The 142,954-nt window shown below is 43.7% G+C and overlaps 5 protein-coding genes across 13 annotated transcripts; all 5 read right to left on the reverse strand.

Moving 5' to 3' along the window:
• Positions 1–17,838: 17,838 nt before the first annotated feature.
• ZNF621 (zinc finger protein 621) lies at positions 17,839–38,197 on the reverse strand. Of its 3 annotated transcripts, none has more exons than XM_029242606.1 (5): positions 38,179–38,197; positions 34,628–34,713; positions 23,608–23,734; positions 22,921–23,028; positions 17,839–21,142 (listed from the first exon to the last, which is right to left on the reverse strand). In XM_029242606.1, exons 2-5 carry the CDS (start codon positions 34,649–34,651, stop codon positions 20,082–20,084), a joined length of 1,320 nt encoding a protein of 439 aa, XP_029098439.1. In that variant the 5' UTR covers positions 34,652–34,713; positions 38,179–38,197; the 3' UTR covers positions 17,839–20,081. The 3 variants fall into 3 exon arrangements, with proteins under 3 accessions (XP_029098439.1, XP_029098437.1, XP_029098438.1); XM_029242604.1 differs by lacking the exon at positions 38,179–38,197 and adding an exon at positions 36,438–36,469 and having other exon boundaries at positions 34,628–35,558; XM_029242605.1 differs by lacking the exon at positions 38,179–38,197 and having other exon boundaries at positions 22,921–23,025; positions 34,628–35,529.
• ZNF620 (zinc finger protein 620) lies at positions 38,194–48,972 on the reverse strand. Its single transcript, XM_029242607.1, is given in 7 exon segments — positions 38,194–40,739; positions 40,741–41,113; positions 41,115–41,427; positions 43,648–43,761; positions 44,234–44,360; positions 45,752–45,964; positions 48,180–48,972. Coding segments are annotated over 6 exon segments (1,320 nt in total). The 5' UTR covers positions 45,833–45,964; positions 48,180–48,972; the 3' UTR covers positions 38,194–40,427.
• A 2,704-nt stretch (positions 48,973–51,676) lies between these two features.
• On the reverse strand, positions 51,677–65,210 carry ZNF619 (zinc finger protein 619). Of its 5 annotated transcripts, none has more exons than XM_029241570.1 (6): positions 65,023–65,210; positions 64,389–64,471; positions 61,813–62,114; positions 60,397–60,523; positions 59,327–59,440; positions 51,677–55,756 (listed from the first exon to the last, which is right to left on the reverse strand). In XM_029241570.1, exons 4-6 carry the CDS (start codon positions 60,428–60,430, stop codon positions 54,312–54,314), a joined length of 1,593 nt encoding a protein of 530 aa, XP_029097403.1. In that variant the 5' UTR covers positions 60,431–60,523; positions 61,813–62,114; positions 64,389–64,471; positions 65,023–65,210; the 3' UTR covers positions 51,677–54,311. The 5 variants fall into 5 exon arrangements, with proteins under 5 accessions (XP_029097403.1, XP_029097404.1, XP_029097401.1 ...); XM_029241571.1 differs by lacking the exon at positions 65,023–65,210 and adding an exon at positions 64,561–64,635; XM_029241568.1 differs by lacking the exon at positions 61,813–62,114 and having other exon boundaries at positions 65,032–65,210.
• A 2,475-nt stretch (positions 65,211–67,685) lies between these two features.
• Positions 67,686–71,115, reverse strand: RPL14 (ribosomal protein L14). The gene is made up of 6 exons (XM_029244256.1): positions 71,044–71,115; positions 70,436–70,537; positions 69,747–69,841; positions 68,375–68,474; positions 68,227–68,280; positions 67,686–68,014 (listed from the first exon to the last, which is right to left on the reverse strand). The coding sequence occupies exons 1-6, from the start codon at positions 71,044–71,046 to the stop codon at positions 67,733–67,735; spliced, it is 636 nt and encodes a 211-aa protein (XP_029100089.1). The 5' UTR covers positions 71,047–71,115; the 3' UTR covers positions 67,686–67,732.
• A 32,607-nt stretch (positions 71,116–103,722) lies between these two features.
• Positions 103,723–138,918, reverse strand: ENTPD3 (ectonucleoside triphosphate diphosphohydrolase 3). 3 transcript variants are annotated; one of them, XM_029241813.1, is made up of 11 exons: positions 138,854–138,918; positions 137,998–138,049; positions 134,504–134,631; positions 126,529–126,646; positions 119,031–119,181; positions 116,531–116,690; positions 115,370–115,603; positions 110,004–110,276; positions 109,696–109,806; positions 108,573–108,710; positions 103,723–105,724 (listed from the first exon to the last, which is right to left on the reverse strand). In XM_029241813.1, exons 2-11 carry the CDS (start codon positions 138,035–138,037, stop codon positions 105,488–105,490), a joined length of 1,590 nt encoding a protein of 529 aa, XP_029097646.1. In that variant the 5' UTR covers positions 138,038–138,049; positions 138,854–138,918; the 3' UTR covers positions 103,723–105,487. The 3 variants fall into 3 exon arrangements, with proteins under 3 accessions (XP_029097646.1, XP_029097647.1, XP_029097648.1); XM_029241814.1 differs by lacking the exon at positions 103,723–105,724 and adding an exon at positions 107,641–107,876; XM_029241815.1 differs by lacking the exons at positions 103,723–105,724; positions 108,573–108,710; positions 138,854–138,918 and adding an exon at positions 109,218–109,403 and having other exon boundaries at positions 137,998–138,043.
• Between the last annotated feature and the right edge of the window lie 4,036 nt (positions 138,919–142,954).

The following is a 142,954-nucleotide window of genomic DNA, read 5'->3' on the forward strand; positions in this document are numbered from 1 at the left end:
CCAGGCATCACCTAAAATCCATGACAAGAGCCGAGGGAATGTGTGCACCGCCTGGGGCCGAGTCCACTGGTACCTGCTGCTATGGCATCTGGCTTTCGGCCCTGCAGGCACCTTTTAGGAAGGCTCCCCTACAGAGTAGCTCAGGGCATCAAGAGGCTTCTGATAGCTGGGGCTGGGAAGGCTGCTGAGAATCAGGGAGGGGAGGATATTGAGAAAGGCCCCAGTTCCTCTTTGACTTCACTTGGGAATCTCAAATGAGTGAAGAGGCTGAGGGGAGGGGAGGGGAGGGGAAGGGATCTAATAGCAGGGCACTTGGCCTTCCTAAAGTAGCGGTGCTGCCACAGCGGAATGGGGCCCAGAGTTGCCAGCTCTTCCAGTTTTCCAAGAGAAGCTGAAAATCCAAACTTGCACGCCAGATTTTTAACTATTGGCAGCTAATTATTTTTAATTGTAAACACCATGAGCGACATAAAACACACCTGCAGGCCATATTTGATCGTATCTGATTGGTATCTGATTGGTTTCTTTGAAATCAATAGAGGAAGAAACAGGTTATTTTATCCTTGAGTCCTGGGTATTGTTCAGATATCAGGAGAGTGTGGAGGTGGTGTCCCCTACACACTGAGAAAATTTATTGGGAAAATAAGAAAAATAAATAAATAAATGTGCCCCCCCCGCTGTGTTACTTTTCCAAGTATAATTGCATTTTAATAATCTGGGGCTAATTTTGAAAGTAATAATTGTTTGATTCTCACTTTGGGTTTGTGTTGATTATTTTAGAAAATGTGTTGAAGCATATTTAATTTTCCAGTCTTGTACCACTTCAATGAAAATTCGTTATCAACAGAGCCTTCTGAACTGAAAAGGAAGAAATCAAACTGTAGGTAAATAAAGTAAACAGGCATGCTAAATAAATAAATTCTTTGTACATGAGGTATCTGGCCCATACTGATGAAATACAAATAAGGGACTATTTCAGCCTTAGAAATAGAACAAAAAACTATGGAAAGAATAAGTAAATGAGATGATACTATGTCAAGGATCATTTGGGACAGCTATGGTGCAGGAGAGAAAGCATTAGAATCATAAGATCTGGTTTAAGTCCAGACTCTGCCCTTCTGGATAAATTACTTAACTTCTGGGTGATAAGATTATATATTCCTGCCCTGTTGGAGTCATTCCTCTGGCCAGTAAAAAGAGCAGAATCGAGTATATTTACACGTAGGTGAAGCTTCAAGAGCTTGTGAAAGCTTTTCTGTGCTTTTCTGTGCTTTTCTTTCCTTTTGATACAGTGATCAGCAACATTCCAGGTGGTGGATACTCTGTCACCAGAGTTCTATCATGAAAACAATGATGCAGAAGAGGGTCTCAGAGCAACCCACCATGGACTTGAATATGAGCAAGAAATAAACCTTTATTGTCTTAAGCCATTGAAATGGGGGGGGCTACTTGTTACTGCAGCACATTGTACCCCATCTCCACCCCAGTCTGTAAACAGAATCCTTATCTTTCAAGGAAATTTTTAAATACCTACCTTAGAGCATAGTGATGCATGTTACCTCACCCAGCAATGAGTACCCTGAATTACTCATTTTTCTAAGTATACCACATACCTCATGTCCTCTACTCCCCATTATATATTTTACATATAATTATATGTTGATATTTTTGTTATATTGTGTTTCCTGAAGACAGGAATCCTGTCTTTTCATCTATAGATCTCAAATAACAACAACAAAAATCAAGCCATTTCAAGTCGGGCTTTTGCACCCAAAGCAAAATACATCATTCAAGGCACCATAAGAAAGACATCCTAAGCTCATCTTCCTGCTACAGAAAGAGACGGCATTTGGTGGGGGCCGGAAAGAGTCCAAACGCTGAACCGCCCAACCGCAGTGCAGAACTGCAGCCCAGCTTGAAGGGCCAGATGCGAAGGGGAGACCAAAATGAAAGCTATCAACAGAATAAAAGAACACACAGGCAGGAAAACAGCAGGAGGGCTGCAGAGAGAGAGAGAGAGAGAGAGAGAGAGAGAGAGAGAGAGAGAGAGGCAGGCACAGGGAAACAGACCAAGAACATGAAATGTGCTATCACTGATTTGCATGTTGGACTGGGCCGATACACACCATTTTTGGAGTAGAAAATGAGAAAGCATGTTTTTTAATGAACAAGAGAAGAGAGTGTGCCGGCAGATTCACGGTAACCTGGGAAAGGGGCCAATCTCTTCCAGCCAAAATTAAATCCCCACAAAAAGAGGGGTGGGTATGTGAATAAAGGCCCATTTTATTTCTTTATAATTTTATTTTTGGCTGCGTTGGGTGTTCGTTGCTACGCACAGGCTTTCTCTAGTTGCGGCAAGCAGGGGCTACTCTTTGTTGTGGGGCACAGGCTTCTCACTGCAGTGGCTTCTCTTGTTGTGGAGCACGGGCTCTAGGCGCAGGGGGCGTGGGCTCAGTAGTTGTGGCTTGCGGGCTCTAGAGCATGTGGGCTTCTGTAGTTGAAGTGCACGGGCTTAGTAGTTGTGGCGCACAAGCTTTGTTGCTCCACGGCATGCATGTAGGATCTCCCTGGGCCAGGGATCGAACCCGTGTCCCGTGCATTGACAGGCGGATTCTTAAACACTGCGCCACCAGGGAAGTCCTAAGGACCCATCTTAAACAAAGAGAAGAAAAGGTATTTGGGGTTCAGAGATACCGTGTGTCCTAAGGCAGGCTCGTTGAATCTTTAAGCGTAATAAACACACATAAGGAGAATAAATGCTTCTTAACATATATGGTTCAGCGGCTGGAAGCCCAAGAACAAAAGGCAGAAGGAGTAGAAAACAGGGCATTTTTGCCATCCCAGGTCACTGATGTTGTCACTCATTTATTCCATGTACATTTAGCAAGCCCCAGGCCCCTGGCATTCATGACCCAACTTGGACCACGGGATGATGTCACCCTCCCTACCTCATTCGTTGTGCCTTTTCTTCCGCAGCACCTCACTAAGGGTTCATAAATGCTTTCCTTCCACTCTGTACCCCTCTGCCTTGGGCAAACGCCCAACCCCCTGTGTTCCTGACCCAGCCTGAACCACAACCCCCAACATGCCCCCCAAGACAGAGGATCAGAAGTATGTCAGGGCATTTGTGTTGATTTCTTTTAGAAGTGATAATATAGGGTCTTTTAAAACTACTTATCTTTTAGAGTTCCCTACTGAAATATTTATTAATGGAATGATATATTTGGAATTTGCTTCAAAATAATATTGGATAATATTACATAGCAATTTTTAAAAACAAACAAACAAATGGATGAATTTCACAATGTTGAGTCAAGAAACTACACCCCAAAAGAGTATGATTACCTTTAGATGAAGATCAAAAACAGGCAAAACCAACCTTTTGAGAAACAAGTTAGAATAGTGGTTAGAATGCCTTGCAGGGGATGGGAATAAAGACACAGACCTACTAGAGCATGGACTTGAGGATATGGGGAGGGGGAAGGATAAGCTGTGACAAAGTGAGAGAGTGGCATGGACATATATACACTACCAAATGTAAAATAGATAGCTGGTGGGAAGCAGCCGCATAGCACAGGGAGATCAGCTCGGTGCTTTGTGACCACCTAGAGGGGTGGGATAGGGTGGGTGGGAGGGAGGGAGACGCAAGAGGGAAGAGATATGGGAACATATCTATATGTGTAACTGATTCACTTTGTTATAAAGCAGAAATTAACACACCATTGTAAAGCAATTCTACTCCAATAAAGATGTTAAAAAAAAATGCCTTTCAGGGAGTGATGGTGATAGAAATCAGAATAGTACCTACTTCTGGGTGGTGGGTATTGACTGGAAGGGGACAGGAGGGAACTTTCTGGGATGATTGAAATGTTCTACATCTTGTCTTGCTGATGGTACACAGGTGTAGATAATTGTCAAAATTCATCAAGTGCTCAAGATATGTGCTTTTCATTATATACTAATTATATTTCAATAAAAGTAGGTTTTAGTCTCTTGCTATCATAATAGTTATTTTTTAGCTTAAAGAATACTTACTCTAGCCATCGGTTTTCTTCATGACTAACGCTATGGACATTCTCTTTGTACATAAATCTCTGTGCAAGCACACAGGCATTAATTTTCCTTACCACTGAAGAAATGAATGAAAATAACTGTACTGTTATTTAGCTATGAGAATAATTCTCTCCAAGAGCCAGAGAAACTTAGAAAAACCCAGCAGGAGTTTGTCACTAACAAATCACCCAATTAGGGATCTTCATTCTGAATTACCACTTTTTCTTATGAGGTATGTCAGTGATCCATACCACACAGGACCAATGAATATAAAATGAATGTTCTCATTTGAGAGGCCAAAATGCACCATATGCAGTGAGCTAGAGAAAGCCCAAACCCAGCTGTCTAGGTGAAGCCAGGGACCTCTCTGCCCTTCACTGTCAGGCACTGGAGGGCATTAGGGTGGAGGTGACCCACACATACCCCTCACAAGTCTAAGGGTTCTTCATGAAGAAGTGAAGCTGTTCCACAGGAAAGAACTTGAGCCTTGGAAGCTAAGCACATTTTGAAAATAAACATTCAGTAACTCAACAGAGAGAAGGAGGATCTTCCCAGTCCTAAGAATAATGTTGGATCACCTAGAGGGTCACCTTAGTCAAGGTTAGCCTGGCTCTGAGTAGGAGACTGAAGACCTAGAAGCTCCGGTCTCAGACTGAATTTATTCCTTCTTCCCCTGGTGTTGTTTATAGTTTTAAAATATATGGCAGTTGGGACTTCTGGTGGCGCAGTGGTTGAGAATCCACTTACTAATGCAGGGGACACGGGTTCGAGCCCTGGTCCAGGAAGATCCCACATGCCGTGGAGCAGCAGAGCCTGTGCTCCACAACTACTGAGCCTGTGCTCTAGACCCCGTGAGCCACAACTACTGAGCCCACGTGCCACAACTACTGAAGCCCACATGCCTAGAGCCCGTGCTCCGCAACAAGAGAAGGCACCACAGTGAGAAGACTGTGCACCGCAATGAAGAGTAGCCCCTGCTCGCCGCAACTAAAGGAAGCCCACGCGCAGCAACAAAGACCCAACACAGCCAAAAATAAGTAAATAAATAAATAAATTTAGTTTAAAAAAATATCTGGCAGCTTTCACCTGATTGGCGTTTTTGTCAGTCTACTGAATTAATTCAGTCTACTGAAGTTTGCTGGCATTCTGCAGCCATTTCACCTGCTGAGAATAATTCAGTAGAATTATAAAACTTGATTCACATTCTGTCTTGTGCTCCACAGATTATACATAGAGAGAGAGATTAAAGATTAGGGAGACGATTCAGGCAAGAAGGGAACAGCATATTTACATAAACCCAAAATATCTCCCACAAAAGTACATATTAACTACATAAGGAAAAACAGGAATTTAATGGTGGAAAAATCTGATGGACACCACCTTAACCAAATGATCAACATTCATAGCATCAATAATGAAATCAACCCACAATGTATGCCTCATAAGATACACTGAGAAGGACACAATATCACTTCTGGGATATTCTTGGCCAAAATGCATAATCTGAATCTAGTAGCGAGGAAACGTCATAGAAACCCAAGTTATATAATGTCAAAGTCATGAAAGACAAAGAAAGGCTGAGGAAGTGTTCCAAATTAAAGGACCCCTGAGAGACATGAAAACTAAATGCAATGTGTGATCCTGGGTTAGAATAAAAATAGCTATAAACAACATTAATGGGATAATTGGTGATACTGGAATGTAGACCATAAATTGGAAAATAGTATTGGATCAATGTTAAATTTCTTGAATTTGACAACTATGTTGAGGTTACATAAGAAAATATTCTTGCTCTTGGATATTCCCATGGAAGTGTTTAAGGGCCAGGAGGCCTTCAATTTACTCACAAATGGTTCAGAAAAAAAAAAGTGTGTGTACACATGTATGTATATACACACACATACACACACACACACACACAAATACATATGGAGAGAGAGGATGATAAACCAAATATGGAAACTGTTAATACAAAATTGGTGAATCTGTGTGAATCTTTTTTCAAATGGGGTAAAAATGAGGGTGGAGATCTGAACAAGGCTCATCCCCTCTCTGGATCACTCTCATACCAGAAAAAGTCAGAAGAATTCTCAGTTGATCCCAATAGCAACAAATTGAACTGATTTTTGGGTCTATGTGTGTCCAGTTAGAGGACCTAAAATGACTCAGATCACCTTTGTTTTTTTCCCTTTGTTTCCATGGTTAATGTCCTCTCTCACATAACAGTACCACTTTTTTCTTAGAAATGTCACATGCTTAAAATCTAGGCACAAGTAAAATAAAGTTGTAAACAATGCCAAATTTTGCTCCCTTCCGCATCAATAAGGACAGATTAAATGTGCTGCTTCTCACGTTGTTCATTTCCCTTTTGCTTATAACAAGCACTCATCTACTAATATACATTTGCTTTTTTTTTGGCTGCATTGGGTCTTCATTGCTGCACACAGGATCTCTAGTTGCGGTGAGCAGAGGCTACTCTTCGTTGCGGTGTGCAGGCATCTCATTGCTGTGGCTTCTCTTGGTGCAGAGCACAGGCTGTGGGCGCGCGGGCTTCAGTAGCTGTGGTGCACGGGCTTAGTTCTTCTGCAGCATGTGGGATCTTCCTGGACCAGGGCTCTCAAACCCATGTCCCCTGCATTGGCAGGCGGATTCTTAACGACTGAGCCACCAGGGAAGTCCCTGCTTAATGTTTTAAGATAATCTTTTCTGCATGTCCTTATAGTAATCCTATCATTGTGGGAGCAGTTTGTTCAATATGTAAACAAACTAGGATCTGTAGATATTATTTGTATTTTAATACGTAGTGAGGGCTGTTTTACAATTTATAGCTCATGAATCTCTATATATTTACTGCTTGGTCTTCTGGTGACATTAAGTTACAGCTTGAACTAGGATAAGGGTAATAACTACTTATACAAAGATGCTTTGGTAATTTATTTCTTCATAAAGCACTTATAGAGGGACTTCCCTGGTGGTGCAGTGGTTAAGAATCCGCCTGCCAATGCAGGGGACACGGGTTCGATCACTGGTCCAGGAAGATCCCACATGCTGCGGAGCAACTAAGCCCATGCGCCACAACTACTAAGCCTGCACTCTAGAGCCCGCGAGCCACAACTACTGAGCCCTCATGCCACAACTACTGAAGCCCGTGCGCCTAGAGCCCGTGCTGTGCAACAAGAGAAGCCCGCACACCGCAATGAAGAGTAGCTCCCACTCACCACAACTAGAGAAAGTCCGCGTGCAGCAATGAAGACCCAACGCAGCCAAAAATAAATTAATTAATTACTTTTAAAAAATCCTTTATCTAAAAAAAAAAAAGCACCTATTGAAAGCCTTCAACATGTCAGGCACTCTGTCAGATATGTGGAATGAGATAGCTGTATGAGTTAGACATGTCAGCCAATCATGGATTATTTACTTTTCTTATACTAAAAACAAAACAAAACAAAACAAAAAACCACCACAATGGCTGCAAGTTCAAATGAGAAACAACAATTGTTGCCTCCTGATCACCATCTTTCAGCACCAGGTTCACAGAGATCTACTTATCATTCAGTTTGGGTTTCCATGTGAAGAGTGAGTTGGAAAGCCAGAAAAAAGTCCAACAGCCCCACAGCCAAGAACTAGACTAAATATATCAAATCCCAGCCTTGGACAATTCATGGTCAAGCTAACACAGTAGCTCCCAGCTCTCAGTTTCTAAATAATCTTCCCCAAACCAGGGCTCCTTGGAGAAATGGTTGATTTCAGGGCTGGGGATGGGAATTATCAGCCAGAAAACACAAAAATGATCAAAGACTAATTAGGACATGGCCAGAGGACACAAAAGCCAGATTGAAAGGGCTCCCAGTGGCCAAATGCGGGATAATTTAAGAATAATAAGAGGAAGAACTATAATTGATTATAATACATTGAATGATAATTTTGTAAAAAAGCATGAGTTCACAGTGATACTTAGAGTAAAAGGGGATAAAAAGATCTCTTTTTTTTGGCCACACTGCGTGGCTTGCAGGATCTTAGTTCCCCTACCAAGGAATGAACCTCGGCCATGGCAGTGAAAGCGTGGAGTCCTAAGTACTGGACTGCCAGGGAATTCCCTAAAAAGATTTTCCTAACAGAGGAATACTGGCTAATAAACGTAGAAGAAATGATAGAACTGGAAAAGTACTCTCTTGAAATCCCCAGTGACCAATTCAGGAAAAAAATCATTAATGGATTCTAAAACGATTATACAAAAGGTTATTGGGGAATAAGAAATTAGCACGATGCTGAAGTAGCATGCCATAAATTATATAGTGATTTCAACAAGAAAGGTACTTTTACAATGGAAAGATCTAGTGGTCACCACCTTAATCAAATGGTCAAACTTAGGGTCATTAATAGTAGGGAGTCTTGGCATTTAGTGCCTCCTGAAATGCAGTATGAAAGACACAACATCACCATCACAAGTTTTTGCCAGAAATGTTTGCCAGAACCTAATCAAACCTCTAGACAAACTTCCGGGATACAGGAAACAGAGAAGAGAGGAACAAGTCAATCCCCAGAGGAAGTAACCATACAAATCAAGACTGGGGGACATTTTACAAGACAATGTTTTTTAAAATTAACTACCCTTGTATTAGCACAAAACAAACCAACCCAGCAGCCCCAGGGCCCAAGAATAAGTTAAGACACAGACAGGCAAGGAGTGATTTTCCCAGGCCCAGGTATGGCGCCCCAGGCCTGCGTGGCACAAACTTCCTGAGCAAACTCCCAAGGGGACTGGGAGTTCGAGGATACTGGAGGGGCTTTTCCTTTGAGATGAGGGAAATGGAGCAAGGTGTGGGTCCAAAAAGGGCCCGCTGTGAACATGAGGACACTGGATCCTGTCTGGCGGCCTTGCCCGGCCATGCCGCCAGTGGCTTACCTCCACAAGTAGGGCCCTTGATGGCACAGTAGATGAAGCTCACATTAGATTCCTGGGACCAACAACAGGAATCCAGGCAGGAAGAAGGTGGTGCTGGAGACACCTGGAGATGGGCCGCCTCCAGGCCCACAGCAGTCAGGATCAGCACTCTTACTTGTGATCTCACAAGGAGGAGAAAATAAACCTGCCCTGGACCTGCTTAAAGCAGACACGGAATAAATGGAAGCTGTTCCTCTCCTGCTCCCCAGCCCCAAGAGCAGGAGCAGGAAGGAGGCCAGCACCACCTGGGGGCTCTTCTGCATCAAAGAGTGTTGAGGTTTCTCTCTAAGAAACAGCTAGCGTTTTAGGTTCGGGTCAGTTGATGTTCCCTGGAGGTCTCTGCCAGCTTGTTTCTCAATGTCTCCATAACAGACCTAGGCTTGGGGGTAGGTAGAAAAATCAAATAGAATGAGCATGTCATCTTTCTGGGGGGATATATGTTGTAAAGAACAGGGTAAATCAGTCAAGGACAAGGCGGAAAACATGATGCAAAGGCTCATCCAATGACTTATCAGAGCTTACTGCGGCATCTTGTGGATGTGAGAGGGTGATTAAGAAAGTGGCTTGTGATTTGCGGTTTTTTTTAGTTTTGTTGTTCTGCTGCTGTCAATCATCAAGAAGTGATGATAATTGTTTTTCCTCTCCCAGGAGAGTAGCCAGGTATCTCACAAACTAAAATCTGGATTTTTCTCTCCTTATGGGTGCAGTTAATAAGTGTTTTTCTTAAAAAAAAAAAAAAAAAAAGGAAAGAAAAAAAAGAACTGCAAATCGGGAGTTTAGCATGAAAACAATATCTAAAAAATAGGCATTTGCTGTTTAAAGCATAAATTTGTTAAGGGCATTAACTAGACTGGGGAGAGGATGCAATGCAGGCTTTGTGCTTTTCTGGTTGGAAGGGAAATCTAGAATGAAGATAATTGTTCCCCCAGGATTGGAAAGAGAAATGGTAGGCATGGGGAAATGAGTCGTGCATATTCAGAGGGTCTGAGGTGGCAGGACTGCAGGTGAGTTTGTCCACTGGTCCTTGGGAGGACTGAGCCGTAAGCCCTGCAGTGTGGCAATCTCTGGGGATGGCACAAGGTAATGTGTTTACGAAGTCCTCTGGATCTTTTTTTTTTTTTTTTTTTTTTTGCGGTACGTGGGCCTCTCACTGTTGTGGTCTCTCCCGTTGTGGAGCATAGGCTCCAGACGCGCAGGCTCAGCGGCCATGGCTCACGGGCCTAGCCACTCCGTGGCATGTGGGATCTTCCCGGACCGGGGCACGAACCCGTGTCCCCTGCATCGGCAGGCGGACTCTCAACCACTGCGCCACCAGGGAAGCCTCCTCTGGATCATTTTTAACACGTTCAAGTTTGAGAAGAACTGGTCTATAGTATAATTCCATTGGGGGTTTAAAAAACTGTGAGCAAGTACGTGTATACACACTCATACATACGTACGTATATTAAAAAATCATCAGCTAGAATTACAGCACATTGTCACGCCCTGGCTGGTAAAAAAAAAAAAAAAAAAAGGGGGGTATGGGCCCAGCATGATCAACTTGTACCAAGCAGCGTTTACTCCTTGGAGATGCCCCCTGCTACATGTGGCCAGTGGAAGTAGGGAATGCTGAACAAAATCTGGGTAGAAGGAAGAAAGGGATTGGCTGTTTTGTAGGCACCCAACAGTAGCTGCCACATATGTTTATACTGCTCTTCACAGAGTTATTAATTTTAGATAGAATCTATTGAGTTCTATCTGGTTGTGTTCATTGAGGACGTAATTTTTTACATCTCATTATACTCCCTCATTCTCCCAATATAATTATAACACAAATTTTGGTTATAAAAAACTGTAGTATTTATCATGACTGTAAATATTGTTACTTGATAAGCCAAGGTGTGTTTTATGATTTATGACTACATTTTCTTACTCAACTTTTTGCTTTTCCTGTACTTCACAGTTGCCTGGATTTTTTTTTCTTTTGTAATTTGCTTTGTTTTGTATTACCCCTTATTATTTTTTTCCAAATTCTCTCACAGATCTGTGAAACAATATTTTTTCTGAACACTCAAACACTTCAAGTAATCTATTAGCTCCTTTTTTTTTTTCCTGGCCATGCCATGCCTCATGTGGCATCTTAGTTCCCGGAGCACGGAATGAACCCGTGCCCCCTGCAGTGGAAGCACAGAGTCTTAGCCACTAGACTGCCAGGGAAGTCCCTATCAGTTCCTTTTTTGTTTGTTTGTTGTTTGTTTGTTTTTCACCTCTCTCTCCCACAATGCTTTATCCTTCTATTCCAGTCTGGACTGGTTACTGTTGCCTTCTTGGGGCTTCCTTTCTCCTTCTCCTGTGCTGGATTTCCAATTTCCTAGATCTTCTGTACTTTTTCTACATTACTTTCTCATTTTTCTGAAGCACACATATTCTTGTAACATGATGGTTAAATTATTTAGTCCTTGAATATCCAAAAATACATTTATATTACTTTTTTTATATTTCAAATTTATAGAATGGTTGTAAGAATAAGAATAGTACATGAAACCTGTTACCTTTTACCTACATTCACCTATTAACATTTTGCTCCATTTTCTTTAGTATTTGCTTTTTCTTTCTCTCCCTCCTTCTCTCTCTCTCTCTCTCTCTCTCTCTCTCTCTCGTGGGTGGGTGGGTGGATGGATGGATGGACAGAGATAGATAGATGATCATTTTTTTCTGAAATATTTAAGAGTAATTTGCATACATTGTGGCCCTTTATCCATAAATACTTCAGTGGGTATACTTCCTCAGAATATTCTCTTACATAATAACAATACTGTTATCTTTAGTAAATTTAAAATTTTTTAAATTTACTTATTTATTTATTTATTTATTTATTTTTGGCTGCGTTGGGTCTTTGTTACTGTGCACAGGCTTTCTCTAGTTGCGGCGAGCGGGGGCTACTCTTCGTTGCGGTGTTGCTGAAAAACGGGATAGACTAATAACCCACAGAGACGAAGAGAGAATTAGCGTACGTGATTGCACACGGCATAACTGTCTCCTGCATCTCTGGGACAACAGCACAGACGTCAACTTTTTCAAATGTGAAAAGCAGTGCCATTTACTATTTATAGATTAGCTCTGGAAAAATAATAAAACAGCAAAATAGAACAAAAGGTATAATAGGGGCAGGGTGGGCACATGGCTGTTAGTGCAGGGCCGTTAGCGAGCATCCGTTAGCGGTCCCGCTCGGCCATTGGTTGGCATCGCAGGGGCCCCCTCCCCCTCCTCTGTGTAAAAGGAGCCCGAATTCTGACTGAAGGAAGATGGTTCTTTGTCACACTAGTCTGCCATCTTCCCGGTCTGCTACCTTTCCCATTACAGCCATTATTCCTTGCATCAACAACTCGTCTCCCGATTTATTGGCCTGTTGTGCAGCAAGCTGGACGAGCTTGGACTCGGTATCAAAGGAACCCTTAATTTATGAGGAATGTTCTACTTCTTTTATTTAAAAAAACTGTAGACATCAGCTAAAAAATAATAAATCATGACTGTGTCAACCATGTATGTACTAGGTGTTCATCAAAGTATTTAAAGCGATTCAAAATGGAAATATCCTAAATGTTCATTAATAAGAGACTGGTTCCATGAAGAAATCCATGCAGTGCAATATTATGTAGCTATTAAACATGACATTATAGATCATTTGTCGACTAGGACATGTGCATGGTATTCTGCTAACTGAAAAAAGGAGTCTATGATACAATATGCATATTACAGAATGCACATTCATTGTGTGTGCGTGTGTGTTTGTGTGTTCACCAAAGTATTAAAAGTGGTGAAATTCAGGCCTAGATACTCTTCTAGGCTAGATTTTTGCTCAAAACATGTATTTCTAATTAGAAAAAAAACTTAAAAAAATTTAAAAGCCATTTTATATGATCAAGAGATTAAAAGTGGAAATAATGTAGACACCTCTTCTCAACCGCTTATAAAATAATCAGACGTCTTGTTTATGGGAAATGAGAGAGCTGAGAAGGTACAAGAAAACTGCCCTGTCCCAGCACAGCAGTGGCTATAAAGAGAACCTCCTTCTCAGGAACGGACACAATTTGGCTTCACATTTCTGCTACCTATACATTTGAGACTCAATATTTGCACTTTTGCAATCTAATGGACATCACTCCTTCCATAATTAACCAATTTGCTACTAGTCACTGAAGAACAAATTGCAACTAAGCTGCTAAGACTGCCTGCAAAACAACAGCAAGAAAAAAATAATCTATCCCATGTAAGTAATTACTTGATACACTGAAAACTCCTGCTATACTTGAGACTGTTTTTCTTAGAAAGTTAAAATCAGAGCTGAAAGGGGGCATCGAAATGCTTCAGTTCTGTCTCTAGCCACTGTGTCCCTTAAGCAAGATCATTTACCATCTCTGGAGTTTCTTTTTATACAAACCTGAGATAGAAAATCTAACTTGGGGACTTCCCTGGTGGTGCAGTGGTTCAGAATCCGCCTGCCAATGCAGGGGACATGGGTTCGATCCCTGGTCCAGGAAGATCCCACATGCCGTGGAGCAACTAAGCCCGTGCGTCACAACTACTGAAGTCCGTGTGCATAGAGCCCGTGCTCTGCAACAAGCCACCGCAATGAGAAGCCTGCGCACCACAATGAAGAGTGGCAACTAGAGAAACACGCGCACAGCAACAAAGACCCAACACGGCCAAAAATAAATAAGTTTTACAAAAAGAAAATCTAACTTGCAGTGCATTGTGCTTTAATATTGCATGGTAAACAGCATGGGGAAAGTATATATTTTTATCATTAGTAAAATCCAAGGTGTCCTTGGGTAGGTGGCAAAGGTGTAAATTGAAAATTCTGACCAACCGAAATTTCCTATAACACCACACATCTACTGTAACTAGTAGGTAGGTTGGTAGAAATGAAATAACATTCATTACTGATTCATTTATGAGAAATATATGAGCCAGCCTTATAATTGGGCTTCATGTAATAAAAGTTTCAAAATGTTTTCTTTAAGCAATATATTCGTTTCTATATTATCTAGCTTTTAAAACAATGTACTGAGGTTACAGCAAATCACATCATTTCTTTCTGGACAGCCATAAAATATTTGTACTCATCTACTTATACGGGTGTTAAGAGAACACATTTTGTAAAGTACTTTGAGAATCATTAATTCAAGATATTTTAGAAACAAAATATCTACTATTGTTTTCAGCAAAGAGATAGGGCAAAGGCAGGGGTGCTGGACCACTGGGGGGCAGCATTTAGGACTGAGTTCCTGGAATCTGGGACAGAATGAGAGAAGCAGTAAGAGGAGAATAAAGGAGGAAGGAGGGGAGAGGAATAGAAGTATATTTTCTCAGCCTGTGCCACTGATGCTTGATCACACTTCACTTTATTTCTCTATAATTCTGTATTTTGTATAAATGTGTATAATTTTGCATAAAATGTGTATATTTCTAAACAGTATATTGTTGCTTTAATTCATATAAATCATATTACAGTGTATCTTAGGTTCTGGAGGATTTTGCTTTGTTTTTGTTTTGTTGTTTTGAAGATCAATATATTTAATATCTGGTAGCACAAAATCTCCCACCTTCTTCAAAATTGTCTTAGCTACTGCCCTTTACTCTTCTGTATAAATTTTAGAATCAATTTGTAAGGTTGCATGTGTGTGCGCACACGCACGCGCACACACACACACACACACACACACACACACAAACCCCCTAGTAATTTTGACTGGAACTTATTTTTTTTTGCGATACCAGGGCCTCTCACTGTTGTAGCCTCTCCCGTTGCGGAGCACAGCCTCCGGACGCGCAGGCCCAGCGGCCATGGCTCACGGGCCCAGCCGCTCTGCAGCATGTGGGATCTTCCTGGACCGAGGCACGAACCCGTGTCCCCTGCATAGGCAGGCGGACTCTCAACCACTGCGCCACCAGGGAAGCCTGGAACTGCTTTTAACGTATAAATTCACTTGGCAAAAATTGTAATCTTGATATTGACCTTCTCTACCCATGAATATAGTGCATTCTTCAGAGATTTCGGTCCTTTTCTATGCCTGTGATGACTATCTGCTATTTTATAGCTGCCCAAAATATTTTGAAAATCCTTTCCCCATTTTAGGACTTCTCCACATTATAAATCTCACTTTCCCAGGTAGAATCCAAAAACTATTTCCCAGAAGCCCTTGCTACTTAGATGTACACATACAACCAATTTCCACTGAGCAGGTACAGCTTCTCAGAAGATGGAAATAAAGGTCATGACACCATACAGTCAGTATCCTACCAAAATAGTTGTGGGTGTACTTGCTTTTTCTCAGAATATGTAGCAAACCTCCTGGAGGTCTAGCCCCTCTCTTCAGTGGGGTGGGGTGGCAGTCTAGTAGCAGGCACCAGCAGCTGCTGGGTTTCCACTGGAGCCTCTTGGTACTGACCCTGGTCATTTTTCTTGGCATCTATGTGGCATCCCAGCTTGTTTCCTTTTTGGAAATTCTGTAAGCTACCTAGTGGTAGGCAGGAAATCCCTTTCTGCTTAAACGTGTTAAAATGGATTTTGGGGAATTCCCTGGTGGTCCAGTGGATAGGACTCCGTGCTTTCACTGCTATGCGGCTGAGTTCAATCCCTGGTCAGGGAAACTAAGATCCCACAAACCACATGGTAAGGCCAAAAAAAAAAAAGAAAAAGATTAATGTTGAACAGAGTGACAGCAGGCCACAAGCTAACATCTTCAAGGAACGAGGGCATGTGACCCAGAGGTTCCAGCCTAATGACATAAGATTCAAAGGTGGAGGTTTTGGTGAAAAGGGAGAGGTGGAGAATGGCCTGAACCTGGCACAGAGAAAGAGGAGGACCCAAGCTATGTGACATTAGGAATGTGGAAGAAATATAACCACCATTTCAGAGGGTGCCTGGGAAGAAACAGCACCCTCAAGGGATGAGGTTTTGATTACAGCGAGAAGGTAAAGGCAATGTTCAGGGATGCTGAGCACGAAGGGACTTTCACTACCAATGGGCCCGCCAGCTTCAGAGAGTGGAGTGAAGTTTTCAGGAGTTGGAGAAAGGTAACACACGAAGACAAAAAGGGGAACTGCAGAGATGTAGATGATTACATTTCCAAGAGGTGGAGGTTACCCTTGGGTTCCGGGTTCCTTGTGGCGACTGAGATAAACACATAGTACGTGCTGAGAATGTTCTGACAGTCTCAGGACTGCTAACAATGGGAAGGCTGAGACTGCAGGATGGTGGTGGGGTCTGGACCCCTAGTGAGCGAGGCTCTTACTTCATTCCTGCTGCCTGAGGCCTGATGACAGGGTAGTCTTACTCCAATACTTGGGGCCTCCTCTTAATACGTGCTGATGAAGGCACAAAGCCCTAGACTTCGGTTCTGGGAAATCTCCTTGAAGTACTGACATTTCTTTTATGACTTCCTCCTCTCCCATGTCTCTATTCCTCTCTTTACTGCCTACTTAACTATTAGGTCACCTATCCTGGACCTCTTTTTACCACTTTCACCTCTTCTTGTTATACTTTCTGGGTGATTCCCTTGACTTTATTTTCCAATGCTGACACTGAGTGTCTCATTTCTGATATCAACTTTGTTTTCAAGAGTTCTTTTTTGTTCTCTGAATTTTCCTTTTTTTCAGCAATCTATTGTCTCAGGGTTAGTTGCAAACATCTTCTGTAACCTTAGGATGCTAAATTTTCTTCTTACTGCATAGTCTGTTTCAATAGCGCTTTTTCCCCCCGTTTCAGCCTTTTTCACATCCTTGGCTTTTTTTTTTTTATTTAAAAATGGAGCATCAAAAAGCTGGTGAGAAGTTCTGCGTGCACAGTTGGCACTTCTGTGTGGAGCTATTTTACTGAGGAATCACTGGTCTCTTCACCTGACTTGATCAGATCTCCCAAAGAAAGTTCTGATTTCCAGCCTAGAAGGTGCACAAGTCTATTAGCAGGTTCTGGATAGAACCAGGAGTAGGTGAGGGGGTGACAGAGAAGGACCTAACATTCAGTGTGGTTCCCCAACATTCAAAATTCCTGCTACACTGCTCCAGAGAAGAGAGAGGTGGGGAAGTGACCAGGAATCTAAGTTCTTCTTAAAGACTTTAAGCCAATTTTCCTGTTCTTCACCCCACCAGCATCCCCTTCTTCCAGAGGTTTCTGAATCTTCAGTTCCTAAGCCTTTCTGGGAATTCTGCCACATGGGGGTGCTGCTCAGCTTCCTGCAATGTGGCTTAGGATTTACCTTTCTCAGCTCTGCTAAAAGTCACAACCCTTTCACCTGATTTTGAGCTTCCAAAATGTTGTCATCAGCTTATTTTCATTGTTCTTCTGAGTTTATGCTTTTTAATTTTTAAACTCTTTACTATCTTAGTGGAGGTTCAGGAGGGTGTAAATGCTAACATGTTCAACTGCCATCTTTGCCAAACCCTGGGGACTTCCCTGGTGGTCCAGTGGGAAAGAATCCGCCTTACAATGCAGGGGATGCAGGTTCAATCCCTGGTCAGGGAACTAAGATCCCACATGCTGTGGGGCAACTAAGCCCGTGCGCCACAACTATTGAGCTCGTGCGCCTCAACTAGAGAGCCTGCGTGCTGCAAACTACAGAGCCCACGCGCTCTGGACCCTGCGCACCACAACTACAGAGCTCACGCGCCCTGGAGCCTGCACACCGCAACTAGAGAAGAGAAAACCCACATGCCACAACTAGAGAGAAGCCCGTGCCACAACGAAAGATCCCGCCTGCCTCAATGAAGATCCTGTATGCCACAACTAAGACCCAATGCAGCCAAAAATAAATTAAGTAAGTAAATAAATAAATAAACAAACACCAAACTCTGCTGTGTATCTTATTTCTAAGTTTATTGGGAAGGGGGCTGGTGGTCTGTTTGCTTGGTTTTTAGTTTTTGGTTAATTTTTTTTGTTTCCCACCACCATCCCGCCGCCCACCCCAACCTTCTGAATTGCAAGCCTTCAAACTCATTTTCTAAAGAATGCATCCAAGACTGTAAACACTGCTCCAAGTACCACCTTTCGCCACATCCCCTAGACCCTGCTATGATCTATTCTTACTGTTGTTCAGTTCTAAATCATCTGCAGCTTTCACTTTGTGCTCTCTTTAAACCCAAGAGCTAGTTTGAAGTGTACTAACTTTATACAAGAAAAAAACTTTCCTCATTCTTTCATCCAACATGCAAATAAACCACAAAAACAGCAAAAGGTAACCAATGTCAACCCCACGAACCTTCTGGCAGTGGAGACCTCAAGAACTCTTCATAAGCTACATCAGTTCTCTTTGCCCCTTTTTTTCCCTACAGAACAAATTTCACTTACTTTTCTCTTTTCTTCTAAAACTCTTACCACCTAAACTACTTTTAGAGGTTTCTCTCCTGAAGATCACTGTGAAATAGGGCAAGCCCTTTATCAAGGTACACCCCCCCCCAGGCATTTGCTGCTCAAGGTACCTCTCTCAAAGTGTGGTCCACACTAAAGGTCTGGGCATCACCATGGATATCCAAAATCAGAATCTCTGAGAGTTTGGCCAGAAAATTACTCTTTTTACACCAGCTTATTCGGACATATGGTAAAGTTTAAGAACCACTACTGTAAAGGTTTTTCTGTTAACTGCAATGGAGACACATGTAGACAGCAAAAGCAACTTTAAAAAAATGTTATGGCCCCTTCCATCAACATTTAAGGATTTACTTTATATTAGTGCTAATACAGGCAGACCTCAGAGATACTTCTGGTTCAGTTCCAGACCACCACCATAAAGCAAATATAGCAAGAAAGCAAGCCACACGAATATTTTGGTTTCCCAGTGCATATAAAAGCTGTTTACACTATAGTCTATGAAGTATGTAATAGCATTGTCTAAAAAAAGAACATACCTTAATTAAAAAATACTTTATTGCTAAAAACTCTTAACCATTATCCAACAATGCAGTTTTGTCACAAACCTTCAATTTGTAAAAAACAAGTTATCTGCGAAATGGATAAAGTGAAGCGCAATAAAACAAGGTGTGCCTGTAATGCATAACTCAAGTTCTTTTTCCAGGAATTACTTCACACAGTCCTTTGCACAGTTATAAAAGATTCTCACCTAAGGTCAAAAGCAAGAGCAATCCAAAATTCCACTTCACTAACCTGTCACATAAGCTTAACCACTGACCCGTTACATAGCCCTCTTTATTCCTAAAATACAATTCTGCAGACATATTCAGATTTCCCCCAAATCGGTTGCTCCTATTTCTTTAGTAATTTGCCAAAGTTCATGTCTACAATTTGGAGAAAAGTCAATGTAGAAACCAGTGCTTGCCAACAGGAAACCAGAATGCACACCAAGAAAAATTTATGCAACAGATGGAACAAAGATGAATGCCTTGGTGTATGTTTACTTAGGAAACCAAAGTTACAAGGAAACATCTAGATATCAAGAGCAAAACTAAAGATTAAAAAAAACAACTTCATGTTTAAAGACATGATTGCTATTCATCATATAAATGATTATCACTGTATGTTTTCTTTTTTTTTAAACTGGTTATTTCAAATGATCTTTTGCAGAGACGTACAAGATCCTCAATGATCTGTGTCAATAGCAACCCAACTTCAACTGCATGAATACACCACACCTTCACCCAGTGAACAATCTGCATTCATTTCTAAAGGCCATGGTTGGAAGCTCATTGCAATTCTCAACTCTGACAGGTCTTAAATGCCTCCTCTGTTTCTCCCAGGCTGCTTCTCTCTAATCACAGGGGCCTAATACGGGGATGTCCTCTCTCTCAAACGTCCCTAATTCACCAAAGCGTCCTATTAGCACTTCGACCACCAGCAGCCCCACAATGCAGACACGGCCGTTACTGTTCAAGTCTGAAAGGGACCAAAATGAAGGTCAAGTATTTCCATTTTCTACCCAGAAATAAAGAGAAAACATCATACAAGCACAGTCTTTAAATATATCTCGATTACAATGGCGCTTATGCCGAAACAGCCGTAACACATGTACGGTGTAAAAGCCACAAATCAAGCTTAAGTTAGGTTGGAGATCTGCTGTGTGTAACAGCCAGAGAAGTGCCAAGACAGAGCTCACGAGGGGTGAAGAGAAGGGGTCAGAATAACTGGGGAAGGCTTCACAGTGGGAGGAAGACCCTGGAAGACTCGTACTATTTGGACAGGAGAAGAAGGGACTCCAGAGGCGGGCAGCAGCATTAACACGGGCCTGGAGGCAGGAATGAGGACGGCATGTGGCAAGGCCAGTGAAGGCATGGCCACAGCCGGAGCAGAGCAGGGGCCCTGGAAAGGCATGTTAGCTAAGGCTGAAGAGGGGCCCTGGGGACACAGCAGGGACGGCCCGAGAGCCTTGCCAGGCTTCTTCTCCACGGGGTGCAATTTCTGATGCTGAACAAAGCTGCCGTACCACTTGAAGGCTTTCCCACATGCCTGACACTCATAAGGCTTCTCTCCGGTGTGAACTCTCTGATGTTGAATGGAAGCAATCTTCTGGGTGAACGCCTTGCCACACTCCTTACACTGGTAGGGTTTCTCCCCGGTGTGAATTCTCTGGTGGGCGATAAAGAGTGACCTACACCCAAAAGCTTTCCAACATTCCTTACATTTATAGAGTTTCTCCCCAGTGTGTAGCCTGTGATGCTGAAGGTAGGCTGCGCTCCGACGGAAGGCCTTGCCGCACTCCTTACACTCATACGGCTTCTCGCCCGTGTGGATCCGCTGATGCTGGGTCAAGGCTGTGTTGGAGCTCAGACCTTTGCCACACTCCTTACATTCATAGGGTCCTGCGCCAATGTGATTTTTCTCGTGTACGATACAGTCATAGCTGGACTTGAAAGCTTTGCCACATTCCTTACATTTGAAGGGCTTCTCCCCAGTGTGGCTCATCTGATGCCGAATGAGCTTTGAGTTATATCTGAAGATCTTCCCACATTCTTTACACTCGTAGAACTTCATTCCACCTCGAAGTATTAGATTGGGATTCAGACTGAAAGTCTGCCATGGTGCCTTGCTTTTAAAATCAAAGTGCTGAGACACGTTTCTGAAAAGCCCTCCCACTGGCATGCTGTGCACCTCTGTTTCTTCAGGGGCTTCCTGCTTTACCACTGGCTCTTCTGTCTTAGTCCAGGACTCACCACCTGACCAAAGAAACCACAAGTGTTCCTCGTTACTGAACTGGAAGGGAAACAGGATCCAGTGGTCCTGATTTTCTCTCGTAGGAAGTGATTTTTTAAAAATTACCGATAAGATGGCTACAAGCATCCATAAAGGAGGATGAGAGAGAAAAAGAAAAACAGTAACATATAACTGGAGAATTGATGACACTGGAACCAGTCCAGGAAGTGCCTCTTATAAGGAAGGGCTGGGGAATGAACCAGGGCAGGTGAAATGTGCAGAATGAGAATGGGGAGGGGACTTCCCTGGCTGTCCAGTGGTTAGGACGCCATGCTTCCACTGCAGGGGGCTCAGGTTCAATCCCTGGTTGGGGAACTAAGGTCCCGCAAGCGACGCGGCACAGCCAGTTAAAAAAGGGGATGGGGGTAAGGAAAAGAGGCAGGAGGGGAAAAAAAGAAAAAAGAGTGGGAGAGGTGAGAGGAAATCAGCAAGAAATGGAAACAGGTTTTAAAAGAGAGAGAGGGAGATCTCGAAGAAGGGAAAAGACACCCGTTAGATGAGCGGCTGAGCAGTGCGGTAACACACACAGAGAAACAATGGATCCCAATGCCCCACCTGGAAGCCAGGAAACCACCCATATTCTGAATTCTAAATAATGGCCTGATAATTCTACTTTTTTTTTTTTTTTTTTTTTTTTTGCAGTACGTGGGCCTCTTACTGTTGTGGCCTCTCCCGTTGCAGAGCATAGGCTCCGGACGCGCAGGCTCAGCGGCCAGGGCTCACGGGCCCAGCCGCTCCACAACATGTGGGATCTTCCCGGACCGGGACACGAACCCATGTCCCCTGCATCGGCAGGCAGACTCTCAACCACTGCGCCACCAGGGAAGCCCTGATAATTTTACTTCTAAATATTCCACATAGGTGTTCCAGTGGTTAGGACTCTGTGTTCTCACTGCTGAGGGCCAAGGTTCAATCCCTGGTCGGGGAACTAAGATCCCACAAGCCACACAGCACGGCCAAAAAAAAAAAAAAAAAAAAATCCACATAATATTCTGGGATAAAACATTAGTTCTTTCAGAAAGTCAGCCAGAACACAAGTTGATCGAAGAGCTGTAGGCTACTGTGGTATTACTGCTAAAGGAACCACTATTTACAACGTTGCAGTATGTGTGAGAAATGAGGCTTGGAAACTTTCTTCCTAAAAGAAAGAAAACCCAAGTAAACAAAAGCTCCCAGGACTGGTAAGCAGTCTCTGGGAAATTTTAGGGTGGGTGGGTGTATTGGGTGTGGTATTGGGGGAATATTCTTGCCCTTTCCTCTATAGCCCTATAGAAAACAAATACATCGTAAACCTCACGATTATGACATCAGGAACTTTTAAATACTAAACATGATTTAAACACTAAAGAGGCAAATAAAATCATAGCTATGGCACAGATAAATCAGTTTGACCCACAGAATAATATTTTCCTTAAAAGTATGGCTGAAACCCTACTTCTTTGCCATGAAAATTGGCATAAAATTAAATATTTTCCCTGGTAAAGTGAGAAAAGAGGTGGTTTCAGAGGTAGTGGGTCACAGCTTTTCCATGGGAGGATAGCCATGTGGATGTGGACAGCGTGCAGCTATGCACTCCTAGCGACTGGTCCTTCCAGGCTCAGCGCGGGATCTCAACAGAGGTCAGAGAGTGTACTGAGTACTACCTTATAAAAACTACAGGGAGCTTTGTTCTCTGCTGCAGGAGAAATATTTCGAGTAAACCAGGAAGGCAAACCAGAAAGCACTAGGTCCTCTTACTCACCTGGACAGATGCCTCTCAAAATCTCTGCTTCCCAGGGATCTGGGCGCCATGGTGCTTCCCCTCTCTCCAGCTGGGAGATCAGAACAGGTGTAGGGAATGGAAGTGCTTCTCCAGCAAGAAAGAGAGAGAGACAAGTTGAGGGGAGACATCCAGAGCTGTTCCTGAGATCTCTCTGCCCATCCCATCGTGGGCTAGTTGGGGAGGGGAGAAGTGGACTGCCCAGGGGACCAATGGGCCACCAGGGGTTCTGAGGAAGGGGTCCAAACTGTGCTCCAAGGTATGGCCAGGGAGACAGTGATTCTCCTCAGGGAGAAAGTGCAAGCTCACCCTGACTCAGAAGAAAGGAAATCCCTCCAGGAAGGATGTATGTACTGATATCCTAGGAGGCTCCTCCACACAGGAGAGGGCCCACATCCCACAACACTGGAAGGATGGAGGAACAGAGGTCTCCCGGGGGTACCCGGGAGAATCCTCTCCCTCAGGGTCCAGAACCACGCTGTTCCCTGGGAAGTAATGAAGTCCAATTTCAAAGCCAAAGGGAACCTGAGATTTCCCCACTCAGCATCTCCAAAGGCTGATAAGTGCAGAACTCCCCTCTGGAGCCATCAAACCTAAGGACTACTAGAATCCCCAAGATATCTGAGAAGACGTGAAACTATCACAGAAGGCCAATGAGAGAGACCTTACCCAGGGAAGCCACATTTGCATAATTCTCCAGCATCACCTCCCTGTACAGGGCCTTCTGCACAGGCTCCAGGCTGGCCCACTGGTTCTGGGTAAAGTACACGGCCACATCCTCAAAGGTCACTGGCTCCTGAAACAACAGGTTCCTGCTGAAGCCTTGAGCAAGGGCCAGAAGGGGGCAGTCTGAGCTGCAGGGAAGAGATGGACCTGCCAGGGTCTGTGACTCTGAGCCCCATGGAAGGTTTGCTCTATGGACAAGAGCATTCAGCACCCCAGCCAGAGGCCAGCCAGAGGCCAGTGTTCCCACCTCCAAACTCAGAACACCAATGCTCTCCCACCTACTCAGCTCTGGGGCTCCAAACTGTCATCCTAACCTCGTAACTTGGCATCTGGGGCTCTCCTGCCTGGTAACTGCATCAACCCCTATGTTCATTTCTCCATGGATCTGTCCCTCTAGCACCTGCTGCCCTCATGTACTCTTAACCTGTCACCTAATTTTCTGTACACCAACCACTCTCTCTGTCTTCCCTCAGCTGAAGTACATATGCATGGCCACATGTACTCCCTGCCCCAGCTTCTCCTGGCCTTCCCCAACAGCTTCCACTATGCGCAGAGGAGCCACTCCTTAGGAATAGTCCCAGTGCAGCTACATGTAAAAAAGTGAAGTTAGAACATTCTTTAACACCATACACTAAAATAAACTCAAAATGGATTAAAGACCTAAATGTAAGACCAGATACTATAAAACTCTTAGAGGAAAACATAGGCAGAACACTCTCTGACATAAATCACAGCAAGATCTTTTCTGATCGTCTCCTGAAGTAATGGAAATAAAAACAAAAATAAACAAATGAGACCTAACTAAACTCAAAAGCTTTTGCACAGCAAAGGAAACCATAAACAAAACAAAAAGACAACCCACAGAATGGGAGAAAATATTTGCAAACGATGTGACCAACAAGGGATTAATCTCCAAAATTTACAAAAAGCTCATGAAACTCAATGTTAAAAAAACAAACAACCCAATCCAAAAATGGGCAAAAGACCTAAATAGACATTTCTCCAAAGAAGACATACAGATGGCCAAGAGGCACATGAAAAGATGCTCAGCACCTCTGATTATTAGAGAAACGCAAATCAATACTACAATGAGATTCACCTCACACCAATCAGAATGGCCATTAACAAAAAATCTACTAACAATAAATGCTGAAGAGGGTGTGGACAGAAAGGAACCCACTACACTGCTGGTGGGAATGTAAATTTGTAACAGCCACTATGGAGAACAGTATGGAGGTTCCTTAAAAAACTAAAAATAGAGCTACCATATGATCCAGCAATCCCACTCCTGGGCATATATCTGGAGAAAAACATGGTTCGAAAGGACACATGCACCCCAATGTTCACTGCAGCACTGTTTACAATAGCCAAGACATGGAAGCAACCTAAATGTCTATTGAGAGAAGAATGAATAAAGAAGATGTGGTACATATATACAATGGAATATTACTCAGCCATTAAAAAGAATGAAATAGTGCCATTTGCAGCAATATGGATGGACCTGGAGATGATCATACTAAGTGAAGTAAGTTAGACAGAGAAAGCCAAATACCATATGATATCACTTAAATGCAGAACCAAAAAAAAAAAAAAAGATACAAATTAACTTATTTACAAAACAGAAACTGACTCACAGACTTAGAGAATGAACTTATGGTTACCAGGGGACTGGCGGTGGGGGGAAGGGACGGATTGGGAGTTTGGGATTGACAGGTACACACTGCTATATTTAAAACAGATCTCCAACAAGGACCCAATGTATAGCACAGGGAACTCTGCTCAATATTCTGTAATAACCTAAATGGGAAAAGAATTTGAAAAGGAAAAGATACTTGTATATGTATAACAGAATCACTTTGCTGTACACCTGAAACTAACACAACACCGTTAATCAACTATACTCCATAATAAAATAAAAATTAGGAAGCATCAGGAAGATGGTGGTGTGGGAAGATGCAGAGTTTGCCTCTCCCCACAACTAGGGCGCCTGCCAGACGCTGGTGGGGGACCCTGATGCCCAAGGAGATGGGAATAAGCCCCAAGTGAACCGGTAGGACGTGGGGGTACTGAGCGGGGAGGAGAGGTGGAGGCTAGATAGGACTGGCAGCCCTGAAGGGTGGCTGAGAGGCGGGAGGGGGTCCCATGACTAGTGGGACCCTCAGGGGCTCGGATCATGGGGAGCACACCCAGCGTTTCCCCTGCCCAATCTCCAGGACCAGAGGAGCAAGAGACGGGCGGAGGGCGTTTGCACCACCCACTCGGGCCCATGGAGACTGCTAAGTTCCCAGGCTGATTCCCCAGCCCTCCAAAGCCCACTCCAGGCCGCATCGGTCCTGGGGAGGGAGACCGGGGAGAACAGGAGAGGCAGGCGGGAGGGGCCCTCTGGGACTGGAGGAGCAGGAGAGGAGCAAGGGCATTTGCCCTGCCCACTCGGGCCCAGGATGCCTGCTGAGCTCCCAAGCGGGGTTACCCACCCTCTGAAACCAGAGGTGGGGGGTACACCTGGGCCCCTTCTGTTCTGTTGAGCCTAAGCCCCACCCCCCACCCCCGTCAGGGCCTTTTTCAGCCCTGTGGGTCCTAAGCATAGGCCCTGCCCACCACCCAAACCTCGCCCCTGCTTAGGCCATGCCTTCCAGAGCCAAGGCCTTTTCCATCTTTTTTTTTTCCTACTCCTTGTTTTTACTATTATGGTTCTGTTTTACCTTCTGGTTGTTGTTTCATCTATATTTTTATATTTTTTCTAACATATCTGTTAGCTTCCTAGTTTAATTTTATTTTTTACTTTGTTACTGTTCTCCTTTTTCTTTTTTCTTTTTTTTTTTTGCACCACCCTGCACGGCTTGCGGGGTCTTGCTTCACGAGCTGGGGGTCGGGCTGAAGCTCCTGCGGTGGGAGCTCTGAGTCTGAACCACTGAGCTAACAGAGAACCTCAGGCCCCAGGGAATAGTCATCGCAGTGAGGTCTCCCAGAGGTCCTCATCTTGGCACCAAGACCCAGCTCTACCTAACAGCCTACAAACTCCAGTGTTGGAAGCCTCAGGCCAAACAATCAGCAGGACAGGAACACAATTCCACTGACAAAAAAAAGGAAAAAAAAAAAAGGAGATGGCAGAAAAATATGTCACACATGAAGGAACAAGGTAAAAACCTACAAGACCAAATAAATGAAGAGGAAATAGGCAATCTACCTGAAAAAGAATTCAGAGTAATGATAGTAAAGATGATCCAGAATATCGGAAATAGAATGGAGGCAAGGACTGAGAAAATACAAGAACTGTTTAACAAAGGTCTAGAACAACTAAAGAACAAACAAACAGAGGTGAACAACACAATAACTGAAATTAAAAATACACTAAAAGGAATCAATAACAGAATAACTGAGGCAGAAGAATGAATAAGTGAGCTGGAAGACAAAATGGTGGAAATAAACTGCCAAGGAGCACAATAAAGAAAAAAGAATGAAAAGAATTGAAGACAATCTCAGAGACCTCTAGGACAACACTAAACACACCAACATTCGAATTATAGAGGTCCCAGAAGAAGAAGAGAAAAAGAAAGGGTCTGAGAAAATATTTGAAGAGATTATAGTCAAAAACTTCCCTAACATGGGAAAGGAAATAGTCACCCAAGTCCTGGAAGCAGAGAGTCCCATACAGGATAAACCCTAGGAAAAATACACCAAGACACATATTAATCAAGCTAACAAAAATTAAATTCAAAGAAAAAAAATTAAAAGCAGCAAGGGAAAAGCAACAAATAACATACAAGGGAATCCCCATAAGGTTATCAACTGATTTTTCAGCAGAAACTCTGCAGACCAGAAGAGAGTGGCACGATAAACTTAAAGTGATGAAAGAGAAAAATCTACAACCAAGATTACTCTACTCAGCAAGGAACTCATTCAGATTCCACAGAGAAATCAAAAGCTTTTCAGACAAGCAAAAGCTAAGAGAATTCAGTACCACCAAACCAGCTTTACAACAAATGCTAAAGAAACTTCTCTAGGCGGGAAACACAAGAGAAGAAAAAGACCCACAGGATAGAAAGCCCAGAGTTAAGCCCACGCACATATGGTCACTTAATTTATGACAAAGGAGGCAAGAACATACAATGGAGAAAAGACACCCTCTTCAATAAGTGGTGCTGGGAAAACTGGACAGCTACATGTAAAAGAATGAAATTAGGACACTCCCTAACACCATACACAACAATAAACTCCAAATGGATTAAAGACCTAAATGCAAGACCGGACACTATAAAACTCTTAGAGGAAAACATAGGAAAAACACTCTGACATAAACCACAGCAAGATCTTTTTTGACCCACCTCCTAGAGTAATGGAAAGAAAAACAAAAATAAACAAAATGGGACCTAATTAAACTTAAAAGGTTTGGCACAGGGCTTCCCTGGTGGCGCAGTGGTTGAGAGTCCACCTGCCGATGTAGGGGACACAGGTTCGTACCCCGGTCCGGGAAGATCCCACATGCCACGGAGCGGCTGGGCCCGTGAGCCATGGCCGCTGAGCCTGCGCGTCCGGACCCTGTGCTCCGCAACGGAAGAGGCCACAACAGTGAGAGGCCCATGTACCGCAAAAAAAAAAAAGTTTTGCACAGCAAAGGAACCCATAAACAAGATGAAAAGACAACCCTCCAAATGGGAGAAAGTATTTGCAAATGAAACAATGGACAAAGGATTAATCTCCAAAATATACAAACAGCTCATGGAGCTCAATATCAAAAAAACAAACAATTCAATTAAAAAATGGGCAGAATACCTAAGTAGATATTTCTCCAAAGAAGACATACAGATGGCCTAGAGACACATGAAAAGATGCTCAACATCACTAATTATTAGAGAAATGCAAATCAAAACTCCAATGAGGTATCACCTCACACTGGTCAGAATGGCCATTATCAAAAACTCTAGAAACAATAAATGCTGGAAAGTGGCTTCTCTTGTTGTGGAACACAGGCTCTAGGCACATGGGCTTCAGTAGTTGTGGCACGTGGGCTCAGGAGTTGTGGCTTGCAGGCTCTAGAGTGCAGGCTCAGTAGTTGTGGCGCATGGGCTTAGGTACTCTGCGGCATGTGGGATCTTCCCGGACCAGGGCTCGAACCCGTGTCCCCTGCACTGGCAGGCGGATTCTTAATCACTGCACCACCAGGAAGCCCCATTGGGTGGGTACTTTTAAATCTTATCTTTGGGACTTCCCTGGTGGTCTAGTGGTTAAGACTTCGCCTTCCAATGCAGTGAGTGCAGATTCAATCCCTGGTCAGGGAGCTAAAATCCAACAAGCCTCGTGGCCAAAAAACCAAAAACATAAAACAGAAGCAATATTGTAACAAATTCAATAAAGACTTTAAAAATGGTCCACATCAAAAAAATCTTGTCTTTCATTTACTCTTTACAACATATATATGAAGGCAGAGTTGTTACTCCCATTTTTCAAAGGATGAAACTAAGATTCAGAAAAATTCATTACTTTGCCCAAGATCACACAGCCAGGAAGTGACACAGCTGGGACTTCAACCCAAACCTGTCAAACAGCAAACCTGGGCTCTTCCCACATAGCATGCTGCCTCCGACACGGGGCTCATGAACTTCTCCTAACACATAGCTAACCCCTGAACCTCATCATAACCTGGTGTTGCCCCATCTTTGGAGAACATCTTTTCAAACCCAACTTCCAAAATTACCTATCAAGCCATCTTTACTGTGCTCCCTCCAGGCCACGTGGGGCCCCTCCCCCAATCTACACTGAGCGATCAGCTAGCTATTTCAAAACCGCACACACCATCCTAGGAGCCAGAGCCTCTGCATCTTCCATGAGATGTAGGAGCAGTTTCTAACGGTGTCCACTGGCTACCTTCTCTGCTTCTATAGACAGCACAGTGCAGACCACAGAGACTGGGCTCAGCCTGGAGGGGTTTCCTGCCTTCTGCACCTTCTCACCTTCATGACCCCGCAGATGATTCCGTCTCCTAGGAGATTCTCACCACCCTATGCAGTCCAATGAAAAGGAAGACACCTACCCACAGGGGCTCAGCTAAGCCCCTTACTCTTTGAGTGTCCCAGTCTCTCCTGGCAGCCTGTGCACTGGAGTCAGCAGAGGGGACAGGGAGAAGGGAATGCTCTCACAACTGCTCCTGGGGGAAGCAGGGAAGAAACAAACCCCAAGCATAAATGCTGGCAACTTAAACTGCTCCCAGCCACTCTACTGGCACTACACTCAGGTCTTTCTTAGGGGGTCCTTTGCAAACAAGAACTAAGGAACTCAGTTCAAAAGGAAACGTTGAGAGAAGAACAAATTTAGAAACTTCTCAAAGGGAGAGTTGACCCTTAAGCTGGGCAATGACGAGGCTCAAAGGGCCCCCCAAATAGCTTGAGCCCCAAATCCAAACATCAGACAGAACCATGATGTCCTGTGAGTAATCACTGCTTCAACAACAAGGCATTAAAGGGCTTCTGATGACAGCGACCACAGGCTCACAGGTAAACCAAAGTTCACCTCTGCGTGCAGCAAGTCAAACCTCACTCCCTCACATCTTCAGAGCTGTTCTCACAACTTTCTCCACCCAGTACCATCTTCCTCCCCAAATTGTTCTTCCCATCTGCTGTCAAATAACCCCAGGTATCATGAGTCCAAAAAAATGCCTATTATTAAAGGAGAACTTACTTTTTCAAGACAGTTAGGTTGTTGATACATTCTTCTTCCTCCTATGGATGGCCCCTATGTACCTCAACTTATTTTAATTTTCTCCACAGTATTTTTCATCATCTGACAAATTATACTTTTATTGTCTATCTCCCCCCACCAGGTTGTAAGTCATGAGGCAAGGATTCTGTTTTGTTCATTATTGGTTTACTAGCACACAGTACATTTGCCTGGCAGATGCAAGATGATTAATATGAATTTGCTGAAAGAATTAATTTCAAAAATGGTTTGATCACCAATAAAAATTTTTATACTTATGAAGAAGGTCAGAAAACAACAGCAAATACCACCTTAACAGTGAAGTGCCAGAGCACATCCATTAAAGTTGATGGTTGATAATTTACCAGGCACTGAGGTTCTACTTTCTGTGAAAGACTGGAGGAGGAGCATAAATATAGGAAAGAAACATAAACATCTTTGCTTGCAGATGAAATAGCTATCTGCCTAAAAAATATCCAAGACGCAGGAGAATAAACAAAAAACATTTAAAACTGACAAAATAATTCATTAAGTTAGCTAGATATAGGATAAGTGAAAAAGATTACCTTTCCTAAATACCACCATAAACAATTAGAAGACAAAAAAAGAGAAAATTCATAAAATTTTCATAAAATTCATAAAATTCAAAAAAGAGCTATTCATATGAAAATAGCTAAGAACCGACCTAACAAAAACCTGCAAAACCAAGACAAGAAAACTAAATGTTTATTAAAATAAATAAAAGAGGAACTGAATAAATTGAAACATACAGTGTTTCTGAATGGGAAGAATCAAACTTGTAAAGAAGTCAATTACCCCAATTTTGCCTAGGAATTCAAAACAATCCACTCCCCCACCAAAAAATCAATGAGATTTATACAGGGGTAGGGGATCATTTTGAGTAATCTGAAAAAATTAAGTGTGAAAGACTAGCTGAGAAGGTTTTGAAGGAAATACATTTTTGAAAGAAATGATGAGGGGTAATTAAACCCTACCTTAAAAAGACAATACTTCAAGAAAACGAGACTACAAGCCATAGATAGTGAGAAAATATTTTAAAAGACATAATAAAGGACTATTATCCCAAGTATATAGAAAACTCTTAAAACTCAATAAGAAAATGAACAACCCGATTCAAAAAATGGGCAAAAGACCTGAACAGGTACCTCACCAAAGAAGTTATACAGATGGCAAACAGGTATATGAAAAGATGCTATACAACAGCGGTCCCTAACCAAGGACCAGTTTCGTGGAAGACAATTTTTCCACGGACTGGACAGGGGTGTTGGGGGTGGTTCAGGCAGTAATGTGAGCGATGGGGAGCGGCCGATGAAGCTTCGCTTGATCGCCGCTTACCTTCTGCTGTGCAGCCTGGTTCCTAACAGGACCAGTCCAGTACCGGTCCTTGGCCTTGGGGTTGGGGACCCCTGCTCTACAACATATGTCTTCAGGCAAATGCAAATTAAATCAATGAGATCTACACATCTATTAGAATTGCCAAAATCCAAAACACTGACAATACCAAATGCTGGCAAGGATGTGGAGCAACACAAACACTCATTCATTGCTGGCAGGAATACAAACTGGTGTGGCCACTCTGGAAGACATTTAACAGCTTCTTACAAAACTAAACATACTCTTACCATATGATCCAGCAATCATGCTCCTCGGTAGCTTCCCAATGAGTTGAAAACTTACGTCCACACAAAAACCTGCACAAGGATGTTTATAGCAGCTTTATTCATAATTGCCAAAACTTGGAAGCAACCAAGATGTCCTTCAGTAGGTGAATGGAGAAATAAACTGTGGTATAATCAGTCAATGGAATATTACTCAGCACTAAAACGAAATAAGCTATCAAGCCATGAAAAGTCACACAAGACCTTAAATGAATACTGCTAAATGAATAAAACCAAAATGAAAAGGTATGATACCAACTACACAACATCCTGGAAAAGGCAAAAAGATCAACAGTTGCCAGCAAGGGAGGGCAGAACACAGAGAATTTTTAGAGCCTTTGAAGAGGCTCTGTATGATACTACAATAATAGATACATACCATTACACATTTGTAACCCATAGAATGTACAACACCAAGAGTGAACCCTGGGCTTCCCAGGTAGCACAGTGGTTAAGAATCCACCTGCCAATGTAGGGGACATGGGTTCGAGCCCTGGCCAGGAAGATCTCGCATGCCGTGGAGCAACTAAGCCCGTGCGCCACAACCACTGAGCCTGCGCTCTAGAGCCCACGAGCCACAACTACTGAAGGCCGTGTGCCACAACTACTGAAGCTTGTGCTCCTACAGCCTGTGCTCCAAAACAAGAGAAGCCACTGCAATGAGAAGGCCTCGCACTGCAACAAAGAGTAGCCCCCGCTCGCTACAACTAGAGAAAGCCCGCGTGCAGCAATGAAGACCCAACGCAGCCAAAGAATAAATTAAATAAATAAACTAAATCTACTAAAAAAAAGAGTGAACGCTAATGAAAGCTACGGACTTTATGTGACTATGATGTGTCAATGTAGGATCATCAATTGTAACTAATGTACCACTCTGATAACGATGGAGGCTCTGCATGTGTGGAGCCAGGAAGCATATGGGGACTCTGTGCTTTTTGCTCAATTTTGCTATGAACCTAAAACTTCTCTAAAAAAATAAAGTCTACTAAAAAAGAAAGGGAAAGGGGCAGGGAGAGCAATACTTAATCTCTTACCTGGACTGCAATATCATCCTGACTCACACTCTTCTGCAACCAATGCACCACTACAGGCTGAAAACCTTTTTAATATATAAATCCATCCCTTTCAACTCCCCTGCTTAAAATCCGTTAGTGTCTTCCTACTGAACCCAGAATAGAAACCAAAATCTTCACAGTGACCTCCAAGCCATGTGCCCAGCTGTCCCACCTCACAATGAACTACTTCCTCTGACCTCTCCCTGTCTCCAGAGTACACACCCAGCTTTCTCTCCCAGCCCAGGGCCGATGCATTTGCTGTCCTCTCTGGAAAGTTCTTCTTTACTTCTTTCTCCAGTAGTTTCCAAGACTATTTCTACCTCATCCTTGAGGTCTCAACGTCATGTGACCACTTCCATGAGGGCTTCCCTGACCACTACCTTCAAAGGTAGCTTCTTTGGGGCTTCTCAAATTTGAGAAGGTGCATAAGAATCACCTGGAGAGCTTGTTACAACAGATTCCTGACCCCACTTACCCTACCCTCCTCACCAATCTGACTCCAAGTCTAGAGTGGGACTAACAATTTGCAATTCTAATGAGCACCCAGGTGATCCTGATGCTGCCCACCTATGGACCACACTTTTACAAAGCACTGAACTTTAGCAACAGGTAATTATGGTAACTTATTTGTTTTTGGTAAAAGTACCCTCCATGAGAAAAGGGAACCTGTCTGCATTATTCAGTACTATGCACCTAGCATTTAGAAAGCACATATGGAAAAAACAATGCTGGTCTCTCTGGGATACATCTACTACTTGTGGAGCAATCTCTTCGATAAAGAATTTCTCTGGGGCTTCCCTGGTGGCACAGTGGTTAAGAATCTGCCTGCCAATGCAGGGGACACGGGTTCGAGCCCTGATCCGGGAAGATCCCACATGTCGCGGAGCAGCTGAGCCCGTGCGCCACAACTACTGAGCCTGCGCTCTAGAGCCTGTGAGCCACAACTACTGAGCCCACGTGCCACAACTACTGAAGCCCGCGCACTTAGAGCCCACCCTTCGCAACAAGAGAAGCCACCGCAATGAGAAGCCCGCGCACCACAACGAAGAGTAGCCCCCACTCGACGCGCCTAAAGAAAGCCCGCACACAGCAACGATGACCCAACGCGGCCAAAAATAAATTATTTATTTATTAATAAAAAAAAAAAGAATTTCTCTGATCTCGGCAGGCAAACTTTTTTTTTTTAAATCCCACATTCCTAATTTATCCACCACCCCCAACTCATTTCCCCTTTGGCAAGGCTGTTTCCTGTATCTGTGCTGGCAACTTTTATTTGTAGAACATGATCTGGATTTCCACATTCAGGGGGAATTTCTTGGCTTGGGTCCCCCTTTTTCCACTTAAACCTATTCATCCAAACTCATCACTCTGTACACACGAGACTCTTATTTCCTCCACCACGTATTTACAACCATAGCCCTTGGGATGGACTCAAGAGGGAAACCATAGCCTGGCCAAGTTAGGCCTTCTTGGTCCTTTCCTGATTACCTGATAGCTAATGTGATTTTTAAAAGACTGAAAAAAAGCTCAGCTCACCTGAGGCCAAGTGGTTTGGAGCATGGCTGATGTTCCCTGGCTCCGTGCACTGTCTTCTGGGTTTGGAAGAGCAAGAACCTTAAAAGCTAAAAGAAGAGCCATGAGTGCAATAGTCCCTGTGCTACGTCACCCACAGCCGCCTACAGTCTTCCGTCTTTTCCTTTCGAGCACTGGCAGGAGGCTCTATCAGCCCTGCTCTGGCTGATCGCCCCAAACCCTCATAAATTGCACTGCCTGGTCCTCGGGACAATTCACCACCTGCCTGCTCTGCCCAAGAGCGTTCTGGGGCCCATTCACATTGAGCGGACCTAGTGATCCAAGACGAATCCCGTCCCTACAGTGCTGGGTCTGAACAAACAAAAACCTAAAAAAGCGCTTAGAGGGACCATGACATTGACGCCAAAAAGGGTGCCTTTGGAGAAGGGAGACAGGGGTAGCTGGATCTGGATTGAGCTAAAATACTTAAGTGTTCCAGTGGGTGATGATGACAGGAGACCCCAACGGGTTCTCCACCCAAGGAAGCAGGAGACCCCAAATATCAGAAACTTCGGTACCGGGCACGGGAGGCAGTTGGGCCAACTTCTTTAGGACAAAAAAGAGGATCACGCCTCGGTGGGCAAGGGACTGGACCAGGGCTCTAGGAGGCCCCGCAGCCACCTCGGCGGCTTCTGCGAGGCCCAGACACCCGAGCACCGGGTCAGAGAGGCGAGTTCAGGGGCGGGGTGCTGACGAATCGCTAAGGAAAGCGAGGAAGCTGGCGCCGGACGAGACTAGCAGGAAGAACTCGCCTGAACCAAGCCTGTTCCCCTCAGAACCCCAAAAGGTGAGTCTCCGAAAGCCGATACGGAACCGAGCACGGGCGTCGAACGCCCCTCTAGGCCGTCCGGAAGCGGCCCATCTCGGTGGTCCCCGCAGCGCGGCCTCACGTGACCTGAGGGGGCGGGAATAAGGGCGGGCTCTTGCCCGTGACGTCGTTTGCGGGCGCCGCACCGCTGTGTTAGCGGCGGGTGCCTGCGCCCCTGTGCTTCAACCGCTGAGCCGACTGAGGGCGGGCTGTGAGGGCGCTGATGCCACCTTACTCTACTCAGATCTCGGCCTCTAGACTTAGGTGGGCCCCAGTTAACCGACTGCCCCATCAGCGGTCGGCCGCCTTTATTCCCTGGGTCACCTGGAGCCTGAGCTGTGCAGGTGTGGGGAGAATGGCTTCTGTTGTGTCATCTCCTAGAGGCCCACGCCAGGCATCCCGCTTGGGTTCTAGGCTGGGCAGCCGTTAGGAGAACCATGGTTCCCATCTACCATTTTTTTTTTTTTTTTTTTTTTTTTTTTCGGTACGCGGGCCTCTCACTGTTGTGGCCTTTCCCGTTGCGGAGCACAGGCTCCGGACGCGTAGGCTCAGCGGCCATGGCTCACGGGCCCAGCCGCTCCGCGGCATGTGGGATCTTCCCGCACCGGGGCATGAACCCGTGTCCCCTGCATCGGCAGGCGGACTCTCAACCACTGCGCCACCAGGGAAGCCCCCATCTACCTTTTTAAGGCCCTCTCCCTTCCTAGGACCTAGGCGTGTGGGGGACCTTTTAGGGCAGATTCATTTAACAACCAAAATAACAGTGACTAAGGTTGCCAGGCATCCTGTATATACAAGTCCTATATTAAATGATTTTGTCCTGTATTGACTTTGGCAGGATGCCCTAAATGTCCTGTGTTTAGCTTTTTTCAATAGGGTACAAAAATTCTGTAGTTGACAGCTATTCCGCCTAGTTAACTGGCAAGTAACTTAAATTTCAACACTGGCTGAAAAAAACAATCATACCTCCACAAATGAAGATCTGGATAATCCCTTACAGTCTCTCCGGCAGGTTTGTCTGAGGCAAGGAAGTTGCGGGGGGGGGGGGGGGGGGAGCGGCGGCTGAGAAGTGAAACATTAAAAGGACTGTTTTTCAGATTCAAGAAACGAAAAGGCTGTTCTTTGACCAAAGTTCCAAGCCACGAACGAGTAATTGCCCTTAAGACAGCCAATGACAGTGACAGTCTCACTTTGGTGACCCCTGCAACTATGCTTCTGAGAGTTATCAAATCAATGGCAGCCCCAATCTTCAGAACATGAGCCAATCAGTGACAAATGCCCTTGAAAGCTAGCCAATCAATGACAGTCCTACCCACTGGACAACAGCTAATTAGCAAATGCCTCACTACCATGACGATGCTTCTGAAAATCAATGGGTCAACAGTAGCCTTACTTTAGTGACCACTTCTTGCCAGTGTGGTTGCCAACATGAACAGACTTTTTCTTTGACCACTGATAGGTCTACTGAACACAGTTCCATATATATGGTTCCTACTCACCAAGTACTTCAGAGATAAAAGGGGAAATTGGCCTCCCACTGCTAGAAGACAGAATGACCCTCGATATCTGTATATATGACTCTATCCCAGGAGTTACCTACTATACAGTAAAAATTACAAGATATTGCTAAAATTAATAAAAATCTAAATAAATGGAGAGATTTACCATGTTCACAAATCAAAAGAGTCTATATAATTAAGATGTCAATTATACCAAAATTGATGTACAGATTCAATACAATCTCAATCAAAATCCCAGGACATATTTTGTAGAAATTGACAAACTGATTCTAACATTCATATGGAAATGTAAAGGACCTGGAAATGCCAAAACAACAGAAAACAAAGTAGGAGGACTAACAATATATGACTTTGATACTTAGAAAAACTATAGTAATTAATGCAGTGTGTTAATGGCAACAAGATGGACAAACAGATCAACAAACAGGAACAAAACAGAATCTAGAACTAGACCCACACATATATGGACAATGGTGCTACAACAAGTTACCCATTTGGAAAGGAAGGGAGTGTGAGAGAGAGGGAGGAAGGAACTTGTATCCATACCTCATGCCCTATACAAAGTTTAATTGAAAATAGATGACAGAACTAAATGTAAAATCTAAAACTATAAAACTCCTAGAAGGAAAAATAGGAAAAAGCCTTTGTAAAATTGGGCAAGGCAAAGATTTCTTAAAAATGCCACTAAAAGCACAATCCATAAAGGAACAAACTGATAAATTAGACCTCATCAATATCAAAAGCTTCTGCTCTTCAAAAGATTTTGTTAAGAGAATGAAAAGACAGACCACAGGCTGGGAGAAAATGTTTGGAAATCACATATATGAAAAAGGAACTGTATCTATAATATATAAAAACCTCTCAAAGATCAATAAAAAGAAAAGCCAGTAAAAACATAGGCAAAAGATATAAACAGAGACTTTACCAAAGAAGACATAATGGAAGGCAAGTAAGCACATGAAAACATTCTCAACATCAATAGTCATTAGGGAAAGCAAATTAAAACCTTAATGAGATAGCATTACACACTTATTATAATAGCTAAAATTAAAAATGCTAACAATCTCAAGTGTAGGCAAAGATGTATTAGAAATGGAACTCTCACACAATGCTGGTAGGAAGGTAAAGTGGCACAACTTCTTGGTAGAACAATCTGAAGATACTTAAAAAGTTAAATATACACATACCTTATGACTCAGCCGTTCCACTTCTTTATTTACCTAAGAGAAATAAAAGTGTACATCCTTACAAAGACTTGAACACAAATGTTCACAGCAGCTTTATCTGTAAAAGCCAAAAACTGGAAATAACCCAAACGCCCATCAAGAGGTGAACGGACAAACAGATGGTGGTATATCAATAGTAGAATACTACTCAGCAATAGAAAGGAATGAACCACTGATATTATGCAACATGGATGAATCTCAAAATAATTATACTGAGTGGAGTTCCCTTAAGGTCTAGTGGTTAGGATTTGGCAAAAAAAAAAAAAAAAAAAATTATGCTGAGAAAGACACCAGACCAAAAAGAATACATACAAGGTGTTAACATTTGTATAAAATCCTAGAAAAGGAAAGCTAATCCAAAGTGACAGAAGGAATTCCCTGGATGTCTGGTGGTTAGGACTCCATGCTTTCACTGCCAAGGGCCCAAGTTCAATCCCTGGTCGTGGAACTAAGATCCCACAAGCCGCGAGGCACAGACAGAACAAAAAACAAGAACAAAAAACCCCCACAGTGACAGAAAGCAGATCAGTGTTTGCTTGGGGAGAGCCAAGAGGGAGGGATTACAAAGGGGCATAAGAGAAGTTTCGGGTGTTATGGCTATGTTTATTATCTTGATTGTGGTGATTGTTTCACTGGTATATACATAAGTCAAAACTTATCAACGACATTATGATAATAACACTTTAGTTTATTATGCTCCAGTCACTGTTCTAACTACTTCTATGTGTATTAATGCAGTTAATCCTCAGCACAATCCTGTGAGGTAGACGGTCACACGCCTGGGTTCATACCAAAGTTGGCCTGGCTCCGAATGATTAACCACTACCCTCTGCTTCCTGCAGTGGCAAAGTCAAGCTGTCTGCACGAGTGGATGCTACGACAGAACATATTTACTTCTCTTGCAACCGCAGGTAACAGAAAATAATGGTGGCTTCTTCCAGATCATAAAAAATAACCAGATGAAATTGCAAGGGAATGTTTGCTGATGGGAGGTCACTTGGAACAGTAATGAGATGGACAAATTTAAGACAAATAGGGCCTTGCATCTCATTCAAAGGGTACAAACACCCCATTTTTGCAAAGGCATAGACTGCAACTGAGTAGCAAAGAGTCACTGCAGAGTCAGAAGTAGTGAGGGTGGGCACTGTACCCAAGGTAGGTCTCTGGAAGTCTGCACCCTATTAGGACTGTCCTTCCAAGATGCAGATGGCTCCACACAGATAGGGCCCCTCTGTTTTTGTGTTTAAGAGACTTCCAATATACAGATTTTAATAGAGGGTCTACATACCTTGCCTTTTCTTAACCCTTGTTTAGGGTTGCACATCTGAGAAAGGATGCAGGGGAGATAAAATTTTAACAGGTACAAGGTCTGAAATGTCTTTATTCTATACCCACACTTGAGGGTATAAAATTCTGGCGGAAATCATTTCCCTTAGAATGTCAAAGGCATACACCATTGTCATCTAACTGTCAAGGTTGCTGTTGAGAAATCCAATGCTATTCTTATTCCTGATCTTTTGTTTTCCCTCTCTAGAAACGTTTTAACATCTTCTCTTTAAACCTTGTCCTTTGATCATTCACAGTGATGGTCTTTGATGTAGGTTTCCCCCCAATCCATCTTGCTGGGCACTTGGTGTATCCTTTCAATCTGGAAACCTTCCTTTGATGTTTTTAAGTTTGGGGGTCTGTTTCTTGTCTTTTCTAACTGTAAAGAGAGTTCATCTTGGGGAAACAAGGGTTAAGAGAACCTGAGGAAAGTTTCATGATGGAAGCTGAGAGTCTGAATTAAACATCTTAGTGGGACAGGCCAGAGGAGCACGCGTTGCAGTTATACAGAGAGAAGCAGCAGATGTTTAAGAATTAGCACAGTTAGGGACTTCCCTGGTGGTCCAGTGGCTAGGAATCCACCTTCCAACGCAGGGGAAGCGGGTTCGATCCCTGGTCAGGGAACAAAGATCCCACATGCCACAGGGCAACTAAGCCTGCGAGCTACAACTAATGAGCCCGCACACTCTGGAGCCCATGCCACAACTAGAGAGAAGCTGGTGCGACACAACGAAAGATCCCGCATGCTGCAATTAAGACCCCATGCAGCCATAAATAAATAAATAGAATTAGCACAGTTCAGAAAATGCAGTGATGACACTGATCAAAAGCATGAAGATGGGGAGAAACAAGAAGAGGCACTGTGAGCCTAGCTGTGGAGAGTGCTACTCTTGGACACATGTCTTCTGCACGTGGAGTTTCTGATGCAGGATGAACCTTCCACACCAGCTAAAGGTTTTCCCACACACCTTACACTCATAAGGTTTCTCACCAGTGTGGCCACGCTCATGCTGAACCAGGGTGATTTTCTGATTGAATGCCTTCCCACACTCCTTACATTCAAAAGGTTTCTCCCCAGTGTGGATCCACTGATGCTGAGTCAGGGCTGTGTTGGAGCTTAATCATTTCCCACACTCCTTACATTCACAGGGTTTCTCCCCAGTGTGCATTCGCTGATGGAGGATGAAACTTGAGCTAACAGCTGGAAGTTTTCCAACATTCGTCGCACTCATGGAGCTTCTCTCCAGTGTGGAACCTCTGGTGCTGGAGGAAGACGGGGCTGCAGCTGAAGGCCTTGCCGCACTCCCGACACTCATAAGGCTTTTCTCCAGTGTGGATTCTCTGATGCTGAATCAAGGCCATGTCTGAACTGAGACCTTTCCCACATTCTTTGCATTTAAATGGTTTCTTCCCAATGTGGATTACCTGATGCCGGATAAGTAAGGAATTATATCTGAAGTATTTTCCGCATTCTTTGCATTCAAAAGACTTTTCACCAGTGTGACATCTCTGATGTCTGTGGAAGTCTGCCATCCGAATGAAGCATCTGTCACATTTTCCACACTTATAGCTGACCGCTAGAAATTGTCTGATTTGTAGTGAGTTGTGTGCTAACACTAATGTATTTTCCCAGTTTCTCACACTTCTCCCTGCTCTCCACAGCACAGGCCTCCTGATACCTGGTTGACCCATCTGTGAAATCTCTCCTCTTTGATCTTGTCCTCTTAACCATCCCGTGGCTGTGCTGTTCTAGGTGGCTCCTGAAGCCAAGGTGCTGGGGAACATTCCCTGGCAGCCCTCCTAATGTCAGTCCGTGGGACTCTGCTTCTTTGGAAATGTGTTCTTTTGGCGTTGATTCTTCCTTGTCAGTTCTGGTCTCCCCGCCTGATATCATAAAAAGAAAATACAAGTGTCAGCCCCTAATATCACAAAAAGAAAATACTTATGCTAAAGAGGGAATAGGTTCAAGTGGTTCTGATTTGCCCTGAGTAAGGGGATATTTTCCAATATGTACACCAAATGATCAAAGACCACCACGCAGCAGAACCCCACAAGTGGAACTCTGTGAAAGAGGCCAGGGAGGCCAGCAAGGCCAGGAGCATTCCTGTAAAGAGCGTGAAGACTGGAAAACAGCACAGTCTGTTCACTAGGGCAGAAGGACCAATTGCTGTCTCCCAAGTGGATCGGATGGATCAGTGCAGATGTAAAGAAGTGATGAATGGAGAGCCCGAGGTGAGAGACGGCTGAGAGTGGAGAAGAAGGGGCAGTCGAGCAGCTCAAGTCCCACAAAAGGTCCCACGGGCTGAAATTCCTTAAGAGCTGCTTATTTTTTTAAATGTTATCCATGTCATAATCTTTGAGAGAGACCCAACCTCTGTCATCAAGTTGGCTCTAGTAAAGCAGCAGGCTCCTACGCAGTGGCTGAAGGGACCACGCAGGACAAACACCACAGCATCCAGAAGGAAGGGGAAGACGTGCAGGCTTGCCTCTAAAAGAAAAGAGCACTGGACATGTGAAGAACCCTTCCAAGAATGGACATCAGTCCTAGAGACAACCATGTAACGATGGTTGTCCTTTTTCCTAAAACTCTATACAGGATGCACATACAGTCTAACACAACAATATGGAATGTGAAATCCTAAACTAACTAAAAAAGAAAAACTAATATAATCATCAGCACTGGGTCAGAGAAAACCCTCATGTGTTTACAAGCAAACTGTTTAGAAAATATTTTTTAACCCAGACAACCTGAAGTCTTGGGGTCATATCCAGGAAAGCACACAAGGTTGGAGCGGGGAGGCGGTGGGGAGCGATGTGCATTATTTTTTTTTAATATTTATTTATTTGGCAGCACCGGGTCTTAGTTGTGGCACGCGGGATCTTGGTTGTGGCGTGCGAGATCTTTTAGTTGCAGCATGCGGGATGTTTAGTTGTGGCATGTAAACTCTTAGTTGCGGCATGTGGGATCTAGTTCCCTGAGCAGGGATCAAACCCAGGCCCCCTGCATCGGGAGCACGGAGTCTTAGCCACTGGACCACGAGGGAAGTCCTGCGATGTGCATTATTAATGGACATTCTCTGTAAAGAGTCTGAAGAGCACAGGAAATTTTAACAGGCAGAGAATGGGTGAAGCAGAGTAACAAAGGCAAAAAAAATATATATATATATATACATATATATATATACTATGTTGTTATTTCTAATTCTCATATCAATACCTCTCAAAATGAGGAAGCCATTCACCTTTCATTTACAAGTTTTGCTTCAAAAGTTCATCTATTAAAAAATACATATATATATATATATTTTTTTAATATTTATTTATTCAGGCAGCACTGGGTCTTAGTTGCGGCACGGGGGATCTTCATTGCGTCATGCAGACTTCTTAGTTGCGGCATGCGGACTCTTAATTGCGGCATGCATGTGGGATCTAGTTCCCCGACCAGGGGTCTAACCGAGGCCCCCTGCATTGGGAGTGCGGAGTCTTACCCACTGGATCACCAGGGAGGTATCCATATATTTTTAAGTGTCCATGGAGGGAAGATGAAACAAGAACGGCAGGATATAGGTGGACTGTTGAGGTGAGGGGTACACTGGGTGCATGTGGCTGGTGTCTGCATATGTGTGAAAATTTCCATTATAAAAATAAATTTTTAATATTTGTTAAGTTAGTGTTTGGGAACACATACTTCAATTTCCCATACAAATAATGTACCCTATGCATACGTAGATTGCCAGACAGGCCCCCAGAAGTCTATCTTCCTCATAAGGTGGCTGACATCCTCATCTTTGCAAAAACAAACTGATGGAAAAATAAAATGTTTCTACATGACAGGGATGATAAGAGCTGCTCAGACAGTGTCCCTTGGCGGGTGGTGAGGTGGAGAGGCAAATGTGAACACGCAAAGAAATCTTGCAGCCACACCCTTCTTGGAAGAGAAGGGCCCTTCCTCACTTGAGGGAGGCAACCACTATAAATGCAGAACATCACATGTAACGATTCCAGAGGAATGAAAACAGTCTCACAAGAGAAGAAACACTGTGCATATTGAAATGTGAAAACAAGAAAGCAGGCTAAGCAAAAACGGTAGGGTCTCATACTCACCTGGACAGACTCTTCTGAGGGCCTCCCTGCCCACGGGTTCCCAGGGATCGAGGCCCCATGGCAGTTCCCCTCACTCCAGCTGAGAGACCAGAACAGGTCTGGTGAACGAAAAAGCTGCCCAGGGAGAAAGAAACAGGAAAACAAAGGTAGAGGGAATCATGAAGCAAGGTCACCTCTCAGCCCTCTTTTTCTCCAGTGAGCCAGGTGGGGAGAAACAAAGTGAAGTCAGCCTGTGCATCTTAGATGACAGAAAATTCCCACAAAGCAGGGCAGAGTCTTGGAATAATCCTCTACTCAAGTTCCAAATATTCAGAGAACTTGAAGACGGAGGCAAAGGCTCTGGTGAGCTCCTGACAGCTCTTCATTTCCCTCCATGCATGGGGCAGAGTCCCTCCCAGGGTTAGAGGATAGTGATTTCAAAACCTGGGAACCCAGGGCTCTCCCAACCCAGTAGCCTCTGGGGAGCTCAGCCTCCAGAGCAACTGCCCACAAGGGTTATTAGAGACCCCATAAAGTCAAAGGAAGAAAGAAGGCAGGATGCTCAAAGGGCAGAGGCAGAGAAGAGCAGGGAGAAAAGATATCTCACCCAGGGAAGCCACATTTGCATAATTCTCCAGCATCACCTCCCTGTACAAGGCCCTCTGCACAGGATCCAGGATGACCCATTCATTCTGGGTGAAGTACACAGTCACATCCTCAAAGGTCACTGGCTCCTGAAACAAGAGGTTCTTGCTCCAGCCCTGTGTGAGGGCAGAGGAGCCTAAGTAAAGGGAGAGACTCACTGGGGCTGGTGTTATTGCCGAGGACAGCTGTCCAGTGCTCAAGCCCCCTACACCCCTCTCTGCAGGGGCCAGCCCTCAGCCAGCATTGCCCTCATCAATAGGGGAGCCCTAGACTCACTGCATCCCTTGTGGTCATCCCCAGCGAACAGCCCTTCCTTCACCTGCTGATCTCTGTGTCGACTCTGCTGTGTCCTGCTCCGTGTGCCTATGGGTCCCTCTGGCTCCTCTCCCCTACGTGGGTTTTGTGTGAACATGTACAGGGGAAATCTGTATAAACACAGCCCACAGAACTTTTGTACTGATCTCTACTCCCTCCCTAATCCTGCTAAGGTCACTGGAACACAAAGGCCCAACAGGAGAAGAGTCAAATCTGACTAGAGGTATTAACAGAATTTTGAAAGGCAGAGAAAGGATAAATGGTAACTGACACAGAAGAGAAGGGAAAGCTGAATCTTAACTGCTGGTGCAGGAGGAAGCAAACAAAAAAGAGCCTGATTCACACCACAGAACAAAGGATGAGCTCTGGATATTTTTAAAGTGTGAACTGCTTTTTTGTAACTTGGTAAAATATTCTTTTTTCTTTGAGTTTTTATTTATTTAAAAGGAAGTTTGTTTTTTGTTTTGGGTTTTTTTTTTTTGTTTTCTGATTGAAGTATAGTTGATTTATAACTTGGTAACACATTCTGTTTCAAAGCACCAGGGAGGAGAGAGGACCCCCAGAGTATATAGGGAATGAATGAAAAATACCTACACAAAAGCACATCACTGAGAAGCCTCAGAAAGAGACTTAAAAAAAAGATCCTAAAGGCTTTCAGAGAAGGAAAACAACACACACATGAAGACCTGGGAGTCGAGATGGCAAAGTAAAAGGAGTCATGTTTTTTAAATGCTGAGGAAAAACTTGCACTTCTTATCTAGATGGAGTCAAAGGGAACAGATTTATCCTCCTGCCTGAACCAAAATAAGACAAGTTACATAAAACAATGGTTTTCAAGATACTGGGTATGAGGCAATGAAGGACACCAATTCCTGAGAGATGGGAAGCAGAGAGGTGAGCCCTGGGATTCTACAAAAACACTACTAGAAGTGCTTTATCCAAGCAAAGACTTTTTCAATCCTGTGGACAGAAGTGAAAAGGGTCTTCCTTGTATGCTGTGATGCAGATTTCCACTTTTTAGTGCATTTCCATTTTTCAGCCCAAACTGCCAAATCTATCCCAATCAATCCCCCACACTCACTTGTTTTTTCCATCTTGATTATGTCTTAGTTTGGGAATTCTCATTTCTCCACTCCCCTTAACTCCTCCCCTTCCCCAAACACACCCGACAATGACAGATGCACAACGGAAGCCACAGGCCTGGACCTGGATCTGGATGCAGAGCTGACACCTGCTCTCTTGACATCAAAAGGGTGAGAGGACAGGGAAGGGGAGCCACAGAGGCTGAAAGGATGCTCGCTCACTGGGCGCCAGGTGATCTGGAGCATGGCAGGCGTCTCTGCTTCGCACACTGCCCTTCAGGTCCTGAGATGTGACACTGAAAGGAAAATACAGAGGCACGGGTAAGAGTGATGCTGCCTCGCACCCTGCAAATACCTTCTGTCCGCCTCGGCCCCTTTCCATTCCGCTACCCCCTCACCACAAAGGCAAAGAAAGGGTTTGGAGAACCCGGTACTACACCCGGGGAAAGCGAATCTGTTACCCGGACACTGGCACCCGCATCCCAGGAAGCCACTAACCCCGCACAGTGCAAGCGAAGAGAAAGCATGGGACTGCAGCCAACCTCTGGGAAAGCTTCCAACAGGTTCAGTGGCAAGTGCGGTAACCGTCTCCCCTCCTCTCTAGGAACCTGGGAAGTTTCCCATCTCTGTGGTTCCCTATCCCAGCCGCAGCCGTCCAGTCCCTACTTTGGGAGATGGCAAAGGACAGAGCTGCTGGCCGGAGGCTCGGGTCCCGCAGCGCCCCCATTCGGTAGCTCCTCCGGGGAATGTAGGCCGGCTGGCTCAAGCCACAGAATGGTTTCAATCCTGGGAATTACCCAGGGTTCTCTGGCGTTCACTACTTCTGGTTGCCCTTCCAGGTACTGAGGGGACCATTGCTCCACATGTGCCCAAGAGGCCTGGGTTCTGTGGCTACACCAATGTGGGAGGATTGGAAATTGGAAGAGTGGAGCCCATCACTTCAACCGCCAGATGTGTATGGGTTGAGAGCATAGAGCACCTGGTCCAAAAACCTGGCCGCTGTACCACTTACTAGCTGTGGGACCAGCAGCAAGTTGCTTTGCCTGTTTCATTGTTAAATGGGTATGATGGTGGTACCAACCACAAAGGGCTGTTGAAGGATAATAATTAAATGAATTCATGGATTGACAAAGTGTTTACAGTAGTGCCTGGCATGTAATAAGTGCTTACAAGTTTGTGTTGTTTATAGAGATACAAGTGCTGCTTGGGCTCCAATGTGTGACACAGTGTAGGGAAACAGCTATTAACATTTAGCCTTAGAGCCCTTTCCCACCATATACCCGGATGTGTGTTCCAGGCCCAACCTGGAGAAATTCAGTGCTTCTACCCAGAAAGGTTTTAATTACAAAGGCATCTTCAATTAGTTCAACTACATGACAGAGGGCCTGCACAGTAACAGGAATGGCTTCTCTTCTGTGACCACAGGTGCTACAGTATCCAGAGACTTTCCTCTGCTGTTTCAAATGCCCAATGATGGGGGCCTTTCACGCACCGTGTAACCAGTCTCCTGCACTTAGGCATCTGCTGCACATTGCTCCAGCCCAGCTCTCTTTTGTAACTACACATATAAATAGATATTGAAACCAAATAGAATCATCTAGACAGTAACCGCAATCCAAAAGGAAGAACTAATATTTTTTAAATACATTAAACAAATGTATTACCTTGTTGCAATCAATTCATATTCATTAATTAAACTTCCTTGCACTAGTCACTTAAATGGTCTTTATATAATAGCTAAGATTTATGGGAGCTTAATAGGTGCTAGAAACTGTGCTACGGCTTTATAAGCATCATCGCTTTTCATTTTCACTTCTGAGATTGGTACTGTTACGTTCCTCATTTTACAACTGAGGAAACTGAAGCCAAAGAGGTTTAGAAGTAATCCGAGGCCACACAGCTAGAAAAGCCCATTAACCAATACCCGTGCAGTTTCTCCTGGGAGCTGGGAAGCATTTTAAACACCATGGAAACATGACACGGAATTCTCTGGCTCCACACCCCACAGCCTCTGATGCACTACTCAGTCCTCCTTTATTTCCCCAATAATTGTCGGAACTGCCTAATGTCACTGGTTTTGCAGTCCTCCTCCTGCCCCTCCTAGATTCATGCTCTACTCATCTAGCATCCCCAGGGTGTCTTCCAAATTCTTCTAAGTTCCATGGCCTCCAAGGACAGTTGCAAACTACTGGCACAGGAGACCTGCCTCTTGGTAGACTTCATCTGTAGAAACTGATGTGGATTTGTAGCTCCCAGGAAATTTTACTGGCAGTGCTTCCAACTCATGCAATTAAATGGATCTTCTGAAAATCATGTCCTCTCTGTAGACAAAGGTATCTCCCACTGGGGATAATCTCATCTCACCTCAAAACACTTTTCCCCAAACACACCCTCACCCGCACAGACACACATCCACAGCTGCCTGGCAAAGGGGAACCCAAGTCAGGCCCGAGTCTGGCATAGACTTCTCTGAGAGCTGATCTAAGAAAAGCTGTCAGGAAGCCGTCTCACCTGGGACCACGCTGTCTGAAGCATGGCTGCCGTCCCCTGGTTTCCTGCACTGCTCTCTGATTTGGGAAGAGGAAGAGTCTCAGATCTAAGGAGAAAAGAGCTCCAAGGGAAACTGCCCCTCTCTCGCAGCCCGTACGTGCATTACTCCCCTTTACATCTCTCACCACCATCCCTGGGCTCCCTTAACTCTTAGGACAATGACTGCCCTACCACTCCATGGCAGTCCGGCCCCTCCCCTCACCCACAGAGCTATAACTGCTCCATCCACTTGCTGGCAAGCCACAAGGCTTCTCAAAATATGCCACAACACTACATTATCCAGAACTGAGTCTCGGCTAGAGGAGAATCCTGGCCTCAGTGACTGCTTGGGTTGGAACAGAAAATTTTTACTGAATATGTCCTGTGACCCTGACCGGTGACAAAGATTCTGTCCTTGACCAGACTCTTGGCAGGCTCCCCTGAGCCCCTTCTCCGCTAGGCCTTCAAACCCTAGCCTATGAAGACATGAACAAGACATTAACATCATCTCTAACAGTTCAAGGCCACATCCCTAGGATGACCCTACCCCCTCTTAGAGGGTCTGCTTGAGAAAATTCAAGGTTGTCTAAAGAATATAGTGCTTGTTCCACCCAACTCCTGAAGATAGGGCCTCTGTCTCCCAGTCTCTGTGGGAGGGGGTAGGAGCCTAACTTCCATAAGCGCCAGTTAGCAAACCCAGACGGGTTTCACTTGACTTCCCTGCTTTACTGAGTCTCCACTCGCCCCCTCTCTACTCTCTCATTCTCCCTTTCAAAGACCGGGTCACCTCTGTACAAGTCGAAGCTGAGTTCAGTTCACCCTGGACACTTTGACACGATGACCAAGAGAGGTCTCCTCTGGAGAGAAAGGGGGCGCCTGGACCGAGAGGGGCTACAGCACAAAATGCTGGTGGAGGCTTGGCAGCGGGTCAAAACAGGAAAAAGAGATGCTCAAGTGGACCGGTGGGTGATGCTGGGCGCACGCCCGCTCGGAGCGGCGGGAAGCAGGCGACGCCGACATCTCCAGCCGCCAACGAAGAAGGCGGGCACAGAAAGCCCTTCGGAGGAAGACGAACGAACCCGCCACCGCAGGCAGGGGCGCGGGCCTCTTCGGCCAGGCTCTTCCAGGTCAAGGCTCTCAAGCCAGCCAAGACAACGAATGCGCCGAGCCACCTCGCCTCCGAGGCCGGGATCACCCCGGCGGACGGTTAGCACAACGGTCCACTCTCCCGCCGGAGAGCGGGCTCCCCCAGCCAGCGCCGAGGCGGAAGGACGGCGGGAGCCCACCGTCCGCTCTAGGAAGCCCGGAGGTTTCCTCTCGGTGGTGCCGGTCCAGGGCGCTTACGTGACCCTCCCGCTTCGCCGGGCCCTATCTCCGCAAGTTGGAGATGGCCATTGGCGGCAGCGACGGTCTTGTGGCAAACCTGCCTGCCTAGATCTCAGCGGCTGGCTGCAGATGGGGCCGCAGCAGGGCTGGTGCAACTGTGATCGAAAAGCGGGGATTCTTGGCCTCCAGGATGTGACATCATATATGGAAACAAATGTTTGTATCTCTTCTTAATCCCCCCCTATTCCTGGGACACAGTCCAAGGGTGGACTGGTAAAGATTAACCTAACAGTCTGAAGTTGGCTCAATCGCTGTTCCTTCTAACTTGTTAACAAGGCAAAATTTCACATACTAAGTGCTAACTTTCCCGGATTAGGCTCGAAACTAGAGAATTAGCTCGATTTCACACTATAAATGCTGAGGACTGTCAGCGGAGCGCATTACAATTTAAACTGAACCGTAGGAGCAGACAGAAGTTTGCCTCACAGCTTGCCTAATCTCTGTTATGTGTAGGGTACAGGGAGTGCACAGAATGAGATCTCCCTGAAGATGCTGCTTAGAAGTCTCAGCTTGGCGGGATGAGGGCAGGGGCGGGGGCAGTTAAGGGAGATGCAGGGAATACCCTGCTGGAGGCTTATTCCTTCAGGAGGTGTGGCAGTGGTAGCTAGATTAAGGGAGAAATCACGCAGCCATATTGTTTTTCTGATCAACAACCCAGCTTCCACTTTGGAGTGACTGTGAACAGAGAAGGAAAAGTGGGAGAACTATAACCAGAAATGAACTAGATGGAGAGCTATAACCAGGGAGCCAGCCTTGCCACTGCTGGGTCAACTACACACATACACCCCAAAGGAAAAGGCCCAAGAAACACCCTCACTCAACCCATGGCCAGAAGTACCTGTCTACCCCCAACACAGAGCACAGAGGAAATCAGAGGGGTTATCACTTCACATAACCCCACCAGCAAATCCACCCCCAAACCAGCCAGTCACAAGCCAACAACAAATGAAAGTCTGAATGCACAGACCGAGCTTACTGTGAGCCAGGAAACGTTAATGGAGGATGATCAACACATCCAATGGAAGACTATCAAAGATAAATTGCCCAGGGCTTCCCTGGTGGCCCAGTGGTTGAGAGTCCGCCTGCCGATGCAGGGGACACGGGTTCGTGCCCTGGTCCGGGAAGATCCCACATGCTGCGGAGCGGCTGGGCCCGTGAGCCGTGGCCGCTGAGCCTGCGCGTCCGGAGCCTGTGCTCCGCAATGGGAGAGGCTACAGCAGTGAGAGGCCCGCGTACCGCAAAAAAAATTAAAAAAATAAAAAAAAAATAAAAATAAATAAATTGCCCAAAGATTCCAGGCTGTAGGGAAAAAAATATCCTTAAGTTATCTTCGTTGCCAGGAGACATAGAGCAATAGAAATGAGGGAAAAGATTGTAATCGAAGTCAGCAACAGATACCTTTTGGATATTTGCCCCCTTACCACAGGGTGGGGCCCCAGCAGCCTCATTACACTGTATGAACCACCCCCCCAACCCCCCACCAGAGGAGAGTAGGCCAGAAGTGAACACTGAAACTGGGCAATTCAGACTCTCCTAGGAATTTGGAATTAAGTCTGGGAGAGTCTCAATTCGGGCTGGTCCCTGGAGTGGAGTTGTAAACTGTGGGACCTGTGGCAACTTCTGCCTTGTGCCTGGGGATGAAGAAAATAGGAATTCCAAGAGGGGAGAGGAGATGGGAAGCGAGGAGCCTGCTGACACTCAGCCCAACTGTGCCGCCTGTGGTTCTGATTGCTTGGGTTTCCAGCCCCCGGACCTCCTGGCTGCAATCTTGCCCTTGGATGTCAGGATGCACACAGGAGTCCTTATAATAAATTAAGTATATTTTAGTTAATTCAAGTAGGTCTCTGCTATTCTGAAACAGAGTCCTACATAACGTACTAAGCCAAGTCACTGGTAAAGGTAAAAGTCTCAAAACTGAATTAACTCAGGTAAAATGACACCCACATACCTTTCCAGAGGGAAGCAGGCAGTCCTCATGCAAATTGGGGGGCGTGGGGCAGTCAGCTGGTTATAATGTTATTTCACTTTCAGAGAAAATAGAAACTCCTGAAAGAATACTAAGTTTTTTATATTTATTTAATTTACTTTTGGCTGCATTGGGTCTTCATTGCTGTGCATGGGCTTTCTCTAGTTGCGGTGAGGTCTACTCTTCGTTGCGCTGTGCGGGTTTCTCAGTGTGGTGACTTCTGTTGTTGTGGAGCACAGGCTCTAGGCATGCAGCCTCAGTAGTTGTGGTGCACGGGCTTAGTTGCTCTGTGGCATGTGGGATCTTCCCGGACCAGGGCTCGAACCTGTGTCCCCTGCATTGGCAGACAGATTCTTAACCACTACACCACCAGGGAAGCCCCAGAACACTAAGTTATGTGTGAGTTTATTTTTACACGTGTCCTTTCTGTGAGCTACATTATGGCCCTTTTCAAAAAAACTCCTGAGTGTCTAATTAAGTGCCAGACACCTGGCAATGCTGCTCCCTGCATCAGAAAGGACAGCACGTCGCTCACCTTTCAGCTCCTAGTAGGTGCTGTGGAGGCTGTGTAATAACATTCAATTAACAACAGGAAAAAGCTCTAAATGCCTGTTGAATTAATGAATAAAGGAATAAATAAATGAGAAAATAAAAGTCACCAAAGTCAGAAACCCATAAATCTCTTTGTTGTGAGCACTCAAAAGCCACTTTCAGCCCAGAGCAGATGTTTACTTTTCCCTCACTCCTTGCTTTCTTCTCATGGTATAATCTGCTCCCTTCCAAACTATATTTAGAAGTTCCCCTTTTCTGAAGTCTGGCTAGTTTAGAGTCTCTCACCCCCACCCTTCCTTGCTATAATCCTCCCAGGTGCCCTTCCTTGCTATAATCCTCCCAGGAGCCCCTTCCTGTTTAATGGTGTTTTAGGAAAATAAATAGGACAAAATTTACATAGTTACACACATATATATACACACACATACATATAGATACACACATATTACATATAAATATATATTATGTTTTTGACACACACACACACATATATATGTGTGCATGTGTCAGAAATATGTATGATAAAGAAACCACAGTTATTGTCATTTTCCTATATTTTGATTGCTTTTCTTAACAATGATTCTGGATGAGGCATCTTTGCATATTCTGGAAGCTCTGACCACAGCTGGGTAAGTAAGTTTGGTTTCTGCCTTTTAGTCCCCTGAATTCTATGTATTGCACAAACTTTATCAAGGAATGAAAATAAAGAAAATATCCTTAACATCCTGCCAACCTTTTAACTTTCTCCCTGTGCTGAGGGAGCTTTTTGGGGTAATAGAACTTTTCTGTATCTTGGTTACACAAATGTATTCAGTTGTCAAAACTCACCAAACTGTATACTTTAAAAGGGTGAATTTTACTGTCTATAAAGTATATCTCAATAAGCCTGACCAAAACCAAAACCAAAACCATCTTTCTTTGCCCACCCTTAGAGACAATTTTATGGTGTTATAATGACAATGTATGTATCCTTTTCTTAGTACTTATCCCCATGTAATTATTTAAAGTACCCTTCCACGTCACTACACTGTCCTGAAGCAGTGATTCTGAGAAAGGTCAGGGCCTCTAACCACTGGATGGACAGTGTGGCCAAGCCAGTGAGATCATAACATCTGGTAAGATTAGCGTCCTTTAAACTCTTCTTTTTGGTGTTACCAAAGTCGTTCATTAGGAAATTAATTCAAAAGCACCACCCCTCACAAATGAATGATAGGGGACATGGAGTAGGTGTGATAACAGGCTGAGGCACATATGGTAACTGATCAGGAATGAGCTCTCTTCTAAGGCAGGAGCTACAGCAAGTCACTGTTGGGTTTCTCTTCTCCTTCCCTCTGGTGTTCCCCAGAGTGATGCCAACAGCATCACCCCATGTATAATTTAGATATACACCCAGGCACCTGCCCTCAATTGCACAAGCCCAAGTCACTTTTTGTACCTACATAGTTGAGTGGGCACTAAAAGTAAACAATGATATGGATGGGAACAGCAAAGAAACCCAAACAGAAAAAGCACATCCCCTTTCAATCATATTCTTGTCACTGATTATTTCCTTGCACTATAGCTTAGTTACACAAGATCCTCATAATGGTCATTATCAAGGTAATAGAAAATCCAAGGCTCAGATTCCCCACAATGAAATTTGCTACTGGCCCCACCATATGGTGCTCCTTAAATACTGAAGGTAATCATTGGATACTTTTTCTGATTACTTCCTCCCACAGACTCTGCGTTTTCCCTACTTGTTGAATTACTATGGCTCATCTCATTGTAATGACATCCCCCTAAAGCCCAAAATGTTCTGCCAACTCTTCCAACTCTAGTAGCCCCAGAAGGCAGGAGCAGACTGATGGTAGGCCAAAACTGGGCATGATAAAGAGCAAATACTACAGGGAGTTCCCTGGTGGGCTAGGGGTTAGGATTCCCGGCTTTCACTGCTGTGGCCCGGGTTCAATCCCTGGTCAGGGAACTGAGATCCTGCAACCTGTGAGGCATGCCCCCCCCCCAAAATATATATATATACTACCGTTTGCTACCCGGGGGATAGAAGAGGGTAATCAAACACGGTCCTTAAGCATGAAACTTAAATGGAGCTGGGAAAACAATAATGATTTACTTATGGAAGACCAGAAGAGTATCATTAAAGACATGACTAGGAGACCAGAGGAAAGTCTGCTACCCTAGGGAAAATAGAGTTGAGAACACGAGGGAGCTCAGGGGGAATGAGATAAAGGGTTCAGGCTATGAGGGGATGACTTCCCAGGAGAAGCAAGATCCTGAAAGAAATGCATGATTTGGACAGGTGAAGACTTGGCCATTTCAGATGAGGGGAGCAGAATGAAGAGAGGCACAGAGGGAGGAAGCAGCACTGCACGTGGAGAAGACGGGGGAGACCCTGGCATGGCTGGGGCAGGGCTCGCATGTTGGGGAGGCGGAGGGGAGAGCACTGAAGTGGGGCAGTGGGGCTTAACCAGGGACCGCTCTGTAACTTGGGCAGGTTTCTTCCTAGTATGCAGTTTCTGATGCTGAATGAAACTTGCGCTCCATTTGAAAGATTTCCCGCACACCTTACACTCGTAAGGTTTCTCCCCAGTGTGAACTCGCTGGTGCTGAACCAGGGTGATTTTCTGATTGAACGCCTTCCCACACTCCTGGCATTCATAAGGTTTCTGCCCAGTGTGGATTCTCTGATGTATTATAAAGCGTGAGCTACAACTGAAAGTTTTCCAACATTCATGACACTTATAGAGTTTTTCCCCAGTGTGGAACCTCTGGTGTTGGAGAAATACCGAACTCCGGCGGAAAGCCTTGCCGCACTCTTTACATTCGTAAGGTTTCTCCCCAGTGTGGATTCTCTGATGCTGAATCAGGACTGAATTCGAGCTGAAGCTTTTCCCACACTCCTTACATTCGTATGGCTTCTCCCCAGTGTGGATTCGCTCATGGATGACGCAGTCATAGATACACTGAAAGGCCTTCCCACATTCCTTACATTTAAAGGGTTTCTCCCCAGTGTGGATTCGATGATGCCGGATAAGTTTTGAGTTGTAGCTGAAGGTTTTCCCACAGTCCCTACATTCATAGGGTTTCTCTCCCCCATGGAGTTTCTGATGCTGAAGGAGGTGGGAGTTTTGACTGAAGGCTTGTCCACATTCCTGGCACGGGTACGGTTTCTCCCCAGTGTGGATTTTCTGGTGCCGTGACAGTTTTGAGTTATATCTGAAGGCTTTCCCACATTCTTTGCATTTGTAGGGCTTCTCATTCGTGTGAATTCTCTGATGCTGGTGAAGGTCTGAACGTTGGTTGAAATATCTGCCACACTCACCACATTTATAAAATACCTGTTCTCTAGGGAGGCCCTGCTTTGCAATGAGATGTGTGTGGACACCACATCTTCCTTCCAGTTGTCTGGCTATCTCTTCTCTTTCAACAGTGGAAGATGTATGATCCTGGACTGGCAAATCTGTGAAATCGCCATTCTTTGAGTTTGTTTTCTTCCCCGTGTCATACAGTTTCAGCTTCTCTAAGCTGTTCTCAAAGTGAGGGTGCTGGGGAACATCCACCAGCAGTACCTCCATTATCGGTCTGTGTGACTCTGGTCCTTTAGAAATGCTCAGCTCTGGAGTTTGCCCTCCATTCTCAGTCTTGGTTTTACAACCTAGCATGATAAAAAGAAAACATAATATAATTGAATCACATTGCTGTACACCTGAAACTAACACAACATTGTTAATCAACTATACTCCAATATAAAGTAAAAATTAAAATAAATAAATACACACACACACACAGATAAAGTGAAGGGACGGAAAAAGATATTCCATGCAAGTGGAAACAAAAAGAAAGCTGGAGTAGCAATACTCATACCAGCTGGAGTAGCAATACTCATACCAGAGAGAATATAGTTTAAAACAAAGACTGTGACAAAAAAACAAAGATAAAGGTATCAAAGAAAAAAAAAAGGAAAAGAAAAAAGAAAACATAACAGTCACTTATTTATGCTAGAAGGAGAAAGGGATTAAGCAGTACTAGCTTTCCCACGACATATATACTTTTTGGAGGGAGACATAGCCTCCTGATGGTGCCCTGAAGGAACAGTTAAAAACACTGGAGGTGGGGCTTCCCTGGTGGTGCAGTGGTTGAGAGTCCGCCTGCCGATGCAGGGGACACGGGTTCGTGCCCTGGTCCGGGAAGATCCCACATGCCGCGGAGCAGCTGGGCCCGTGAGCCATGGCCGCTGAGCCTGTGCGTCCGGAGCCTGTGCTCCACAACGGGAGAGGCTACAACAGTGAGAGGCCCACGTACAGAAAAAAAAAAAAAAATACTGGAGGTGGAGAAGGAAAGCAATGGCATTAAGACAACAAAACCAGTGCAGACAGCAGAAACTGTTAATGGAGACGAATGGAAGAAGAAAAATGGGAATGGGGTGGAGAAATTGCTGGAATAGAAAGGAATTAAGAAAAGTAGAGGGAGGGAATCCCCTGGTGGTTCAGTAGTTAGGACTCAGTGCTTTCACTGCTGTGGGCCTGGGTTCAATCCCTGGTTGGGGAACTAAGATCCTGCAAGCCACACAGAGCAGCCAAAAAAAAAAAAAGGGAAAGCAGAGGGAGCTGAGGTAGAGGAAGGAGATCTCTGAATTACAGTAAAGAGAGCTGGGTAAGCAGCTCTCATGCCACACAGCGTCCAGAGGGCTGGGAGATGCTGTCCACAACAGTGGATCTCAAGGCCCTGTCAAGGCAAGAAACTCTAAATGCTTTAGAGTATTCTGTAATCTTTAAGGAGATGTGCTTTATAGCAAGTCTGACTGGGGCAAAAACGGTTTGTACCACTGCCGGTTGTGAGGGCTTCATAAAAGGACCGTAATTTCAAAACCTATGTGCTGTCCCCTGGGAGAGAGACTTACCCATGAAAGGAAAAAAGACATGGCTAGTCAAGACCCTTCTAGGACTGGAGAAGGCAACTGGCGGGCAAGGGGGACCCACACTCTCACTGGTGGCACTACAACAGGGAAGCCGTTTTTGCCTTTTCAGGCACCAAAAGTGAAACTTCTAGCTTAGTGTTTCTTGAGTTATTTTGACCATGACTCACTCAGTACACACATGCTTCCACACAAAAACGTATACACTCGTACAAAACTGAAACAGAAACAAAAGTTTCGCAGAATGATACCCTTAATAAGAGTAATGAACGTATGACAGATTTTATACAAGTTTGGTCTATTTTATTTAAGCCTAGCACAGTCTAGCCTAATTTTTAAATGCTGAGCACAACTCATTGAGGAGTTGCAACCCAGAATTTTAAAAACACAGTTCAAGATTCTCAAGAACAGTGGTCCTCAAAGTGTGGTTCCAGGACCATCATTATCTGGGAGCTTGTTAGAAATTCAGGTTCTCAGGCCCTACCCCAATCTGCCAAATTAGGCTCTCTGGAGGTGGTGTCCAGCAGTCTGTGTTTTAACAAGCCCTGCAAGTAATTCTGATGCACACTAGGGTTTGAAACCCACTGATCTAGAAACTAAAAGAGGCAGTTGGAGGCTGTTTTTTCATGGTTTTAGGCTGTACTGTCTGATTAGGTGGTCACTAGCCACATGTGGCTACCTAAATTTAAATTAATTAAAATGGAACGAAATTAAAAATTCAGTTCCTCAGCTGCATTAGCCATATTTCAGGTGCTCATGTGGCTAACGGCTACCATATTGGAGAGTGCAGATATGTAACACTTGCATCACTGTAGAAAGCTTTACTGGACAATGCTGGTTTAAAGCTGCTGGCAGGCTAACTAAATAATGTGTAGCTGTGGCAAAGGGAGACACTGACAATTGCAGGTGGGTCCCTGGGAAAGGGTTTCATCAAGGTCACCTGAAGTGCTGGAGTCAACCTAAAGGTACTGATGAAAACAGAGTGTGGGTGAATAATAAAGGGGCATTTGGTTTACAGAGGTTCTGAATAGCATTAGCGATTGAGAGAGTAGAAGAACAGGGCCAATTGAATGAGAAAGGCTATACACCAAATCTCTGGATGGTTCTTTACATTTACTTCAATTCAATATCTTTCAAGAAAGGAAGCCACTCATTCCCAATCATGCTTTCTGCAAACCAACCAATACTTCACATTAATAGAATGAAAGAAGAGAATCGTATGATCATCTCAATAGATATAGAAAAAGCATTTCGCAAAATTCAACATCCATACACGATAAAAACTCTTAACAAATTAGGCATAGAAAGAACATATCTCAACATAATAAATGACATGCCCACAGCTAACATCATACTCAAGGGTGAAACGTTGAAAGCTTTTCCTCTAAGATCAGGAATAAGACAAGGGTGCCCACTCTCACCACTCCTATTTAATACAATACTGGAAATCCTAGCTAGAGAAAACAGGCAAGAAAAAGAAATAAAAGGTACCAGAAATGGAAAGGAAGAAACAAAATTGTCTCTATTTGCAGATAACATGATTTTATATATAGAAAATTCTAAAGACTCAACAAAAAACTGTTTGATCTAATCAATGAATTCAGTAAAGTTGCAGGATATAAAATTAACATACAAAAATCTGAATAATTTCTATACACTAACAATGAGTTTTCTGAGAAATAACGAAATTGATCCCATTTACAACATCATCAAAAACAATAAAATACTTAGGAACAAATTTAACCAAGGGAGTGAAAGATATCTACTCAGAAAACTACAAGGTATTGAGGGAAAAAAAAAATCAAAAGACACAAATAAATGGAAAGATATCCTGTGTTCATGAATTGGAAGAACTAATATTGTTAAAATATCAATACTACCAAAAGTCATCTATAGACTCAATGCAATCCCTATCAAGATGCCAAGAGCATTTTTTACAGAAGTAGAAAAAACACTCCCCAAAATAAACAGGCTTTCTTCCAAAAGCTAATTTATAACTTAGTGTTCAGGAATTCATAAACATTCCATTCTCCTGTACAGTTTCACACACACCCATATAAAATATTCTTACAGAAACAAGTTCTTACTCTGTTCTGTTTATATTCTTAAGTTGACCAACAGAAACCTATTTTCACTACAAAAGGTTTGAAATCCTTTAGTTTTACAAAGAAAAATGACAGAAAATGAAATGTTTGGACTCGTCTTTTCCAGTTTGGGTCTGAAACTCCAGCAAGGGAACCTTTTTCATGTTAAATCATTAAAAGACCGAAGGAGGCAAAGCTGAAGAGGAACATGGTAGGTTCTGCTTACCTGTGCAGACACCTCTCACCTCTCTCCTGATGGGTGTCCAGGGATCCAGGCCCCCTGGTGCTTTCCCTCGCTCCAGCTGGAATATCAGATCTGGTTTGGGGAACGGAAATGCTGCTGAAGGAGAAAGAAAAGGAACAGGAAGCTGAGGAGAGTCTCCTCTGACCCCTCTCAGCCCACCCTCTGCTTTACCAAGTGGAAAAAGAAGTGATGTCCTAGGAGATGAAGTGAGGCCAGTATGGAGAGATTCTGGGGTGTAAGGAGGGGTCAAACTGTTTTGCTCAGGAGGAAGTTTATTCTGGCTCTGAGAACAAAGGAAGTTCCCACTGTCATTGGAAGTGTGTATGGGGGAGCCCCAGGAGACTCTCACACAGAGGAGATGGGGCCAGAGTCTCCTCCAGGGAACTGAAAGAGTGAAGGAACAAACATGGAACCTTCTCAGTGCTCTGTGCCCAGAGCAAAGCCCCTCCCAGGAGAGTTCCCACAGGGAAAGAGGGGAAGTCTTTTTTCGGCCACACCTTGCAGCTTGTGGGAATCTTAGTTTCCCGACCAGGGGCTGAACCCGTGCCCTCGGCAGTAAAAGCATGGAGTCCTAACCACTGGACCGCCAGGGAATTCCCAAGAAGTCTCGTTTAAAACCAAAGTGACGACTTCCCTGGTGGTCCAGTAGCTAGGACTCCACGGTCCCAATGCCGGGGGCCTGGGTTCGGTCCCTGCTCAGGGAACTAGATCCCACATGCTGCAACTAAGAGTTCACATGCCACAACTAAAGATTTCACATGCAACTAAAGATCACGCATGCTGCAACTAAAGATCCTGCATGCCACAACTGAAGATCTCACATGCCGCAACTAAGACCTGGCACAGACAAATAAATAATAATTTTAAAAAAACACAAAAAAACCAAAGTAAACCCAGATCTTTCTCCAGCAGCTACTCCTACAACTGGGGATTGGGGAGCTCAGCTCATGGAGCATCAATCCTGGTAGTATTAGAGATCCCAGATCCATTAAGGAGGAAACCAGGAGCCCACAATGGCAAAAGCTGAGTTTTAGGAAGGAAGGAGGACTCACCCAAGGAAGTTACGTTTGCATAATTCTCCAGCATCACCTCCCTATACAGGGTCCTCTGCGCATAGTCCAGGCTGGCCCATTGGTTCCGGGTGAAGTACACGGCCACGTCCTCAAAGCTCACTGATTCCTGAAACAACAGGTTCCTGCTCAAGCCCTGGATGGGACAGAGGGAGCGGCCTGAACTCCAGGGAAGAATCTCCTGGAGTCCATGGCTCTGAGCCCTAGGGAGGGTGTGTACTGGGAAGAAGAGCCACACAGCACCCCAGTCAGGCACAGCCCTCAGCCAGCATCCGCATTTTCAATGTGCTTGCCTCTGGGGTCCCACTACTGTCATCCCAAGCACACAGTGCAGCACCTACTGCTGTCTGCCTGGTGATCACAGCAACCCTGCGTCTGCTTCCATGGGCTGGGTCCATCGTTCTGGCATGTTTTCTAAAATGACCACAGCAGGTATCTTTTGCCCAGGCTCCACCCATTCTGAAGCCCCCATCAGGGCCTCCCACTCAGTTCCTCTCTGGACGGCCCCCTCCATATCTTTTAGTATAGACAGAGGGGCGATTCTTCCTCTTCCCAACATCTTGCCTTATTAGGAAGCTGTTTGTCCTATGAAGGCAATGTCACCTTCTCCTTTCCTAACACATCTGACTCCAGGGACAGAAAGGCAGTCTCCATTCTTCAACATGGACCTGTCCCTGATCACCTAAGCTCTGCCCGACCTGCCAACACTGTCCTCTTCACCAGGTGTGTCTCTTCCTGCCTCTCACTGGGGCCGTTTCCACCTTCCCAAGGGAGAAGGAAAGTCATAGCTTGTTTAGGCCATTGTGCCTTGTCCCGTGTCAGTTACTTTCACATCAATTAGCTCAATCCTTAGAACACATCTGTGAAGTCAGAATTATTATTCCCATTTCTAGATGATGGGGATCAGTGATAGTAAGCACTTTCAAATAGACAAAAGTGAGACCTCTTTATCTGAGTATTTACTACAAGGTTGAATAAGGAGCAAAAATTTCAAAATGAACTGACCACTTACATAAATTAGTCCTACTATAATATCTCTCCCTGAACCACACTGTCACCTATCCCAGTCTGTCATGACAACAACCGTCTCTTTGTTCTTAGTCCCTTATGGGTGGAAGAAATAACCAAAGAAGTATCGGAGCCATCCGATACTTTACAAGCCATCATTATAAAGATTGGTTCAGACAAGAACCATTGCTGGATGCTAAATCTAGGCGGAAATTTTGATGAGAAACAGGATATGTGCATGCTCTTAAATGTTTCCCAACGGATTTATCAGTTGCAAGGGGAAAATAATAACTGTACAGTGAAGAAATCAGATAACACCTTGACCAGGAAATCTAAACATGGCTAGTGTGACTGATGAACTGGATTTCTAATTTTAATTTAAATAGGCACCTGTAGCTAGTGGCTCCCTCACTGAACAGTGGAGAGAACAGACACTTTGCTGATCCTGAATGTAATATTCTGTCTTTACTTCCTTGAGAGTCAACAGCTGAGACCATGGTCCTGATCTTCTTCCTTCACATTATGGCTTCCACCCTCCTCTCCTCTCTAATTATCGACGCGTCCTTCGTTCTTTGTTCTCTGCAACATTCAGCTTCTCAACATCCGGCTCCATCTCTCATCACTCTGCTTTGGTCCTTTGCTAGTACTTCCTCCTTCTCCATTATTAAATCAACAGCGTTGCAGATTCCTCTCTGTGGGAAGCAGATAACAGAGCAGCACAGCATGACGGCTAACAGCACAGACTTTAGAGCTGTGGTTCTCAATGGGGGGCGGGGTGGGGGTGATACTGTGCTCAACAGGGAATATGTGGCAATGCCTGGAGATGGTTTTAGTTGTCACAACTGTCGGGTGGTGGTGATGCTACTGGCACCTAGTGGGTAGAGGCCAGGGATGGATGTTACTGTGGGGGACACAGGAGGGTCCCCCACAGCAAAGGGTTACCTGGCCCAAAATGTCAACAGCGCTGAGGTTGACAAACCCTGCTCTAGAGCCAGACTCCCTAGGTTCAAATCCCATCCCTATAGCCATTAGCTGTATGAACTTGGATGAGACACTTAATTTTCGTGCCTCAGTTTCTTCATTTGGAAAACTGGGATAATAGCAGTACCTAGCTTATGGGGCTCTTGTAAGGATGGAATGAATTAATATGTGTAAAGCAAACATCACCTGGCACATGATGTTATATAAATCTCAGCACTTATTACAACCACAGATGAGATTAGGGGAACTTCCTAAAAGATTCCAAATAACAAATGTTTCTCATAGAGACTGGAGCAAAGGCTGACAGTCATATCTATCTATATATCTATCTATCTATCTCACCTCTAAGAGGTCCTAAAAGAGAGCAACTCAGCTGAGAGGTTTGAGTTTTTAGCATCTCTTCTAGCTGGAATGCATATGACAGCTGGAAATCAAGCAGCCACCTTGGATCATGAAGTAACCTTTGGCATGAGAGCCAGTGCTAGGACAGTGGAGCAGAAGGACGGAAAGAACATGGAGGACTTCCTGGTGGTGCAGTGGTTAAGAATCTGCCTGCCAATGCAGAGGACACGGGTTCGAGCCCTGGTCTGGGAAGATCCCACCTGCTGTGGAGCAACTAAGCCCGTGGCCCACAACTACTGAGCCTGCGCTCTAGAGCCTGCAAGCCAGAACTACTGAGCCTACATGCCACAAGTACTGAAGCCCGTGTGCCTAGAGCCCGTGCTCTGCAACAAGAGAAGCCACCGCAACGAGAAGCCCGCACACCACAACGAAGAGTAGTCCCCACTCGCTGCAACTAGAGAAAGCCCGCACGCAGCAACGAGGATCCAACACAACCGAAAATAAATAATTAATTTTAAAAACGAAAGTAATTTATTAAAAAAATAAAGGACCTGGATGTGTGATGACAGTGGAGCTGCCACACTAGCCCTAGGCTGCCTCTCCCAGACTTCTTTGCTGTGAGAGAGAAGCTTCTATCTTGTTTAAGCGACTGTCGCTTGGGGTTCTCTTAGTGGAACATAATCCCCCATGACTACTATAGTCCAGACAAAGCACTTGGAGAGAACAGACTGTCCCCAAAGTTGTTTAAACATTTCCTGGCACAGAACGAATGTTGGCTTAAGTGCTGAAACAGAAGTGGATGGTCCAGTGTCCAGAAAAATGAACCAAGTACACATTGCTCTTAAGTTTCTGGGATGGACCTTTCTCATTATATGATACATCCATTACATGATATACCCAGCTTTCTCATTACGTGATGTAGCACTCTGGAGAAAAATTTACTGAAATTATCCTGTACCACTAAGAAAACTCTGGAGGGAAAACTTCCTCCAATGCTGCATGAATTTGTGCCAACAATGGATACAGCCTCTTACGCAGGTTAAGCTGCAGTCTTTGCAATGGGCTAGAGGCACTGGCTTCAGCTCCAAACTCAGCATTCCTCCAAGAATTCACCTCCTTCATCAATCGACATCCTCCAATGCTCCCTGTTTGGGCTTCATTGCACCCTGACTCCGTGGTCTGCAGAGTAAACTCCTCTTATGGGCGTGCCTGTTTAATCTTAGGAGGCAGCCTTCCTCTGTGTATTGTCACGCAGACTGGCACTCCCCAAATTTTAACTTGCCCATTAATTCCCCAGATATTGTACAAATGTATCTTCTGACTCAGGAGATCTGAGGTTCTGCCTTTCTAATGAGCCCCCCAGTAAGACCAAAGCTGCTCATCTGTGCACCGTACTTGCAGTTTGCATGGACGTAGATTCTCAGTTTCTAGGAGAATTTCTTGGCCGGTGCTCCCCTCTTTCCCAACCTGATCCTCCCAAGTTTATCCTACTCTCCCTCATCAACTCCCCTAACACACTCCTTTGCCACACTCTTTGATGGATGCAAAGCTAAGCACAGGACTGTCCAAGGCAGGCTATGGGTCCTGTAAAGCCCTTTCATATCTGTTTTGAATATGGAAAGCTGGAAGAAAGCTCAGCTCACCTGGGACCATTTCTGGAGCATGGCTGATGACCCCTGGCTTCGTGCGGTGCCCTCTCTGTTTGGAAAAGCAAGAACCTGCAGAGCTAAGAGGAGAAAGAACCACAATGAGACTGACCCTGTGTTGTTTCCCACACTTGCCACCTCTTCCTCCCTCAGTCTCCTCGCCACTAACCTTGGAAACATACTCTTAGGACACTGTGGATGGCCTCACTGCACCCTCGCTAGGGATTCATGGTGTGCTGCAACTGCTCCTTTGTACACTCTACAAATTTGCCTGGTGAGGATGTAAATTCCTAGAAAGAATCTCTGAAGCAAGAGTCAAGGACTGCAGTGTATTCATGGTTTTTAAGAAAATCCCTGACCCACTGTGAATGCATTACTAAGTAGTCTGCACTGAATGCTTCTACTGATCATGAATGGCAGACTCTAAACAAGCTTCTGGAGAGAAAGTAGGGTAAAAGGGGTCCGTGGACCTCTGCACCGGCTGCGGAAAAAAATGCAAGGGGTGTTCTGACCCCGGGAGGAAAAGCTAAGACGCTCAACGTCCCAGTGGGCGATGCGGACCGGAGACCACATCCACATCTGGACACTCCACCCTGGGAAGCAGGCGACCCCAAACGTCACCTGACCCCACCTTGAGTACCGCGAATCAGAGGAGATCCGGGCGGCTCTTCGAGGCAGGAAGGTCTATCGCGCCTCTCCGGCAGAAGGCTGGGACCAGGCTCGTGGCGCCCCGAGGGCCCCTCCGCAGCGAGTGCCAGGTCCTGACGCCCGAGCTCCGGATGGGGAGGGCTGGGCCACTGGGGAGCAGGGTCGCGTAATCCCCAGCCGCTCGCTGAGTGCCGGCAGCCCAGCCGAACAGAGCCAAGGCGGAAGCGCTCCGGGCCGGCGCCCTGGGCGCCTCTCTAGGAAGCCGGGAGGCTGGCCCTTCTCCATGGTTCCCCCAAGCCAGACCTCAGACTACTGCTCCCGCACCGGCTCTTTCCTATGGCTGCTCACCCCAAGTTGACGATCACTTCCTCAAGGACAGTTACCACTTGTGATGACGTTATACTTCTTGTGATGCTTCGAGTTCTGGCGCTAAGATTTGCTAGCAGCAACTTAACCTAATGCATGTAAAGCCCCATTCTCCCACTTTAGTGGCTGATGGCCTGGACTGTGACCTAAAATCATGAAGTCAGGGGTCTGACTATCCAGGTTCAAATCCTGTCTCCACCATTTATTCACTGTATGGCCTTGTGCGAATTACTAACCTTTTCCTCAGTTTTTCAGTTGAGAATGGTAATAGTTCCAAACTCATAAATTCAATGGATTAACTGACAGTCAATTCATGCAAAGCACTTATAACAACTTCTGGTTCTAAACTATCACACAGATACAGGCTGTAATACTGTGATTTAACAAATACATATTTGGGGAATTCCCTGGTGGTCCAGTGGTTACGACTCCTCGCTTCCACTGCAGGGGGCGCAGGTTCATCCCTCATTGGGGAACTAAGATACCACATGCCACGCGGCCAAAAAATTTAAAAATTAAACAAATTTTAAAAAAATGTTTGGTCTTCACTTCTTTCTGACACAAGAAGTTTCTAAAATCCTTGGAGTCTCCGGAGTAGTGAGACTGCCTTTGTGTTTCCTGGTAAGTCAGCAGCTGGGGGCTCCTAACTTCGGGGGTGACAGTTGGGGGGTCCTCGTCACCAGAGGAATCCACCAGGGGACTGGGACCACGTGGCTTGAATGCTAACCCCCACCGCCTGGAGCAGAGAGGGGCTGGAGATCTAGCTAATCACCAATGGCCAATATTTTAACAAACGTGCCTACCTAATGAAACTCCACAAAAACTCTCAAGGGATGGGGGGCTCAGAGAGCTTCCAGGATGAATACATGAAGGTGCTGGCAGGGTGGTAAGCTAGTGAGGGCAGGGAAGCTGTATGCCCCTTCCCCCCACACCTTGACCCATGCACTTCCACTTGGCTCTTCCCTAGTTTTATCTTTTGTGACAAACTGGTAACGTATTTCCCAGTTCTGCAATGAGCCTTAGCTGTAATAAACTGTTAAACCTAAGGAAGGAGTCATGGGAACTCCAATTTTCAGCTGCACAGTGAGAAGTACAGGAGGCCTGGGACTTGCAATTGACGTCTGAAGTTGGGGCAGACCCCTTAACCTGAGGCTCACCTGGGTAGTTAAGGGTCAGAATTTAACTGAAGTGTGAATTACAGAAATGGTGTGGGGGAAAAAGCAAAACAAAAAAACCCATACATTCGCTATCAGATGTGCTGTAAAAACTCATAAGCACACAATAAAAATACTTTGACAAGCAAGCATTCAAAAGTTTATTACTCATGAATGCTACCTGGAATACTAGAAAATGCAGTTCATGAAACTTAAAAAAAAAAAAATTAATCCAAGAAGAAAAGGTGGGACAGAAGCACTAGTGGTAAACCAAGAGACTAGTAGAAGACATCACTTACTTACATTAACATCAAGACTACCAAATGGCATCACCATTGCCACTTTATTTTGGACTCTTGTCAAGGTAAGGAATACGGCCAAGCTTGACACCGTCTGACCTTCCCACTCTTGTTGCCTGGTTTCATTCAGTTCAACAGCACACGATCTGAATCTCAGGTATCACTCCATTTAAAAACACCCTATGGCTTCTTAAACCCCACCTGCCCAACACAGACCCAACAACTGGCTTCCGGGTCCAGTGGTCTCTGGCCAGTCCTCTATATTCCTGAGGTTCATACCACCCTTCCCCTTACACCATCTTTCTTTTGGGTGGAAGCTGAAGATTCCACTTTAGACAACCCCCTCAGACAAGGACAGGTAACCCAAAATTGCCTGTATTTCCTCTATCACAGAAACTATTACACTGTATCACCTGCCTATTAATACCACCAAGCAAAAATGAGCTGTCCTCCTTGTTCCAGTGAGGCTCAGAAGCCAGCTTTTGATTAGAAATGATTGGGAACCAGAAACTTTAAGGAACCAATGTATAATGTATTTGTTTTCCTAGTTCATTTTTATAAGAAAATTTACTAAACTCGAGCATCAAAAGCAGCTGGGATTTTACTTATTTATGGGAAATATATTTGTACAAGGGAAAAAAAATTAACCCAGTGGTCTAATTATCACGATTTCCCATGAGAACATTACTTATGACTGTGTGATGACTGAGTCTGGGCAGAGTGGGACTAAGGAACTGATTCTCCAATGACAACATTAACAACCCTACCACCAATCTGCCTCATAACCCCGGCCCCAGTAACAGACTTTAATCCATACATTAAACAGATTTGCCAGCATGTCAAAAAGAACCTTTATTCTGTTTATAACAGCCTCTTATGCTTTCTTGCCACATGCCTTTGAAGCAGGTGCTTTCTGGGCTGGAGCTTTCTGACACTTCTGAGCCTTTGGAGGAGGTGCTGCCTTCTGGCCTGCAGCTTTCTGGGCAGGAACCTTCTGGGCTGGAGCCTTCTTACCCGCAGCAGTCATCTTTTTTGCTGGAACCTTTGCAGCAGCTGCTGTAGCTGCCCCCTTAGCAGCAAGTGCTTTCTTGGGAGAAGCCTTCAGGAGAGCTGCCTTTTGAAGTTTCTTAACTTCAAGCTTGATTAGTCTGTTCCTCTGAAAAATTTCAATAGAAATGTTTATCATATATGCATACAAAACACATATCCATCTTATATGTATGGAATATGTATGTATAGAAGACAACCCTTATGATGTGTAAGAGTCCTATAAGTCAACTTTGGTCTGTAAGCTTAGGCAAGCAGAATTAACCAGACAAACAAGTTTAGCGTTAGAATACAACAATCCGGAATTAATTAAAAACTTACCATTTTCCTTGCCTTCATGACTTTATAACGATCAAAATCTGTCATCTTGGCTTTCTGTTAAAAAAAAAAAGAAAAAAAAAATCTCTGTCATACCACCTTCTAATCTTCCCCAGAAAAGGTCCAAATTCAAATGACTCTAAATCATTACCTTTTCTCTGGCTTCAATCTTCTTGGCCCACCTTGTGGCTGCCCACTTTGCATTGATATCTGCCTTCTCCCAGGCTTCTCGGACATACTTCTGGCGGGCACTAGAAAGAGCCAATACCATAGATTAAGAAATCATCTTTGGGACATTCCTGGTGGCCCAGTGGCTAAGACTCCGTGCTCCCAATGCAGGGGGCCCAGGTTCGATTCCTGCTCGGGGAACTAGATCCCACACGCATGCCGCAGCTAACACCTAGCGTAGCCAAAAAATAAAATAAACAAACAGATAGATATCATCTTTGAAGCCACACAGATCCAAGGACAGCTTTTCATCCTCTGAAAAAGCACAATTTATACCCCTCAAATTAAAAAAGCACAAGGAAAATGCCAAAAGAACCCTTCTCATTTTTTCTACTTCCAGCTCTAGTTGTCTCCATAGAAAACACACCACCTGGCACAATGTATCAATCTTTTACTTGTTTGAACGGTGTTCACTAAGCCAGGATGTCTTAAAATCTCAAACACAATTTTAGTAAAAATATGCAAACCATTCCACTTTGTGGGTTTAAAAATCACCTGATCATGTATATAATATCACTCAAATAGTGAATGTGTAGAAAGCATTTTCCTTTTCATAAAGAATGATGTAAAGTAAATCGTCATCCCTTATGCTTTTTGTACAATAACGCTTATAAAGATTTGTGTTCAAACACCATAAAATGGAATTATAATCATTTTGAAATTCCTTTCAAATATCAAAACCCAGTATGCTTAGAAAATAAACTAGTAATATGTCACAGCACATATTCCATTGCAAACAACTGTCATTGCACAGCAACACACCATAGTGTTTAACTTCTATAACCTAAATCATGTCAAGAATCACAGAATGCCTTAATCCCTTACAAACAACTGGGAATAGAACCTCTTTGTGGCTGTCATAAGGAGATGATGTATGTTAAATACTTAATAGCTGACACATACAAAAAGCTCAACTAATGATAGAGTTGCAAGACACAATCGGTAGTTTTGTTCTGAAGCTAAAATGGACTAACATATGTTGGGGGAGCCACATATATAGGGAGGCTTTTGTTGTGTAAAACCTGAAAGAAAGGGGAACAAGAGAAAAAGGATGGGAAATCTGGAAAAAGGGAAAACCAGAGAGCTACCGGACCGCAGGGAATTTTAGAAGTAAATAATGCCTGTCCACTTCTACGATGTAAATCCCTCTTCTAAACTGCTCTCACTTTCACACTGCTTACTATGTTCTCAACAGAAAAACAACAAAATAGCAAAAACATTTCTAAATTAAAATAAGCAAGCTTTTGCTAGCATTAACAAAACTAGGGGAGGGGTGACGGTTGGTGGATAGTTACCTGTGTGGGAACTTGAGGATGAAGTCAGTGAGCTGCATGCATTTGAAAGGCATAGCCTGTCTCCTTACTTGAGTGCAAGGTCCATCCACCAAAGCCTAGAAGACGTAAAATCAAGGATCTCAGTGTAAAAAGGTAACAGCATCCAAAATGCAAATATTCTATACATTATTCCTTTCAGAATCATCAAATCCTTATATTTAAATTCTTTTCTTTAAAGGTTAAAAAGACTTAGCAACAGTAGCACAGCATAAAACCCAACTACATATAATTTAAAATTTTTAACCCTTGCATTCCCAACAAATAACTTTATGATTATTCACAGCCTTTGGTCAATCCCTCAGTTGTGGTGCTCTAATAGTGACAATAGCAAATAATGGCTTTCTGTGTGCTTGGCTTTGTTCTAAACTTGCTTTAAACATAATAACTGATTTAAACCTCACCTATGTTTTAGACCATAATTAGTTAAAAACTCTGCCTAGCTGAAGGAGCATAAGTATTACTCAAACCCAGCAGTACCCACCAATTCAAGTCTGTACTCCTAACCCCTATCTGCGTTGGGTTTCCTAAAATAAAGCTACCACCCGTAGTACTCCTATCCTAAGAGGGCTGTTGGGACAATTACCATTATCATCTACACTGCATACCATCCACTGCCATGTGAAGCTGTGACACTCTTCCTTTGCACTTACCCTGTTCTGATCAATAACATCTACAATCGCGACCAGCCTCCCGGCATGAGGCCCAAAGGAGACGTAAGCCACCCGGCCAACCTCCACGAAGCGCCTGAACACCTAAAATTGAGAGGTGGGGGAGAGAAAATGATTAAGCATACTCCCTAGTTTGCAAGGCTTTGCAGCTTAAAGGCAGCGTGGCTAACAACAGGGAAAAAGAATGTTGAGGGTAACACGCCCAGGTGCCATGAACTTAGACGAAATCCGCAGAGGCGGCGGCAAAAGCCAAGTTCCCGCTGGCCTACGGGGCCTGCACGGCCGGATCACCAGCCCCATCCCGGCTTGGCCCCAGTGGCCGGGCCAAGCGACTGGCCACACCACCGGTCCGACGCAGGCGGCCGAAGCGCGCACGCGTGGCCCAGGCAGCGCCAGGCCTACCGGGCCCCACACGCGCTCGTCGGGCGCGCATCCGGAAAGCTGCCAACTCCATGTCCTGCCCACCCGAGGACCCTCACCGCGCGCTACCTAAGACCCACTGGGCGCCATTCCGCGCCTCCACTCCCCAACCCAAGTAGAGATGGAACAGCATGGCAGGCAGACCCGGAGCCCACAACCGGGACACTCACCATATTGGCGGCGTTCGGCGAAAAGGAAGAAAGCCCACCCTACTGTGCGCATGTGTAGAAGGCCGCCCCGCCCCTGCGATGCACGAGACGCCGACGTGGGTACCGATTGGTTGGGACGTTCGCCCGTACGCGCACGCATGCTCACTGGGAAAACAAGCCGGAGCTCGCTGGAGCTTGCGGAGGTCGCGCTCCTTTTCCCGGACTGGAATTGCTGGATTGGCTTAGTTGACACCGCGGGTAATTTGTAGGGAGGTTGTCTCTTAAGACTTAAGGGTGAAGGCACAGAAGCTGTGCTTTCCGTTGTGACTCTGTCCTCATTCCTTTTGACTTCCTATTTTAACGTTCTTGCATCTTTCCTTCCGCTACTGAGTACGTTCTCTCCCGAATTTTGTCTAAATGTTACCGATGGCTTAATACTAGATTTTTTCTTTCCGTAAGTGACTCCAGTAATTTTATTAACCTTTCATCTTAAAATAATTCAGACTTTACAGAAAAGTTACAAAACTGGTACAAATAATTCCCATAAACGTTTCACTTACATTCCCCAAGTGGTAACATTTTACCATTGCTTTATCTTTTATTTTTTGAACCATTTGAGAGGAAATTGCAGACATGATGTTCCTTTATCTCTACACACTTAAATGTGATATTTCCTAAAAACAAGGACATTATTCTACATAATCAGTTCAGTGGTCGAACTCATTAAATTAATAATAACATAGTGTTCGGGTGTTTTTTTGGCCACGGCACAGCTTGCGGGATCTTATTCCACGACCAGTGATCGAACCCGGCCCGGCAGTGAAATCCCAGAATCATCAGCCAGGGAATTCCTACATAGTCTATTATTTAATCTGCACTCCTTATTCAAATATTATCAGTTGTTCCATTTATGTCATTTCCAGCAAATGAAAAAAAATCTTTCTGGTCTATGATCTCATGAAGCGTTACAGTTTGTATTTAGTTATCACGTCTAGTCTTTTAAAATCTGTAGTAAATCTTTTCTTGTCTTTCATAGTACTGACATTTAAAAATACAGGCTAGTTGTTTTGTAGACGTTCTCTCAATGTGGATTTGTTGTAGTTTTCATCATGATTAGATTCAGATTATGCATTTTTTGGTAGAAATGACGTGCCCTTGATGCATCACATCAGAACACCCGCAGGATGTATCTTTGTCCCAATATGGCAATGTTAACTTTCATCCTTAAGGTGTTGATCATTGTGCTGACAATTCCCAGATGTATTTCAGTCCTTTCCTCTAAGCTCTCTGCCAGTGTATATTCCCAGGACTGTTCTAGCAGCTTTCTAAGTGACCTGCCTTCTCCATTGCTCCCTTTACTCTGTTCTCTGCTCACCAGTTAGAGGGATCTTTTTAAAAAGTAAATCGGATCACATCACTTTCTTTGTGTGTGTGTGTGTGTGTGTGTGTGTGTGTGTTTGTTTTAACATCTTTATTGGGGTATAATTGCTTTACAATGGTGTGTAGTTTCTGCTTTATAACAAAGTGAATCAGTTATACATATACATATGTTTCCTATCTCTTCCCTCTTACATCACTTTCTTTTTAAAGTACTTCAGGGAATTCCCTGGTGGTCCAGTGGTTAGGGCTCCACACTTCCACTGCAGGGGGCACAGGTTTGATCCCTGGTGGGGGAACTAAGATCCTGCAAGCCACGCTGCGCAGCCAAAACAGAGAAAAATGAAAAGACAACCCACAGAATAGGAGAAAATATTTGCACATCAAATATCTGATAAGGGACTCGTGTCCAGAATATGTATAAATAAATAAATAAGTAAATACATAAAATATTTTAGTGGCTTTCTACAGTATTTACAATAAAATCTAAACTCCTTACTCTGGCCTACAAGGCCGTGCATCATGTGTTCCTATATCCAAACACATCTTATGCCATCCCTCCTTCACCATTGTGCTTCTTCAGCCACACTGATCTTGACCAGGCCACCAAGAACTGTCTTGTGCTGTGACTTTTGTACATGGTGTCTCCCCTGCCAGGAATGCCCTTCCCTCTTCATACTCATTGAATAGCAGTAGCAACTTTCGTCTTGTATTTTTTTCTAGATACCTCTTCTGAGACTTAACCTGACTACCTCATAAAAAAATTGCAGTTGTTCTACTTCTCCCTTTTCTAGCTCAGCTTTTTGTTTTCCTTAGAGCTATCATCATAATGGCAATTGTTCAACTGATTTTTCCATTCGTTTAGGTTGTAGTTTTGTGCCAGTTGACATAAGTTCCATAAAAGCAGAACCTTGAAATCTTTTCTTGGTACAGTACCTGAATAGGGAGGGGCTCAGAAATTGGGTAGTCTTTATGCCTTGGTATCCTGCTTTATAATTTATAAAGCAGAAGGCGTGAATAAAAATATTCATAGCAGCACTTTCTTGGTAACAGCCCCAAACTAGAAACTACCCAAAGGCCATAAACAAGAGAATGGATAAATTGTGGAAGTTTGCAGTGATGGAGTCAACAGCAACTACATGGGAACAGCATGGATGAATTTATACCCAATACTGGGGAAAATAAACCAGACAGAGTATATACTCTGTGATTTCATTTATAGAAAATTCAAAACAGGCAAACTAATCTATGATATTAGAAGTAGTCACTTTTACCCCTGGTGCAGTCAGCAATGGCTGGAGGGGGAAGGGGGGTTTCTGAGCTGCTGGAGAGTTTCTTTGTCTGGGTGTTAGTCACACGCAGTGTGTTCAGCTTGTGAACTTTCAAATCTCTACCTTTATGATTTGCGCATTTCTTTCCCCCAAATATGTTTCCTGGCTGTACAACCAGAGAATCTTGATTTGCAGGTCTGCGGAGGGGCAAGGATCTGCATGTAATAAACAAGCTCTCCAAGTGGTTCATTGAACACACTTTGGGAAAGACTGGGATTCTCCAGTTACAGAATTATTTTTCTAGAGTTCACTAAATGGTTATGTCACACTGGTTTAAAGTCCTCCAAAAGTCCATTTTTATCACCTAATCTACAGGATAAAGTCCAAACTCCTTAGCCATTCAAGGCCTTGCATAATCTCACCCCAACCCCCATTCCTAGCTTCTTCTCTCTGGCCGTTCTGCGCCCCTCACCCCTAATCCCGCTATAGCTACGTTTCATGGCTTTTCATGCAGTCAGCCCCCCTCTTCCTAGAATGTGCTCCCCATCTTTCTCCCTGAAAAATGACAGTGCATCCTTGAAGAAGCATCTTTTTTTTTTAAAGGAAACCAGGATTTTCTTTTCTTTTTTTTGGTACGCGGGCCTCTCACTGTTGTGGCCTCTCCCGTTGCGGAGTACAGGCTCCGGACGCGCAGGCCCAGCGGCCATGGTTCATGGGCCTAGTCGCTCCGTGGCATGTGGAATCTTCCCGGACCGGGGCACGAACCCATGTCCCCTGCATCGGCAGGTGGACTCTCAACCACTGCGCCACCAGGGAAGCCCTTCTTTTCTTTTAAAATTTATTTTATTTTTTAATTTTATTTTTGGCTGCATTAGGTCTTTGTTGCTGTGCACAGGCTATCTCCAGTTGTGGTGAGCGGGGATACTCTTCGTTGCAGTGCACGGGCTTCTCATTGGGTGACCTCTTTGTTGCGGAGCACAGGCTCTAGGCGCGCGGGCTTCAGTAGTTGTGGCACGCGAGTTCAGTAGTTGTGGCTCTCGGGCTCTAGAGCACAGGCTCAGTAGTTGTGGCGCATGGGCTTAGTTGCTCCGCGGCATGTGGGATTTTCCTGGACCACGGCTTGAACTCATGTCCCCTGCACTGGCAGGCCGATTCTTAACCACTGCGCCACCCGGGAAGCCCATCCTTGAAGAAGCATCTTTTTTTTTTTAAAAAAAAGGGCACACGGGTTCGAGCCCTGGTCCGGGAAGATCCCACATGCCACGGAGCAACTAAGCCCGTGTGCTACAACTGAGCCTGCGCTCCAGAGCCTGTGAGCCACAACTACGGAAGCCCACGCCCCTAGAGCCCGTGCTCCACAATAAGAGAAGCCACCGCGATGAGAAGCCCGCGCACCGCAACGAAGAGTAGCCCCCCGCTCGTCGCAACTAGAGAAAGCCCTCACACAGCAACAAAGACCCAACGTAGCCAAAAATAAAAATAAATAAATTTAAAAATATATATTTATTTATTTGGCTGCACCAGGTCTTAGTTGTGGCATGCAGGATCTTCATTGCTGCATGCAGGATCTTTAGTTGCAGCATGCTAACTCTTAGTTGCAGCATGTGGGATCTAGATTCCTGACCAGGGATGGAACCCGGGCCTCCTGCATTGGGACTGCGGAGTTTTAGCCACTGGACCACCAGGGAAGTCCCTGAAGAAGCATCTTAAGACACCTTTCAAAGCAGCCCCAGGCGGTTTTCAGAGTTCTTCAAAGCTTCATTATAATGGCAAGATAATTCTCCAAGCAAGCCTTCTCTACCTCGCTACATCGCCGGCGTCCAGTAATAAGCAAGAACATCTTAAGCATCTATACGGTTCAAACGCAAGAGAACCAGACAAAGCACACGCCCAGGTCTGGTTGGCTACGCCCCTTCCAGGACACCCAACCGGCTCGTCCAATCACCGGGAGGAAGGGCAAGTCGGGGACGGCGCCAGGATCCAAGATGGCGTCCTGGCCCCACCCGTTATTTCGCGGGGCCTCTCCCTGCGGAGCCACGCCCCTGCCGTACGCCGTCCCTACGTGTCCAATCACTGAGAGGGAAGGCGGGTCAAGGTCCGTGCCTGGTACAAACATGGCGACAGCAGAACGCTCTAGAGCTCCGGTCTTTCGTCAGCTGTTGGCGTGAGCTGTGTTGGAAATTATGTTCCCCTGAAGCCGCGCGCCGCAGCGCCTGTCTGTGGCAAGAAGTGGACGTGAAGGGCAGGGCGGACGTCCTGCTTCGGGTTTCAGCGTTGAGGCTCCGAGCAGAGGGGTAGCGCTGATGTCGGCTCCAGGCCGGGCGATGCGGGGGAGGGCAGCAGCTCGCGCCCTTCCCCGCTGTTTCCAGAATCCCTGCGGGTGTCAGCGTGGCCAGAGCTGTCCACCTGTACACACTGGACCCCAGTATACCTGTCAGCTTCAACTGAGTAGATGTATCTCGGGTTTTTTTTTTTTTCCCCTCAGTCATGAGGGATGGAGGCTTCAGTTTAGCAGACAAACTGTTTGTCTGGGGCCCAAAAGAGAAAAAAGTCTCAGCCTGTTCAAGAAATGAAGCAAAAGCTACGCAGAACCCTGACATCCTTGTTCCTGTAACCTTTCTGAGTTATGAACCAATCCCGGTTATGATGGAACTGGCATGGCCGTCATATGTATGCCTACCTGGCACGATATATTTAGGAATGAAAAATGCACGTTACTTCTGTGAAGTGAAAAAACTGCACAACCTAAAAGTTGAGAATTATTTTTTATTTGGTGGCTTTTCTGAGGACCTAAGCCAGGAAGACAGCCTCTCAGATCGCTTTGGGGGACTGCTCCAAAGAGGCAAGGGAGGAGCCAGGATATATACGAGTTTTCCAGCAAAAACCAGGTAGTGGAACATCAAAAGATTACTGTTAATAAAACCAAAAACAACTATACCCCAATTGGAAAAAAAAAAAAAAAAAACAGACATTGCAAGTTAGTGAATTTAGGGCTTTTCTGTGTATGGGAAGTTGCAAGAGTCGGCTCATTGAAATTATTCCTTTGATATGCACCTTAGCTATCTAGGACCAATATACTGTTCTTTTTTCCATCCTGAATCCCCTCAGAGTGCACAGTTGGGATGGCTTTAGTGGTTGATGGGTTGATGGCCGCAATAGCCTTTGTTTACTGATATGTCAGGCAACATTTTTCATTCACACATCTATTTTCAAAATTTTCATCTTAGGAGCCTGGAAGCTGAACGTGACAGGGTCCAAGCCCAATCAACCTAAGACCACTAAGAAGAGAGAGGGTTATAGGATTGTGGGGAGATGTGAAGTTTAGATGAAATTTAAATGAAACACTGTTTTGATAGACTCAAAGGAAAGCAGGACTTTCTAAAGTGGTCAACATCAGCCCTAGACAGCAAAATGAACCCATGGTCCTGTTTCTTTGAAAATGTTGTCCAGAAACCCCTTTTCTGAAGCTTTGCCCCTGGGTTGTAAATTGAAACTTTCATTCATACTGATAAACTGTAAAACATCAAAGTTTCTGAGAATCTTTGATTTTAGAGAGCAAAGTTTCTCAATAAGTAAGAAATCAGTAGTCACTCAAAGAAGAGGGTTATTATGACCCTTCATAGATGTAGCATTCATTGGCAGAAATATTGTTTCCTGTTAACTTTACAGTTGTCTTTATTTGTATCTGTTTTTCCTGCCCAGTGACTAGCCATGCAGGTTTTACTTTCTCAGTCAGAGCTAACTTTTAAAAAATATATATATTTATTTATTTATTTATTTTGGCTGTGCCGGATATTAGTTGCACCACGTGGACTTAGTTGCAGCATGCGGGATCTAGTTCCCCCACTAGGGGTTGAACCCAGGCCCCCTGCGTTGGGAGCTCAGAGTCTTACCCACTGGACCACCAGGGAAGTCCCCAGAGCTAATTTTTACTTAAGAAATGTTGACGATATAGCAGGAAGGTACCCTGAGGGTTTCATCAACGGGGAAATTTTAGATCTTTTCTGTTGCAAAGCAGGAGGTAAACTCACCACAGGTGATGACATAAACTTGGATGAGCAAGATGTCCATCATGAGGAGGACATTGGCCTATTAAATCACAGGAACCTGAGTGAGATCAAATGAAGCTTACTTAGCAAGCTAGTGGTTGCTCACTTCCAACTTCAAGTTCCCAAAGAGGTTGATGGACCCTGAAATGGGTCAGGACTCTTGGGATGCAGTGCCCAGTTTCTTTCAGTAGTGCAAGTTTGTCTAATACTCCAAATGCCTGGATGGGGTATTTTGTGGTTTGTCTTTTCTGTTTAATAACCAAGGAGTTAGTGTTGGTTTCTGTGCCAATACAAATTGATCCAGTGTCAAGAAAAGATTTCAGGAAATACGGTGATAGAACAAGGGGATTAGCAGATGCTAACTATTATACATAGAATGGATAAGCAACAAGGTCCTATTGTATAGCACAGGGAACTATCACTTTGCTGTACAGCAGAAGTTAACAACACTGTAAATCAACTATACTTCAATAAAATAATTTTAAAAAATACTTGGGAAACATATCAGATCTAAGGAACATGGTGAGGCCACAGCAAAGTTGGTGGCTTTTGTTGCCTTTGAGTATTAGAAGCTGTTGACAAACAGTTGTCATGCTCTAAAATAGATCATTAAACTCCTCATTTTCTGTGGAACACAGAATATTCTGTTGCATAGAAGCCTCACTAACACCAAGGTTATATATGCATTCTCACATTATATTACAGAACTGGAGCCAGTTTTGAAAGAGAAAATTAGCTACGTACCACATGGTGCTCGAAATAGCTGAAGAAATGCAGAATGAACTAACAGGCTAACAGGCCTCCAAACCCAGAACAAGTTCCCGGAGCTGGTAAAAGCAGCCGAATTCTTGAGTGTGATCATAGATGGGAACACTGGCATCTCTTCCAAAGAAAATCTCTCCCTCTTTGTGTGCTGTTTTCACCAGACTGAAGAAGGTAAGTGGAGTTTTATTTAATATCTGATTGATTTCGTAGAGGCTGTTGACATGACTGAGAATCTCCCGACAGAATGCTTCTTGCAGAGAATAGCAGTCTGCGGTTTACCAAAGGAATTACTGCAGGGTTTCTGTGATCAGAGGGTGATTCCATGAATGGCCAGCTGGAATGATTTGTTCTTGGCTTCTGAGATGCAGGAGCTGGACTCAGCTATTATTTGGTCCTGTGCAGTGGAGCCAGTCGCCAAACTTCTAGATGCTGTGGGCAAAGTCATGGTACGCTAAAGGCATTCTCAGAGCACTTCACAGCTCAGCTGGGTTTGCTGCAGGCATTCCTGAGTGAAGGGGGTGAACACTGGGAGGAGGAAGAGGAGTGGGATGTTGTGATTTATAAGGAAAATATATATTTGGTCACCCAGATGGCCAGAACCCTTGGAATTTCCTAAATGTTTGGAGTGGTGAAGGTGTCTCTTGTTGTGTTAATGAGGTGACTTTTAGAAGTAGGCTGGGAGTGGGTTGCCAGGAGAGAACCAACTCTGTGATTAGAGGGTAGGAACTTTCAGTCCCACCCCCTGATTTTCAGGAAGAGGGGAGAGGAGCCTGAGATTGACTCAGTTGCCATTGGCCAGTGATTTAGTCAATTGTAGGTATGTAATGAAGCCTCTATGAAAACCCAGAAGGACAGCTTTTGGTTCCATTTTTGGAGTGCTTCCACCTGGAGAGTAACAGTGCTTCCTCATGCTCACGTGAGGGCCCCATGCTCTAAGAGGCCAGAAGTGCCTTTGTTCGGTACCTCGCCGTATGTCTTTTCATCTGGCTGTTAATTTGTATCCTTTAATATCCTTTTATAATAAATCAGTCATCTGATGAGTACATGGGTTTTCCTGAGTTCTGTGAGTCGTTTTAGCAGGTCATTTGGACCTGAGGAGGATGTCCTGGGAACCTCTGATTTGTAGCCAGTTGGTCAGAAGCACAGGTAAGGACCTGGGCTTGCGACTGGCGTCTGAAGTGAAGGGTGGTCTTGTGAGACTGAGCCCTTTACCTGGGTAGCTAGTGTCAGAACTGAGTTGATTTCTCAGACACCTGCCGGTGTCTAAGAATTTCTTGTTGGTGTGGGGAAGCCTCCACACACACACATGTTGGAATTGATGCTGGGAACCCTTTTCAAGGAGGAACAGAGTACTATCAGAGAAAATACCAGGTGGACAGCATCTCAGTGTCTGTGTCTTCTAAAGGCTAAGTGTACAGTCATCCTCAAAGTTTTGCAGGAAATAGGCACACACAAGGGTGCTGAAAGACCTTTTTTTTATTCCATCACCAAGTTTGACTTCCTAGTGATGATGGTGTGTTGAATAAACCCTTTCACACACCAACTCCTTGCCTCAGGACATGCAGCAGGCTGATACTGACCTCATTGACTTGTTTAATGAAGCCACCTTGTAATCCAGAGGTTCCTATAATCCAGAGGTTCCTGAAAATGAAGGACAGTGAGACCCAGGCTTGATGTCCTTGTACAATGAAGTAAAGCATGGGAATAGAAGAATTTCCTCCTACTCTGCCCATGTTGTGTGGCCAAAAATTTCCCCACAGTGTCTTCACAGCCACGGGCCTCCAGGAGAGCCCCAGAAAGGCCTTGTTCGTTCCCCTTCTGAACCATGTCATTTTTGAAGTGCAGGAACAGCAAAGTTCTTGCTGTGATTAATTTCTTAGTCCCTCATTCCAAGCAATCTGTGTTTGCTGGAGAATTGTGAGGCCGAGGTGTCACTGTATGAGGCTTTCAAGGGAGATATACTCCCTACATGGCCAGGTGTAAAGCACAGCTGCAGCGGTAGATGGCTGGGTAGATGGATGTTCCCAGGCAAGAACAACCAAATAATAGCCTTGCTGCACTGTAACACTTGAACCTCATCTCCTACCCCAGCATTAATGCAGCCCTCTCCATTCTGGCCACTGTTTTGGCCGCTATACCTGTCTATGTCCCGCCTGGAGGGTGGAGAGTATCAGAATCTGAAAGAAGCACTCTGGAAGGAAGCAAGAGCTTGCCTGGGCTGCCCCTGACATGTATTCCTCAGGACAGCTGATATGCATGAGGTCTTGGATGACTTTGACCCATATTCACACTGACTGTGGTTGGAATGTTTTCTGAGTTGCTGAATATACGGGTACTTGGAACTTGCCCCAGGGCAAACGTGTCAGCTGAACATGTTTTTGGGATTTGCTGTCTGTTTTATAAGATTGTTTTAGGGAATTCCCTGGTGGTCCAGTGGTTAGGACTGCATGCTTTCACTGCTGTGGCCGGGGTTCAATCCCTGGTCGGGGAACTAAGATCCCACAAGCTGTGCAGTGCGGTCAAAAAAAAAAACGTTTTAAAAAGGCTTTCCAGTAAATGGAGTTTGTACTTGTACTAGGGGAAGTAGTTTTACCAAGGAAATGGCAATTCCTCGGTTCTTGTCCTCCCGAAGAAAAGAATGCAATCGAGAGATGTAGAGCAGTTTTTAAGCAGCACGAGTTTTATTAAGCAAAATGAAAGTATGTTCCCGGGAAAGGAGAGCAGGCTGTCTGGAAACCAGAAGCAGCCTCGCAATGGGAATAGGGTTGGGTTTTTTAGGGTGGTGGTCCCTCCCTGTGTCCTGTGTTATTTGACAAGTTGATTGACTGACAGCTTTAGCTTATATAACTTTTCTCCTGTGCGCAGGCGCTTACCCATGGGGTTGGGGGTGTGTGCAAAACTGCAATGTTAATTTATTACAAATATGGCATCATGAACCCCAGGTTACTTTGTGCTACTTTTTAGTTTTTGGTGCACCTGCACCAACCTGTGCTGCTGGTTTTATCTTGCTTGATCCTGATGAGGCTGGAAACTTAGCGGTCCTTGACCACAAAATGGAGGATCTCTGGGTGTGTTCTGATCACCAGTGTCCAGGTGGGGGGAGGGAACGATGACCCTGTCCAGGACGGGGTGGGGACCTGCTCATGTCTGACTAACTTAACAGTAGATCCTGCAAACCTTTAGTGCAGTTAGGTTGAGAGAAAATAGCATAAGAGGCAGGCAGGGATGTTCAATACATTTGAAATCCAATCACTGTGGTTCAGTAAAGAAAACAGAGTTGTGTACAGATCTCTTAAATGCAAGTGGCCTTTTAAATTTTCTTTACCTTCTGTTATTAGAACATGAAACTTTGCAGAGAAACCTTGGGTAGAAACTCAGTCACACTTGTTAAAAAGGCAACAGTATCTAGTATAGAATCATTAGTACAGTCAAGGAATCCTTTTTTTGGAACCTGAGACAGGGGAGAGGGAGGAAAAGTGAGACCTTTAGGGAGAAGGGAAGAGATAGAGAAAAAAGAAGGGCATGGCTGTGGCATGGCAAGGAGCGGGCAGACACATTCAGTCATTGCTTCTGGTTCTCTGGCAGAAACACAGGCTGTTGAGTCCTCTCTGGGTTCACCCCTGCCCCCGGCAGTGTGATGTTGGTCTGAGTTACTTAATCTCTTAATCTCCTTTCCTCTGTGAAATGGGGTTTAAAAGCTTTCTCTATTTCCCTAAACATTGTTGGTAGGGTGAATTTAGATAGGGGATATGAAAAATAATTTGTAAATTATAAGACTGTATATTTGTAAATTATAAGACTGTATATGGTGCTGAAAGGTTTGTAATGAGACCATGTTTTTTGATTAATTTATTTAGCAAACACTTATGAACACATAACGATCATAGCTCTTATTTTTTGGACATATTTTTTTGTGCCAAACCCTGTGCTAAGTAGGCCCTGTGGGCAATAAGACATGCCCTGCCCTCAAAAAAACTCTATTCTGGGACAACTCTTTGCTCTAGCCTCTGGTAGCTCAGTGCTGCAGCCTGGGATGAATTCACCTGACTGGATCCTGTATCCTAGCTTCGGACTGCCTTTCCCTCTGGAGAATTGGATCTGGTTTACTCTCGCCTCTGTGCTCATTTGAGGCTGGGAATGAGGGCTTTTCCTCAGTGTGGGCTGGCAGAACTCTGGCAGAGACGGACAAGAGTGTCCTTTATGATGGCTGTGTTGAACCAACTGTAGAATGAATTTACCTCAGAAGGTCAGGCTTTCTGCTGGACGAAGGGGTGATAGAGATGTAGGGGTAATTTGTGGGAAGGAGTAGAGTGTTGGTTGGGATCCCAGAACAAGGTTGGTGCTCCTGCACCAGTGGACAGGGTCACTTCTGAAAAAGTAAAGGGACAAAGATACATGGGATGACCTTTAGCTCCAGTGAGAGTACTCATGATATCTTGGCTGGCTCAATACTTAAATACCTTGGAATTCTATGACCTACTGTGTCCTCTCATTGATTCCTTACAAGACAAAGTTCCCATGAGGTGGGGAAATGACTCTAACAGGAGACCATATGTTATTGTCAAAAGACAGTTTTATCATGTTCCCAATACTTAATGTCTGTGAATCTGGGCAAGTCATTTGCCTTCTCTAAACCTCAGTTTCCCTTGTGGTAAAATAAGGGTGAAAAATGTCAACTTCCAAGGGCTGTTAGGACTAAAAGGAATAATCTATATCAGGAATCAGCAAACTTTCCTTGTAAAGGGCGTCATAGTGAATATGTTAGACTTTTTGGCCATAGAATCTCAGCCACAACTATTCATCTCATTCGTTTTAGTGCAAAAGCCGCCATAGATAACACAAAAATGAATGGGTGTGGCTCTGCTCCTATAAGCTATTTACCAAAACAGGCAGTGGCTGGAATTGATCCATGGGCCATGGTCTGCCAACCCCTGGTCTAGATGAGGTCCTTAACCTATCACAGAATCCATCTTCAATTAGTCTCTGTAATAATGTATTGAATAATTAAGAGCTCTAATTAAGAGCTTTTTAAAAAAATGTGTTCTAAGAGCTTTTTAAAAAAATAATTAATTAATAATTAATTAATTTTTGGCTGTGTTGGGTCTTCATTGCTGCACTCAGGCTTTCTCTAGTTGCAGCAAGCTGGGGCTACTCTTCGTTGTGGTGTGTGGGATTCTCATTGTGGTGGCTTCTCTTGTTGCGGAGCACGGGCTCTAGGTGCATGGGCTTCAGTAGTTGTGGAACATGGGCTCTAGAGCGCAGGCTCAGTAGTTGTGGCACATAGGCTTAGTTGCTCTGCAGCATGTGGGATCTTTCCAGACCAGGGCTCGAACCCGTGTACCCTGCATTGGCAGGCGGATTCTTAACCACTGCACCACCAGGGAAGCCCTGAAGACTGGTTTTAGAATTCTTTTGTCTTTTCGCTCCTTTTCCCCATTCCTTTCTCTCCCCTTCTTTTTTTAACTTGAGGTATAGTTGATTTACAATGTTGTGCTAATTTCTGCTGTACAGCAAAGTGATTCAGTTATACATATATATATACATTCTTTTTAAAATAAATATATATTTATTTATTTGTTTGTTTATTTTATTTTTGGCTGCGTTGGGTCTTCATTGACGCGCTCGGGCTTTCTCTAGTTGCGGCAAGCAGGGGCTATTCTTTGTTGCGGTGCACGGGCTTCTCATTGCGGTGGCTTCTCTTGTTGCAGAGCATGGGTTCTAGGTGCATGGGCTTCACTAGTTACAGCACACGGGCTCAGTAGTTGTGGCTCGCGGGCTCTAGAGTGCAGGCTCAATAGTTGTGGTGCATGGGCTTAGTTGCTCTGCAGCACGTGGGATCTTCCCGGACCAGGGCTTGAACCTGTGTCTCCTGCATTGGCAGGTGGATTCTTAACCACTGTGCCACCAGAGAAGTCCCTATATATACATTCATTTCTTTAATATTCTTTTCCAGCATTGTTTATCATAGGATACTGAATATAATTCTCTCTGCTATACAGTAGGACTTTGTTGTTTATCTATTACATATATAATAGCTTACATCTGCTAACCCCAACCTCCGACTCCATTTCCCCCCCAACTCCTCCGCCTTGGCGACCACAAGTCTGTTCTCTACATCCGTGAGTCTGTTTCTGTTTTGTAAATATGTTCCTTTGTGTCATAGTTTAGATTCCACATATAAGCGGTATCATATGGTATTTGTCTTTCTCTTTCTGACTTACTTCACTTAGTATGGTACTCTCTAGGTCCATCCATGTTGCTGCAAATGGCATTATTTCATTCTTCTTTATGGCTGAGTAGTATTCCATTGTATATATGTACCACATCTTCTTTATGCATTCATCTGTCGATGGACATTTAGGTTGTTTCCATGTCTTCACTATTGTGAATAGTGCCGCTATGAACATAGGGGTGCATGTATCTTTTTTTTTAAAGAGATCTTTATTGGAGTATAATTGCGTCACAATACTGTGTTAGTTTCTGTTGCACAACAAAGCGAATCAGCCATATGCATACACATGTCCCCATATTCCCTCCCTCTTGAGCCTCCCTCCCATCCCTCCATCCCACCCTTCTAGGTCATCACAAAGCACCGAGCCAACCTCCCTGTGCTATGCTGCTGCTTCCCACTAGCCAAATACTTGGCATTCAGTAGTGTATATATGTCAATGCTACTCTCACTTTGCCCCACCTTCACCCTCCCATCCCATGTCCTCAAGACCATTTTCTATGTCTACCTCTTTATTCCTGCCCGGCGACTAGGTTCATCAGTACCTTTTTTTTTTTTTTTAGATTCCATATATATGTGTTAGGATATGGTATTTGTTTTTCTCTTTCTGACTTACTTCACTCTGTATGACAGAATCTAGGTTCATCCACTTCACTACAAATAATTCAATTTCGTTTCTTTTTATGGCTGAGTAATATTCCATTTTATATATGTGCCACATCTTCTTTAGCCATTCATCTGTCTTTGGACATTTAGGTTGCTGCCATGTCCTGGCTATTGTAAATAGTGCTGCAATGAACATTGTGGTACATGTCTCCTTTTGAATTATGGTTTTCTCAGGGTATATGCCTGGTAGTGGGATTGCTGGGTCATATGGTAGTTATATTTTTAGTTTTTTAAGGAACGTCCATACTGTTCTCCATAGTGGCTGTATCAATTTACATTCCCACTAACAGTGCAGGAGGGTTCCCTTTTCACCACACCCTTTTCAGCATTTATTGTTTGTAGATTTTTTGATAATGGCCATTCTGACCAGTGTGAGGTGATACCTCATTGTAGTTTTGATTTGCATTTCTCTAATAATTAGTAATGTTGAGCATCTTTTCATGTGCCTCTTGGCCATCTGTATGTCTTCCTTGGTGAAATGTCTATTTAGGTCTTCCGCCCATTTTTTAACTGGATTGTTTGTTTTTTTGATATTGAGCTCCATCAGCCATTTGTATATTTTGCAGATTAGTCCTTTGTCTGTTGTTTCATTTGCAAATATTTTCTCCAGTTCTGAGGGTTGTCTTTTGGTCTTATTTATGGATTCCTTTGCTGTGCAAAAGCTTTTAAGTTTATTTAAGTCCCATTTGTTTATCTTTGTTTTTATTTCCATTACTCTAGGAAGTGGGTCATAAAAGATTTTGCTGTGGTTTATGTCAAAGAGTGTTTTTCCTCTAAGAGTTTTATAGTGTCTGGTCTTACATTTAAGTCTTTAATCCATTTGGAGTTTATTTTTGTGTATGGTGTTAGGGAGTGTTCTAATTTCATTCTTTTACATGTAGCTGTCCAGTTTTCCCAGCACCAGTTATCGAAGAGACTGTCTTTTCTCCATTGTATGTTCTTGCCTCCTTTGTTATAAATTAGGTGCCCATATGTGTGTGGGTTTATCTCTGGGCATTCTGTCCTGTACCGTTGATCTATGTTTCTGTTTTTGTGCCAGTACCATACTGTGTTGATTACTGTAGGTTTATGGTATAGTTTGAATTCGGGGAGCCTGATTCCTCCAACTCCATTTTTCTTTCTCAAAATTGCTTTGGCCGTTCGGGGTCTTTTGTTTTTCCATACGAATTGTAAAATTTTTTGTTCCAATTCTGTAAAGAATGCCATTGGTCGTTTGATAGGGATTGCATTGAATCTGTAGATTGCTTTGAGTAGTATGGTCATTTTCACAATATTGATTCTTCCAATCAAACAACATGGTATATTTCTCCATCTGTTTATGTCATGTTTGATTTCTTTCATCAGTGTTTTATAGTTTTCTCAGTACAAGTCTTTTGCCTCCTTAGGCAGGTTTATTCCTAGATATTTTATTCTTTTTGTTGCAATGGTAAATGGGAGTGTTTTCTTGATTTCACTTTCAGATTTTTCATCATTAGTGTATAGGAATGCCAGAGATTTCTGTGCATTAATTTTGTATTCTGCAACATTACCAAATTCATTGATTAGCTCTAGTAGTTTTCTGGTGGCATCTTTAGGATTCTCTATGTATAGTATCATGTCATCTGCAAACAGTGACAGCTTTACTTCTTCTTTTCCGATTTGGATTCCTTTTATTTCCTTTTCTTCTCTGATTGCTGTGGCTCAAACTTCCAAAACTATGTTGAATAAGAGTGGTGAGAGTGGGCAACCTTGTCTTGTTCCTGATCTTAGTGGAAATGGTTTCAGTTTTTCACCATTGAGGACGATGTTGGCTGTGGATTTGTCATATATGGTCTTTATTATGTTGAGGAAAGTTCCCTCTGTGCCTACTTTCTGCAGGATTTTTATCATAAATGGGTGTTGAATTTTGTCAAAAGCTTTCTCTGCATCTATTGAGATGATCATATGGTTTTTCTCCTTCGCTTTGTTAATATGGTGTATCATGTTGATTGATTTGCGTATATTGAAGAATCCTTGCATTGTGGAATAAATCCCACTTGATCATGGTGTATGATCCTTTTAATGTGCTGTTGGATTCTGTTTGCTAGTATTTTGTTGAGGATTTTTGCATCTATGTTCATCAGTGATATTGGCCTGTAGTTTTCTTTCTTTGTGACATCCTTGTCTGGTTTTGGTATCAAGGTGATGGTGGCCTCGTAGAATGAGTTTGGGAGTGTTCCTCCCTCTGCTATATTTTGGAAGAGTCTGAGAAGGATAGGTGTTAGCTCTTCTCTAAATGTTTGATAGAATTCGCCTGTGAAGCCATCTGGTCCTGGGCTTTTGTTTGTTGGAAGATTTTTAATCACAGTTTCAGTTTCAGTGCTTGTGATTGGTCTGTTCATATTTTCTGTTTCTTCCTGATTCAGTCTTGGCAGGTTGTGCATTTCTAAGAATTTGTCTATTTCCTCCAGGTTGTCCATTTTATTGGCATAGAGTTGCTTGTAGTAATCTCTCATGATCTTTTGTATTTCTGCAGTGTCAGTTGTTACTTCTTTTTCATTTCTAATTCTATTGATTTGAGTCTTCTCCCTGTTTTTCTTGATGAGTCTGGCTAATGGTTTATCAATTTTGTTTATCTTCTCAAAGAACCAGCTTTTAGTTCTATTGATCTTTGCTATCATTTCCTTCATTTCTTTTTTATTTATTTCTGATCTGATTTTTATGATTTCTTTCCTTCTGCTAACTTTGGGGGGTTTTTTTGTTCTTCTTACTCTAATTGCTTTAGGTGAAAGGTTAGGTTGTTTACTCGAGATGTTTCCTGTTTTTTAAGGTAGGATTGTATTGCTATAAACTTCCCTCTTAGAACTGCTTTTGCTGCATCCCGTAGGTTTTGGGTCATCATGTCTCCATTGTCATTTGTTTCTCGGTATTTTTTTATTTCCTCTTTGATTTCTTCAGTGATCACTTTGTTATTAAGTAGTGAATTGTTTAGCCTCCATGTGTTTGTATTTTTTACAGATCTTTTCCTGTAATTGATATCTAGTCTCATAGCGTTATGGTCGGAAAAGATACTTGATACAATTTCAATTTTCTTAAATTTACCAAGGCTTGATTTGTGACCCAAGATATGATCTATCCTGGAAAATGTTCCATGAGCACTTGAGAAAAATGCGTATTCTGTAGTTTTTGGATGGAATGTCCTATAAATGTCAATTAAGTCCATCTTGTTTAATGTATCATTTAAAGCTTGTGTTTCCTTATTTATTTTCATTTTGGATGATCTGTCCATTGGTGAATGTGGGGTGTTAAAGTCCCCTACTATGAATGTGTTGCTGTCGATTTCCCCTTTTATGGCTGTTAGTATTTGCCTTATGTATTGAGGTGCTCCTATGTTGGGTGCATAAATATTTACAACTGGTATATCTTCTTCTTAGATTGATCCCTTGATCATTATGTAGTGTCCTTCTTTGTCTCTTCTAATAGTCTTTATTTTAAAGTTTATTTTGTCTGATATGAGAATTGATACTCCAGCTTTCTTTTGGTTTCCATTTGCATGGAATACCTTTTTCTATCCCCTTACTTTCAGTCTGTATGTGTCTCTAGGTCTGAAGTGGGTCTCTTGTAGACAGCAAATATATGGGTCTTGTTTTTGTATCCATTCAGCCAATCTGTGTCTTTTGGTGGGAGCATTTAGTCCATTTACATTTAAGGTAATTATCAATATGTATGTTCCTATTCCCATTTTCTTAATTGTTTTGGGTGTGTTATTATAGGTCTTTTCCTTCTCTTGTGTTTCTTGCCTAGAGAAGTTCCTTTAGCAGTTGTTGTAGAGCTGGTTTGGTGGTGCTGAACTCTCTCAGCTTTTGCTTGTCTGTAAAGGTTTTAATTTCTCTGTCGAATCTGAATGAGATGCTTGCTGGGTAGAGTAATCTTGGTTGCAGGTTTTTCTCCTTCATCACTTTAAATATGTCCTGCCAGTCCCTTCTGGCTTGCAGAGTTTCTGCTCAAAGATCAGCTGTTAACCTTATGGGGATTCCCTTGTGTTATTTGTTGTTTTTCCCTTGCTGCTTTTAATATGTTTTCTTTGTATTTAATTGTTGACAGTTTGATTAATATGTGTCTTGGCGTATTTCTCCTTGGATTTATCCTGTATGGGACTCTCTGTGCTTCCTGGACTTGATTAACTATTTCCTTTCCCATATTAGGGAAGTTTTCAACTATAATCTCTTCAAATATTTTCTCAGTCCCTTTCTTTTTCTCTTCTTCTTCTGGAACCCCTATAATTCGAATGTTGGTGTGTTTAATGTTGTCCCAGAGGTCTCTGAGACTGTCCTCAGTTCTTTTCATTCTTTTTTCTTTATTCTGCTCTGCAGTAGTTATTTCCACTATTTTATCTTCCAGGTCACTTATCCGTTCTTCTGCCTCAGTTATTCTGCTATTGATCCCATCTAGAGTATTTTTTTTTTTTTTTTTTTTTTTGCGGTACGCGGGCCTCTCACTGTTGCGGAGCACAGGCTCTGGACGCGCAGGCTCAGCCGCTCCGCGGCATGTGGGATCCTCCCAGACCGGGGCACGAACCCGTGTCCCCTGCATCAGCAGGCAGACTCTCAACCACTGCGCCACCAGGGAAGCCCGCATCTAGAGTATTTTTAATTTCATTTATTGTGTTGTTCATCATTGCTTGTTTCATCTTTAGTTCTTCTAGGTCCTTGTTAAATGTTTCTTGCATTTTGTCTATTCTATTTCCAAGATTTTGGATTATCTTTACTATCATTATTCTGAATTCTTTTCAGGTAGACTGCCTATTTCCTCTTCATTTGTTAGGTCTGGTGGGTTTTTATCTTGCTCCTTCAACTGCTGTGTGTTTTTCTGTCTTCTCATTTTGCTTATCTTACTGTGTTTGGGGTCTCCTTTTTGCAGGCTGCAGGTTCGTAGTTCCCATTGTTTTTGGTGTCTGTCCCCAGTGGCTAAGGTTGGTTCAGTGGGTTGTGTAGGCTTCCTGGTGGAGGAGACTAGTGCCTGTGTTCTGGTGGATGAGGCTGGATCTTGTCTTTCTGGTGGGCAAGTCCACATCTGTTGGTGTGTTTTGGGGTGTCTGTGGACTTATGATTTTAGGCAGCCTCTCTGCTAATGGGTGGGGTTGTGTTCCTGTCTTGCTAGTTGTTTGGCATAGGGTGTCCAGCACTGTAGCTTGCTGGTCGTTGAGTGAAGCTGGCTGCTGGTGTTGAGATGGAGATCTCTGGGAGAGTTTCACCATTTGATATTATGTGGAGCTGGTAAGTCTCTTGTGGACCAGTGTCCTGAAGTTGGCTCTCCTACCTCAGAGGCACAGCACTGACTCCTGGCTGCAGCACCAAGAGCCTTTCATCCACACGGCTCAGAATAAAAGGGAGAAAAAGTAGAAAGAAAGAATTAGTAGAAGAAAGAAAGAAAGAAAGGAAGAAAGGAAGGAAGGAAGGAGGGAGGAAAGAGGGAAGGAAGGAAAAAAGAAAGAAAGAAAGAAGATAAAGTAAAATAAAATAAAGTAAGATAAAATAAAATAAAGTTATTAAAATAAAAAATAATTATTAAGAAAACAAATTTTAAAAAAATCGGACAGATAGAGCCCTAGGACAAATGGTGGAAGCAAAGCTATACAGACAAAATCTCACACAGAAGCATACACATACACACTCAAAAAAAGAGGAAAAGGGGAAAAAAATCATAAATCTTGCTCTCAAAGTCCATCTCCTCAATTTGGGATGATTCGTTGTCTATTCATGTATTCCACAGATGCAGGGTACATCAAGTTGATTGTGGAGCTTTAATCCGCTGCTTCTGAGGCTGCTGGGAGAGATTTACCTTTCTCTTATTTGTTCTCACAGCTCCCAGGGGCTCAGCTTTGGATTTGGCCCCGCCTCTGAGTTTAGGTCGCCGGAGGGCGTCTGTTCTTCGTGCAGACAGGACGTGGTTAAAGGAGTAGCTGCTTTGGGGACTCTGGCTCACTCAGGCCGTGGGGAGGGAGCGGTACGGAGTGCGGGGCGAGCCTGCGGCGGCAGAGGCCGGCGTGACGTTGCACCAGCCTGAGGCGCGCCGTGCGTTCTCTCGGGGAAGTTGTCCCTGGATCCTGGGACCCCGGCAGTGGCGGGCTGCACAGGCTCCCCGGAAGCGGCGTGTGGATAGTGACCTGTGCTTGTACACAGGCTTCTTGGTGGCGGCAGCAACAGCCTTAGCGTCTCATGCCCGTCTCTGGGGTCCGCGCTTTTAGCCGTGGGTCGCGCCCGTCTCTGGAGCTCCTTTAAGCAGCGCTCTTAATCCCCTCGCCTTGCGTGCCAGGAAACAGGGAAGAAAAAGTCTCTTGTCTCTTCGGCAGGTCCAGACTTTTCCCTGGACTCCCTCCCGGCTAGCCATGGTGCACTAACCCCTTCAGGTTGAGTTCACGCTGACAACCCCAGTCCTCTCCCGGCGCTCCCGCTCTGACCGAAGCCCGAGCCTCCAGCTCCCAGACCCGCCCGCGCCGGCGGGTGAGCAGACAAGCCTCTCGGGCTGGTGAGTGCCGGTCGGCACCGATCCTCTGTGCGGGAATCTCTCTGCTTTGCCGGCCGCACCCCTGTTTCTGTGCTGTCTTCTGCGTCTCTGAAGCTTTCCCCCTGCGCCACCCGCAGTCTCCGCCCGCGAAGGGGCTTCTTAGTGTGTGGAAACCTTTTCTCCTTTACAGCTCTGTCCCACTGGTGCAGGTCCCATCCCTATCCTTTTGTCTCTGTTTATTCTTTTTTCTTTTGCCCTACCGAGGTACATGGGGAGTTTCTTGCCTTTTGGGAGGTCTGAGGTTTTCTGCCAGCGTTCACTAGGTGTTCTGTAGGAGTTGTTCCACGTGTAGATGTATTTCTGGTTTATCTGTGGGGAGGAAGGTGATCTCCACGTCTTACTCTTCCACCATCTTAACAACGCCTCCCGCCCCCCCAGTGGTTTTAAGTGTAGGGTTAGATTGTTTATTTGAGATTTTTCTTGTTTCTTGAGATGAGATTGTATTGCCATAAACTTCCCTCTTAGAACTGCTTTTGCTACATCCCATAGGTTTTGGGTTGTCGTGTTTTCATTGTCATTTGTTTCTATGTAGTTTTAAATTTCTTCTTTGATTTCTTCAGTGATCTGGTTATTTAGTAGTGCACTGTTTAGCCCCCATGTATTTGTGTTTTATACAGTTTTTTTTTTCCTGTAATTGATTTCCAATCTCATAATGTTGTGGTCAGAAAAGATGCTTGATACAATTTCAATTTTCTTAAATTTTCTGAGGCTTTGTGACCCAAGATGTGATCTATCCTGAGGAATGTTCCATGTGCACTTGAGAAGAAAGTGTATTCTGCCACTTTTGGGTGGAATGTTCTGTAAGTATCAATTAGATGTATCTGGTCTATTGCGTCATTTAAAGCTTGTGTTTCCTTAATTTTTTTCTGTTTGGATGATCTGTCCATTGGTGTGAGTGGGGTGTTAAAAGTCGTCTACCATTATTGTGTTAACTGTCGATTTCTACTTTCATGGTTGTTAACATTTGCCTTATGTATTGAGGTGCTCCTATATTGGGTGCATAAACATTTTTAACTGTTATATCTTTTTCTTGGATTGATTCCCTTGATCATTATGTAGTGTACTTCCTTATCTCTTGTAACAGTCTTTAAAGTCTATTTCATCTGATATGAGTATTGCTACTCCAACTTTCTTTTGATTTCCATTTGCATGGAATATCTTTTTCCATCCCTTCACTTTCAGTCTATATGTGTTCCTGGGTCTGAAGTGGGTCTCTTGTAGACAGCATATATCTGGGTCTTGTTTTTGTATCCATTCAGCTAGTGTGTGCCTTTTGGTTAGGGCATTTAATCCATTTACATTCAAAGTGTTTATTTTCTTAATTGCTTTGGGTTTGTTTTTGTGGGTCTTTTTCTTCTCTTGTGTTACCCACCTAGAGAAGTTTCTTTAGCATTTGTTGTAAAGCTGGTTTGGTCGTGCTGAATTCTGTTAGCTTTTGCTTGTCTGAAAACCTTTTGACTTCTCCATCAAATCTGAATGAGATCCTTGCGGGGTAGAGTAATCTTGGTTGTAGGTTTTTCTCTTTCATCACATTAAGTATATAATGCCACTCCCTTCTGGCCTGCAGAGTTTCTAATGAAAAATCAGCTGATAACCTTATGGGGATTCCTTTGTATGTTATTTTTTGTTTTCCTTTGCTGCTTTTAATATTTTTTCTTTGAATTTAATTTTTGTTAGTTTGATTAATGTATGTCTTGGTGTGTTTTTCCTGGGGTTCATCCTGTATAGGACTCTGTGCTTCCTGGACTTGGGTGACTATTTCCTTTCTCATGTTAGGGCAGTTTTTGACTATAATCTCTTCAAATATTTTCTTAGACCCTTTCTTTTTCTCTTCTTCTTCTGAGACCCCTATAATTCGAATGTTGGTGCGTTTAGTGTTGTCACAGAGGTCTCTGAGATTGTCTTCAATTCTTTTCATTCTTTTTTCTTTATTCTGTTCCTCGGCAGTTATTTCCACCATTTTGTCTTCCAGCTCACTTATTCGTTATTCTGTAAATGGACGTTTAGTTTGTTTCCATGTCTTGGCTATTGTGAATAGTGCCTCTATGAACATAGGAGTGCATGTATCTTTTTGGATTAGAGCTTTGTCTGGATATATGCCCAGGAGAGGGATTGCTGGATCATACGGTAATTCTGTTTTTGGTTTTCTGAGGAACCTCCATACTGTTTTCCATAATAGCTGTACCCACTTACATTCTCGCCAACAGTGTAGGAGGGTTCCCTTTTCTTCATGTCCTTTTCAGCATTTGTTATTTGTAGAGTTTTTAATGATGGCCATTCTGGCTGGTGTGAGACCATTCCTTTGTCTTTTCTCTACTTTCTGAGGGTTTGCCTCAATGTTATCTTCCAACCCTTCTAGTTAGCTTTTAACGTCTGCTATCAGGTTTTTAATTTTCAAGAGTTATTTTTTCTGAATCTCACCTACCTTTTTAAAAAATTTGTCACAGGACTTCCTGATGATCCAGTGGTTAAGAATCCCCCTTCCAGTGCAGGGGATGTGGGTTTGATCCGTGGTTGGGGAACTAGGATTCCCACATGCCACAGGGCAACTAAGCCCGTGCGCGCTGCAACTACTGAGTCCGCATGCCACAACTAGAGAGCCCAAGCGCTCTTGAGCCTGCACACTGCAACAAAAGATTCCCTCATGCCGCAATGAAGACCTGATGCAGCCAAATAAGTAAATAAATACATTTTTTAAAATTCATTTATTTATTTACTTTTGGCTGCATTGGTTCTTCATCGATGTGTGCAGGCTTTCTCTAGTTGTGGTGAGCCGGGTCTACTCTTTGTTGTGGTGCACGGGCTTCTCACTGCGGTGGCTTCTCTTGTTGCAGAGCATGGGCTCTAGGCGCACAGTCTTCAATAGTTGTGATGCATGGGCTCAGTGGTTGTGGCTCGCAGGCTCTAGAGCGCAGGCTCAGTAGTTGTGGCACATGGGCTTAGTTGCTCCATGGCATGTGGGCTGTTCCCGGACCAGGGCTCAAACCCATGTCCCCTGCATTGACAGACACATTCTTAACCCCTGCGCCACCAGGGAAGTCGTAATAAATACATATATATATATATATATTTTTTTTTTTTGCAGTACGTGGGCCTCTCACTGTTGTGGCCTCTCCCGTTGCGGAGCACAGGCTCCGGACGTGCAGGCTCAGCGGCCATAGCTCACGGGCCCAGCTGCTCCGCGGCATGTGGGATCTTCCCAGACCAGGGCACGAACCCATGTCCCCTGCATCGGCAGGCAGACTCTCAAACACTGTACCACCAGGGAAGCCCATAAATACATATTTTTTAAAAATTGTTGCTATTTCATAGAAGCAATATCTTCTTTTATTTCTCTGAGTATATTAATCAAAATTTCCTTTTTTGTTTAAAGTTTTCTGTTCCATGCATAGTTTATATTTCTTTCAATTCACTTTCTCCTGTTAATTTGTTTTGTTCTTTATCCTTATATTCCAGCTAATAGATGTCAATTGGCAGGCTATTAGATATATAAATCTGGAGTCAATGGGAGAGGTCAGAGGATACAAATTTTATCAACCTCGTATAGCTGTTGTGAATATTAGCACAGAGCCAGGAATATAATTAGACTACAAATGTTAGGTGTTACTTTTATTTTACTATTTAGTGACTGCATACAGCACATAGATGAACATAATTAACTTAACCATCGTCTGTCCTCTATTGTTACCAGCACTGGGCCTTTTTTCCTCAGTTTTTACTATAAACAGGAATGAACACCTTTTTGAAAACAGCTTTATTCATATATTTTAAAACTTTTATTATGGAAAAGTTCAATCATATACAAAAGTATAGAAAATGATGTAATGAACTCCTGTGTACCCATCACCTAGTTTCAATAATTACCCCTTTATGGTCAGTCATCCAAACATGTTCATGTTTAATGGAAAGTTTTGTTTTATTGATAGTATACAGTTATCCCTTGGTATCCATGGGGGGTTGGTTCCAGGACCTCCACAGATACCAAAATCTGCAAAGGTTCAAGTACCTTTTAAAAAATGATGTAGTATTTGCATATAATTTACATACATCTTCCTGTATGTATACTGTAAATTATCCCTAGATTACTTATAATACCTAACACAATGTAAATGCTATGTAAATGGTTGTAAATACATTTGACCCTTAAACAACATGAGTTTGAACTGCAGGGGTATACTTATATTTGAATATTTTTCGGTAGTGAATACTACAGTACCGCACGATTCACAGTTGGTTGAATCCATAGCTGGGGACGTCAAATATGCAATAACCATGGATGTGGAGGGCCCACTCTAAGTTACACAGTACTCAGATTTTCCACTGCTCGGAGGGTTGGGACCCCTAACCCTAGGGTTGTTGAAGGGTCAGCTGTTCTATGTAAATCATTAATAGCACATGTCTAATTCAAACTTGCTTTTTGGAACTTTCTGGAATTTTGTTTTTCCTGAATATTTTTGATCTGAGATTGGTGAAATCCGAAGGATGTTGGAACCTGCAGATATGGAGAGCTGACTGTATATAGATTTTATACCAGTGCTGTCCAATAGAAATATAATGTAAACCACAAATGCAAGCCACAGTTATAATTAAAAATGTTACTTAAATGTGATTTAAAATTTTCTAGTAGCTACATTTGAAAAAGAAAAGAAATAGGTGAAATTAATTTTACTGATATATTTTATTTTTCCAATATATCCAAAATATTATTTCAATATATAACCAGTATGCAAGTTATTAATGACATATTTTACCTTTTCTTTTTGGTATCAAGTCTTCAAAATCTAGTATGTAGGGACTTCCCTGATGGTTCAGTGGTTAAGACTCTCTGCTCCCAATGCAGGGGGCGAGGGTTCAATCTCCAGTCAGGGAACTAGATCCTGCATGCTACAACAAAGATCCTGTGCGCGGCAGTGAAGGTCCTGCGTACCACAACTAAGACCCAGTGCAACCAAATAAATATATATTTTTTTAAAAATCCAGTGTGTGTTATACATTTACAGTACATTTAAATGGGACTATGTACTTAGTGGCTTCCGTATGAGAAAATGTATACATACCCGCAAAATATGATTATTTTGAAGCAAGTATTAGACATTGTATCAATATATCCATAAACACTTCAGTATGTATCACTAATAATAATGTTCACATTAAAAACTTTCCTTAGTATAAATTTCTAGAAGTTAGAAATTGTTGGGTTGCTCATTTAAAATCTTGCAGCTTGGGGCTTCCCTGGTGGCGCAGTGGTTGAGAGTCTGCCTGCCGATGCAGGGGACACGGGTTCGTGCCCCGGTCCAGGAAGATCCCACATGCTGCAGAGCGGCTAGGCCCGTGAGCCATGGCCACTGAGCCGGCGCGTCCGGAGCCTGTGCTCCGCAATGGGAGAGGCCACAGCAGTGAGAGGCCCGCGCAACGCAAAAAAAAAAAAAAAAAAAATCTTGCAGCATATTACCAATAATTTTCCAGAATGTTGACACCAATTTACATCCCATCAGGAGTGCTTGATGGAGCCCACATCACCCCTGACCACACACCAGGAGTGTGTTTTTATCCCTGACCATGGTTCTGAAATCCAGAGAAAAGCAATGTGACTTTCCCCCTGAAGAAAGGTCAAGTTCTAAGATGATTCAGAGGTGAGTTTTAGGCAGAGAAGAACAAAGGAACAAAATCAGGGGCCTTTTGGAATATCACTTTTTTTTTTTTTTTAAGGAAAGAATAGGGCAAAGGACAAAAGGTAGAGGGGTGGTAAGAATAACAACAGACAGACTCTGGGTAAAGATGTATGATAGAACCCAAACATCTAATTGTATTCTTTCCTGACACTCCAGTAAAAGTAAAATAAGGCTCTGCTTAGATACTTGACAATCCTTGTTTATCATCTCATTTTTAAGCGTGGGTAGGATAAAAAGGTGATGTAAGTTCTGAGTTGTTGACTCAGGTTTCACTATCGGATGACCTGACTGTGGAACTCCAGATGTCAGCACATTTTGTCCTTTCTCCTGGGCTCTTTGGGTTCCCCTTATATAGAAAACTCTTCTAAAGGCCTGTTTGGAGGGAGAGTTAGCCAGAGCCTGAGGGTTGATGGGGTTAGTGGGCTTGAGGTCTAAACACTGAATATGCTCTGGTTCTCTAAATCCTGCTGTTTTGGGTATGACACCTCCAACCTCAACTGTAACTTATGCTTTCCAGTCCTCTTCCTGAGTTAGGGAGAGGTAGTCATCCATTAGCAAAGAGTGGGAGAAGGGATTAGGAAGCTACTAATTCTTAAACAACTTTAAACTGTTTTAATCTTTAATCTTTTGATCATCCTTATTTTATACCCACCAACCCAGCTTCCAGCTGTACATGATACCATGAACTCCTGAGCTTTCTGAAGATGCTGCTGTTTAAAATGGTTGATTCTCAATTTCCTCATTGATTTAGGATTAGGCTTTCTTGGTTTGCTAACCCATTAACCCTGGTCCATCAGCTTTTTATGTGTCAAATACGTTGTTGCCATTTTCTTCCCTCCTGTTCTCCCATGCTTGTGGATTTGTGCTGGTAGAAGCAGACTTTTTAAAAGCAGTCTGGATCCTAACCTCCTCCTTATTAAACTCTCTCCCTCTGCTGCATTCACTGCTCAGTTAATGGCAACCCCATATTTCCAGTTGCTCAGGCAAAAATTTTGGAATAATCCTAGACTCCTTCCCTCTCTCACCCCACGTACACACATCAGCAAATCCTGTGGGCTCTATTTTCAAATACATGCAGGATCTAACGGTTGCTCAGAGCCTCTAGCATTACCACCCTGGTCTATACTACCAGCATCTTTTGTCTGGGTGATTCTAATAGGCTACCAATTGGTTTTCTTGTTTCTGCCCTTGCCCCTTTCACTTTATTTTTGTCACTGCAGCTAGAGAGTAAACCCTCTAAACCAGAAGCCAGATAGATGTCTGTCCTTTGTTCAAAACCCCCTAATGACTGTATCTTGCATAGTCTACTTCCTGCTAACTCTCTGACCTCATTTCCCACATCTTCTACTTTTTCATTCGGCTCCAATCACTTTGGCCTCCTCTCTGTACCTTGTGCTCCTACCGCAGGGCCTTTGCATATGCTGTTTCCTTTCCTTAGAATGCTCTTCTAACAAATATTCAAATGGCTGACACCTTCACTTTCTTCAAGTCTTTGTTCAAATGTCACCTTATCAGAAAAGACTTTGCTGACTTATTTGTGTGAAGTAGCAATCCCTGCACTCCCTCTCCCCTTTACTATGCTTCATTTTTCTCTGGATTAGTTGTGACCCCCTATACAATATGTATTTAGTTTCTTAGTGTCAGTTTCCTCCACAGATGTCAGTTCATGATGGCAAGGACTTTGTCTATTTTGTTTATTAGTGTAGCCACAGCACCAAGAACAGGATCTGGCTCACAGGACGCTCACAATATTAGCTGAATGAATGAATATATTAAAAGAAACTGAGGAATAGAGAGACTAAGAAGTTTAGACCAAGGTCACTCAGCAACAAATAGCAGAACTGGGATTCAAACCAGGTTTCTGTGATGTCAGAGCCTGAGTTATTAATCATTTTGTTTGATATTTGGGAAGAAGTTTTAATGAGATGTGTAACTGCTAATGGTATAATGCTATGAAAGAAGTAGATATAAAGATATAACTCCAGCATGATCTTAACTATGTGAAAACGTATAGAGAAAAAGATCCAGAAAGAAAGATATCATATATAAAGCAGAGTTTCTGAGTGCTCTTAAAGTATATTTTAAAACCCTCTTATTGTAGAAAATTGTGAAATACACAAAGCAGACAGAAACTATAGCAAACCTCCATGTACCCATCACCCCAGCCTCAAGGACCATCAAACCATGGACTAGTCCTGTCCCATCTGCATTCTCCCTTCCATGTTATTTTGAATCAATTCACAGATGTGATGGTCAGTTTTATGTTTCACCTTGGCTAGACTACAGTCCTCCATTATTCATTAATGTAGTGTGATTAAAACCATAATCAGTCATTTTTAAGTAAGGGAGATTATCCTACGTAATCTAGGTGAGGCTGCCCTGTGAGTTTCATACTTGTCTCACTAGCCCCAACAATCACATAATCCAATTTCTTTCAAAAACAATTTCTTATGAAATTGAAATTATATGTATCAACGTATCTCCTATTGGTTCTATTTCTCGGATTAAATCCTGACTGCTGTACTGCACATACATCATTTCATCTGAAATAGTTTAGCAAGTTTCTAAACAGTAAGGATTCTTGAAAAAAAATCCACAATACCATTATCTTACCTAAACAAAACTTAACAGCAATTCATTGATAATATCAAATGTTTAAATTTCGAATTGTCTCATTATTTTATAAAATTAAAAAAAACCTTTTTTTTGGCCACACCACATGGCATGTGGGATCTTAGTTCCCTGGACAGAAATCGAACCTGTGCTCCCTGCAGTGGAAGCACAGAGTCTTAACCACTGGACCACCAGGGAAATCCCTGAAAATGTTTTTGAACTATGAGTTTTTTTCAGCATTTTAGTTATGGAGAAAAAAAAAGTGCACAACCAGGAAGGATTTTCTCCATGGCTCCAGCAGGGGGTGGCAGTGTCTCGTGTTTCAAGAGGAAAGTAACTTGTATCATTTCTCTCCCCGCCTTAGTCTCCCAGCCCAGGGCTTACTTAGCACATGATACACTTTTGGTAAATGTATGATGAGTGAATAAATAAATGGGTGAAGGAAATACTTTTTTATACTTTTATTCATTGGCTATACTCTGTGCCAGGTACTAGCTGAATGCTAAATTTTCTCTTTTAAAAACATTTACCATGAGGTACCTATTATCCCCATTATACATGAAGAAATCTAAGGGTCAAAGAGATTGAAAGACTTTGTGAAGATCATAGAGGTAGCAAGTAGCAAATCCTTGAGTTACCTCACATCTATATTTTATTTGTAAATGCCATATAGGACATACAGAAAGCATATGAATGGTTGAAAAAAGAGAACACCTGTAACTATACCCAGTTATAGAACATCACTGTCACCCCAGAAGTCTTGTTGTTATGGACTGAATGCTTGTGTGCCGCCAATATTCATATGCTGAAAGCATACCCCTAATGTGGTAGTGTTTGGGTATGGGGCCTTTGGGAGGTAATTAGGGTTAGATGAGGTTATGAGGGGGGTCCACTGATGATGACGGGATTCGTTCCCTTATAAAAAGAGAGCGCTCACTCTCCCTTTCTGCATAAGCAAAGAGGGAAGGTCAGCGAGAAGGTAGCTGTATACAAACCAGAGAGCTCTCACCAGTACCTGAATTGGCCAGCACCTTGATCCTGGACTTCCCAGTTTCCAGCACAGTGAGAAAATAAATTTCCGTTGTTTAAGCAACCAAGTCTATGGTAGTTTATTATGGCAGCCCTAGCCAACTATGACATCTGTTTATCTCTTTCCAAACACAACCCCTATCTTCCTCCAAATTTAAGAGTAATAATTTCCTTGCCTTTCCTTAGAGTTTACCTTCTTTGTTTAGTTTTACCTGTTTTTGAACTTTATATAAATGGAATTATTCTATCTATCTACCTACCTACTTTATGACTTGCTTTTTAACCTCAACATTATGTTTGTAAGATCCATCCACATTGAGCATATATTTGTAGTTCTTTCGTTTTTATGCTGTATGGTATTTTCTAGTACAAATATATTACTATTTATTCTTCCATTTTATGGAATGGGCATCTTGGTTGCTGGTAAGAACATTCTTAGGCATGTATCCTAATGTACATTAGAACACACATCTCAAAGGTATATATACCTTGGCCTGGAATTTCTGGGCTATCTGGTATGCATATCTTCAACATTATTAGACAATAGCACAGGTTCCCAGAGTGGTTGCACTAACTTACATTCCCACCTGCTGTAAGAGAGTTCCATTTTTCTATACTTTCACTAACACTTGGTATTGTCAGGCTTTTATATTTTGCCAGACTAATGGGTATATTGTGCTATCTTGTTATAGTTTTAATTTGCATTACCCTTATCTATTTAATGAGATTGAGCACCTTTTTATATTTATTGGACATTTAGATTTCTTCTTTTGTAAAATGTCTTTTCAAGCCTTTTGCCCACTGAGAAAAACTGGATCATCTGCCTTCTTCTCACTGATTTATAGTTCTTCATACAATCTGGTCCTTTATCCATTATATATGTTGTAAATACCTTCTTCCACTCTATGGCTTGTCCTTTTACTCTTTTAATGGTGTATTTTGATGAACAGAAGTTCTTAATCTAATGTAATCAACCATACCCAGTATTCTCTTATGGTTAATGCTTTTTATATAGTGTTTGAGAAACCCTTCCCTTATTCAAGATCTTAAATTTTTTTCCTCCATTCTATCCTAAAACCTTTGTAGGTTTATCTTTCACACTTATGTCTTTCGCACTTACTACCTGGGAATGATTTTTGAAAATGTAAGAGGAAGGGGTTGAATTTCCTTTTTTCTTCATATGGAAATCCAATTGTCCCACATTTTTCACTACTGCTGTGATGTGACATCTCTGTCATAATCATGCAATTGTATGTGAATGGGTATGTTGGACTACAAAATTCTAAAGTCGAACTCCTAAGTGCCACGATACTGCCTTTGTCTGTGAAAGGAAATATGATGGACATAATGCATTTTAGACTTAACTAGAATCTCAACTCACAATCTCCATCTCCAAAAATGCTTCCAGCTGGTGATGCTGGCATGTTATTTTACCTCTGAGCCCATGTTTTTCTTGCATGGTAATTGTAAGGAATAGGCACAATTTGTGACACCTAATCATTTTATCATTACTACATATTTCAAATGTAAGCACTTGCTCTGTTTGGAGCCTTGGGGCTTGGAGTTCTGTAGTTTTATTAATTTTCTGTGGCTGTGTTACAAGTGGCCACAAACTTAGTGGCCTACAACAGCACCCATTTCTGACCTTGAAACTCTGAAGTTCAGAAGTATGGGTGGGTTCTCTGCTTAGGGACTCACAGGCTGAAATGAACATGTCAACTGGGTCAATCTCTTATTTGGAGGCTCTGGGGAGACCTGCTTCCAAGTTCATTTAGGTTGTTGACTGAACCCTGTTCTTTGCAGTTGTAGGACAGAGGTCCCTCTTCCTTGCTGGATGTCAGCCAGGGGTTGCTCTTAGTTCCTAGGGGCTGCTCTCAGGCCCTTTCTACCTAGCTTTCTCCATCTTCAAGTTAGCAATAGTCAAATCCTCCTCATGCTTTGAATATGACTTCCTTTTCTGGAGAAAATACTCTGCCTTTAACGAGCTCATGTGATACGATTAGGCCTACCTGGATAATCTCTGCATTTTAAGGTCAGCTGATTAATATCTGCACATCCCTTGTGCCATGTAATGATGTAATCTCAGGAGTAACACCAGAGGGTGTTACTTAGACTTTTGCCTACCACAGTAGTGCCAGATACATTACTTAGCCTGCAGATCTCGAGATGGTCTGTCTGAAAAGAATTCTTTGGTGTATGTCAGAAAACTCAAAATACTTCATCAGTTCATTCCAAATTCCCAAATTGGCTAGAAATGTTGACTACAACTCGTCTTCATGGAGCTTTGACCCTCTTTCCTGCACAGACATATCTTTTTATTTGCAAACTCTTGGTGACTTGGATGCTATTTTATATGATATCTCTAGAGCTTACTGCCCACCCCTCAGTCATTTATGGAACCATCAATCAACAAATATGTTGAGTATATAATACAGTCATAGCACTTATCCAAATCTGAGATCACACTTGGCAAGGTGTCAGGCCCATAGTAGGTATTTCTTAAATATCTGTTGAATGAATGTGTGAGTGATGAATTGCCCTTATGTAGCCTACTGTGTATTTTAGAATAAGCTATATGCACACACAAAGATAAACAATATAAGAATTTATGTAGTTTTTTAAAAGTAGTCCAAGAGATAGATCATTGTGTGTGTGTGTGTGTGTGTGTGTGTGCGTGCACATTTGTGTGCAAGGAATGCTTTGTGGAAGAAGTAGAGCTAGGATTGGGCCTTTAGAAATATGATTATTTGGATGGGTGGGAGGATGACCCACAGTCTAGGTAGGAAGAACTGTGTGAACAAAGGTGCACTTTGGGATGGGAGCAGCCATTTTGGGTGGGAATCAAGATATGAGTGGCAGGTTGTAGCCTCACAGAAGCTTTGCAATGTCAAAAAAAGTAAAGAAATGTTTGACTCAGTTATTTCAAGGAAACAAAGATTTATTAAAGTGAAGCACTTTGAACTCTCTGGAATAAAGGTGATATTAATGCATGACTTTCTTAATGCACTAGGAACGTTTCCTTAAGAAATTTTTTTTAGTTTTTAAAGCTTCCTTTCATAAATGCCACCTTGGGTCCTTAGGAGAAAGAGTACCATATGCAAGGTAACAAACACACACACTGCAAGTCACAATAAAATAAGAGTCATTTATTCTGTATTCAGCGAACAAACTATAATCTGAAAGAATGTTTATTTTTAATTTGTAGCCATTGGACTTGCTAGAGTTCTTTCCCATCCCACTTTGGAGTTAAATGTCCCCGCAGCTTCCTTTTCTTTTCCCAAAGTCAAGAACTGTGGCTACTATGCAGAGGCCTACCATCTAGGAAAGTACTGATAATTGGTAAGCAAATCATAGAAGAGGATGTCTTGTGACAACATCAGGTGCACCTGTCGGAATGGTGGGTGAAATGCATATGGTGCTAACGATGGAAAGCCAACCATAAGCAAAAGCCTAGCAAAGGCAGAATGACCTGGAACATGATAGCCTTGCTAGGAATAAACGTTTTACAGGGGGACACAGCAATGGGAAGGGGAGGCAAGGAGGATGATACACACAAAGGTGGCGATCTAACAAGCAGAGCCCTGAGTGGGAATCCCACTTCAGGAACGACTTGTCGTTTTCTGGTAGACATTGTGCGTGTCTCTGTCCTTCAGATTCTGCCTACATGACAGAAGCTTGGCTGGGGCCACTGTCCTTGGGGTAAAGGAGGCTTTTCCCCCAGATACAATGTTCTCCCAGTCTGAGGGAGCTCAATGTTTTGGGGGTTGTTAAGGAAAGTCTTAGTTAAGGACCAATGAGAGGAAGCCATAAAATGAGATATCTGACGGGGCCAGATGCTTACTAGACACCTGCCAGCTTCCAAACCCGCTGGGAGAAATACAGCATTTTTGAAGGAGGGAAAATGCAAACTGAGCCCTGAGGTCAATTCTTCAACGTTAAACTGGCATATTCTTCAACATTAAACTGTCATATTCTCAACTTACTCTTCCTCTGGGGCACTTGGATGAAAGAGCCTGACCTTGATGGCCTGTCTCTCCTCTGTTCCCCAATAGGTCAGCTAGTGGGTGGTGGGGTCTCTGGAGGAGCAATGTACACAGAACAGTTGAGAGACTCCCCAAGAGGTGCTTTGGCATAAATCAGTATCTGAGAGGCACACAGGCATTGGACTTTAGCTGTGTTTCCTGAAGATGGACATTTTGCTTGCATTGTTTGGTGCCCCCCAGCCTGGTTATGGGCAGCCCTCAGGCTCCAGGAGCCACATTGTGAGGCTCACTCAGAGTCCACTGTGTTGTCCAAGGCATGCTGGGAGCGCCTCTGGTTCCTGGATGACACACACAGGTACACAAGGTATGTCAGACACAGCAAGGCCACTGCTGTGAAGAAGGTGAGGGTGCCCATAAAGGCAGACGGCTTGATGGGCAGGCGAATCAGGGGGCTTTCGGCTGGGATCTGGTTGGTCAGGCTGAGCATGTAGCCAAGAGACCAGGCTATGCTGCTGTTCCCCACCTGTGGAGTAGAGGAGATGGCTCAGTTCTCAGGGCTGGGCTTGAGGCACTGATTACATCCCCAGGGCACACCATGGTCACCCTCCTGAGACGCCACCAGGAAACTGTGGCCTAAGGAGGTCAAAGGACTTGCCTAATTTCAGACACTGCAGAGACTGGGCTAGAACCCAGGTCACTGTGACCACAAAGGCTCGAGGGCCCAATCTCCCACACTGCAGAGGAAACAGCCAGAAGAACTAATCCTCATGGCCTCGTCACAGCCAAGCGTGAAGAGGGCACAGTTAATAACAGTGAAAGTTTCTCTGTCATCGGGTACAGAAGTGTCTATAGCTAAAGAAAGAAGGTGATGCATGTTTTACTGAACCCAGGACCAGTTTCTAAGAAAAGATGGTCAGGGGACTTCCCTGGTGGTCCAGTGATTAAGGCTCCACACTGAATGCAGGCGGCCCGGGTTCAATCTCTGGTCAGGGGACTAGATCCTGCATGCCGCAACTAAGAGCCCGCGTGCCACAACTAAAAAAAAGATCCCACGTGCCAAAACCAAAAAAAGATCCCACACACTGCAACTAAGATCCCGCACACAGCAATGAAGGTCCCGCGTGCCTCAATTAAGACCTGGTGCAGCCAAATAAATATCCAAAAAAAAAAAAAAACCATAAAAAAAAAAGAAAAGAAGGTCAGTTTAAGTGGGAAGCAGACTTCGTCAGTTTCATCTGGTAGTTCCATCAATTTTTGTTTACATGTTTTTCAGCTATTTTATTAGATGTATAAATGTTTCAAATTTGCAGTCTTCTATCCTCTCTATCTCAAATGATGCTCTTTATCTTAGACTATTTTGTCAGATATTAAAAAGCTACACCAATTTTCTTTTGTGTAGTATTTGCCTGATAGTTAAAAAAATTTTTTTTAACTTTCAAACTTTCCATGTCCTTTGAAAATGAACAAAACAGAAACAGACTCACAGACATAGAGAAGAGATTTATGGTTGCCAAGGGAGAGGGAGGTGGGGGAGGGATGGATTGGGAGTTTGGGATTAGCAGATGAAAACTATTATATATAGGATGGATGAACAACAAGGTCCTACTGTATAGCACAGGGAACTATATTCAATATCCTGTGATAAACCATAATGGAAACAAATACGAAAGAGAATATATATATGTATAACAATCATTTTGCTGTACAGCAGAAATTAACACAACATTGTAAATCAGCTATACTTCAATAAAATTTTTAAAAAACCCAAAAAATGTTCCATGTCCTTAAAGACGGTTTCTCTTATAAACAACATATACTTCATTTAAAAAAATCCAATCTGACAGTGCCTTTTAACTGGTAGGTTTAGTCCATTTATGATTATTGTGATTATTGATATATTTGGACTGCTTTCTAATACCTTAGTTTTAAATTTTCAATAAGTGCTACTTCTCTATGTTTAATTTTTTCATTTATTGCCTTAAAAATGATATAAATATGTTCCACTTTACAAGATGAGCGTTTCAGGCCACTCTTATGTCCCTGTACCCTATGACCCTCAACCATACCCCCATCACATTGGATATTAGCTATACTAGAATTCTGGATTGTTATAAATGGATTCTTCTCTTTTACTTTTCTTTGGTGTTAGTTTTCTTTTTTCGTTTTTAACATAAATTTTAAGCCACAACATCATTTATTCTTACTTCCTATATTTTTATACATCTGGATTTATTTCTTATTTGATCACTTCCTCCAAAAATATTTTGGATGTAAATCTTTGCATGGCAAATCTTCTGAAGTCTATTTATACCCTCACATTTGAATACTAATTTGACTGAGTATTAAATTCTTTATAAGTAAAGGAAAGGAACTTGAAACCTAGAATTCTGTATCCCCCCAAATTGGTATTTAATGGAAAATCATTCCCCATTCTCATAATTTACTTTCCTGGTAATTAGATTAATTAGAAACAAAGCTTGGAGAGTACATGCCACCAACAGTCCTTAAACATCTCCAGACATCCTTAATTTTTATAGATGACTCAGTTTTATCTATGTAAAAGTAAACAGTCACAGGCCTAATGCTGGATATTGCTTGCTTTAATCTAATTATTGCCGAAGCTAACATCGAACAGACTGACTCCAGACATACTTCAGGCTTTACATCTGCTCTTCCTGAAATGAGAAAACCCTCCCAGAATCTGGGGAACAGAGTGCTGGATGAAAATGTCAGCAAGGCTGCGTCATGAAAGCAAGGTACAGAGGCCCCTCACCAAATAGTCACCTGGTAAGAGCTGTCATTCCAGCACTGGACCATTCTGGACACTTGAGAGTGAATACAGTGACCTCAGACTCATTCTAAGATCAAATTCTTATTTAATGCTGCTTACTTAAACCCTATTCTCTGAAGCATAGATCTCACTCTGACATTTGTGTAAAATGGAGAGCAATTAGTTACTATTCTCTTAACAAAATTGTTACATTTGTAGCTTCTTGTCAGGATGAAAAGTCTCTGTTCCTTAACATATTTATGTATTCACTCAACAACATTTACTAAGCACCTTCCATGTTCTCAGCCCTGTGCTGAACGCTAGGAATATGAGGATGATAAAACAAGTGCTGCCGCCACGGAGCTCAGAGTCCACGGTTCTTGGCATCCAATCCTTAACTCATGTGGAAGGTTTCTGATGACCACTTCCTCTGAATTCTCCATCATCTCTTCTCATAAGCTCACCAGGGATCAAGTCTCATTGGCTCCATTTAGCAAGTTAAACCCCAAGTCCCACTTACCTTCTACATTTCTTTCACGCACATACACACAAGCATCTATTTTGAGAGAAAGAGAAGGAAACAGTTTGTGCTTTGACTTACCTCTTTTTTAAAATGTATTTGGGGCCAGGTGTTCTCGGTGAATTTGTATCCATTTACAAGCAAGTGGTAGATAAAATGGGCTGAGAAGCAGTAGGAGCGAGCGTACTCCTCATCAAACCGGGGGAGCAGCAGTGGGAGCTGAAGGCAGGTTCAAAACAGGGAGAAGGCAGGTTTTAAAACACACATTTCAGGGACTTCCCTGGTGAAGCAGTGGTTAAGAATCTGCCTGCCAATGCAGGGGTCACGGGTTCGAGCCCTGGTCCGGGAAGATTCCACATGCCATGGAGCAACTAAGCCCGTGTGCCACAACTATTGATCCTGCGCTCTATAGCCCGTGAGCCACAACTACTGAGTCCGTGCGCCACAGTTACTGAAGCCCACATGCCTAGAGCCCATGCTCCACAACAAGAGAAGCCACCGCAATGAGAAGCCTGCACACCGCAACGAAGAGTAGCCCCCACTCGCCGCAACTAGAGAAAGCCCGCACGCAGCAATGAAGACCCAACGCAGCCAAAAAAAAAAAAAAAACCATTTCAGAACAGCTTAGGTCAGCTGTCATATTTTAAAGAATCTTATCACCCAGAATTTAATAATTAAAATTACTATAAAATAATACAATGATAAAAATATCCCTGTTTTATGTTCATTTGTTTTATTTATTTTTTATGTTATTCCACATATACGTGATAACGTACAGTATTTGTCTTCCTCCGTCTGACTTATTTCACTAAGCATAATACCCTCCAGGTCCACTCATGTTGTTGCAAATGGCAAAATTTCATTATTCTTTATGGCTGAGTGATATTCCATTGTACATATACACCATATCTCCTATGTTCCCCCCCCCACCAAATCCCTATACAACATCACAGAAGAACAATCTAAGTTTATAGAGTGCTTATGACATGCCAAACACTGTTATAACCATTGTGCCCATGGTTATAACATTAATCCACAACACAGCTATGAGCTGGGGTCCCTTACTATCCCCATCTTATGGATATGGTGAAAGGAGGACAGCATAAAAGTCAAATTCAGAATATACACACACATGCACACAAATGGAATCTACTCTGCTGTACTGTTTCGTACCAATATGGATCCTTTCTCTTTAAATACTGACCTTACCCCAATTCTGTGAGCAGAAATTCCAGGTGCTTGAGTTGAAGGTGTGCAGGGAAAAGCTACCCGAAAGGTTGAAAGCACTGGCTGTGTAGTAGAATCCTGCAAAAGCCTGTAAGGAAGTCGTGCAGAAGGAAATAAGTTCTCAGAATGGGATATAATATGGAGGTTTCAGAATGGGATATAATATGGAGGTTTCAGGGTACTGAATAAGAAAGTGGGAAACAGCTCAGCAGAGGAAAAACAGAAAGGTGAGAAAGAAATATTCAATGGGGAAAAAAAGGAATCTTTCCATAGTTTTGCCCTTACCAGAAATGACCCTTTAACTTTTGGCTGATATACGCCATTGAAGGAACAGACTTCTCGGTCATGGCAAGCACTGAAGTTAAATAGGGAAGCCACCTTTTCCCTACACAGTGATGGGTCCCCGGTTCCTTCAAAAGTGATGATGTTGTTGGGATCATAACTTTCAGGTCTCAGGTCCTCTGTACACAGGCTGCCAAACACATGTGCCTCAGTGAAGGTGGTGTTGTAATTCCGAGGGTAACAGGGGTTGGCAAATGTGGTTTCAGTGGTATAATTCTGTAGGTACAAGAGTGAGGTGTTAGACATCACTGTTTTGTGGAGGCCCAAGTACAAATCCTCAGTGCAAATCCTTACTGTTGTCCCCCACCAATGCCGAGAGAGAAACGGAAAAAAGGTCATTCTGCGTCAGTGTAGAAGGGAACTCCCAGGTTGTCTAGATAACTCAAGTCAGGGTGGGGGGATGATCACCCTGCACCAGGCACAACACTAGGCTCTTGCTTACACTGTCTGCTCCAGCCCTTACCACAGCCCTGTGAAGCAGGTTTTATGAACTCCATTTTGATGAGAAAACAAGATATGTTTAGATTCACTGACCATTTTGAAGAGAATGTTATCTATCCACCTAAAAAAATAATTCATAAGGTACAAATAAATATATTATGAAAATTAAGGCTCCCTCCCATCCACTTTCCCCACCCTTATTCCCTCCCTGGAAGTAACCACTATTGCCAGTTTTGTGTATTCTACCAGAGATTCTGTGTATACTTCTTGTATGCATGTGCAAATATATTTTCTTTTCTCCTCTCTTTCTTTTTAAAATTTAAAAATTAAAAAAAATTTTTTGTTTTTAATAGTTATTTATTTATTTTTGGCTGCATTGGGTCTTCATTGCTGCGTGCGGGCTTTCTCTAGTTCTGGCAAGTGGGGGCTACTCTTCGTTGTGGTGCGTGGGCTTCTCATTGCGGTGACTTCACTCTTGTTGCTGAGCACGGGCTCTAGGCACGCGGGCTTCAGTAGTTGTGGCACGAGGGCTCAGTAGTTGTGGCTCGCGGGCTCTAGAGCTCAGGCTCAGTAGTTGTGCCTCATGGGCTTAGTTGTTCTGTGGCATGTGGGATCTTCCCGGACCAGGGCTCGAACCCATGTCCCCTGTATTGGCAGGCGGATTCTTATCCACTGCACCACCAGGGAAGTCCCTAAAATTTTTAAATCATAAATGGCAGTACTGTATACACACTGTTCTGCCCCTTGCTTTTCTTACTTAAAAATATATCTTTGAGATTTTCCTTTCATTGTAAGTGTAAGAGTGGGTTATTAGTAGCTGCATAGCACTCTACTGTACAAATAAACTATAATTTATTTAGGGAGTCCCCTCTAGAGGAAAACTTAGGTAGTTTCCAGTCATTTGCCTTTACAAAACAATGCTGTAATAAATATCGCATTACATAGAAATCTTCGATCCATTTGTAATTAATTTGGTATTAAGATTGGGATTTGATTTTACTTTTTCCAGATGATTATCCAGTTTTTATCTATGGTCAAAAATGTTCCCTTTATCAAACGCTGAATTCCAAAATGTGTTTGGTTCTATTTATGGACTCTCTTTTCCAAGAAATTGGATTCAAACTCTAATTTCAAAGCTACTAAGGCATATTTTACCCCTACAGTAAAATCTTGACCCAGAAAACACTTAGCCCAACTCTTTCATTTTACTGCTGAGGAAACTGAGGTACATATCAAAATAATGTAATCATTTAACAAAAGGCAGTGGTAGGATTCTACACAGAATCCTACAGAAGTCCAACACTCATCCAGTATAGCTAACATGAGTGTTCTGCAGAAAGATCTTCATATGACTCTGTGGAGGCAGCAAACAGGCCCCCTTCTGCCTTAATGGTGTGAAGAAATCTATGGTGTTCAAAAGGTCTTATGTCTAATTTGTAACGTATCATGCTATGGTCACCCTATGGCTGAAATATTCGTTAAAAGAAAAAAATCAAATCAACCAAATGATTATTTAGTTTCTCCCTCCAAATCTGCCTTATACTTTTTAAATAATTAAATCATTTCTGGCTTGGCTTGGAGAAGAAGCAAGATAATATAAATTATTTCTGGCAGAAGAAGCTCAGTAAAGATTATTTCACTTCTCTTTTTGGAGTGTGAATTATTTGTTATGGCATTCCTTAAATATAATTTGCCAGTGTGCCAAGTTGCTTAGGCCCTCAACATTCAATAAATCTTCCCTGAATTTAGTGTTTTCAGGGCACTGGCATGAAAGGGTCATGTACTTTCTTTTATAATAAAATGACTAATATAGTTTTCCTTTTTAAATAATGGTATTTGGAATATTATGCACCTATAAAAGTATTAATTTCAAAAGATGTTTAACAACACAGGAAACTGCTCACAATATATTGTTAGGTTAAAAAAAAGCTGGATATAAAATTATATGTAAACCATATGAAGCCAAATTTGTAAATACTATACATATTCCTGCATGAAAAAGAAAACTGGAAGAAAATGCAATACTGTGTTGATGGTGGCTAATTCCAGGTTTTGTTTGTTTATTATTTATATTTTTTATGTCTGTATTTTCTAATTTTTTTTTCACTGAACATGTGTTACTTTAAAAACAGAAGAGGACTTCCCTGGTGGCGCAGTGGTTAAGAATCCACCTGCTAGGGTTCCCTGGTGACGCAGTAGTTGAGAGTCCGCCTGCCGATGCAGGGGACGCGGGTTTGTGTCCCGGTCCGGGACGATCCACATGCCGCAGAGCGGCTGGGCCCGTGAGCCACGGCCGCTGAGCCTGCGTGTCCGGAGCCTGTGCTCCGCAGCGGGAGAGGCCACAGCAGTGAGGGGCCCGCGTACCGCAAAAAAAAAAAAAAGAATCCACCTGCCAATGCAGGGGACACGGGTTCAAGCCCTGGTCCGGGAAGATCCCACATGCCGCAGAGCAACTAAGCCCATGAGGCACAAGTACTGAGTCTGAGCTCTAGAGCCCGCGAGCCACAACTACTGAGCCCTCGTGCCACAACTACTGAAGCCCGCGTGCCTAGAGCCCATGCTCCACAACAAAGAGAGGCCACTTCAGTGAGAAGCCCACGCACCGTAACGAAGAGTTGCCCCCGCTCGCCACAGCTAGAGAAATCCAGCATGCAGCAATGAAGACTCAACACAGCCAAAAATAAATAAATACTTAAGTATTACTTTAAGTGTTACTTTAAGTAATACTTAAGTCTTATTTAAAGAGGAAGAGAAAGTGAATTCATGTCCCTAACGTCTAACATGCTCTCAGAGTGAGACTTGAGCCCTGGGGTGACTGGAGACTCCTTTTTAAGAAAATAATTTGCAAAGTATATATCTAGGTGTCACTCTCACCACACTCTGTAGCCCCTTATATTACAGACCGGGAAACGAGTCCTGGACTGGTGGCATTTACTCAGCCAGTTCATGATGCAGTAATCTTTGGGAACCTTCTAAGTTGGGGCTTGGCAACACATCTTTGGGACATGAAAGTATTGGTCAGGCAAATCGGGACATGCATTTGTGGGTGATCCTCATCACACCTGGATTCTTCCCCTCACCTGAGTCAGAAGGCTTACAGTGCAGAGCCACCCTCTCAGGCATCCAGATGTTATCAGGCAAGTTGTAGACACACCCTGTCCCTGTGACCTGACTATCTGTAGTGAGGGGCTGGGGTCTCCCACCTCTGCCCCCAGTCCTGGGCTCACACCTTGAGACCTGCATTCTCAAACCCAAATGAGACCTCATCCAGGTGGAGTATTCACTTCTCTACTGTAGACTGTTGGGTACATAGACATTCTTTAATAAACATTGTAGGAGTGTGTGCATAAAGACACACACACACACACACACTCTTCCTCAGTGTCAGTCAAATTTAAGAGGTTAGCTTCTCAAACCTCCACTCATTCTGGAAAAAGGGTGATTTCACCTGCTTCCCTTTTCCTGTCTAAATTTCGGAGGAGCCCCTGCTCCACCCTCCACCCCCACCAGGGCCAGAGCTGGAGGAAGGGACAATAAGTATTGTTAAAAATAAAAGGAGAGAGAGAAAAGAGGAGCCCCAGTTAACGAGGGTTGGTTAAGCTCCATGTGGGGTTTGGTTTGGCTGAGTGTAGGGTGGATATGAGGGTCTGGAGTGGGCACTGAGTCTTCTGAGCCATGGAAGTGTAGCTCAGGGCTGCCTGCAGGGTCCCCGCTCTGTCCTTCCCAGGAGTGCTCAGGCTCTCCCAACAATACATGTGGCATGCATGTGTAGTGGGGCTCCAGCCTTTCCTGTGAGGCTGAAAGAGAAGTTTTGGGAAGAGGGCCAGACCTGGAGGGTGAATTCTCACCACCTACCTTGCATGGCTACTCAGTAAATATGGGGATCTGAAGATGTGACTTTTGCTGATGACACTTTTGTAAACCAGCCCAATTTTCTACAGGCTAATGGCTGGGGAATACTGCTTCCTTCTTCAATGACCAAAGTAGGTTGCAGTGGTGGGGCTTAAGCTACTGATGCTGTGTCCACTATGTTCATAGGCTGACCCAGCTCTTGTCTCCTTCCCCTGGGCCCCATCAGAAGCCAGGATCTGTGGCCTCCGGTTGGCCCCATGCCCCTCTAGGTGATCAAGCCTCCTTCCCTTCGTGTTCCCTTCATCTTCATCTTCCCTTCTCAGCCATGGCTGAGATTGATGTCCCCTTAGCACTGGAGTTTGGGATCTCAGGTCGCATCCATGGTGCTAGTGCCCTTGCTGACACATACAGTACTAATGTCAAGTTCATATTAGTGACAGCTTTCTAGTTGATGCCTGAAGTAGCCATCTGTGCCATGGAACATTTACCATATGAATTAGTGACTGATGTGATGGAATTCGGCTGTTCTAAGACCCCAACATATAAAGGGCATGAAATCTGCCTAATATAGGCTCATATAAAAGAAGCCTGAGCCTGGGGAGGGCTCTGCCCTCTCCCCTGTCAGCAAGCATTTCCCATATGATCACTTTTATTATTTTGTCTGCACTCAGGGGAGTCTCAACATTCTCAGGTTTATTTAGCTACTGGTTTAAAACAACTTGTGTCCATAAAGGGATCCCAAGTCCTGAATCATTTATAAAACACCTGGAGCTCTGGAATTTCCCTGGACTTCTGACTCAGATACACTGGAAATGATCAACACGAGAGAGAGAGAGAGAGAGAGAGAGAGAGAGAGAGAGAGCGAGAGCGCTTGGACGCCCACAAGTAAACAGGAAAATGCTGCTGTTTCCATCCATCTTCTAATTGGAGTGGAAAGGACAGACCCCAGAAGGCAAGGCATCTTCCTCTCAGCTAAGACCCCCGAGGGAATACCCATTGCCCCCTGGCTCAGGTACCTGAAGAAGAATTGCCAGAAACCTCCTCTCAGCCTCATTCCGGCCATAACACTGGAAGCTATGCGTGTAGAGTGTGTACTCATAGCCATACAGGGACACCTTCACGATGTCACTGGTGTTCAGCCCCACGTTCTCTTCTACCGCGAAGGATATTTGGGTGGAGGCACCGCCTAAATCCAGGGCACCTGTGGTCTCCTTTCCGTTCGGATGCACCCACATATGCCACAGGCTCTTCTACACAGTAGGAAAAGGAAACAAGAAAAAAGACCAAAGGTACCGTCTCTGATTGGCTAGGGTTCTTCACCCAAGACCCATCTCTTATTGCTAAGAAATATGACATAGGAAGCATTCAGGGCCAGATCTCTCCTTTATTTCAGGGGTGGAACTCAAATGCTTACAGGGACTGTACAGGCAACATAAATGAGTGAGTAGACAATAGGGAATGAGGTGTAGACAGTAGGGAATGGTGGGGCCTGGGGCAAACTGGGGAATGCATGAGCTATACTCTGTTCCAGTTGGTTGTTGCCATGCAGGAATGTGAGTCTGCTGTGACCAGCTCCTCCAACTTTTGGGGAGTGAGGGGGGCAGGAGAAGCTAGAAATGTGGATTTTTATGTGAATTTTCCAAAATATTAACTAATTTAATTTAATTTAATTAAAAATGTATTCAAGGGGGAAGAAAATAGGTCTTAGGCTGAACATAATATGGTGTCCTCTGCACCAAAGGAGCAGGGAGTATGGAGACTGGAATGTGAGGAGACCTGAGGACACAGAATGAGTTGGGAAGAAAGCTGCCTGAGGGCTCTGTAAATTCCAGATGGCTGTGGGGCTTCTTGGAAGGGTCATTTTCCAGGTGTCCTTCAAAAGACTCATAGCCCACTGCTAGATTTAGATCCTTCCCTGCCTCTAATTTCTTATTAGCTAGTAAAATGATGATATTCCCCTTCCCCCATGCATTTGGTCCTGTTTAGGATCCACGGCTTTGTCCTAGCTATACATGTCTTTTCTTAGCTGTTGTATCATAGATGTTTCCCTAATTCATTACATGATAGAAGCAATGCAGGACAGGTGGCCCTGTTGGTATGTACCTCTGCTTAAGTTACCAACCACAGGGGACAGGATAAACAGCAAGATTAAAAACCATGCATTTGTTTTCACACACCTCCAGGAAATTTCCCATTAAATAGTTGGCTGTAATCCATCCATAAATCCCTTCCTCTTGCCCAGAAATGATTTGAGCATCCCTAAAATCAAAGGGCTGAGACTCGAAGTAGTTTTGGATGCTCGCAAGGACTTCATTAGCTGCTGTTTCGTTTTGCAACCTATGCAAGGCACAGAACACAAAAGGCTGAGTGCCCAGACAACGATCTTAAAATAACCCCTCCACCCCCTTCAGGCAGGGACAGTTTTCCAGATGTATATAAGACATGGCAACCCCCTGTACAAGTTGAAGCCTCCCAGGCAAGGCAGGATGCACTTGTTACCTGTCAAACTGCCAAGCAGGAAAACAGCTACCAGTAAAAATACCACTTGTTCTCTCCTCCCCTACCTGTTCCTATCCCTCTCTCTAGCAACCAGCTAATGAAAAGAGCCTCCTACTCAGTCACCATTGCTCTGTCTCAGATCAGCAGAGGAAAGGAGATCGGTGAAGGCATAGGAGTGGCATAAGTAATCTCTTGGGGCACCATATAAAGAAGCCCTCATCAGGCCAGAAGGAAGGGGAGCTTAGGAGGGAGGGGGAAAGGAAGAGGGATGAGTTTTCAGCTGTCCCAGCTTTGCTCTTTGGGAGGGCTTCATCATGAGGGGATATGATGGCCATCATGGCTGTCATTGAATTGAAATTCATCAGTGTGCTGACCCATGGAGGAGTGGTAGCATAGTGTTCATATCACCCATGATGTAGAGTAATAATATCATTCATCTGCTGCCATTTTATGAAAGAAATCTCACTTGGGAGACTCTTTTCCCTTTCATCTGTGGGTTAAGAAAGCCAGGGGCACTGGCTCACTCTTGGCTGAAGAAGAAGAAAGAGAAATGCTACAAGCAGAAGTCCATTCCAGTTCAGTAGCAAATTATCACCGCTTGGAAAATAATTAAGAATTTTCCTAGTTTTATTAATTCCCATCCCAGAGATTCTCAAATTATTGTTTTTTTAATATTTGACTTTTCTAGCAATTAAAATATCAACTAGTTCCTCAGAAGAAATGGATCACCATCAGAAAGTTTCACAAGGAGGCATTAATATTTAATTTATTCAAATGCGACATTCACTTTTTCCCCAACTGGCAAACTTTTGTATTCCATGGTTTTTGTCATGGGCTATAAATTACAGAGCCTTTGAATGATTTCTCGCGGAGAGGACTGGGAGAAAAAAGCAACCAAGAAAGTTGGGTTCTTTGTTTCCATAAGAAAGAAAAGGCAGAAGAAGGGAATTTCTATGACATTTCTATTTCAGGTAAACGCTATAATTTTGAAAACACACTGCAGATTCCAAGAGTAAGCAAAGAAATCTGACTTCTTTCCGCATTCTACTTGGTCAACCAGGACACAGGAATAGAAAAAAGGAGAGGAAAACTACAAGGAAAGGGCTCAGTCCAATTGAGAGTGCTTCATGATTTTTTTTGATGATCATCTTAAAGTGACTCTGTTGTTCCTTTGTATTTTCTTCATGCCCACATGAAGAAAATCCATGTAATTTTACATTCCTGGGATCACAGACAAAGTGGCTTTGAAGCAGAATGAGTGTCATCTTTTGGGGAGAAAGCCTTATTTTCAAAGTTTAGGGCAGCATCTACCCTTTAATTTAGGTAGATTTAAGTTTGATGGTTTTTTTAAAAAAACTATTTTTCTTTTAATTCGAGGTCAAGGTAGTATTATCATGGAGAAAAAAAAATGAAGAGAAAGGACATTCAAAAACAATGCAACTGGGCTAAAAGTCATGGCTACAAATTTAGAAGGAACTGCTTAATTGAATGAAATGAGATGTTTGTTTTTATGTAACGCCAAAGGCTTTGGGGTGAGGAGCAGAAATCCCATTATTTGAAAGCAGATCTCAGTGACATTTTGTACATGGGTAGAAGCTACACAGCTTAGTAGTATAGTGGAGTTGGTTGTCCACAGGTGTTAAAATACCAGGAGTCAGTGCTTCCCTGGTGGCGCAGTGGTTGGGAGTCCGCCTGCCGATGCAAGGGACGCGGGTTCGTGCCCGGTCCGGGAGGATCTCACGTGCCGTGGAGCGGCTGGGCCCGTGAGCCATAGCCGCTGGGCCTGCGCATCCGGAGCCTGTGCTCCGCAACGGGAGAGGCTACAGCAGTGAGAGGCCCGCGTACCTCAAAAAAAATACCAGGAGTCAAAAACAGTTTCTACTTTTCTAGAAAACTAGAGGTACATCCCATGATTAGATTTCATGTCACTTTCCTTTATTTTCCGAGCTCTCAGTAAAATCACCATGGGGAAGGGAATCAAATATAGAACTGTTTCTTTCTGAGTATTAAGATAAAGACTAAAAGTTTCCCAACTTTTAAAGCCTAAATTTATGGCAGAATATGGGCTTCTTTCTTTTGGATTTATTCCCAGAAATAGAGTTACATTCTTGGAAAGAATTCAACACATTCCTGGTTATTTTGGTCCAAAGGGCTCCTCTGTGCCATTCTAGCCCTTACCTCAGCAAGCGCATCCCAGCTGTGGCCCCCAGGTAAATGCAGGTGGATCCATGGAGGTGGGCTGGAATGTGCCCCTTGACTTTTTGCATGCAGTCCTCAAAGGCTTTGGGGGCATCTTGAGGGTTTTCCCCATAGCTGGAGATCCCAGAGCCTGAAGAGCAAGCAGTCAGCACTTCTTAGCCTTCCCAGGAACCAACAAGAGCAGTACAACTTTTAAATATAAAATAAATCAGCTCTGGAAATTAATGGGTTTTTGTAGGGGGCTGAAAATTGTGTATGTGCTAAGTTCCATGTGGTCACACAGATGAGTCAATTCCCAAAATATGGAAGGAAATAATTATAAAGGTGAAAAAAGTAATGAGCCAAGACCTGCTTTAAAAAAAAAGTTCTCATCATGGAAATTTCAAATATAAATAAAAGTAGGGAGAAGAGTATAACAAACCCATGCACCCATCTTCCAGTTTCAACAATGATCAATCTTGCTCCATCTGCACTCTCACATTCTCTCATCATGAAGCAAACTGCAGACATGGTATCATTCCATTCTATAAATATTTCAGTATGTATCATTAAAAGATAAGAATTCTTTTAAAGAAACATAACCATAGTCTCATTTTTCTACCTAAAATTCTTAAAAATAATCCCTTAATATAATTAAATATCTAATTAAGTTTCACGTTTCCTTCATATTCATATTTTTTCTCTCCCTCTCTCTCCCTCCACCTCTCTCTTTCTATCTAGTTTGTTTGAACTAGGGCCCAAATAAATTCCATCCATTATAATTGGTTGGCATGTCTCTTAAGTCTCTTTTAATATATAGATTCTGCCCCCCTTTTCTAATTTTTCTTTGTAATTAAACATTTTTTTCCTTGCAATTTCATTTGTCTTACAGTTTCCCACAGTCTAGAATTTGCTGATTGCAGCCCCATGATTCATTTAACATGTTATTTGGTCCCAGTTTTTCTCTATAAATTGGTAGCTGAATGCAGAGGTTTAATCAGATTCAGGTTTGAACTTTTTCAGAAAGAGTAGTTTATAGGGATGTGCATTTCCAGTAAGACACACAAGCATCTGGTTGTTTCTCTCTTTGTGCTGTTAACAGGCATCAATGATCATTGCTTAGGTCCATTCATTACTCCATTAGGGTTTATGAAATGCTGATATTTTATTTCCATCATTCTTGCTTCACTTTTTACCTAAAATGCTTTTATAAGAGGAAAACTTCCTCATCGTTAACTATTTGATTACCCTATACAGTTTGTATAGGGAAGGCAGTGGATAAGTGCTTGATTCTTTCCCTTTATTTACCAGCTTAAAAAATATAGATTGCATCTCTAGTGTCTACCTAATTTAACCAATAAGGGATTTTGTTCATTTGTTTGTTTAAGGGCATATGAATCTAAAGATATATTTGATATGTTTCAATTCATTGCAGTTACTATTCTTATTGGTGGCCTATCTTGTCCAGTGGCGCTCTCTTCAATTTGGCAGCTGAATCCTTTTGACATGACCCCAGAAACCTTTAAGAACTTTTCTGCTTTCTGATATGATGAGATGTATCAATGACCTATAAATTTCCTGCCCCAGATCTGGAATCTGCTGTTTTTCCAAGGAATCCTGGTTTCTTTTATTGAGTAATGGTATTTAGCATTCAAAATTTGGAAGCTAGGTTGCTTACTGAAAGGCTTTCCAGAAGACAGACTTAGAGAAAACTTTATTTCAAGAGAAAACACATCATGAATTCTTAGTGGTATTTCTAATTCAAAACTTCAAGTTCTTCCTTGAATTCACTGATCTTGTATCTTTATCTTCCTTTTACTAGCCTGTTTCCCAGCCCCTCCAACTTAATAACTCATTAGCTTTATTTCACAATCCACACACAACATTCTCAGTATGACAATGACAATACCAGCACTACCACCAATTATAGGATTATTGAAAACAATTTAAGATTTTTTGAAGTTCTTTTTGTCCTTAGGGTATATCCTATTAGGCATGTACAAGTGTCCATAAATGAAGCTTTCTTGAAATACATACATGCTAATTTGTCTGCATATTGTCTATGGCTGCTTTCATGCTAAAGTGGGAGAGTTAAATGGTTACAACAGAGATCATATAGCCAACAAATGAAAAATATTTATCCTCTAGCTCTTTACAGGAAAAGTTTGCTGTCCATTGACTTAGATGATTTATAGGCATCTCCAACTTAATATATTTAAAACCAAATTCCTTAATCCCTGCCATGGCTCCAACCTACTCTACCCTCAGTGTTGCCCACTCTAAGGAGATGGTACCTTCACCCATGCCGTTACTCAGGTCAGAACTAATGTTCAGGCACCATCAACCAGAATGCTGCATATTGAATCTATCATAAAATCTTTTTGGCTCTACTTTCAAAATACTTCTCAAATCTGAGCACTTCTCACTCCCTTCCCCAGAACTATTCTCAATCAGTGTTTCTCAACCTCAGCACTACTGAAGTTTTGGGCTGGGTTATTCTTTGTTTTGTGGGCTGTCCTGTGAGTTATGTAATGGTTAGCAGCATCCTTGTTCTCTACTACTAGATGCCAGCAGCACAGCCAGCCCCAGTTATGAAAACCAAAAAATGTCCCAGACATTGATAAATGTTCCCTGGGGGGCAACATCACCCCATGTTGAGAAGCACCAGTCTAGGCCAGACCACCAAAACGTCACCTCCCACTTGCACTGCTCTAATAGCCCTGGTTTTCCTGCTTCTAATCTTAGTCTCTTGACTACGTATTCTACATTGACAGAGTGACCCGTTAAAATTATGTTGTATCGTGTTAGTTCCCTGATCAGAATCTCCTAATGGCTTCCCAATATACTTTGAAGAAAATTCATTTAAGTAAATGTCAAACCCCTTACTGCATCTCAGGGTCCTCTATGAGCTGGCCTCGGTGACAGCTTTGGCCTCATTTCTCACTTTTGTTTCTCTTACTCGTTCTGCTCCAGCCACATCGGCCCCTTTGCTCTTCCTAGAAAATGCTGAGCAGCTGTCACCCTTGGCATTTTCTTTTGCCACGCCCTCTGCTCAGCACATTCTTCCCTCAAACAGGTGCACGGCTCACTCTCTCATCTCAATTTGGCCTCTGCTTAGCTATCACCTTCTTTGCTCTCCCATGAAATAGAATGATCACTCTCTATCCACCTAGCTGGCTTAGTTTCTCCTCACAGCACTTCTCCCTGGTATCATATACCCATTTATTTATTCTGTCTCCTTCATTAGACTGTAAGTTCTGTAACAGCAGAGACTTTGTATATTTTGGTTATTTTAGAATTCCCAGTGTCAAGAACAGTTACTGGCAGACAGCAGGCACCCAATAAATATTTATTAAGTACAGGAATCAATCAATCAATCAATCAATGAGATTTTCACATCAGCTCACAATACTATAGTAAGGGGATTGTGTAGTCCAATCTAGAGCAAACAAAATATATTCTGCCAGAGCTAGTCTCTGGATAGGAACTGGTTAGGAGCCTTGCTAGAATGTGGAAATGTGGGGTATTTGAGCATGTCCCTCGGGGGCCTATTTGCATAAGGTTCCTTAAGCCTCCCAGAGGGAAAAGGAGATTGGATTCATAGGTTCATGGGATACTGGGATTCACAACCCCAAGAAAAGAGCTAAAACTGCTATTCCAATCTGGGAAGAGAGGGTTGGACAGCTGGCACAAGACTTACTTGAGGTCGGACAAAAGCAAAAGACATGGGCAAGGGATGCTTTCCAACACTGTAGTGGCCTGGTCCCTAAAGCAACTCTTTAAGGTATTTCAGTGGAGGAGATGGTTAAGTTTAGGCTCTAGTGGAGTTTAAAGAATTTTTAACTGCTGGTTTAAAGGGAAAACATGAATGCCGCCTGTGAGAGAAGGCAGCAGGTACCCTGAGCAGTGCCTCCTGCAAAAGAGATGAGGGGCAGGCAAGGAACAAGTGACCCTGAGGGAATGGCTTTAAAACAAGTAGCCAGAGCAATAGGCACCAGCATGGGGACCAGCAGCTAAAGCAGCACCCAGTGAACTCACGGAAAACAGCACCTGAGGACTGGATACTCACCAGGGACCCCCTGAGAAAGAAATTTCTGAGGCCCTGGGCATTCGGGAAACACTGTAGGGCAAAAAAGCATTCACCAACCCCTCAAACTGGCCAAAGCAGGGGAGACCTGGGGAAATTTGCAACTTAGAAACTAGAAACCCAAATTATGCTTGGTGAAGCTGCCTGTCTTTCAGGGGGTGACACTTGCCAAACTTTAACTCTGTAATTTGAGCTGTAATTTGTGGTCTTCTGGTCATTGTGAGTATATATGGATCCCTGAGGCTACCGTGATCAAAGGGAAGATCCATTTATGGATGTGGTGTGGGCTCCATGACCCTGCCCCTCCCCTAAATCACATCCAGGGTGGGCCAAGGGCCCCTACTCCTGAGAGACTGCCTGGGTCTCTCCCCATGAAAGTGCCACCCCTTTCTACAGCCCGAGGCCATCAGGACTGACTTCGGTGAATTGCCCTCCCGGGTATAGAGGCAGATCTTACAACTATGTTAGAATAACCTTTTAGCAAGAATATCCACCAGGAACTCTAAAGTGTGGTGCCCCATAATTAATAATAACTAACACTTATTGAATGCCTACTGTATGCCAGGGATTTGCTACCTGCTTTATATATATATTATGTCATTTAATCTTCAAATAATACCTGTGGGGTGGGTATTACTATTATTATGCTTTTTAGTTTAGAGATAAGTGAGTCAAGACTCAAGAGAGGTTAGATAATTTTCTAGAGTTCCCACAGTAGGGATAGGGTGACGTCTTAATCACTGTCGTACACTATCCTCTCCACTTGGAGTGACTGGTCTCTCTTTCCTAAAGAAAGCATCCTCTTTCATGCTTGGGGGTGAAGAAATGGCTCAGAAGTTAGGAGAACAGAGATGGGATCTCTGGCTGAAGTTTGAGCGATGGTGCTGCCGCTTATGAATTGTGGGTAACAATGCAAGCAGTACTCAGAAAACATGGAAGTCCCCTGTTGTGAGGAGCCCAGAGAGGTGCCATGCAGATGCCTCTTCAAAGGAAGGCTTAGTGTCTCAGCGGTTAGCTCCTTTGGGGTTTGCCTCAGCTGCAGAAAGCTGCCTTGCTCAACATCTTCTTCCCAGGATGGCAACATCCAATGACTGACAGTGATGGGGGGACCACAGCCCAGCCATTTCAGGCCATTCATACCCAATGCAGGACATCTCTAATTGGCTGGAGCTCTGTCAGGCCTGGGCTGCAATCTGACTTCTCTTTCTGTCCAATCCTCCTTCTTCCGCCTTCCTTCCATGGGTGCGGATCGCTAATCACTCCCTTGCATCCCAGACTCTGTCTGGACATCTTAACTGTGACACCTATGTCCCAGGGAAGGCGAGCTCCTGGTGCCCTCCATGGAAGGGCAGATGATCAGAATGCACCCTGGTTATACAGAGAAGACGCTTGGTCTCCCTATGGGAAAGGCTAATTCTGCTTCCCAACTTCTTCCATGCCATCACTTGCAAGAAAGTGTTCTATTTGGGCAGCTCATTGAGGGAAATGAAGGAGGTTGCTTGGGTTGGGAGGACTGGTTCAGAATCTATAACTTGTCCTATAGGCTGAGGGTATCCCTGTAACCCATTCAGGACATACTGGTTGGGAAGATCCAGGCCAAGTCAAAGATCATAATGCTCTAAAGAGGGTGGTGCATACATACACACTCACTAACTGGGCTTGACTATGTGGACTAAAGGCTTAATTGTAAAAGGCAAAATTATGAAACTTTTTTTTTTTTTTTTGGCTGCTCCATGCGGCATGTAGGATCTTAGTTCCCTGACCAGGGATTGAACCCGTGCTCCCTGCAGTGGAAGCGTGGAGTCTTAACCACTGGACCACCAGGGAAGTCCAAAACTTTTGATAGAAGAATATCTTTATGACCTCAGGATAGGGAAGGATTTCTTAAATAAAACGTACAAAGTGCAAACCAAAAGGGAGAAGATTGATAATTGTACCTACATAAAAATTAAGAACTTCTCAGAAGATATCATGAAGAAATTAAAAAGACAAACCATAAACTGTGAGAGGATATTAGCAACAATATGATAATAATACTAGCAAAGCATTCATATTCAGAATATAGATAAAGAATTCCTAGGACTCAAAAGGAAAAATTCAAGCAATTTGGTAGAAAAATGAGCAAAAGACATAAACAGGCATTTCACAGAAATAGAAAGAGTCATAAATATATAAAAAGATACTTATTAGTTACCAGGGAAACACAAATATTCATCAACAGGTAAAAATGAACCAGATATTGCTACTCATTGCGGCATAGATGAATCTTAAAAACCCAGTGGTAGTGAACAAAGCAAATTACAGAATAAATGTTTGCTTCTAATTAAATAAATATGTGCTTGATTCCATTTTCAAAACCAGGAAAAACTAAATGCATAAGGACAAAACTAAAGAAGAACAAGTAAACCATCAATCTAACATTCCGAATATGTTGTGGAGGAGGCAGGGAGTGCATGGAGGGTCATTAAAGATGTTGATGCTGTTCTGTGTCAGGGATCGGGAGCTCACTGGCCATATACAGTTCACCACCTTCTATTATACAGCCTGTGAGCTAAGATATTCTTGCATTATTTTTAAATGGTGGGGAAAACCTTTTTTTTAATATATTTTGTGGCATTTGAGAATTATATGAAATTCAAACTTTCAGGGTCCATAAAGAAAGCTTTACTGGAACAGAGCCACAAACGCCTACTGGTTTACAGATTGTCCATCTCTGTCTATCTCTCCCTACCCACCTCCCCATCATATACAGCCAACTGGAATATAATTTTCCTATTGGAATACACTTTTCCTTGAGTTTCTCATGTTTATGCATTATGAGCAGAGGCACTGACTGCCTTTGTTCTGGACTATTTTTTCAAGGATATTTGCATAATGAACAGGCTCAGAAGATATAGTGTTTCCCTCCAGAGCAAAAGGCAGGTACCCATTATAAATGTTTCAGATTCCCTAATCTCAGGGTTCCTCTTCTGTAACATAACCCACTGTGTGAGCAGGTACCATCTGGCCCTTTTTACATCATCTTGTGCAAATTGGGGCTCAGAACCAGCACAAGAAAATGCTGATACTCGGGCTACAGCTGTTTCTGTGAGTAATAAACTCTCCTTTGTTTCTGACCCAGGAGTCTTGGGTCTTCCACCAGCATCCATGAAAGTGCGGCAGGGTAGAATCTCACACCATTCACAGTTCTTGACACCCCCCCACCATTTTACAGATGAGAAATCTGAAACCCAGAGAAGGGAAGGGACTGGCCTGAGGTCACTGTACTGATGAGTAGCAGCACCATCTCAAGGTCTCATATTTCCCTGACACCCAGCCCAGTGCTCAGTCCTTGCCTCTGGGCAGCATCTCAGGACTCCTGCAGGCCTCTGAAGGACATTAGGACATTCCCTTTCTTCCCTTGGGCCTTACCTTTCACGCTACATTTGAAGGTTTGACTGACTACTCCAGTATTATTCTCCTTCTCTGCTGGCCATTGATACACGTAGACTGTGGTTCTGGAAGACCCGGCATCGAGCACGATTCCATACTGAATAAAAGGCGGGGAGGGAGAGTCAGAGACAGGCATCTGAGGACCCCTTTTCCCAGGGGGCCACCGAGAACTCTGAGTCCTCCCAAGAGCTTAACCCACACTGCTTCATTTAGGTAGGAGCTGACCAAAAAGAAAAAACTATTTTCTCTAAACCAACTTTGTCTCCATGGACTCTGGATGGAGGGGTTGGGGGGAGATGGGTCCGGTGTTCTAGGCTGCAGTTCTCAGCCTTGGCCTCACATTAGAATCACTTGGGGAGCTTTTGAAACTCCCAATGCCAAGGCTGCAGCTGAGACCCATTAAATCAGAATCTCTGTCAGTGGACCCAGGCACCAACAGTTTTTAAAGCTCCTTTGGTGATTCCAGTATGCAGCCAAGGTTGAAGATGAGTACCCCAAAGATCTTGCATGCAAAGACAGTCTCCTGATTCCTTCTCATCCAGACTCTGCGGGGGGCGGAGGGGGGGCGCACGGTCAGAAGCCACCTTGGTCTCAGGAGTACAATGAATAGTCAGTCACCTGCTGCCCTCTATTCTCCAAACTTCCAGGCCTATCAGCCTGGGATAAACAACCAAAAGGAAACCATAGGTAGGAAGTTCTCACAGGGGAGTGACACACTGATATCTGCATTGGCCTTCAGAATGAAAGTATTCCTGCTTAAGGAGGAAAAAACTAAAATACAAACGAATGTTGACATATGATCCCACTTAGGTGACGTGTGTGAACAAATGGACAGGAGGGTATTGCCAGCCATCTCACGCAGCTTGAGGCAGGTACCAGGGAGCTTCAGTTGAAGGTGTGGCCCAGCCCAGGCCCTGGACCAGGCCTGCCTAGGAAGGAGCATTCATTAGCAGCCTAGGGGCATTGGAATGAGTTATGCTGACCTAGGTCACTATCTGGTTGGGCTTGGAATCAGTCCAGGGCATCAGAGGCTTCTGGGTGGCATCTTTTCCCCAATTCCCCCACCATGGAGTTAGCCTAGCCTGTTCCAGAGGGGAAGATGACGTTGGGTTCTGGAGGCAGGTCACATCAGATGGATTCCTACTTTTCTGATATTGCATAAGAGACCTAACCTCTCTGGGTTCCCTCGTCTTCAGGCAACTTCCTTTCAGAAGTAAATAGGAGACCATTTGCCTGATGCTTAGTGGCTGCTCAATAAATACAGGCTATATAGAAAAATCAGTGAAGCAAAATAAATAAAATTGCAAAGCAAGAAAAAGAGGAAAAAAAGTGAATAACACCCCTCAAATCCAACTACTGTTTTAAGACCTTGTTTTATATCTTTTCCAACGGTCTTCTGTGCGTACAACTACATATACACATATGTGTTTAGACATATGTTTTTAAATCAACACAGGATTACAGTACACATAATCTTCTCCAATGCTTTTTTCTTACTTAAAAAGTATATCATGGGGGACTTCCCTGGTGGTCCAGTGGTTAAGGCTCCGCGTTTCCACTGCAGGGGGCACGGGTTCGATCCCTCGTTGGGGAACTAAGATCCCACATGCCGTGCAGCGCGGCCAATAAATAAGTAAGTAAGTAAGTAAATAAATAAATAAAAGTATATCATGAACATCTTTCCCTACCGGTAAAAGTACTGACATGATTTTTAAGCCATTCATCACATTCACTATGAGATGTACAGCAGTTGATTTAACCAATCCCCTGATTCTAAACTTTCTATCATGAATGCTTGCTTCATTTGAAATAGGAGCAAATAAAAAAATGTTACTCCAGCTTCTCCATTCTATTAAGATAGAACATCCTGTGTACATTGGTATTTGAACTTGAATAGCCTCTTCACCTCAGCTCTTCAATCTGATGTGTGTTGCCTGGGATCCTGACATGACACCCCCCATGGCAAACAGAGGAGGCATTGTTCACAATCTGTTCCAGGCAGAGGCTCCCCATGAGATTAAAGCACAGGTTGAAACTGAAGGAAACCAGGCACTCCAGAGGTCTGAGCCTCTGTATCAGTCTGCTTTCTTTCCTTCCCTCTGCTGCTGACCTGCTCACCAGCCCCTCCATGCCTGGCACTGATAAGAGGAGAGGGAGCATAAGAGGGCAGCTACTCCAGAGGGTGCCTGTCTGTCCCCAAATCTTCTTTATCCCAACACTTCATGAAGAATGCTCGAGGCTGCTGGGCCAAGATCTGAAAGAATGAAGAATGTCCATCCTCATTTGTAAGTCCGGGAAAATGGGATTCAGTTTTCACCAGAATGGGCAGCAGCCAGAGACTTTGCTCTGAGATTTGCAGGAGAAATGGCGGCCCCTTGGGCGCCTGCTGATGTGGTGACGGGCAGCCTTGAGGCCCAGTGCTACTTTGCACTAAGACGATCCACCCCCACCCCACCGTCGTTCACTGGCATTTTCAAAAGTGGAAAGATTGGTCTTTAATCAGTTTTCAGAGCTCATTTGCCTAGATCAGTGCAACTCATTGCGGTTCCATGGAGGGAGGGGGAAGGGGAGAATGAATTTCATTCAGTTCAGCTAGGTGGGTGATGTTTGGATGAAAAGCGTTAAGTCACCTTCTGTTTAATGCAGTGTCAGAAAAACAAACAAACAAACATGGTCTGAATGTGGAACTGAAGATACAGTCGGTGGGTGAACCAGAAGGAAACATATGAACCCCATTGTCCAAAACTCAAGAACTTTGTGAGCTTCTAACAAAAGCAAAAGCAAAGGTCATAAGATCATCTTTCTTAGATGTGTTTATTATTATTTTTATTATCATTATCATCATCATCATTATTACTCTTACTATAATAATGAGAATAATGGTAGTAATAAACATTTGGCGAACACTTATAATATGCCAGGCACTGTACAAAGGGCTTTAGTTTTGCATTTATAAGGCAGGTGTTATCATCATCCCCACTTGACAGATAGGGAAACTGAGGCTCACAGGGGTTAAATAATTAGCCAAGGTCACAGACTTGGGATCAAGCCGGGGTCTAACTGACTCTTAAACCTGTACTCATTGCCCCTGTGCTTTCACTGAGTTCCAAGGAAAACAAGTCTTAACAGGGTGACTGATTAATAAGAAGGTGCCTGATATGGTACGGCAGACTTTCTTTGTTCAGACAAAAGACCCTCAGAAGCAAACTCTTGGTTAAGTGGTGTGCAGATCTGGCTGGAGAGGAGAATCACCAATTTGAATAAGAAGCCAGGGCCTTCTGGAAAGGAAAAAACAAATTACACAACTCTTGTACTCCAAGAGGTAAACCAAGGTGGGCCACAGGGCACCAGATATCCAGGCTGATGACTGAGAATGGATGAGGGTTAGAAGGAAATGGTTTTAACACAGCCTGGCCCAGTTGTTGTGCTTTGGAGAGTCATGTGACCCAAGGTGGGGCTCTGACTGGCAGAAAAGCAGTGTCCCTGAAACCTGCGACCCTGCAGGCCCCTCTTCAACAGTGGCACCATGTGGCTGCGAGCGGCAGTGGCAGTGGGGTATTGATCAGATGGGTCTGAGAAGCTCCAGGGCTTCTAAACAACTGTGATGCAGTTAGGAGGGCGAAACCTCAAGAGGAAGATATTGGACTTAGTGATAATAAAGCGGTGGGGTTGAGGTGGGGGGGTGCTGAGTGAAACATAAAGGCGACGTCATCATGTTTACTCTTCAAGCTGATAGAGCAGGTCAGACCAGTGACAGTGAAAAAGGGACTGGGGATATTTCCACCGTTGGCTAAGTTTTAATAGTTCCTCTTTTACACTCAGATGAACCAAGGTTAGGTAGGCCAACGTTGGATTTAATAGCCAGATATCATGACTTTTCATGTGGGTCTTGAGGAACATTCCAGGGCCCCTCAGATAGGCCACTGTGGAGCTGGCCCCTCAAAACCAACTGTCAGCAGCACACAAAAAGGCAAAACAAGGCTCAAGGTATGAAAACATAAACAATGAAAAAGCCTTTATATTCACTGGTCTCCACCTCCACACTGCCCTTCCTGCCCCTAGCACACACTGCAAAACAAAAGGAAAGGTCTCTGGACAGCCTGAGAAAAGCTGCATGTGGAATGCCCCCTTCCAAGCTGTCATTCTGCTTCTGCTTCAGCCGGCCCAGGACATCTGTCTTTTCTTGTAACTAACCCACTCAGTGAAGCAGAATGGGCCTTCTGAGCCAATATTCCTGTGTTATACAACTTCCTGTCCCCTACAACTGGGGCCTGACAGTGAGATTCTGAAGAGATTAAAAACCCCCTCTCTGAACCGTCTGCTAATTCGTGAGGGTACGTCTGCTGGCCCTTCCAAACCCTTGCCTAAGGCCAATGTTCTCTGCTCTCTTTTCTTCCTTCTGTGCCAAGTCTGCTATTTCCAATCTGTGTAACCGTGGGAAGCTATTTGCCCTTTCTGTTCCTGTTTTCTCATCTTCAAAATGGGAATAATAATTATCTACAGGGAACGGTCACTGAGGGTTCCCTGCCTACAAGCCCTCAGACCTTACCACTGTGATGTCCAACCATGCACTTTCTACCTGCCTGAAGGCTGTCTCCATTGGCTGAACCTACCCGAGCCCACAGTATGCCAGAAATACTAGAGAGCTAATGTTCCCCAGGGAGCAGCCCTCAACCAATGACTAATGGAAGCTGGTGTGTAAATACGCCCTTGAGTAGGATGACTGTGAGGCAGATGTTCTATATGCCCATGGCAGAGGACACCCCTGAGGTGAGAGTTCTGCACTGGCTCCCAGAAATTCCTAGCAGGACAGCTCCAGCTGCCCACAGCGGTAACCTGCTGGGTAATAGCCCCTCCATTGGCTGCCTTCCCTTCTGTCTCACTTCCCATCCCCCCACAGTTCTTCCTGGGGTCACCCCCAAATGACCATCTTGCACGGGCATCTTTGACTAGGGGAACCCCTCTGACACAGAACTAAACGTGTGGTCTCCTCCTTCAACATTGCCCTCCATTACTGCTCGGGGACCCACTTTTCTGTACTCAGTTTACTCTTCAAGTCTTCTAATTCCTCCATATCCCTCCAGTTTGAATTTACCTCTCACCTCCCAAAACAACTGCCTTAACCAGCTCATCCCTCACTTTTTTTTTTTTTTTCCCGGTACGCGGGCCTCTCACTGCTGTGGCCTCTCCCGTTGTGGAGCACAGGCTCCGGACGCGCAGGCTCAGCGGCCATGGCTCACGGGCCCAGCCACCCCGCGGCATGTGGGATCCTCCCGGACTGGGGCACGAACCCGTGTCCCCTGCATCAGCAGGCGGACTCTCAACCACTGCGCCACCAGGGAAACCCCCTCATCCCTCACTTTTAAAGGGCCTGAGGGAAAATTTTATAAATGAAGACTTCGGCTCTGCCCCACCCCCACCTGTCCTCTTCCCATCCCCAGGCAAATCCATAGAGTAAACAGCCTCATGCACCTGTATGTTGACTGCAGAGGGTGGGCTAGCTCAGACCCCACACCCATGCTCTGTCTACTCTCCCTGCAAGCAGCTGCCCCTTCACCACCCCTCAGACCAGTGGTGAGGTCTGCCCTCAGCAGGAGGCCCACACAGACCCTGGATTCTGGGGTCTCAGGCACCACAACATGTTCTAGAAGGGAAGCACGACTCTGGGTGGGCACATTCCCTTGTCCCACGGAGAGATATACCTGGAACGCAGCTAGAGCTGGTTCGTTTGACTTATGGGATCTAAGGGTGGTACTGGGGTCTAAGAATGGTTACTGGGGTCTAAGAGTGGAACCAGCCTTCCCCCCAATTGGGAGGCACGTCCCTCCTCCAATTCAGCACCTTCCTGTCTCTGCATCCATCCTCCCTCCTTCCCTCCTGTGCAAAGGAGGACGTGTTTTCCCAGCAGAGGCCAATATCTCCTCCTGGGTTTCCTGTTCAGAACTTAGGATCAAGGAACAGCGGGAAGTAAGTTAAGAGAGCCGTGGGAACAAGAGGGTCTGGGTTTCAGTTCAGGTCCTGCCATCCACTGGTCAAACCTATGTTTCCTCACTTGCAAAATGGTGGTGACAGTGCTTGTCCACCTTCCATAGTTGGCAGAAGAGTTCAGTGCGATAATTCAGGGAAAAATGCTCACTCAACCGAATAGCAATTTACAAAGTGTAAGGGGATGGTATTTCCCCTAGTTGCAATCCTGATTTTATATAGTTTATAGGAGAAGGCAGTGTCTGGAACTTGGGAAAACAGATTCTCTAGGCCTTAGCTAATGTCTTTGGACAACCAGATAATTTGTTTTCCTCTCACCATTAGACAGCTGCATAAGGCTTTTTATTTTTCATTTTTATTCATGCTATTCATGGGGGCTGAGATTCTTAAGTAAAATACCTTATAAAAGAACCAAATTCCATTATCTAAAAAAGATTTTAGGGACTTCCCTGGTGGCACAGTGGTTAAGAATCCGCCTGCCAAAGCAGGGGACATGGGTTCGATCCCTGGTCCAGGAAGATTCCACATGCCGTGGAGCAACTAAGCCCATGTGCCACAGCTACTGAGACTGTGCTCTAGAGCCTGTGAGCCACAACTACTAAGCCTGAGAGTTGCAACTGCTGAAGCCCACGTGCCTAGAGCCTGTGCTCCACAACAGGGGAAGCCACCGCAATGAGAAGCCCGGCACTGCAATGAAGAGTAGCCCCACTCGCCACAACTAGAGAAAGCCTGCACGCAGCAATGAGGACCCAACGTGGCCAAAAACAATAAATAAATTTTTAAAAATTGTTTTAGGAAATTTCCTGGTGTTCCAGTGATTAGGACTTGGCGCTCTCACTGCCTGGGCCCCAGGTTGGATCCCTGGTGAGAGAATTAAGATCCCACAAGCTGCATGGTGAAGGCAAAAAAATAAATAAATAAAAAGATTTTACTTTAATCCTTTAGAAAAGTGAACTCAGGATGGTAGAGCAAACTCACCCACGCAGCCAAGGCAATATTAGTTTCTTTTTTACCTTTTAAAAACCTCTATTTCAGATATAGCCATTGAACGCTCCCTAACAGCAGGAAGATGTAGAAAGGACTCTAATGTCAAGGATAGATACTAAATGAGATTCAAATAACATGGCTCCTATGGCCCTTGTCCAACTAAGAGAGGTTTTCATATTTTTAAAGAGTCATAAGAAGACAAAAACAAAAGAAGATATGCAACAGAAACTATAAATGGCTCTGAAAGCCTAAAATGTGTACTGTTTGGCCCTTTACAGAGAAAGTTTGCTGACTTCTACCCAAAAAGGTTGAAGGACTCACTGACTCTCTTCACCTTTCATTTGACAGTCTCTCATGGGATCACCTCCTATCACCTTTAATAGCCAAGGCAGAAGGGATACATACAATTCTCAGCCTACCAGAGAACATCCATTTGGGGATGGACTTATCAAGAGCTGAGAGAGGCTTCTGGAACTTAGCATAAGGTCCTGAGTAATTTTGGTGGGGGAAGAGTCAGAGGGATCATGGAATACTTCTAGACTCAACAGAGGTAGCACAACACAGCTCAAGAAGTCCTTTCAGGTCCTTGATTTTGTTTACCCAGGCTAGGCCAGAAGAAGAGCCTGGGTCTCCTGGTCTTCACTCATGAGCAAGTTTGTGTCATCTGGAGGAACTGACAAGCTGGTAAATCTTTGGTAGCCATCTATAATTCTTGGCTACAGAGTCTGGCTTTGGTTCTAACAGTCAGGAGTCAAAGCAAGACCTCACAGTCCTAGGAGAAGGTGTCACCGCTATCAATCTTTCACCTCAAACATCACAAACCCAGCATGTCCAGTCTTTCTCCCTGGGTTCTTACCCCACCTTTCCCTGGCTCTAGCTAGAGGTAAGGGGCAATAATTTTCTTCTCTTCTAACTCATGAGTTTAGAACCATTGATGTCAGAGCCCATTTCTTCCCTTCAATGCCAACCCCTTCACACCTACCTTCAGTCCTGGAAGGAGAACCTCTTTCTGGTGAATCTGGATGAGTGTGACAGCTACAAGCACCACAATGCTCAAAAGCAAGACCACCAAGGTGATGATGGCTGAAATTCGGGAGAGGGCCTTGAGGCCTAAAATGGGGAGACCCAGAAGACACATGAGGGGAAATTGGGAACAAGGTCCTGGCCTTCTTTATAGAATCTGTGGACTGGGTGCTTAACCGCATGCATAAGTCACTTCCTCTGGCTTTAGTGAGACCAATACTTTTAGAGCAGCAACTGGGCTCAATACCCATTTATCTTTCCTCCAAAGAGTGGACTAAACCAGTGTTTGCAGGGAGGATATGCATGATTTACTTCTCTGGTATTTCCCAAAGTGTGTTATGCATATTACTGGTCATCCCTGAGATGATTTACAATAACATTTGTTTCAATGTAGATTTGAAAACTATGGGTTTTCTATTAAAGCAGGTGATATAACATTTCATTTGAAAATAATCTCAGATAAATAAAAAGAAATTCATATTGTATTTCAGATGTAATCAATGATTATAAAGTTCAGTACATGATGACTTATCGTCAAGCAAATAGTAACGCGTTTGAATTCCTAAGATATGTGGGTTCCCAGTAAGAATTCAACCTCAGTCATTTTTCCTGTGTCTATAGTAAAGGCATAGGGTCTCCCCTACATCTTCACAAACAAAGAGTAACTAGACCCCAATCCACGTGTTCCCTCCCAAAGTGGTCATATAATCTCTGGTATTTGTATTTTAATCATAACTATATCTATCTATGTAAACTATATCTGTACATTTAAAAGCAAAAGAAAAAATGTAGCATATGAATAGTCTTCAACTAAATATATAGCCTCTGAATAAAGGTAATTATATAATTATATGCATTATATAGTAATATATAATGTATCATAATGGGCTATTTCTACTTATTAAATTTAAACTAATATTTCTTAACTAGATGATTATGAGCAAATATTTACTTGGGTCTTAAAAAATCAGTGGGCTAGTGAAAATTTCATAAAGTAGCAAATATACTTATTAAAAAAATAAAAGAAAAGAAAGAAACTTTCTGAAATGATTCCATTTATGTTAAGTTCTAAAACAGGCAGGTGACAGAAATCAGAACAGTGATTGCATGGGGGTTTGGGGCAGGCATCCACTGGGAAGGAGCACATGGGCACTTTCTGGGGTAATGGAAATGCTCTTACATCTTAATAGGATTGTGGGGTATATGGGTGTGTGCGTTTTTCAAAATTTATCAAATTTTCAAAAGTTCTTTGGAAAAAACTGAAAATCAAAGCAAACCAGCTCCTTAGGTACAATTTCCCTTTAAAAAAAAAAAGATTCTTATAAATTGTCCCTGTTCTAGAAACATAATCCTTTCAGAAGGCAAGAATACCTAATTTAGGGACACAAGATCTATCCATTTCACTGTATATAAATTATACCTAATTTTTTAAAAAGATAAAAAGACATTTAATTAAAATATTGACTAAATAATAGTCTTGGTAGAACTATTATAGCATAAACGTAAGTGGTGACACTCAAATGGCTGAAATATGATAAACACTAGCATAACAGGAAGATCACTGAATTCAGAGAATCCAAATATTTCTCTCACTAATTGTGTACTTAAATGTAAATCAATTAAAATGAAATAAAATTTAAAAACTCAGTTCCTCAGTTTCACTAGCCACATTCCAAGTGTTTAGTAACCTGAAGTGGCTACCACATTGGGCGGTGTAGCTACAGAACATTTCTACCATCACAGAAAGTTCAACTGAATAGCAATGGGGTAGATCCTGTCCTATTCCAGAACATATACTTTTAGATCATCATAACCTATGCTTTACTACTCCTTCATTATTTCTAGGAGACATTTTCTTGGAAGAAAAAAAAAAAAGCATGTATATACTACCATATAGAGTTAGATTCAGCCTCAATATCCAATCTCATCACAATGCTTACTACTTGGGGAGACCAGTCATGCAGTGGGTCTCAATAGCTCAGAACAGCCAACTCTTACCACCTCATCTGATTCCCCTGCAGTATAGATGCTGCCACAGACACTTCCTGATGTCAAAGGTGGTCATGTAACACCTTAATTCTCCTACCTTGTCACTGGGAGTGAACTGGAGGGGGACTTGTCAGTATTTATCAAAATTGCAAATGTGTATACCATCTGCCTCAAAATCCCACTTTTGGGAATTTATTCCACAGAACTAGCCCCGAGTGTGTTAAATGACTTGTACACCAAGTTACTCATTGCAGAATCGTTTGTCATAGCACCTGGAGGGAGGCCAGCCACTGGATTTAACCTTAAGAACCCCTAAAGGGGTCCTGGATCAACTTTCTGTGATTTCAGGTCAAAGGATATGACCCAGACAGAAACCGGTTTATCCACAGAGGCAAATTTTTGCATCAGCTTTTAAACAATGCATATGCCAGTGTCAGTTATAGTTTAAGGGATTTTTTTTTTTTCTTCCCCTAACAAGACAAGGTAGAGGTTTAATCTGCCATGTTAAACTTGTCCTTTGGAAGGAATGTAACAAGTTAGTCTGTATGTGTGACCTTACAGTATATTGTGTTAAAATTTCAAAGTGTTTTGAATACCCAATTTAGGGGCACCACTAAAGAACATCTGTCCACAGGGCGGGAGTGGGGGTGATATATAAGCAGTCTCCTGACCACAGCCAGGAGGCTGGCCTCCTAAGTCCTCTGTACTTCAGCAGTTTTCAGGTAAAAAGCTATGATTACCTTAAGCAAACCCTTGCCCCAGCAGAAAAGCCTATCACAAAGCAAAATGGACTAGACCAGGTCTCGTTCATTTAGGGAATGCAGCCTAGAGCTGTGCTGTCATTAGGGCTGCACAAACACTGTAATTACCAGGTGCCTCCCGAAAGTGGAGAGGCCAGACCCTTCTGGGTTTCCACATGAGCAACTCCAAAATGTGCTCCAGAGGCAGGCAGGAAGGGCAAGCTTGGAAGTGTGTGTGTGTGTGTGAGTGTGTGTGTGAGCATTCTACACATGTGCCTGCAGTATCAGCGGTAACAACGCTGACCCATGGCAGGGGTGGGGGCAGGGGGGATGCTGTAGGCGCCTTGCCAGAAACAACACTTGGATGGAAAGAGAGGCAAGCTCCAAGTGCTTTACAATTCATCACAAAATCAACAATATTCTAAAGCAGACCTTACACACAGCTGGGTAAGGGAAACGACAAGGGCCAAATTAATGGATTATGCAAACCGGAAAAACCATTTAAGCGAAACAAGCATGTTAGTCCTTGTTTTGTGTTGCTTTGACGAAAAGAATTACTTTTATCTGTGGAATGCCGGTGGTGAAAGCCCGGTGAGCACTGTCTCACACCAAAGAGGTTAAACCATCATTTGCTTGGGGACATGGATGAAGAGCTGTGGGCTGAAGCTGGGATTCTCGGGTGATGTGACAAAATCACATTTGCTGCCTGCTGAGCGATACTAACCTGCTTGCTCACAAGGTTGGCGGGTCAGTACCGTGAACATCTCTCCTTCCAGCTGCAGGTGAGAGAACACAGAATGACAGAGCTTTCGTGGCCCCTGACTTACGAAGTTCCAAAAACTTGCACCGTGTTAAAATACAAAGCCACTTCACTTCTACCGAAGGAAAACCTTCCGGGGGACAGAACCTAGAACTTCCAAGACAGACCCAAAGCTGGGCTTACATTCTAAGGTCAACTCCCCCCACCCCCCACCCACCCCTCATGCAAGGAAAGGAAGAAGAACGGGTTTGCTGAATTTTAAACTCAAAAAGATTTCTAAGAAGTCAAGCTTCTCCTGCAGATTTTCCCACCGGTACACACCTCCCGGGGCAGAACAAATCCTCCACCTATTATGAACATTCATAGTCTGAGGAAGGGCTGTTCTTCAAAGCGCACCAGCAAGGGAGGCTTGTGTGTGTGTGTTCGCGGCCCGCGAGCCCGAGGTCGCCCTTTCAAGATCCAGGACGGTTATCTGTGGCTGCTGGCTGGCGACCATTGCAAGAGGATGTCGGGGCCCCCGGCATCCAGCGCCCCAGGATATTGGAGGCCCCACGCTGGGCTGCGTCTCCACACAGCCAAGGCATCCAAACGCCCAGCCCATCTCCGGACCCGAGGAAGCGCTTGGTAAAGACGTGTCCACCTCTCCCGGCACGGCGGGGACAACCTCCCCACCGCCCGAGGATGTGGGGCTCGCGTCCTTCGGTCCCTCCCTCCAGCCCCCTGCGGAATCCTATTCCGTTTCCTTTCCTCCCAGATCTCAGCCTCACGAAGCTTCCCGTTCCTTCCGCGGCGGCTCGGACACGGGGACCTCTGTCCTTACCTGTGCATAGACGACCCGAGGAAGGCGACTGGCGCTGCCGCAGTGCCAGCTGGCGGCCAGAGCGCAGGAGGCTCCTGTGGAGGCGGGGCGAGGCGGGACGGGGGCGGGGCTGCCGCGTCCGGGGCCCGACCCTTGCGCCGGTCCAGGCGAAGCACCTCTTCACCTGACATCTGCTAGTTCATCACCACACGAAGTGGGGGTGGGGAGGGGCGGGAGGCGCTGCGAGGCCTTGGCTCTCCACCCGCGATCCCGCCCGAGCCTACCTGGGGAAGGTGGGGCGGGGGCGATGTCTTCTGCCTGCCGCCTTCTTCGATGTCGAGGCCAAGAGCCTTTTGATCTGTCTTTTAGTTTCCACCACTGTTACCCCAAGCCTAAGTGGAGGGGAAGTGGGGGAAGGGTAGGGCAGAGACTGGGCACTCCGTGGGTATGCACAGGTGGGCCCTGTGCCCCACCTTTCTGTGAAGTCGAGACCAGTAAATACCTGTAATGTTGGGGGTGAGGCAGGTAAGCAGACTTGTCCCTAGGTCACTTGGACCAGGAGAGCAAAGTAATACAGAGACGTTCCCTCTCAAATAGTTTAGCAGAACCACCTTGGCTATGCCCAGGGACATTCTCACTGGTTACTGAGCAGTGCTCTCCCCCACTGCATTTTATATATGTGTCATTAGGCCAAAATTCAGGGCAAGCACTGCCTGGAAGAGGCCAAATAGGAAAGATGACAAAAATGCAGCCATTCAAATGCCCCAGGAGTCTGTTTTTAATGCAGCAGCAGGTAGCCTTCTGGCCCCTCTGAGTGACCCCCAAGGACTCTTGGAATGATCCCAGCTAGAGGCATAAGCAGGCTTTTTTTTTAAACATTTATTTATTTATTTAGCTGCGCTGGGTCTTAGTTGGGGCATGCAGGATCTTCTTTGTGACCTGCGGGATCTTTTTAGTTGCAGCATGCAGGATCTTTAGTTGCGGCATGCGGGATCTTAGTTGTGGCATGTGGGATCTAGTTCCCTGATCAGGGATCAAACCTGGGCCCCCTGCATTGGGAGCATGGAGTCTTAACTGCTGGACCACCAGGGAAGTCCCATAAGCAGGTTTCTTTTGGATCATCCCTCTTTGTGGTTCCTGAATATCTGGAAGGAATTGCTGAGGCCCCAACTATGTCCTTGGGAGCCAGGCCCTGTGCACCACTAGTTTTCTGTCCTGTGCAGGTAGGGCCAAACCCTTCATGAGGCAAGAGGGCCTTCAGAGAACAATGCCCCTGTTTTGAGACCTCTGAGATCAGAGAGGTCTGGGTGTGTGTATGTGCGTGCACATACTCACACACACAGGCATGCAAGAGCACCAGTCACTTACCCCGAATCTGATGGACATGGACCCTTGCAGGAAATTTGTACAGAGTCTACAGTGGGGCATTCAGTATGTACTTGCTAAATTGTAAGACTTCTCTTCATTGAAAGCTGTGGGTCAGTGAAACACAAGGCATAGGATTGAAAGATGAGGGACTCTCTGCACCCAGGGGACCATAAACCCACAAACAGCTGCTGATGCTGCACCTAGGCCTGGGGTCAGTAACACTGGCTCTAAGGGATGAATGGTTGACCTTAACATCCCTACTGGTTTCCCAGGAGCTGAGAAGAGTTTCCTAGGCCTAAAGGGCCTTGAAATTCAGTTGGTACAGTTCATACTTTGAATGCTCTCCTCAATCTACAGGCCCTGGAATTGTGAGCACCCACCTCCTTTGAGACCCCAAATCTACTTTTATTTTTCCAAACTTCTCTGAAACTCTCTGTTCCAGGCATTGTCTCACACTTCTCTGTGGCTCCCCAACTAGTCCTAGTCATTCAAAGGCACTTCTCCCTCAACCTTCCATGTATAAGAACACACACACACACACACACACACACACACACACACACACTTCCCCATCAACCCTCCACATGCAGGAACAAACACAGATACATACATATACATACATACGCAAATGTTTATGGGTTTTCCTGATTTTAAAATAATACAGATTTGCCTTACCAGGCATCAAACCATACTATAAAGCTATAGTAATTAAAACAGCTTGGTTTGGGCACAGGAATATACCAAGAGAGCTAAAGAACATAAGAGATAGTTCAGTATCAGACTAGTTAATGGGTATGGGATCTAGTATAGCATCAAGAGGAAATTGAGGGCTTCCCTGGTGGCGCATTGGTTGAGAGTCTGCCTGCCGATGCAGGGAACACGGGTTCGTGCCCCGGTCTGGGAAGATCCCACATGCCGCAGAGCGGCTAAGCCCGTGAGCCATGGCCGCTGAGCCTGAGCGTCCGGAGCCTGTGCTCCGCAACAGGAGAGGCCACAACAGTGAGAGGCCCGTGTACTGCCAAAAAAAAAAAGAGGAAATTGAAAGAACATATTATCCAATAATTAGTTTTGAAACCTCTACTTTTCATATTTTTGAACAAATCCCAGTCACTTATCAGACATAAAAATAGATTTTATGTAGATTAAAATTTTGAATAGAAAAAAGGATTTAATATACTAAGAAAATAGAGGAGGATATTTTTATGATCCTTGGGAAGGAACAGCCTCTTCTAGCATTAGATTAAAGCAGGGAGATAAAGTAAACAAACTTGCATCCATAAAAATGTAAAACAACTGCCTTGAAAAAGACACCACCCCTAAAAAAAGGGATCAACTGTGGGGAAATATTTAAGAATGTGATAGCAAAGAGTAAAAAATCATGATATATAATGAAGTCCTACAAATCTATGGAAATATATGAATATCTAAAGTAGAAAAGTGGACAAATGACAAGCACTGGACAATTTAAAAAGAATAAATGGCCTATAAACATGGCAAAGATGTTTAATCTCATTACTTACCCAAAAGTTGCCAATTAAAACTTTAATATCTTTAAATAAGATTTTTTGGGGGACTTCCCTGGTAGTCCAGTGGGAAAGACTCTGCACTCCCGATGCAGGGGGCCTGGGTTTGATCCCTGGTCAGGGAACTAGATCCCACATGCATGCCGCAGCTAAGAAGTCCACACACTGCAACTAAAAATCCCGCATGCTGAAACTAAGACACAGTGCAACCAAAATAAATAAATAAATAAATAAATAAATAAATAAAAATAAATAATTAAAAATAAATAACTAAATAAATTAGGTTTTTTTAACTGATCAGTTTAGCGAAGCTTAAAAATATCTGTGAATGGCTATCATCAAAAAGAACACAAATAACAAATGTTGGCGAGGATGTGGAGAAAGGGGAACCCTCCTACACTGTTGGTGGGAATGAAAATTGGTGCAGCCACTGTGGAAAACAGTATGGAGGTTCCTTAAAAAACTAAAAATGGAACTACCATATGACCCAGAAATTCTACCCCTGGCTATATACCTGAAAAAAATAAAAACACATTGGAAAAGATACATGCACCCCGATGTTCGTAGCAGCACTATTTTTTTTTTTTTTTGTGGTATGCGGGCCTCTCACTGTTGTGGCCTCTGTCGTTGCGGAGCACAGGCTCCGGACGTGCAGGCTCAGCAGCCATGGCTCACGGGCCCAGCCGTTCCACGGCATGTGGGATCTTCCTGGACTGGGGCACGAACCCGTGTCCCCTGCATCGGCAGGCGGACTCTCAACCACTGCGCCACCAGGGAAGCCCATAGCAGCACTATTTATAATAGCCAAGATATGGAAGCAACCTAAGTGTCCACCAACAGATGAATGGATAAAGAAACTGTGATACGTGTGTGTGTGTGTGTGTGTTTGTGTATATGTCTATATATATATATATATATATATATATATACAATAATTTTGCCATTTGCAGCAACATGGATGAACTTGGAGGGCATTGTGCTAAGTGAAATAAGTCAGACAGAAAAAGGCATACTGTATGATATCACTTCTTTGTGGAATCTAAAAAATACAACAAACTAGTGAATATAACAGCAACCACCACAAAGGATCTATGATGCTCCATGCTGGAGAAGGTGTGGGGGAAACAGGCTCTTTTGAAGCTTATGGGATGTGACATGCCCTGGTTTTCTCCCCACCTCGCTAGATGCTTTTTGCTGGTTTGTGCTTCTCTGCCAGGAGTTTCTCAAGATG

The sequence above is a fragment of the Monodon monoceros genome, unplaced genomic scaffold (assembly GCF_005190385.1).
Source record: "Monodon monoceros isolate NGI ecotype Baffin Bay Population unplaced genomic scaffold, NGI_Narwhal_1 Super_Scaffold_3, whole genome shotgun sequence".
Lineage (NCBI taxonomy): Eukaryota > Metazoa > Chordata > Mammalia > Artiodactyla > Monodontidae > Monodon > Monodon monoceros.

What these genes read in the sequence shown, in the direction of transcription:
- RPL14 (XM_029244256.1), bottom strand. An exon ending in AGATTGAAGCCAGAGAAAAG is followed by an intron (nt 68,281 to 68,374) that starts GTAATGATTTAG and finishes TTTTTTTAACAG; the next exon opens with AAAGCCAAGATGACAGATTT. An exon ending in TCATGAAGGCAAGGAAAATG is followed by an intron (nt 68,015 to 68,226) that starts GTAAGTTTTTAA and finishes GAAATTTTTCAG; the next exon opens with AGGAACAGACTAATCAAGCT.
- ZNF621 (XM_029242604.1), bottom strand. Translation starts at nt 34,729, where the DNA reads ATGGCTCTTCTTTTAGCTTTTAAGGTTCTTGCTCTTCCAAACCCAGAA. An exon ending in TGCAAATGTGGCTTCCCTGG is followed by an intron (nt 23,029 to 23,607) that starts GTAAGGTCTCTC and finishes TTCTTGCTGGAG; the next exon opens with AAGCACTTCCATTCCCTACA. An exon ending in TTTGAGAGGCATCTGTCCAG is followed by an intron (nt 21,143 to 22,920) that starts GTGAGTAAGAGG and finishes TTCTTTGGTCAG; the next exon opens with GTGGTGAGTCCTGGACTAAG.
- ENTPD3 (XM_029241813.1), bottom strand. Translation starts at nt 138,037, where the DNA reads ATGTTCACGGTACTGACCCGCCAACCTTGTGAGCAAGCAG. An exon ending in CCAACCTTGTGAGCAAGCAG is followed by an intron (nt 134,632 to 137,997) that starts GTTAGTATCGCT and finishes TCCCCATTTTAG; the next exon opens with GCCTCAAGGCCCTCTCCCGA. An exon ending in AAGTTAAAGGGTCATTTCTG is followed by an intron (nt 109,807 to 110,003) that starts GTAAGGGCAAAA and finishes ACTTCCTTACAG; the next exon opens with GCTTTTGCAGGATTCTACTA.
- ZNF619 (XM_029241568.1), bottom strand. Translation starts at nt 64,409, where the DNA reads ATGCTCCAGAAATGGTCCCAG. An exon ending in TGCTCCAGAAATGGTCCCAG is followed by an intron (nt 60,524 to 64,388) that starts GTGAGCTGAGCT and finishes CTGTTGTTTCAG; the next exon opens with GAATCAGTGAGCTTTGAGGA. An exon ending in TGCAAACGTAACTTCCTTGG is followed by an intron (nt 59,441 to 60,396) that starts GTGAGTCCTCCT and finishes TTTCTCCTTCAG; the next exon opens with CAGCATTTCCGTTCCCCAAA.